The 129,189-nt window shown below is 34.3% G+C and overlaps 10 protein-coding genes, 1 long non-coding RNA gene and 1 pseudogene across 32 annotated transcripts; 4 read left to right on the top strand and 8 right to left on the bottom strand.

The window, feature by feature from the left end:
* Positions 1–2,734: 2,734 nt before the first annotated feature.
* On the top strand, positions 2,735–15,783 carry LOC120577733 (uncharacterized). 16 transcript variants are annotated; one of them, XR_005643695.1, is made up of 11 exons: positions 2,735–2,943; positions 3,605–3,722; positions 4,367–4,507; positions 4,626–4,835; positions 6,226–6,362; positions 6,443–6,628; positions 9,880–11,634; positions 11,722–11,799; positions 13,301–13,836; positions 15,084–15,211; positions 15,330–15,783. It is a non-coding gene; the product is annotated as an uncharacterized lncRNA (long non-coding RNA). The 16 variants fall into 16 exon arrangements; XR_005643694.1 differs by having other exon boundaries at positions 4,356–4,507; XR_005643690.1 differs by having other exon boundaries at positions 4,351–4,507.
* Positions 15,784–16,421: 638 nt separating this feature from the next.
* LOC11423691 (phosphatidylinositol 4-kinase gamma 5) lies at positions 16,422–19,916 on the top strand. 4 transcript variants are annotated; one of them, XM_024772147.2, is made up of 3 exons: positions 16,422–16,658; positions 17,050–17,315; positions 17,467–19,916. In XM_024772147.2, exon 3 carries the CDS (start codon positions 17,696–17,698, stop codon positions 19,616–19,618), a length of 1,923 nt encoding a protein of 640 aa, XP_024627915.1. In that variant the 5' UTR covers positions 16,422–16,658; positions 17,050–17,315; positions 17,467–17,695; the 3' UTR covers positions 19,619–19,916. The 4 variants fall into 4 exon arrangements, with proteins under 4 accessions (XP_024627915.1, XP_003628725.1, XP_024627913.1 ...); XM_003628677.4 differs by lacking the exon at positions 17,050–17,315; XM_024772145.2 differs by lacking the exon at positions 17,050–17,315 and having other exon boundaries at positions 17,393–19,916.
* Positions 19,917–27,437: 7,521 nt separating this feature from the next.
* LOC120577550 (secreted RxLR effector protein 161-like) lies at positions 27,438–27,998 on the top strand. The gene has a single exon (XM_039829127.1). It carries the CDS (start codon positions 27,438–27,440, stop codon positions 27,996–27,998), a length of 561 nt encoding a protein of 186 aa, XP_039685061.1.
* A 991-nt stretch (positions 27,999–28,989) lies between these two features.
* On the bottom strand, positions 28,990–33,281 carry LOC11425230 (DNA-3-methyladenine glycosylase). The gene is made up of 5 exons (XM_024771689.2): positions 32,845–33,281; positions 30,664–30,721; positions 30,310–30,393; positions 30,071–30,212; positions 28,990–29,554 (listed from the first exon to the last, which is right to left on the bottom strand). Exons 1-5 carry the CDS (start codon positions 33,218–33,220, stop codon positions 29,276–29,278), a joined length of 939 nt encoding a protein of 312 aa, XP_024627457.1. The 5' UTR covers positions 33,221–33,281; the 3' UTR covers positions 28,990–29,275.
* Positions 33,282–36,196: 2,915 nt separating this feature from the next.
* On the bottom strand, positions 36,197–37,762 carry LOC11419496 (root meristem growth factor 2). The gene is made up of 3 exons (XM_003628674.3): positions 37,630–37,762; positions 37,468–37,505; positions 36,197–36,580 (listed from the first exon to the last, which is right to left on the bottom strand). The coding sequence occupies exons 1-3, from the start codon at positions 37,718–37,720 to the stop codon at positions 36,407–36,409; spliced, it is 303 nt and encodes a 100-aa protein (XP_003628722.2). The 5' UTR covers positions 37,721–37,762; the 3' UTR covers positions 36,197–36,406.
* An 11,041-nt stretch (positions 37,763–48,803) lies between these two features.
* On the bottom strand, positions 48,804–52,913 carry LOC11437965 (CRM-domain containing factor CFM3, chloroplastic/mitochondrial-like; annotated as a pseudogene).
* A 6,540-nt stretch (positions 52,914–59,453) lies between these two features.
* Positions 59,454–69,624, top strand: LOC11419494 (DNA-directed RNA polymerase 1B, mitochondrial). Its single transcript, XM_003628665.3, has 19 exons — positions 59,454–60,401; positions 62,173–62,427; positions 62,509–62,642; positions 62,743–62,809; positions 63,195–63,253; positions 63,553–63,670; positions 63,768–63,881; positions 64,177–64,308; positions 64,405–64,824; positions 65,232–65,282; positions 65,781–65,851; positions 66,993–67,077; positions 67,317–67,469; positions 67,546–67,620; positions 67,736–67,825; positions 67,963–68,010; positions 68,233–68,347; positions 68,449–68,552; positions 68,895–69,624. The coding sequence occupies exons 1-19, from the start codon at positions 59,628–59,630 to the stop codon at positions 69,003–69,005; spliced, it is 2,976 nt and encodes a 991-aa protein (XP_003628713.2). The 5' UTR covers positions 59,454–59,627; the 3' UTR covers positions 69,006–69,624.
* A 14,816-nt stretch (positions 69,625–84,440) lies between these two features.
* LOC25481310 (amino acid transporter AVT6A) lies at positions 84,441–87,341 on the bottom strand. 3 transcript variants are annotated; one of them, XM_039829518.1, is made up of 5 exons: positions 86,899–87,341; positions 86,514–86,666; positions 86,198–86,401; positions 85,229–85,694; positions 84,441–84,843 (listed from the first exon to the last, which is right to left on the bottom strand). In XM_039829518.1, exons 1-5 carry the CDS (start codon positions 87,260–87,262, stop codon positions 84,705–84,707), a joined length of 1,326 nt encoding a protein of 441 aa, XP_039685452.1. In that variant the 5' UTR covers positions 87,263–87,341; the 3' UTR covers positions 84,441–84,704. The 3 variants fall into 3 exon arrangements, with proteins under 3 accessions (XP_039685452.1, XP_039685451.1, XP_039685453.1); XM_039829517.1 differs by having other exon boundaries at positions 86,827–87,339; XM_039829519.1 differs by having other exon boundaries at positions 87,025–87,339.
* Positions 87,342–90,551: 3,210 nt separating this feature from the next.
* Positions 90,552–92,646, bottom strand: LOC11419492 (uncharacterized). 2 transcript variants are annotated; one of them, XM_039828689.1, is made up of 2 exons: positions 92,453–92,646; positions 90,552–92,046 (listed from the first exon to the last, which is right to left on the bottom strand). In XM_039828689.1, the coding sequence occupies exons 1-2, from the start codon at positions 92,628–92,630 to the stop codon at positions 90,848–90,850; spliced, it is 1,377 nt and encodes a 458-aa protein (XP_039684623.1). In that variant the 5' UTR covers positions 92,631–92,646; the 3' UTR covers positions 90,552–90,847. The 2 variants fall into 2 exon arrangements, with proteins under 2 accessions (XP_039684623.1, XP_039684624.1); XM_039828690.1 differs by having other exon boundaries at positions 90,552–92,042; positions 92,453–92,629.
* Positions 92,647–94,409: 1,763 nt separating this feature from the next.
* On the bottom strand, positions 94,410–103,845 carry LOC11446487 (amino acid transporter AVT6A). The gene is made up of 5 exons (XM_039828693.1): positions 103,355–103,845; positions 102,981–103,133; positions 96,177–96,380; positions 95,201–95,666; positions 94,410–94,812 (listed from the first exon to the last, which is right to left on the bottom strand). Exons 1-5 carry the CDS (start codon positions 103,800–103,802, stop codon positions 94,674–94,676), a joined length of 1,410 nt encoding a protein of 469 aa, XP_039684627.1. The 5' UTR covers positions 103,803–103,845; the 3' UTR covers positions 94,410–94,673.
* LOC120577391 (amino acid transporter AVT6A) lies at positions 96,503–97,331 on the bottom strand. Its single transcript, XM_039828692.1, has 2 exons — positions 96,805–97,331; positions 96,503–96,644 (listed from the first exon to the last, which is right to left on the bottom strand). Exons 1-2 carry the CDS (start codon positions 97,238–97,240, stop codon positions 96,511–96,513), a joined length of 570 nt encoding a protein of 189 aa, XP_039684626.1. The 5' UTR covers positions 97,241–97,331; the 3' UTR covers positions 96,503–96,510.
* LOC120577390 (uncharacterized) lies at positions 100,389–102,080 on the bottom strand. Its single transcript, XM_039828691.1, has 2 exons — positions 101,950–102,080; positions 100,389–101,874 (listed from the first exon to the last, which is right to left on the bottom strand). The coding sequence occupies exon 2, from the start codon at positions 101,865–101,867 to the stop codon at positions 100,680–100,682; it is 1,188 nt and encodes a 395-aa protein (XP_039684625.1). The 5' UTR covers positions 101,868–101,874; positions 101,950–102,080; the 3' UTR covers positions 100,389–100,679.
* Positions 103,846–129,189: the final 25,344 nt, after the last annotated feature.

Below are 129,189 nucleotides of genomic sequence, written 5' to 3'. Positions count from 1 at the left end.
CTATACAAGATTCCATAATCGGAAAAGATGGAATAATTTTTGATAAAAGTCACAATTTTTTGAAAGAAAGAGATTACAATTGGGGGACTAAGTCAAAACCCAATTACAAAAAAGAAATGTGGAATGCTTGATATAGCGAAGGAATCGTCCCGAACTTATCACGAATGACGTGTAGTAACTATTGCCCCTTATGTTCACTTCCACCTCACCCATGAGATCCAATGGTAGCAAATGATTCGCTATACCTTCGTGATAATATCTCTCGCTGGAAATAGCAACACTCAAAAAAAATTCCAAAACTATTTAATCCCAAGCTATATCTATACAAAAAATGCCTAATGCAGGCTTCTAAGAATCAGAAATAAATTTCAAGACAGTTTTGGAATCAGAATTTCCAAGACCCCTTATAATTTAGAAAATCACCTTCATTTGGAATACTCTTTTGAGCAGCCCTTCCTCAAATGGGTTAGGATTCCTTCAATGTTCATCTCCTTACTTTGTTGTTGTTTGCTATATTTCTTCTGCCTTTTGTAAACAACAGAGGTGAATAAAGCTCCCTCGTCTACAATCCCCGCTAAGTCCTCATCATGTACCTCATTTTAATCCTTCGAAATCACCCCAAAGAGTTTGAAGATGTTCACACTCTTCATGATATCATTGACATAAGGCATTGTGCTTTTATCTTTGGATAATCTTGAAGGTTGAGAATCAGGAATCAAGCTATGTTTTCACATGAGCTTATGGAAAAAACTTAAGCCTCAAGGCAAAGTTCAAATTCAGTGTTACAATCTTTCTGAACCAAAACCTGAGCGTCTTGGTCACCTAAATGATCCATCATGTTGTATTCTAATTGCGAGTCAGGCAGCACCACGCAATTAGGGATGAGAATGTGATGCTTAGGAGAAACCAGACTATCCTCTAAGTGGTGATGTTTCTTCAAATTGGTCAAGATTACGAAAATTACCGGTCCTAATATAGTTGTATTTTTTAACCCACAGAGGAACAAATAAAACAGACTCTGAAAGAGAACCATTCTTATTATGGGCAAGACTCTCTAAAGTAATAATAATATTAGTCTGATAGACACATCAATAACCCTAGTACCTTCATGAGGCTTAAAAAAGAACATTTGGTCAACATATCCTAGTTGGTTATTATCTTATTGCATTGATGTAAATTGTGGCCTATCTTACAGCAATTAGCACTATATAAGGGTTGTTTTTCATAAACAACTTCCACATTGAAGGCATGACACTATCCTTTCCACCAAGATATTTTGGAAAGTTTTCTTTGAGAGATCAATATCAACGAGGATACGAGCACAATGCCTGAAACGCCTATTTTTAGTATTTTCATCAATGACTATAAGAGTTTCTAAGATAGAGACAATTTCAAATAATGTCTTAAATCTCTAGTATCCTTGAGGAAGTTCAATTAGACGAATCCAACTTTAGGAGTGCGTTTTCTTTTGATTGATCAGATTAAAGTCTTTCGACCATTGATAAAATCTCAAAATACCAAGCTTTAGGGTTAACACCTCTAAAGTCCAAACTTTCCTCATGTCATCGATCAATTCAAATTGAAAATTAATATTTTTTCCCTAATAAGGTAAGTTTCTAGCGATTAACCTCTTTCTATAGAGAATATAAACGCCGATGCAAACCCCTCGCAGTTCGTGGAGGATCCCCTTTCTACAACAATAATCTACCATGTAGGTTTCTCTTGCAGTCTTCGATGCCGCTTTCATATTTTGATTGTGAGATATCAACGCTCACTGAATCACCCTTAATGGAGGTATATAAAATTGGTTGGAGTGAATGTTCAAGATGCTAGAAAGAATTTGTGCAAAAGATTTGTTTTGTGTCGAGACTTTTGTCGGATGATCCTTCTCCGTCATATCAAGGAAAGACCAAGGCAAACCATCATTGAACTAAGCTAGCCAGACACACATTCCTTACACCAAAATGAACCTGAATCCACGAATAACAAACTAAAGTCGAAGAATTTTTTTAAAGAGTAAAATTCGTCAACTCAAAAACATAATAACGATTTATACATTCAACGGTTTGAGAACTTGAACAATGTGGGACAGATAACAAACTACATACAACTTCAAAACCAACTTCAACAATAACAACAAGTGTTCAGCAAATCGAAAAGATCAGAAAGACAAAATAACGGAGTTAGTATATAACTAACTTATTGTATTGTAGGCAAATCCAAATGCATTGATATTGTAAAGTGATTTATAATAAAACAAAAGTTTTTCTTCTTCAAAGTGACTTATAATAAAATCCAAAAGAAGTAAGTTTATTTGAAAAAGATTCATATGCAATAACTTTTTTATTGAGAGAATCATATCTAGTAATTTGAAAAAGAGTTTATATAAAAACAAATTTTTAGTCGATGACAAATTTAAGAAGCTGGAGTAAGTAATTAACTTATTTTTTTGAAAGGAAGTAATTAACTTATTGTTGTAACCTTAAATTTAGGAAGACATAGGAAGTAATTAACTTAGAGTATCTAAAATATGGACATCCATTTTTAGGTATTTAAGTGTACACAACACTCAATTTTTTTTTAATATTATTATTTAATAAATATTCAATCCCTTCAACTCATCGCCTTATACAAATATCTTAAACGAAATTCATTAATTATCTATCAATAGCACCGTGATGGTCACCAGAGACTTTCTTTGAGCCATTGTGTTATATAAGTATCCAAAATTAATTATTTCTCTTACCAAATCTTAATATTCCGAAGAAACCCTCTAACCCCTACAACACCCAGTGAAGTAACGCGAAACCCAAGAATGGTTGATTGCACTCCAGATCTACCATTTCTATTTCCCCACTGTTATCTTGCGAGAAGGAAACGTTGAAGTAGAAGCTGGTGTGGATGATTCAACTCCAACATGCATGCATTACTGTCGCTTTTTTGGTACTCTCTAATCTCAAATCACAAATGTTGTTTTATTCTTTAGTGATATGCACATTTCTTTTCTGATATGATTTATTTCAAACAAATTGGTTTCCATCAGGCAATGATGTTGTTATCAGCTTTTATAGATCAAACAATATATTAATGTAAGAACCTTAGTGGCATTGGCTTGGTGTTTTTAGTATCTGTTTCAAAAAATATCATTTTTTGTGGTTTATTTATTCTACAGATATTGATAATGCAGCCATGTTTGAGAAAAAAAGTTGAATCTGAGCCTTCCTTTCAAATCCTAAAGTTAGGGTTTTTAAACTCATTAATCGTTAGTTTAAGTATGAGGCTCTACATTCACAGATATAAGGTTGTTTTGAGAAATGTTACCTTTGTGTTAATGTGGTTGCCAATGATTCGTCTCCGGAGAATTTTGTTAACATCTCTCAACACACATATACTTCCTCTTTCCTTCAATATATGATAATTGTTCTTCTCCCAACACATTTTGCTCGCTTCCAGCTGAATTTCCCAAAATACCCATGTTTGAGTTAACTCACGCTGGTTTTCTTTCTTTGATAACAAGGGAAATTCTTGTTTACTTCATCTTTTTCTTCTTCTTATTCTTCTTTTGATAACAAGGCAGTGATGATGTTTTATGCTATTGTATCAGACATTGGGTGAAAAGTTGATTCATTGGCGAGGCGATGTTGTGTCTGTGTCAAGTTACACTTTGCACATATGCTTGACGCAGCCTTTAAGAAATTCTTCTCTCTTCTGTCTGACAAAAGGTGAATCTGAGCCTTCTTTTTGTGATGAGAAATGATATTTGTACTACCATTTTTGAAAATTTGCTCTTTACCCATATGAAATTGCTCGCTCCCAGGCCTCTGTTTTAAACGATCTGAAGTTACGAACTAATCCCATCGGAAGATAACTTCTGTTGCGATAACAAGGTTCTTCTTCTTCATTTTTCATAACAAGGCTTTGTTCACTTCTTTTTCTTCTTGTTCTTCTCAAGGCTGTGGTGATATTTTCAGCAATTGAATCAGACAATGGGTGAAGAGATGTTTCATGGCGAGGCGATTCTGTGTCTGAGTGAAGTTACAGTTATTGTACTTTGCACAGATGCTGTTTTTGACGCAGCCATTGGGAACCTCTTCACTCTTCTGTCTGACAAAAGGCGAATCTGAGCCTTCTTTTATTCATCCTAATCTGAAGTTGTGTTTGGGATCCCTCTTTTTGTTCCCCCTTTTTCCAGTTTGGTTTAATTTTTGTTTGTTTTCCGCTGAGTCAAATTTAATGATGAAAGTATTTGAATAGTGAGACGCATTTCTCGCCAAACTAATTTTTTAATGCAAACCATAAAATTGTTTATCCTTCTGAGTGATTGTTTGACGCTCGCTTGTTAATATTAAGCCAAGAAAATTCTTAGGATTTACAAGGCATGACAACGCTGTTGGGCGCTCCATCTTATATATGAATGGGCATGATGACATTGTCTGGCTGCTATTACGGTTGCAGCAAGGAAGAGATCATTGAAATAACGAAGACTTTCAACTTAGCGAAACAAATTGTAAGTATATTAAAGAAATGATATGACAATATAAATAGAACATTTTAATATTAAGACTACTTTGACTAGTGAAGTGCATTACTCATTAAAATGACTATTACCCATTTTTTTTTTACAGACATTGAAATTGAATTGAGTTATAGATTCCGAAGAAAGGCTCTAACCCGACAATACCCAGTCAAGTAACCCAAAACCCAAGAATGGTTGATTACACTCCTGATCTACCATTTCCATTTCCCCACTGTTCATTATGTGAAGAAGAAGCAGCTGTGGTGGATGATTCAACCTCAACATGCATGCATAACTCTCGCTTTCATACAAAAAAAAGGTGAATGAGAAGCCAATGTTTTATTCTTTATATTACAACCTCTTTAGTGATATGCACATTTCTTTTCTGATATGATTTATTTAAAAAACGAAAAATATTGGTGGTATTCACGAGGCAGTGATGTTGTTATCAGCTTTTATAGATCAGACAATAGGTTGAAGTAAGAACCTTAGTGGCATTGGCTTTGGCGTGGTGTTTTTAGTATCTGTTTGAAAAATACCATTTTTGTGGTTTATTCTACAGATACTGCTAATGCAGCCATGTTGATTTACGCTCTTTTCTTCACCCTATTGTTTGGGAAAAAAAGTTGAATCTGAGCCTTCCTTTCAAACCCTAAAGTTAAGGTTTTTAAACTCATTAATCATTAGTTTAAGTATGAGGCTCCACCACATTCACAGATAAAAGGTTTTTTTGAGAGTTGTTGCCTCTCTGTGTTATTATGGTAGCCAATGATTCGTCTCGGAGAAATTTTTTAACACCTCAACACACATATATTCCCTCCTTCCTTCAATATTATCTTCTTATTCTTCTTCTTCTTCTTTGATAGCATGGGAAATGTTTGTTAACTTCTTCTTTTTCTCTTCTTCTTCTTCTTTTGATAACAAGGCAGTGATGATGTTTTGCAATTGTATCAGACATTGGGTGAAAAGTTGATTCATGCCGAGGCGATTGTGTCTATGTGAAGTTACACTTTGCACAGATGCTTGATGCAGCCTGTAGGAAATTCTTCTTTCTTCTGTCTGACAAAAGGCGAATCTGAGCCTTTTTGTGATGAGAAATGATATTTGTACTACCATTTTAATTCTGCTCTTTTCCCAAATGAAATCACTCATTCCCAGGCCTCTGTTTTAAACGATCTGAAGTTACGAACTAATCCCACTGGAAGATAACTTCCGTTGCGGTAACAAGGTTCCTCTTCTTCGTTTTTGATAACAAGGCTTTGTTCACTTCTTTTTCTTCTTCTTATTCTTCTCAAGGCTGTGATGATATATTCAGCAATTGAATCAGACATTGGGCGAAGAGATGTTTCATGGCGAGGTGATTCTGTGTCTGAGTGAAGTTACAGTTATTGTACTTTGCACAGATGCTGTTTTTGATGCAGCCTTGGGAACCTCTTCACTCTTCTTTCTGAGAAAAGGCGAATCTGAGCCTTCTTTTATTCATCCTAATCTCAAGTTGTGTTTGGGATCCCTCTTTTTGTTCCCCCTTTTTCCAGTTTGGTTTAATTTTTGTTTGTTTTCCACCGAGTCAAGTTTAATGATGAAATTATTTGAATAGTGAGACACATTTGTTACTAAACTAATTTTTTAATGCAAACCATAAAATTGTTTATCCTTCTGAGTGATTGTTTGACCCTCGTTTGTTAATATGTGGCCAAGAAAATTCTTAGGATTTACAAGGCATGACAACGCTGCTGGACGCTCCATCTTATATATGAATGGGCATGATGACATTGTCTGGCTGCTATTAGGGTTGCAGCAGGGAAGAGATCATTGAAATAGCAATGACTTTCTAATTAGTTCGGAGGTATTTTTAACATGCTTTGTGTGTTTTATATATTATGTGATTTGCAAATTTCTTCGGTGATACATTATTGTTGTACTTAGTTGCTTGAGCAGGCACAGATGCACGTTCATGTAATTGGGGGCACAATAATGGTTGATTACACTCCAGATCTACCATTTCCCTATTGTTGTTTTGCGAGAGGGAAACGTTGAAGAAGGAGAACAATAAGCTGTGGTGGATGATTCAACTCCAACATTCATGCATTACTTTCGCTTTCATACAAAAAGGTGAATCTGACCCCAAATCACAAATATTTTATATAAGAACCTCTTTAGTGATATGCACATTTCTTTTCTGATATGATTTATTTAAAAAAATTGGTTTTCATGATAGATAACAGTACACAATGAGGCAGTGATTTTGTTTTCAGCTTTTACAGATCACATAATAGGTTGAAGAAAGAACCTTCGTAGTAATATTGGCAAGGTGTTTTGGTATCTGTTTGAAAATTTCATTTTTTGTGGTTTATTCTACAAATATTGTTAATGCAGCCATGCTGATTGATGCTTTTTTCTTCAGCCTATTGTTTGAGAAAAAAAGGCGAATCTGAGCCTTACACACTCATTTGTCATTAGTTTAAGTACGAGGCATCACACCCAGAGAGTTAAGGTTGTTTTGAGAGTTGTTTCCCCTCTTTGTTGTCGTGGTAGCCGATGATTCGTGTCGGTGAAATTTATAAACAACTCTCAACACAATTGCTCATTCCCAGATCGTATAATTGCTCATTCTCCCATATGAAATTGCTCATTCCCGACATGAATTAGTTCGTAACTTCAGATCGTATAATTGTGTTGAGAATTGTTTATAAATTTCACCGACACGAATCATCGGCTACCACGACAACAAAGAGGGGAAACAACTCTCAACAATTGTGTTGAGAGTTGTTTATACGATCTGTCGTTGAAAATTGCTCTTCTCCCATATGAAATTGCTCATTCCCAGGCCTCTGTTTTAAACGATCTGAAGTTACGAACTAATCCCATCGGAAGATAACTTCCGTTGCGATAACAAGGCTCCTCTTCTTCTTCTTCTTCTTCTTCTTCGTTTTTGATAACAAGGCTTTGTTCACTTCTTATTCTTCTCAAGGCTGCGATGATATTTTCAGCAATTGAATCAGACAATGGGTGAAGACATGTTTCATGGTTGTGTCTGTGTGAAGTTACAGTTACTGTACTTTGCACAGGTGCTGTTTTTGACGCAGCCTTGGGATTCTCTTCACTTTTCTGTCTGAGAAAAGGCGAATCTGAGCCTTCTTTTATTCATCCCAATCCCAATCTCTTCACTTTTCTGTCTGAAAAAATGCGGACGTTATTTATAAGAAAGGGTTCTGGGTTTTCTTCCCGGACTGTGATAACTGGAGATGGGTATAAGAAAATAAACGAAGTTGGAATTCCGCTTGAGGTTGCCCAAAGGATCACATTTGAGGAAAGAGTCAGCATTCTTAACATCCATTATTTACAGAAGTTGGTTGATGAAAACTTGTGCTTGACATACAAGGAAGGTATGTCAACTTACTCGCTGAGGGAGGGCTCAAAGGGGCACACTTATCTTAAACCTGGTCAGATAGTGCACGGAGGATTATGGACGGGGATACTGTTTTCATCAACAGACTGCCAACTACCCACAAGCACTCCTTGCAAGCGCTTGTGGTATATATCCATGACGACCAGAGTCAAAATTAATCCACTAATATGTGGACCCCTAGGGGCGGATTTTGATGGTGACTGTGTCCATTTATTTTATCCCCAGTCACTCGCTGCTAAAGCTGAGGTTTTAGAGCTTTTCTCTGTAGAGAAACAACTTCTCAGCTCTTATAGTGGTAATCTTAACCTTCAGTTATCTTCTGATTCATTATTGTCTCTCAAGATGCTAGTCAAGAGTTTTGGATAGAGCAGCAGCAAATCAAATGGCTATGTTTCTTTCACTGCCTTTGCCTATGCCTGCTTTACTCAAGGCCAGCACCGGTGATTCTTATTGGACATCTATTCAAATCTTGCAGTGTGCTTTGCCTTTCTCGTTTCTCGTTTGCAGTTAAGGCTGTTTTGAGTGAGAGTTGTTGTGGTTGCCCATGGTTCATCCCACTGGAATTTGTAAACAGTTCTCAACACATATAGTCATTTACTATTACTTCATCTATTCCCCAAGGCAATGATGTTCTTTTCTGCTATTGTTTCAGACGTTGGATGGAAAGTTTATTCATGGCGAGGCGATTTTGTGTCTGTATCAAGTGGGTAGCACTTGGGTGACATTGGGTACCAGAAGTCACACTGTTCGTGCTTTGTACAGATGCTTGACGCAGCCTTTGAGAAATTCTTCTTTCTGCTGTCTGACAAAAGCCGAATCTGAGCCTTCTTTTGTTCAGCCCCTGCATCTCAAATTGTGTTTGGGGTCCATATTTTTTATAAGAGAAATGATATTTGAACAACCATTTGAGAAATTGCTCTTCTGCCACCTTCAATTGCTCATAGGTCCCTGTTTTAAACGATCAGAAGTTACGTAGCAATTGCATCGTAAGATAACTTCCGATGCGATAAAAAGGCTCCTCTTCTTCGTTTTTGATAACAAGGCAATGTTTGGTTACTTCTTCTTCTTCTTCTTCTTCTTCTTCTTGGATAACAAGGCTGTGATGATATTTTCAGCAATTGAATCAGACATTGGGTGAAGACATGTTTCATGGCGAGGCGATTCTGTGTCTGTGAAATTACACTTGTTGTACTATGCACAGATGCTGTTTTTGACGCAGCCCTTGGGAACCTCTTCGCTCTTCTGTCTGAGAAAAGGCGAATCTGAGCCTTCTTTTTTCCAACCCCATCTCAAATCGTGTTTGGGGTTCGTGGTTTTGTTCCCCCTTTTTTCATTTTTGTTTAATTTTTGTTTGTTTTCGACCGAGTCAAATTTAATGATGAAACACATTTCTCACCAAACTAATTTTTTAATGCAAACCATAAAATTATTTATCCTTATGAGTGATTGTTTGATCCTCGCTTGTGAATGTGGCCAAGAAAATACTTAGGATTTACAAGGCAAGACAATGTTGGTGGGTGCTCCATCTTACTCATGAAATAATGAAAACTTTTAACTTAGGGAAACAAATTGTACTATACATCCCTTCTATTTGCAATGTTTTGTACGTACACAATTCCTTATTCCTAATGCTGCACTCATGATAATATCCGTATTTCACTAGACCAACATCATCATTTTCTGGCACAACTCTTTTCTACACAGTACTTGTTTGTTAGTTGTTTTCATTTGAAGTGATGTATTTTATTGATTCATTCTTTAAATTTATTTAGATATGCTTGTCCATGGTGGAAAGAAAAGTACTACAAAAGGAAACTTTAATAGTGGCCTTGGTCATCAATCAATTTTTATTTATTTTAATAGAGAGCTTGAGGGTTTAGAACTCTTCTATCTCAAATAGTTAGTAGTTTATTTCTTTTCTTACTTTTCATTTTGCGGTGTTTTGTTTGTCTAGGTACATTTTCTTTGATGTAAATGCATATGGTTTGAAGGTTTTTGATGTTTAAACTTAAAATGGTTTCTGGAGAGGCATGCCACACCTTTTCTAATTACTTCTGAGGTATTTTTAACGTGCTTTGTGTGTTTTATATATAACGTGCTTTTTGTGTTTTATATAGGCTTAAATGCACTTTTCACCCCCTATGTTTCAAAAAGTTGTGATTTTGGCCCCCTTATAAAAAAAATGGATATTTTGACCCTCTTTTGATTAGCTGATTTATGTCAATTTCTCAGTCTCTGATGGTGTAAACTGGCATGGGGATAGAAGGATGCTTATAAGTGGAGTCCAAACTGGCATGGTGTAACTTTTGGCCCCCCTAAAAAATGATCCACTTATCAGTTTGGACTCCACTTATCATGCCAGTTTGGACACCATATGCCAGTTTGGACTCCACTTATCAGCATCCTTCTATCCCCATGCTAGTTTACACCATCAGAGACTGAAAAATTGGCATAGTCTCTATCAAAATCAGCTAATCAAAAGAGGGCCAAAAGTTAGGGGGTCAAAATATCCTTTTTTTTTATAAGGGGGCCAAATTCGCAACTTTTTGAAACATAGGGGGTGAAAAATGCATTTAAGCCTTTTATATAATATGTTATCTGCATCAAGTTCTCTGTTTTAGCACTTGTTAAATCTCTTATTGACTTGCACATTACTTCATTGATACATTAGTACTGTAGTTAGTTGCTTGATAGAGGCTACAAGGTGGCTATGATGTTGTTTTTAGCTTTTAGATCAGACAACAGGTTGAAGAGCTAGTACTGGCAAGGTGTTCCAGAATCTGTTTGAAAATACCTTTGTGGTTAATTCTACAGGTACTGATAACGCAGCCATGGTGAGACTTTTCTCTTCTGCCTTTTGTTTTAGAAAAAGGTGAATCTGAGCCTTCCTTAGAAACTCTGCATTTAGGAATTTCTTCTCCTAAATCATGGAGTGGAAGCTAACGACTTGCAATCTGTGGTCGATCAGTATCTTCAAATCAGAGGAATTTCTAAGTCCGCACGTGATATTGAAACACACTACGGGTTTAATAAAGATTTGAATGATGATTCCTCAACAAATGCATGGTTAGAAAAAATGAGGACTTTATTTATAAGAAAGGGTTCCGGGTTTTCTTCCCGGAATGTGATAACTGGAGATGGGTATAAGAAAATAGGTGGCCATGAGAAGTGTCACCCCTCCGAGTTGATGTGCATGCCAATGATCCTTCTCAGTGAAATTTTCAAACAGCTACCCACACACACACATACTTCCTCTTCTGTTCCGGATATAAACTTCTTCATCCTCGTAGGTAGCAGGGCAGTGATGATAATTTAAGCAATGGATTCAGACAATGTGTGTAGAGTTGTTTCCTGGCTAGGTAACTCCGTGTCTGTGTGAAGTTACCCTTGCGGTCCTTTGCACAGATTCTGTTGATGCAGCCTTTGTGAACCTCTTCTCTTTTGTGTCTGACAAAAGGCGAATCTGAGCCTCCTCTGTTCAACCATTAATTTTTTTTGGGATCTTTTTCCCTCTCTTTCATCTGTTTTGTTGAATTTCGCTTGTTTCCAACAGTCAAATTAATGTTGGATGCATTGTACTCGACTATAATTTCATTCAGGAAATTTATTTAGATATGCCTGTCCATGGTGGAGAGAGATTGACTCTTAGAAAGAACAGTCGTCTAAGTCCTGAGGAAACTATAGTACTTCGAGTCTTGGACATCAAATGGTTAGTGTTTACATTTTATACCTTCTATTTCGTTTCGTTGTGTTGTTTTATTTGGCTAAGTGCATTTTTCTTTTATGTTGAATGCAGATGAATAGATGTCTTCGATGTTAAAATGGTTTGAGGCGAAGCATGCTACTCATGTTCTAATAAGTAATAACTTCTTAGGTACTTTAACACAATTCATATTTGGTTATCTCTGTCAAATTCTCTATTTTGCACTTGTTAAGCCTCTCCACTACTTGCACATTTCTTCGGTGACATGATTTGTGTCAACTATTTTTCTTGATAGAGGACATGAGGCAGTGATGTTGTTTTCAGCTTTTAAATCAGACAACAGGGTGAAGAGCCTTATTACTGGCAAGGTGTTTCATTATCTGTTTGAAAATACCATTGTGGTCCATTGTACAGATACTGGTTATGCAGCCATGACGAGGCTCTTCTCTTCTGCCTCTTGTTTGAGAAAAAGGTGAATCTGAGCCTTCCTATGAAACCTGCAATCAGGGTTTACACACTCATTAGTCGTTAGATTAAGTATGAGGCTCCACACTCAGAGGTAAGGTTGTCTCGAGACTGTTGCTACTCTGAGTTGCTGGGCAAGCCGATGATCCTTCTCAGCAAAATTTGTCAACAGCTCTTCACATATACACACATACATACATACATACATACATACATACATATATATATATATACTCCCTTCGTCTCAATTATGAGCTTCTTTCTTCTTCTTCTCCTCTTTGATAACAAGGCAGTGATGTTTTCAGCAACTGAAATCAGACATTGAGTGAAGATCTGTTTCCAGGCATGGTGACTTTGTGTCTGTGTGAAATTACCCTTTGGGTCCTTTGCACAAATATTGACGCAGCCTTTGCAAACTTTCTCTTTTGTCTGAGAAAAGGCAAATCTGAGCCTCCTTTTGTTCAACCCTAACTCAAATGGATTTGGGTCCTTTTTTTTTTTATTTGGTAGAATTTTTGTTTGTTTCCCACTGAGCGAAATTTAACAATGGAAACATATCAGTATTACAAAAATCATTTTTTGATGCAAATCATATAACAATTTTCATCAATTGCTTTTAAATCTTGACAAAAGTAAAATTAGCACATATTTATTACTCCTCCTTTCATTCAACAATCATTCCTTTGCTTCCAGATATGCTTGTATTTTATTGATAGTGATACGAGGTTGCACACATAGTAGTGTTTTTGTTTTTCCATTTCCGTGCTCATTTATTGTTTTGATATTTTTTTTTTTTGCATAATATGCAAATTTGGATTTAAATGCTAATATATTAACGTGAGACTTTTTTATTTTCTATGTCCTTTTGAACATTGATGCCTTCACAATTTTCCTTACAGAAATTTTAACAAAGAAATAAAGAAAATGAGTAAATGACTTGTGGATCACTCTACCTAGCTATTTTGTTATATCGCAAAAGAGAAATTTGATCATCGAAGAATTTGTAAAATCAAGATAGCGAAACTGTTCAAAATAAAGTTATCTTGATTTTACGAGATCTATCAGATATAATTATGTTCCACATTATCATCAAATTAAATATGGTTCAAATATTGGAGAATAAAATAACGTTATCTTGATTTTACGAGCCCCATCAAATATAAAATTATGCACTCAAACAATTGTTTTATTCTTGAAATTTATTTAGCTATGCAGATATGCTTGCCATGGTGGAAAGAGAAAGACTCTTGAGTAGAAAAGGGCACTTAATTCCTGACGAAGCTTCAACACTGTTGGATATCAATTTACTGCCGGGGGTTTATACTAAGCAGAGAGAAGAACGGACGCCTCAGAAAGCCTTCCCAAATCTACTTTGTGAATTTTCGCCATTGTTTTCCAAAACTGAAACTGGCTTATCTGCATTAAGTCAATAGGTTTAGAAGAAGCCATTGTCCGATCCTCCCTCAGAACATGATCCTTTGAGCTATTCGTATGTAGTGGCTGTATGGGTTTAAAAAATTTCACACAACTCACCCAAGCCCAATACTCAAAGAAGCCCAAAATGCTTCATTTCAAGCCTAACATTCCCCACTCAAAGCAAATGCCACAAATCTATTTCGCTTTAATTACAAAGGAAAATGTTGAAGAGGAAGTGGTAGATGGTTGAGCTCGACCATTACTGTAAATTTTTAAGATATACATAAACAGAAAACTGGAGGATCCAGTACTCTCCTATCTTTAACGGTCAGTTCTTTATCTGTAATTTTTCATTTTGTGGTGTTTTGTAACTGAGTGCCATTTTCATTTAACGCGGTTCATTTGTTTTATAATCAACTTATCACCATCGACATTTGATCTGTGATATGATTTGTTTCTGGTAGAATGCAAAATATTTTGCCATAATATAGAAGACACAAGGAAGCTGTGATGTTGTTTTCTACTTTTAGATCAGACAAGAGGTTGAAGAGCCTTGGTACTGGCAAGGTGATTCAGTGTCTGTTTGAAAATACCACTGTTGTGGTTTATTCTATAGATACTGATACCGCAGCCATGATGAGGTTTTTCTCTTCTTCCTCTTGTTTGTGAAAAAGGTGAATCTGAGCATTCCTCTGAAAACCTGCAGTTAGGTTTGTACTGATCACCTGTTAGTTTAAGTATGAGGCTCACACTCAGAGAGTCAAGGTTGTCTTGAGAGCTTTTGCTCCTCCCTGTTTTCATGCAAGTCAATGATCCTTCTTAGTGAAATTTTGCTACAGCTCTCTACACAAACAGACATGGTTTTTGATAGCACACTGGCGTTGTTTGATTCATGTATAGCCGACCCCACTTAGTGGGATAAAGCTTGGCTGTTGTTGTAACTCTCTACACAAACACAACATTACTCTCTCTCTCTCTCTCTCTCTCTCTCTCAATTATTGCTTGATCAGAACCTTCTCTGTCTGTTTCAACTTCTGTTTCTTCCTCTTCTTCTTGGATAACTTGGCAGTGATGATAATTTTAGCAATTTAATCAGACATTGAGTGAAGAGTTGTTTTTCTGGCGAGGTGACTCTATCTGTGTGAAATTACCCTTGTGGTTCTTTGTACAGTTGCTGTTGATGCAGCCTTTGCAAACCTCCTCTCTCTTCTATCTGAATAAAGGCGAATCTGAGCCTACTTTGTTCAACCCTAACTTAAATTGTTTGTGACTTGTTTTTCCTCTTTCCTTTTATACCTTTTAATTGTGGCCGACAGGAAAAGTTGGCGCAAGTTACTCCGTTCATTGAACAATCATGCCTAAGCTGTATGCTATGCATGTATTTAATTGACAATGATTGTGAGATTGCACTTATAGGCGTAGTCATTTTCTTCAGTTCATATGCTCATCGTTGTTTTTTAATGATGTCATTCTTGCTCAAACATAAACTTTTCCTTGTATTGGAAAATACATGAACTATTAGTAGACTTCACAAAAGCTGAACCAAGGTTAATCGGGTTGCTATTAATTTGCAGTTGGGAAGAGATCTTGAATTAACAAAAATGTCGAAGCATCTGCCTTTCATCTTATTAAAACAAATCGTACTAGACTTGCAGAACCTTGGTATTTGCAACAAATCATTCTGCTCCACACATGATAGCATGTAAGTTGCACTAGCCCATATTACCATTTTCTTTGCGACAGATTTCTACACACTACTTAGTTCCATACGAAGTTGTCCAAAACAAATTTTCATGTTTTTTAGTTTATTCTACTCACAGGTATATCAATCTTAAAGTCTAAGTAGATATGATTCTCTATGGTGGTGGGAAGAGAGAGAGAACTCTGAGAAGGAAAGGGCACTTGACTCCTGAGGAAACTACAACTACGAGCCTTGGCCATCAATTGAAATATTCAACTTTTCATTTTGATGTGGAAATTTAATAAATCTAAGAATTGAAGTTTTGGGTAAAATCCTTCCCAAATCTAGTTTGAGATCAAACTTGCTTCATGATGGGGTTTAGATGGCTACTTCATGGCGGGAATGTGCAGTATTGAAGGAAATTAACTCACTGATGACCAGAGACTTTGTATTTCATTTTTCATTATTGAACCGTAGTTTTTAGTTTTTACGTTATTCAGTTGCTCTTTAAACATATTAAGGTGAATTCTGTAATATGAGAAGAGTAAAATAAGATTTTCTATGCCATAAAGTTTTCCATATTCATACAATTATATTTTATCGTTGTTCCAATTTATTTTTTAAATATCTACATGGTCACATAATTGAGAGCAACTAAAGTTTGTATTCACAGACACACACACACTATATGCATCAAACTATTGTCGGAAGCTGTGTCGTGACAGAAATTAAATCATAGTTCCTTGCGTAATTAATGAATACTATCATAACTGTTACCATAAAAGAAATAGTAGTTATGTAATAATAATACTGTCTATGAACATTGTATCTAGCCGTATTCTTTGTTTAATCCAAAAAACAGAAGAAAAGGATAGTATGGTGACAAGGGTAATATCGGTATTTTCACATAGACAAGTTAGCACTGCTAGCATAATAGTAGTAATAATAGATTATCCCTAAACTGTGACAAAAAAGTGGCTCCATTCATTCTCTGCCACTTTCCTCTTTGACGGTCATCTCCCACGTGACCTTCCAATCCATTCTCTCCACGTGCCACCAAACCAACGGCCAATATCTCATAAATCCAACGCTCGTAATTCCATATTCTAGACTCTTCCATTTCCTCAAGAAAGAGAAGTCGGTCAAGTTTGTTTGTTAACCACGGTTACGATTTGTTAACCACGGTTACGATTCAAGCGTTGGGTTAAAAAACGTTCCTTCTTGTTCTGAAATATCCATATCATATCTCAGACCAAACAAGAAGAAGAAGAAGAAACACAAGAGCGCGCTTTGTAACTGAAATATCTTCTGAGTTAACTCGAACGAGTCTCTTATACGATTCTCTTCTTTCGTTTCTTCCATTATCCGAACAATTCGACGGTTATTCTGAAGATTGTTCGGATCTCACATTCTCTTCTTCACTTTCTACCTCATGGCGTATTCACTAATTTCTTGATTCAATCACGTGGTATTGCGATCGTTCTTTCTCTTTTTTATTTTATTTATATAATATTGTTATTATTTACTGATTTTCTTCTTCTTCCTGATTTAAAATGCTACTTATGAGTTTATTAATTTTGGATTAGTTTGTGTTATTTTTCTTAATCAAATATAACTTATGTGTTTTATATTGATGAATGAGTTAGTGAAAAAGGAGTGAAGAGATAAATTTTAGATAATATATCTTTGATAAGATAAAGATTCGAAAAGAAACAGGTTAATTTGTGAAATTAGTTAAAATCAAATTATAAAGTGTAATGTTTTATATTTTTTTAATTAATTGTAATTATATCTAGTGTTTTTTTTTTACTGTATTTGAAAATATTGACAAACAAGGTTCCTTAAGCATGTTATCCCAGGTTTGATCCACCATGTCTTGTAAGTGGCGAATGTCTTTATTCAATGGAACAAAGTTCAATTTGGCGATCTCTATGTATCAGATAGGATTGTTATCATGCGATTTGCGCTGGGGATTCTTAATGGGTGACTTTATGATCAAATCAGGACCATTTCAAATAGATTTGATTTGAATTTAATGGCATTTGAATCTGTGCGCTTTGTAAGTGTGTTAAATCTGTGGTGTCTTTTCATGCTAGCATGATCATGGTGTTCGCAGTATGTAGTCGTGAGTACTTTGAGTTGTAATTTGTTTGATCTGTTACTTGCTGTTAATGAATTTTGGAATTTGTGTTATTCTTGCAGAACTAAGTTTATTCAGCTTCAGATTTGTAATGTTATGCTCTGAGAATTTTGATAGAATCTTCATGAATTTGCAGCTTTTGTGGTGTCACATAAACCTCGCCTTGTGATGGCCTTGATGTAGGTGTCAGCTAGTGTCTGTCTCTGATCTTGCTTTACTCCTTCAATTCCTTTACTCCGGGAACTTTTCATTTTCATTAATGATCTTTGGGGTACTAAAGATTGTTTTCAAACAAGTGCTCTTGGCTCTGGAGTTTGGCGACTTCTTGGGACGGAAGAAGCTTTATTCCACGGCCACCTCTGTTGATGTCTCGTAAATCGGACAGCCCTGTCCAAACCCAAATGGCTGTTGCTTTATTTCGTAGTCCACTTGGTAGAGAGTACATTGAGAAAAAGAGCATGGGGGGGAGACAATCTAGTGGGAGGAGAAGAGTTTTTGTGCAAACTGAATCTGGGTGTGTATTGGGCATGGAATTGGATCGTAGTGACAATGCTCATACTGTGAAGAGGAGGTTGCAGATTGCGCTTAATGTCCCAACTGAAGAGAGCTCTCTAACTTTTGGGGATGTTGTCTTGAACAATGACCTTAGTTCTGTTCGGAATGATACTGCCCTTCTTCTTACGCGTAACCTTATGCACAGAAGTTCATCAACTCCATGCTTGTCACCCACTGGACGAGATATGCAGCAAAAAGATAAGAGTGGTCCTATTGAGATAGTAGGGCAATCAAGTAGCCTGGATGTTATGAAGCATATGGTCAAGGACATTGTGAAGGCAATGCAGATGGGGATAGATCCAATTCCAGTAAATAGTGGGCTTGGAGGTGCATATTACTTCCTGAACAAAAGAGGCGAGAGTGTTGCAATAGTGAAACCAACAGATGAGGAGCCTTTTGCCCCTAACAATCCGAAAGGTTTTGTTGGCAAGGCTCTTGGACAACCAGGGTTGAAACGTTCAGTTCGGGTTGGGGAAACTGGCTTCAGGGAAGTTGCTGCTTATCTACTTGACTATGGTCATTTTGCAAGAGTGCCTCCAACTGCCTTGGTGAAGATTACTCACTCAATATTCAATGTCAACGATGGTGTCAATGGGAAAAACATCCAGAGTAAGAAGGTGGTTAGCAAGATTGCATCACTGCAGCAGTTCATACCTCATGATTTTGATGCAAGTGACTATGGGACATCTGGCTTCCCTGTTACTGCTGTGCATCGTATAGGGATATTAGACATTAGGATTCTTAACACGGATAGGCATGGTGGCAACTTGTTAGTTAGAAAAGTGGGGGCTTTTGGTGAGGTGGATTTAATTCCTATTGATCATGGGCTTTGCCTTCCAGAAGCTTTGGAGGACCCATACTTTGAGTGGATTCATTGGCCTCAGGCTTCAATTCCATTCTCCGAGGATGAGCTTTCTTACATCGAAAATCTGGATCCTGCTCAAGATTGTGAGATGTTGCGGAAGGAACTGCCTATGATTCGGGAGGCTTGCTTGAGAGTCTTAGTACTCTGCACCATTTTCCTGAAGGAGGCTGCTGCTTATGGTCTGTGCCTTGCCGAAATTGGTGAGATGATGACTAGGGAGTTCCGCAGTGGTGAGGAGGAACCCAGTGAGCTGGAGGTTGTTTGTTTAGAAGCAAGGAATATGTTGGCAGAGAGGGAAGAACTATCTCCACATACTGACTTGAGGGATGATGAATTCCTGTTTGATATAGACTGTGATCTAGCTGGGTCGGATCTCACTCTGAAGATGACAATGGACGATCCTCTAACCAGATCACTTTCTCTTCCTGGACTTGGAAGCGGGAATGGTCGCAACCCATTCTCCAAATTGTATGAGAGCATTGAGGAGGAAGAAGAAGAAGGTGATGGAGAATCTCCCGAGGGTTTTGGCCCTTTTCCCTGTTACGAAAAAACCCCAGTGGTTTCCAAACTTTCTGTGTCACTTAAAAACATCATGTTAAGTGAGACAAGCCAGAAATACCAGAAGCATTCAGGTGGAAAAGCAGATAATGGATGTTATGGGAATACATCATCATCTGGTCATAAGAGTGCCAATGAGCAGCTTTCTGCAAGCTCAAGCTTTGTGAAGCTGGCTGATATGACTGAAGATGCATGGACAATGTTTCTGGAGAAGTTTCAAGAACTGCTGTACCCGGCATTTGCCAAGAGGAAATCCATAACTATAGGTCAGAAACAGATACAGAGGCTTGGTACCTCGTGCCAGTTTTGAAGATGAGCAATACTTTGGTAAGATAGTGGACTAAAAGAAGCAAGAATAAAGGTTTATAACAGGTTGTTATTAGGGTTGTTAATAGGTTGTTGTTAAGATAGTTCTGGTTTACTAGCTTTGAACAAGTGCTGCCGTAAGAATTGCTGTAAATAGGCTTTTGGTATCAGCTAAGAGTAGAATTTGGTTGTATTTTGATTTCATTTTTTTAATCTTTTTCTTCCATATGGCTTGTCTGATAAATAACTTGTAGGACAAAATCTTTAAATGAAATGAAATGAAACTTATGTATATACTGAAAGCCTTTGTTACCTTTGTTTTGATTTTATGACTGCATATTATACTTCAAATAAACAAGGGTGATAAAATAACCAGTTGATTTTTGAACAAATTTTATGTCTATCGTATTCGCTTTTAAACCCATGACATGAGCCTCCATTTTCATATAAAAATATTAAGGATAATGAAACCATCTTTTTTCACAAGCAATATCGTTTTAATGTGCAGGTAATAGTAATACTAGACTGTTTAGACTTTTAGATTAAGGACTCATGATTTCCAAGGAATGATGCATTTAGTCACTTTCATCAATAAAAATGTGAAAAAAGCATTAGTATGGTGGGGTTGGAGGAATCAACATCCAGCTAGCACATCCAAATCATCATCATCAAAACAGTGATACTTTTTGTTGGGATCTTGTGTCATGCTGTTTCCATGTTCGGCTATCTAAACCGGCTTTTAGGTATTATGCCATATTTGTTATCGACATATGACATATCCTTCTGTTTTCATAATTTTCTGCCGTCTTAAAAATTACAAGTTCTTCTTTTTGCGGTGAAATCAAAATGTAAGTAAAAAGAAAGAGACAGTCAAATGTTGTATAGGTCTTTGGTATTTGGGGTGTTCAAATATCATTACGGAAAATGATAATAAATGCCAAGTTAAAGAAATCAATATAGAAATATGATTTTGATAAATGGTCTATTCAATTTTTTACGAGTTTAAAAGTTCCTGTTTCTTTCTTTAAAAAATAAAATGTCAGCTATTTTTAATATACATACTATTACTACTTATTTTCTACCACGTCTCTAAAAATAAAATGACAACTTTTCGATTTTTGTTATGTGATTTTTGTTGTCTTCTAAAATGGACATGAGTCTTATTCCTAAGATGAATTTATAAGTAGAATTCATTCCTAACATCGTAACTTGTAAGTCAATTCTATGAGGATAAGTTAATTCAGATATATAAAAATTTAAGAATATATTATAGTCTACACTGTAGAGAAGAGAAAAATTGCAACTGCAAACAGCATTGCTGTTGGTGCATAACTGAAAGAGTTTTTTATATTGTTTATTCAGTAAATATCTAATTTCCTTTTTTAGGTGATCGTTAAGTCAAAAGGACAATTAGTAATATTATTATGAATTTTGTTAACGATGATGAAGTACTTTTTAAACATTCTAAATTTAACAATTATTTTTCTTAAAAGTCGACTGTTACAATTTCCTATGCTTTTAAATACACAACTTTTTTATTAAAAATTTATTATTTAAAATGCTTAAAAAGGTAGAAAGTTCATTTTGTTGGAGATAGGTTCAATGAAATTGAAGATGACGTGGAAGCCTAATCCAATGAGAGTGATTTAATGTGTAGAGAAGATTTTAATTGTTTGTTTTGCAAGATATATTATGAATATCATCTAAGAGGGGAGAGAGAATAAAAGATAAAAGATAAGTGGGAATCAATCTTGTCCTTTTGTCCCCGTAATTAACATTTCAAAGCAAAATGACATAAAACGACTTTGGCTATATATATATGAGTCAGGATCCGTTGACACCAGGTGTCAACGAATCCGTTAACACCAAATCATAGCCATTTATTATGTTTAATCCAAGGGTTCTAATTACTGTGAAATTAACTCACGTGAACCATTCTCCACTTGATCCCCCCTAATCTCACTCTCACACCTTCTCCTTTGCGCTAACCACCAAAGCTTGAAAGAACAAGAATGAAAACTTCTTTTTCTTATCAATTATCACAAATCAACGCCAATTAATTTCTATGCACATCGATAATTGGCTACCACACAGTTTAATTCAAAGGGTTTTCTAATTTACTATAATCATAAAAATTGATTTTGTATATTGATATAGCATGAATCCAAATATGTATTTGCTTTAACGATTCACAAGCCGATCAATTGATTTATGAACCCAATTCCTAGACTTATAATCCTGTCTCAATTTGCTTACGATTTCATGAGTTCTACATAAAAAATTGTCATTAATTTGCGATTAATATATGGAATTAACGAAAGGGAAATGAAGATTCCAGATGATGAATGAATTCTAACAATTGGATGTTTGGGTCTAGTGGAGAAAAACAATTTGTTAGCTTTTAGGTAGAATTTAAATCTAGTGTGTCTTGTTAAATAGACACATACGTGAGTTAATTTTACAATAATCGGAACCCTTGGATTAAATGTATTAAATGGTTAAGATTTGATGTCAACGAATTCGTTGACACCTGGTGTCAACGGATCCTATCTCATATATATATATATATAAATGGAGTTTGGCTATAGTTTTTGTAAACTTAATTATGATACCATGAAAGTAACATAGGAAGCAGCATAGTTCACGCTACAATTGTGTTTTCTATTTTGATTGAACAATAAAATTGTAAGGCACAAGACAATGTATACTTTTGTCTTATTCACTTCTAGTAACTAGTGGTAATGAATTGATTGCACCTCATAACCTACATGAATGGAAATGAGATATTGAGTTTTCAATAGATTTATGATTGTTTGTCTAAATATAAACCAGCATCTTCAAGTATAAACATGTGCTAACGTGATTTAGATGTTCCCAACATGGTTTTGAACATGGAAAATAATTATTTGATTTCTTGTGTTTTCAAATTTATATAATTTGTTAAGGACAAATATCATGTGCTAAACAAAAAAAAAAATTAAAATTCAGCACTAAACAATACGTTTGATTCGTATAGAATTTTTTTGGATCTTCTAAAATAATTATCCACCATTTGCATGGATTAATGCATTAAAATAATTGTAAACTCGAAACTAGATAATTCAAACCATAAAATTTTAACATTTAAATTATTCATTTAACGCATAGATTAAACAATTGCACGCTTGGAATCTTTAACATGTAATTTGGATTCAAGCATGTATGATCTCATTGGTCAAACATATAAAATAAGAAAATATAATGATTCTTACCTCTTGAAGTCAATATCTCTCACGGAGTAAAACTAATCTCCTTCAAAGTTGCAAACCATTGTTCACAAATAATAAAAATTCAAACCTAAAGATTTTGAGATCTTGTGTTAGAGAATGCTGCCAAATTTGACCTAGAAGAACATGGTGATGATGGTTGCACAAATAATTTTAAAGTGTTCGTCAATAAATTATTAACTTTATGTTCGATCAACCTCCACTAGTTTATACGAAATGGATGCAAATGTGAATAACTCATAATCCCCTTCGAATATTTTAGAATCCTCAAAACAAATTGCAAATTAACTTTATCAATCAATGTTGTTTTATGGAATAAAATTTCTTCGACTATTCTTGTGCATTAAGAAAAGTAGAAGTAATGACAGAATTTAGTATCATTGAACTTTTGATAGAGTTTTTGCAATATTGTTCATTCCAACGGTTTAACTAACATTAACGTTCATATCTTTTCATATATGTTGTCTTTGTTCAGTGGCCAAACGCAGCATCATTTCGCTGCTATGTCGAAAATAACTTGTTGTCTGATAAATAACTTGTAAGATAAATTCATGAAATGAAACTTATGTGTATAATGAAAGCCTTTGTTTCCTTTTTCTTTTTGATTTGGTTACTACATATATAATTATTTGATTTTGGAACGAATTTTTTGTGTTATGTATTTGTTTTTAAACCATAGACATCCATCATCCTTGTGAACAATATTTTCCTTTAACCGTTTGTTATGCAGCTTATACTCTTGTGATATAATTAATTTAGAAGCTTTCACATGTAATATTATAGTAAGAAAAACTAATTATAAGTGCAGGTAACATCTACAAACTGTTTAGACTTCAGATGGAGTAATCATGATTTGTAGATAACATTTTTTTTCTAGGCAGATTAGTAGATAAGTTATTATATCATAAATATATTTCAAAGGATTGATGCATTTAGTCACTTTTAATAATAAAATTTGCAAAAAGCACTAGCATGGTAGGGTTGGGGAAATCAACATCCAGCATTCGTTTATCAGTTTGGACTTGGAGCCTATCTAAATCATCAAAACCGTGATATTATTTATTTGCTTCATGTGTCATGCTGCCTGTTAAAGGGTCTTGCATTAGATGGGAGATGGCCTGACAATGTGTTTATAAGTAGGGTCAATCCTCGCCTCACAAGCTGGTTTTGTGGCGTTGTGTCAGGCTCAACTACGAGTTTTAAGATGGTATCAGAGTCTCTCTAAGATCCGTTGGGTCAGGTTTCCGTTATCGAGCCTCCCACCATTTATGTCCATGCTCCAAATGTCCAGACCTGCGCGTGAAGGGGTGTGTTAAAGAGCTTACATGTTTGGCTAGCTTTATAACCGGCCTTAGGTATTATGACATACTAGTATCTGTAAGACATACATCTGTCAGCAATGTTTTCATAATTGGCTGTCATGCACATTCTGTATTATTTTTCTGCCGTCTCAACAATATTTATAGGTTTTTCTTCAATCAAAATATGTAAAATTACACTTTCTTTTCGATATTATCTATGATGTTTAACAGCGTAATGGACATAAGTCGTATAGCATGTTATGGTATGCACTATACAGTCAAAAATCTCACATTGGATTGGTAAGATCTAAAAAAGTTTATAGGTGAGAGATATTTTTCAACTTACATTTAGATTACATAAGAAATTGTAAGATAACATTTGAGTCTATCTAAGATTTGTCGATGTCCAAACTATGAGCATGGTAGGGTGTGTTATTATTGGATGAAATATGATCTAAAAACGGGTTTACAGGTGGTGGAGAACTCTTACTTTACAAGTCATGGTTAGTAAAGACTGAGCTAAGTATAGCTCAAATTCTAAGATGATATTAGAGTTTATATTTTATATCATCTGCTACTAAATCATTGCTATTGAACGACTTTCGTTACGTTCAAAAACTTCGATCGAGAGCACTACTGTGTAATAAGAGTTCCATATCAGATGAGATATAATCGAGAAAAAAAATTGCAAATGCAAACGATGATACCATTGGTGCTTAAATAAAAAGTTGTTTATTAATAAAATTCTAATTGTTTTTTAGAGTCATCATCAAGTCAATTAAATAGACAAATGAGTACATAAAAAAGTACACAGTTCATTTTGTATTGTAGTTAAATTATTGTTGTTGGAGATAGGCTTGAGTGAGATTGAAAATCGACTTTTGACGACGTGGAAGCCTAATCCATTGATATCTATTTCTTGTAATAAATATATTCCAACTTGTCTTGAAACTGACCAATGAGACAATAAAAGTGATTTAATTTAATGTGAAGATTTTAATTGTTTGTTTTGCAAGATATAATGATATGCATCTAAGAAGGAAGGAGGAAAAGGAATAAAAGACAAAAGATGAGTGGGAATCAAACTTGTCTTATTGTCCCTGTAATTGACATAACAAAGCAAAGTGACATAAATGGTTTTGGTGTTGAGTTGAGCAAACTTATGATTGACCATTATGAGAATGGTTTTACTGGTACCATGAAAGTAACATAGGAAGCCTCGTTCATGCTACACGTTGTGTTTTCTATTTTGATTGTAGGGCACAGGACAGTGCATACTTTTGTCCTATTCAATTTTGGTAAATTTGGACTTGAATTTGGTTGCACAACATCTTTGTCAAAATTTGGTCTTGAGAATCAAGCTACTAGAACTTAAGTCATGCAAAGATTTGTTTCCACAAGGCTAGCTAGACATGAAATTACTCATGATGATCAAGTTAATAAAGAAGGGGAATTTATTCACTTTGCACTATTAGCAGATGCAGAACTAATCAACTATGAAATAACATTGAATGAAGAAGTGTGGAAGAGTGCTATGATTGAAGAGTTGAATTCAATCAACAGAAATAACACATGGGAACTGATTGAACTACCTATTAATTAGCAAGAAACCAATATATGTGAAATAGATTTTCAAGTTGAAACTAAAGTCAAATGGTGAAGTAGCCAAATACAAAGCTAGATTAGTGGCTAGGGGATTCATGCAGAAGGCTGGCATGGATTACTTTGAAGTATATGCTCCAGTAGCAAGATTAGAGACTGTGAGACTGATAATTGCTATAACTTTTGGAAGAAACTGACCAATGTATCATCTGGATGTAAAATCTGCTTGGCTTAAATATGCATTTCATCCCTGCAAATATAGGCCGTTTGAATTTTCGTCCCTGAAGTTACTAATCTTTTCATTTTGCCACTGCAATTACTAATCATTTGAAATTTAGTCCTAATGACCTTAATGACTTTTTTTGCCCTTAATGATGCCCAACATACCCATGGCTTTCTTCTTCCTTATTCCTTCTCTTCTTTCCCTCGACAGAACCTCTTATTATTTCTTTAAAACAACAATAAACATGTCATCTTATTTATTACTCCATTTTTTAATTCAAAAAAACCATACACAAATATTCCACACATTCCTTTTTCAATTTCTTCATTTCAAAATTTGAGAAAAGAACAAAAAAGAAAAAAGAACCAATTTCTTCAAATTCATCAAGATCCTCAAATTCTTCAATAAAATTCATAAACCGGCGTTGAACAAGGCTCGTTTAGATCTGATGCAAAATTGGTTAGATGATGACTTAGACGGCTGTTCTTTCTCTCGCCGGTGCCGTAAAAGGAGGTTTGGTTTCTTGCTCCGGCAGAGGAGGATGAAAAACGTCGGAGGAGGAGGAGCGGATTTATGAACGAGAAGCTCTGTGGTTGTTGTGAACGAACAAGAAGAATCCATATTTTAGATGGAAATTGAACGAGAAGATTTGTTGATGTTGTTGTGACTTTCCAGAAATCAATCTCAGAGAGAATTTGATTTTCCAGAAATCTGATGAAGGTTTTGATGTGGAGGTGGAAAGAGGAGTAGAAAGAAGAAGATGGATTAGATGGTGGTGAATCAATTTTCTTTTGTTTCAATTTCCCCAAAGGTTGTGTAGTTAGTGATAGTTGGGGTTTGTAGAAGGATAAGGAGAAGAAGACGAGGAGGACGTGAAAGAGAGAAGAGAGGGGTAGAATAGTCTTTTCACATTGCTAATCATCCTCCACCTCACCAAAAAACTTAATTAGGACTAAATTTCAAATGATTAGTAATTGCAGTGGCAAAATGAAAAGATTAGTAACTTCAGGGACGAAAATTCAAACGACCTATATTTGCAGGGATGAAATGCATATTTAAGCCAATCTGCTTTTCTAAATGGTCCTCTAGATGAAGTAGTGTATGTAACGCAGCCACCAGGTATCAAGGTAAAAGGGAAGGAGGATATGGTGTATAGATTACACAAAACACTATATGGATTAAAGCAGACACCAAGAGCTTGGAACAAAAGAATTGACAATTTTCTTGTGCAACAAGAATTTGTTAAATGCAAGTCTGAATATGGTGTATAGATGAAGAAAGGAATTGAAGGTAGTCAATTACTCATCTGTCTCTATGTTGATGACTTGATAGTGACTGGTAGTAATGTGAATGAGATAGAAAGAATTCAAATCTCAGATGATGAGTGAGTTTGAAATGACAGATTTAGGATACTTGACATATTTTCTAGGCATGGAATTCACTGAAGTTGCAGAAGGATTGGTAATGCATCAAATGAAGTATGCATCTGATATATTGAAGAGGTTCAACATGATGAACTGCAATCCATCATCATCAACTGCTGAGACTAATGTAAAACTGGCGATGAATGAAGAAGAAGAATTAGTGGATCCTACACTATTCAAACAAATTGTGGGATCACTAAGGTATCTATACAATAGTAGGCCAGATATTGCATATGCAGTAGGAATCATAAGCAGGTTCATGAGTGAACCAAGAGTATCTCACCTGCTAGCAGCCAAAAGAGTGATGAGATACATCAAAGGAACACTAGAGTTTGGCATTCTATTTCCTAGGTGTCTGGATGAAAACTCTATGGAATTAATAGCTTACTCTAATGCAGATTGGTGTGGAGATAAGCAGGATAGAAAAAGTACCTCAGGTTACCTATTCAAGTTTCTGAATGCCCCAATTTCATGGTGTGCTAAGAAGCAACTAGTTGTGGCATTGTCAACCTTTGAATCTGAGTATATTGCAGGGTGTATGACAGCATGTCAGGCAGTATGGCTTTAAAACATACTCAAGGAGATGGAGATAGAAGTGAGCAGACCAATAACATTGTTCAAAGATAACAGATCTGCTATAAGCTTAGCAAGAAATCCAGTTTTGCTTGGAAGAAGCAAACACATAGAGGCTAAGTTCCATTTTCTGAGGGAGCAAGTGAACAAGGGAGCATTGCAGATTGTTCATTGTTTCACTAAGCTGCAGCTTGCAGAAATATTCACTAAGCCATTGAAGGATGACAGGTTCATCAAGCTAAAGAGTTTGATTGGCATGAAAGAAGTGAAAACTTGAATTAAGAGAGGAATTTAGTAGTTAATTCTAGTTTACTTAGTGATAATCTCACTTAGTGGTTAATCACATTATTGTTTTAGTTTGTTATGAGTTATTGTTACAAGTTTGATTAGCACATAGAGTTAGGGTTTGTTACATAGCTTGTGCTTCAAGCAACCTAAGTAGATATTGTATATAAGCTAAACTCTTGTATATTTGTTCATATCTCAATAATACTTCTATTCTCAATCTCTTTCATTCTTCAATTCTCTCTAAAACCAACATAAACTCAAAACCCTAATTTTTAACTTGTTGAACAAGTAAGTGTTGCTGCGCTAACATTTTTTTTTTTTTAACGACTGCGCTAACATTGTTGACTATCGTTATTTTGTATGCAAAATTAAAATAGTAATTAAATATAAAACAATGACATACTTTAAATGTTTGAAGGGTGGATATATATCCAACAAAATTTGACAGGAGTGTTCACTATTAATTAATTGATCAAAGGAATTAAACATAGTCTCCTTAAAACATTAAGTAACCAAAAGCAAAGAAAAAGGTATGGTTATTATTATTAGTTATATCTTGAGAGGTCCAAAGTATCTTGAAGTCAATAAATAATGGGTAAGTTACACCTAACAGTTAGCACATAACAGCAAATACCTTTGAAATTTGTCAACAAAAAAAAAAAAAGAACCGTTGGAAAACATGTTTTGCTCTACTCTTCTTTACACACAAAAAAAACAAATAAAATTTTGATTATAACATTGCATGTCATACAAACAAGTAGTTACAAACGGCATTGCTTCTAACATACTTCTTCCTTTCTTTTTTGTTTCATTTATTGATGGTCAAGATATGGATTGACAAGTACAAGGAATGGAACCTCTCAAAAAAATTACAAGGCATGGAAATTGGAATTATACAAATTACAACATTATTACTTGCTTGAATTATACAAATTGAACTAACAAAACCAAATTGAAAATTGTGGTAGTGAATGAATGTGTTTATTAGATATGCCTCCAAGGTCTTTCTGCTAGGCTTACACATTCACTATGTCGATAACAATCTACAAGATGATCAATGGTCAATCCTGCAGCTTGCATAAAAGAGTGCACTATCACTGGTCCCACAAACCGAAATCCACGTTTAACCATGTCCTTGCTTAGAGCTTCTGCTTTTGGACTCCTTAATGGGACATTTCTTGGGTATTTGTATTTGTTAATTATTGGTTTATGATTTACAAAACTCCATATATAGCTACTAAATGATCCACATTCCCTAACAACCTGTTGATGAAGATCAAGAAGTATAGTTAGCAACGAAGGTAAATTCATGAAAAGTAAAAAAAACACGACCTAGGGCAAGAGACTCTCAATAGACGAAGTATGAGAAGGGAAGTTGTATGTGGTCTTATTCTCACAAACCGATAATTTTTTTTTTATAAGACAGTAATTAGTCATAACAGCGAAAGTCACATTCTTCGTCATTTATCTTGAATTTGATGTGAAAAATCTAGTTTTACAAGATAAGAGTTCGAGTTTAGATTATTTGGATATACATTATATATGTACTCGAACAAATGTTTAGGGCGAATTCAGGATGAATGACTAAAAAAAATTTGGGGACAAGGTTTAGTTTTTTAGGATAAGCTGGAGTGTTGACGAGAAAACCCGCCCCATAACCATAACTACGTAACCTTAGCGTTGCACCAAAACTAACCTTCTAAACTAAAAAAAAAAAATAACTACAAAAATGTGAATAGATTTAAAAAAAAAAAAAATTGATATGGACTATGTACTTTCCTTCATTATGCATTTGGCATTGTCAACAATGCACATAACTCTGCTATCAGCTAAAGAAAGTGCTTTGTTTGATGTTATCTCTATGATTTCCTGTTCCTCCATTTTGGCAACAGTGTAAGGATCAAATCCAGCAAAAACTTCTCTACATAAAAAAAAGTTATACACTATATCTTTATTAATTAGTTTATACAAAGAAAAAGTCATGCAAGAAAATTATAACTTGTCATACAAATTATTACCTAAGTGGTTCCCTTCTTTTTATAATTTCTGTCCAATTGTAGTCCATGAGCAATCCAGACATTGCAAGCATCTCAAACAATTTGCTGTTACATGATTTAACCAATTAAGATGAGATAGTTGGCATCAATATCAATGCCTATGTATTCACCATCCTATTTAGTGGTTTTCCTTTTTCTGGAATATTTAAAATATAATATTTATCTTTATTTTAATATACTTTAACTTATAGAAAACAGAATTAAAAAAATTAAAATATAATATGGAGACTAAAATCAATCATAAAATTGTAGGGACCAAAAATTACATATTAATTATTATAACATTACAACTGTTGAACGGTAATTAGTACTTACTTGTCGTCATAAGCTGGAACTCCCCAGCATTCATCATGAAATTCTACGTATAGCTTATCTGCATGGTACATCAAAATTGGTAAGATATAATTAGGGATCAGAGTATGTTAGGTGGAGCTAGCTTGGCAAGACTTAAGCATAACATACTAAGCACGTTTTGTAGGATGCTTGATTTTTATGCTCAAGACCGACGTTTTAAAAGCCTGATATAACATAATATATAGTTTATTTAAAAGTGTATTTCATGCGAACGTAGTTAAATAAGTAATTTGATCTATGTATAAATAGAGTCTACTGAACTAATTGACTAATAAAATTAAACTCCTTTTTGATATTTAACACGATATTTTAGAGAGTTTGACTATATATGATATCATATATCAACTTTTTATAAATTTTGTTAAAACATAATTAAAGATATCAAATGTAAGAAATGTGCATCAACATGCATAAAATAATCATATTTTGGTTCAATATGGTGTGAGATTTGGGCCTATTTCCCTGTAGAAATAGAAAAATTATTTTCCAACCCCATGTCATTCGTCCGCCCTTGAAAATCCAGTAATGTCATTCGATTTTCAGATTTTAAAATACGAAGCATAGCATGTTTTTCTTTCATTTAAAAAAGGAAAATTTTAGTTACGGATAAACTGAGGCTAACTACTGTGTCTGATTTTTACATATGTGGATTATAGAATCTAAACATAACAGAAGTCTTCTGAACACGTTTTGGATTTTAGAATCCAAACACCTCTTTCACATGCTTCGAACTTCTCTTGTGCCAAAAAAGTTATGGGAACAAAAATATGAAATTGCATTTTGACATAAAAGGGTTCGAAACATGTAAAAAGGGCGTTTAGCTTCGTGATGTGTAAAATTACTTTTGTTATGTTCGGATTATAGAATTCAACCGTAGCTAAAATGACAATGGATAATTTTTCATTTTTTAAATGGCAGGAAAACAAGCTTCAGATTCTACTAAGTCAAGAATGTGAGTCAAAAGGTCGTCTAATATGATAGATCGTTTTTTTTTTTTTTTCAATAGTGTCTAAAGACAAAACGAATAGTAGTGAGAGTAAAGAGTCATTGACATTGAAATATTAAAAACACATCATTTATGTTACATGTAATTTCAAGTTACCATCTTAACATCCAAAATGATGTAAGAAAAACTTATCTAAAAAAAGTTCCCATCAACATGTTAATTTTGATTTTCTTTGAACAACTTACGTTAAACAAAGGCTTCAATTTGACAAGCATTGGTTTGGTTTATTAATGTGAATTGTTTTCAAAACACTGCTACTGTTTTGAAGTCAACTGATAATAGCTAGTTGTAAGTAGTACAAAGAAAAATAATTTTAAACTGAAAGTGGTAGGAATATGACATCCGATGCATTTTTATTTTTATTAAAATATCATGATAATTAAATTGATTAATTAAGTGTAACAACTATGTTGGTATTGCAAAATTTTAATACAAATTAATGCTAAGTTGGTCTTTAGAAGTTATAACTACTTCTAACAGAAATTATGTGAAGCAAAATTAAACCTTAAGATGTTTTTGTGCACAGTGTTGTGATTATAAGTTATAACTACTTCTAATAGAAATGATGTGAAGCAGCTCAAAACAACCAATTAATGGACATGATATGTACATTCTAACTTCTATCTATATGATTTTAATATTGAAATGAATAAAACAATGTTTGTTTTTTTTTTAACAAATCAAAATGAGATATATTATAAACAGCAGTGAATCACCTCACACATGAATAAAACAGTGTTAATGCTAAAAATATCTGTTTTCATGGTAAAATAAAATGATAATATTTTTTCTTACCTCCTTAATATAAGCATATATAAACTTTCTCCAATCAAAATTATTTTAGCAATGGTTTTAGTCACTTTTTAAATTTCTTAATGTTGTATGATAAAGTTTGACAATGGCTTTTCCTACTTAGTATTAAAATTCTAACATTGTGAAAAATTGCGGTCAAATATGTCTCATATTGCGGTCACAACTGCGGTTGTAATACAATGTTAGATATATAAAAACCCTAGAACTGTGGCATATTCAATCTTAATCCCAATAATGTAGTAGAAAAAACAAATCAAAACTTCAAGATAATAAAATAAGATTATAATGAAATGATATTGCATGGAAATGAAATTTGATCATACCACTATTTTTTGTGATCCAGTTGCACCTTCTCAATTCCCCAGGCTCAGTAGTCACTAGTGGACTTTGTTGATGTATAGTTTTAGCTACTGCAGTTTCTCTTCTTTCATGTGAAGAAGCTGAAATCAAACGAAGTGCTGATGAAATCCTTTCATCCAATGGAGTCAAAGAATCAGCTTGAGAAGAGTCATTTGAATTTTGTGACAAAGATAATGAAACTGAAGATAAAGATAGTGAAGAAGTGCTTTTTTGAAGTCCAATAGGGTACACTTTCTTGAAGATTTTATTATGGAAGAAATTTTGGTTCAATATTTTTTGTGTATCTTTGAAACTTGTGCTCCTTTCCAAAGCTTGTTTTCTTACATTTGTTTTAGACATATTTGGAGAAAAATAAATGAGATAGATTTTGAAGTTGGTTGGAATTCATTAAAACTTGGAGGGTTTTAAATTGAGATGAAAAAGTTAGTATAAGTTGGTTGTTGAAATGTGTTTTTCATGTACATGAAATATTTTTGGTTCTTGATTTTCAAGCAATATTTGATTAATGAGTCAATAGTATGGGGAGCACAGTTTCTTCATATGTATGATTGTTTCACTTTTGTTTTCAACTAACATTGAATACTATGAAACATATCAATTAATTCTTGTTTGAAAGAGAAATTTGTAAAAACAATATCAACTGTTAAAAAATTTAATACTCCTGTAAATCTTTTTTTTAGTTCTACTTACTAAGTCAATTTTGATCTATTCTTGTTGAATACACACTTTGATATTTTGATAGAACTCTCAATTATAAGCAGAATATGATTGAAGTGAGGCTACCGTTATTTTTGTCCCCTCAAAAATCATTAGGGAAAAATATATTCTTATTGCCAATGGATGTTGCATTTTCTTTCTTCATAAAGTAATAAATTAAAATCATGTCTTATTTTTCAAAAATAAATTAAGGTGAAGGGGTGATGCTCCCTTCCAAGACTGTGAGAACTATTTGATGTCTTTTGATCATTAAACCAAACTCTTGAGTTTTAAAATCATGTCTTTGTAGTTATATACTTTTCATAAATTGAATATTTTGTGTATAATTGCTTAAACTAAGTGTAAGACTTTGAAACCAACGAAGGTTGAGTCTAATGGAAGAGGTTAAACTCCTACAATGTGACGAACAAATGTTTGAATCTGATTAAAAGAGATGTTCATATTTAATATCTGATAGTGTCTCGAATATGATTATCCCGAAGAAACCTACGGTAAACAAACGAAATAGATAAGAGTTTAAATATATAATATGAAAGACTTTAAAGGTTGGTCGTAAAATGATTGTTAGCGTCATTTTAACCGTTAAAATCTCCTATTTTCCGCTTTTTAAATAAATGAATTGAAAATCATAATATAATTACTAACTAGTTTGAGTTGTCATCCCAAGGGGATAAAAAGAATTCCATAAACTAAAATGAAAGTGTCATATTTAATTTGACCCATTTGAATATTTTTTATGATACTCATGTTATATTTTGAAGCAATCTCAAAGATTATCTATCGGATTTTGAAAAAAATAATACCAATAATTAAATGGTAAAGGTAGTGGAGGTAAAGCTTTATTACACTAATCATCATTGTTTTAGTTGCAGTGTTTGTCTCAATGCAAGGTGTAATGGGTCCATAATCCTTGGCTCCTACTCTAAAGCCTTTCATTTTTGAGACATACCTATGGCCTGCAAAGGACAAAGATATCCTATCCTATCCTATCCTTCATTCTTCTCATGTTGTTTGGTCATATCCACTTTCAAAAATTTAGCATTACAACATTCATACAAATAGTAGCAATACAATAAGGAATGACATTAAAATAACTGCGATAAGTATGTGCGAGAACATGAGCGCTATTATTTGTTTGACGCTTAGAGAAAACAACGGCATAATGAAGTAAGGTTTGATATTCATGTAACAATAAACAATACTCCGAGCGATCTAATTTGTCTTTGTAAACATCTTCAACTACCATCTTGCAATCCAACTCAAACATCACATTGTGGCAACCCAGTTAATACCATGCAAGAATCCCAACGATTTGCCTTCTAATGGTGTCATTACAAAGTTATTGGCTGCACCTGTGAGACATGCTCTCATACCCACCTTTTGTTTAGTTGTAAATGTCACCGCATCTATGTTACATTTCAAATGAACTTCGGGAGGGGGCTGCCACCAACAATATTTGGTTGATGTTGTCTTGGACCTTCAGCATGAATAAATCTATGAGCACGCGGCCAAGAACACAACAAGTTGCAAAACAAGTCCTTTAAGTTTCAAAAGTCCCAAATAAGTCTTTTAAATTTCAAAAGTTCCAAACAAGTCCTTTAATTTTAGTTTTTGAATCGTTTCAAATAAATGACTTTTTTTAGCATGAAGGATGTTTTAAAAATAAAAAACAAACACTACAAAAATAAAAATAAAAAAGTGATTTTTTAGTTTACAAAAATTCAAACCAAACGGCCGTCATATTGTAACATATAAACTTCTCCATTGTTTATGACCCGGACAATAGCACGGGTAAAAGTTCTAATACTTGCAAAACTAGGTGCCAATCATTCAGGGCCTCTTGTGATGGCTCATCAACTATTACCATGTCTATCCTTAGCCTTACTAATTGATGCTATAGGAGTGTCCTTTATTAGGACGTAGTTTTTCTTTGCTTTTTTTCTTTTGTTTTTTTTCCTTCTCTCATGTAAACAAAAATGAAAAAGAATAATGAAAGATGCATCACTTCTTAACCAAAAATAAATCTAGTCGAGTCGAGTCAAACTTGTGTCAATTTGATTCGACTTAATATAATGGATTGGATATGAAGCATGTGAGTTGAGATTCGATGAGGAAAATGATATTAGATTAATATACTCGAATAAAGTCTTTGACTCGAAATTGTATTAGGGTATCAGATGACCCCGGCAGTTTCAAATGAGATGAGAATATTCATTTTGTCTAGCAAACTTGACTTGAGTTTGACATTGACATTTTTCTGTTCAAATTCAATCTCAACCCTATAATTCAAATTTGTGAATGGTGGTCTTGTTGGCTTTTACATGAAAGAAGGAAGAAAAAAAAAATATGTTTTTTTATTATCAGGCAAGTTTATGTTTATGAACCAAATAAAGTCAATCTATACATAGCTTGAGAGTTCATGTTATTTATTCATAAAATTCAAATTACGTTCAAATTCAGCTCATTTAAATTACAAATCAAGATCAACACATTAATGGTACTCGAATCGAATTTTGAACTAATTTTGAGTCATTCAACAAACTTAATTTCCAGGAAAAAAAAATAATATATGAAAAATAAGGCAACAAAACCTTATAATTAATCTCCATGGATCACTTCTTCTAAGTGACATTCATTTGACATATGTTAATTTTACATTACAATGGCAAAAAGAATATTTATAATTATGACGATTCAAGATACAAGACACTCTTCAACAAGAAAAACATAAAATTAAAGGATAAGCAAAATAAATAAAAACAACACATAAATATATATCTTGCATTGATCTAAGTTTGGGATTTTAAATCATTTGTTGTTCTTAGGTGGGTGATGCCTTGGTGGATGATAGTCAGTAGTAAAAGCAACAAAACCACTATCATCAGACAAATGTGTTCTCAAACTTCTTTTTCCATGAAAGCTTGATCGACTAGGTGAATTTACACTCTCATTCTTCCCGTCTATTGCAGTTGTAACATTTGCCTGCTCAAAAAGTCCCATATACATAGTAGTTAGCATAATAAAAAAGTACTGCGTAATTACACTTTTGATCCCCTATTTTATAAAACTTATGAAAATAGTCCACCATTTCTAAAGTCGAATTTCTTTAATTTTAAAAAATAAAACAAATGGGAGTTGAAAAGTTATAGGAGTACTTGATTATGTTTTATTTCAATCTATAGAAAAGTATGTCTCAAATAGACAATACGATTAACGAGCTAAGAAACATTAGGTGGAAGATTTTGGAGAGGAGAGAAGGGTGACTTACTTTTCTTTTCAAAGATATGTGCACAATAAAGTTGATATTGACAATGCATAAAATATACAAGGTCGGGAGTTCAAACCCCGGCCACCACCAAAAAACAAAAAGAAATATTATATTTTTATTTCAATTTTTTCAAAAATATCTAATATATTTTAAAATATAGACTTAGGCCTCTAAATTCCTCGTCTCTCAAAAAGACCCTATAAAGAGTTTGATCTTGTCATAAAGTTTAAGGTCTAAACCATGAAAGTCTAACACAATAACTATTTTACCAATATTTGCTTATTAAAAATAAACAAATGCAAAACATATATCATAACAATAAAAAGCACCTAAATGTTTTGTAAAAAGAAAACACCTAAATGTAACTTTCATTACATTTCTAAAATAAATATTGAATTCTTGAAACAAACACTCATGTATAAAAGTTTTTAATGTCCTCATGAGCTTAACTCAGTTGGCTTGAATAACACATAATATATGCAAGGTCTGGGGTTCAAACCCAGACTAAAAAAAAAAAACTTTTAATAACACCTTTTAAATATAAGTTTAGTCTTTAAGAGACATACATAAACTATGTCATACAAAAAGTATACATAATTACCTTTGTACTCGAGATACCATTAACTTCAACAACACCTCCTGCATGTCAATATAACGTTTTGAGCTCATCATTTGACAATATATAACAACTTTTTACAAGCATAATAATAAATTAATGCATACTGTATAGTATATGGAAATAAGGTTGAAATAAAACATATACCTTGAGGATGCAACCTAGCATTAGACAACCAGGAAGCACAAAGGAGTACAAGCAAAATACAAGCCATAGAAGTATTCTTTATAAGTATCATGATGGTTATTTATCTATCTCACTTTTGTTTCAAAATTCAGAAATGGAGAAAAGAGAGGAATGCCATCAAAAGAGGATGTTGTTATTTATAGCGTGTTATTATGCTAATTAAGGAGAAAACCAAGGTCAAATTTAGGTATTCACACTCATATACCTAAGTCAAAGATTGGAGTTATCTTTCCAACATTCGCCTTCTTCGACGTACACTTCAAAATATAGCTGTTCATTATTTTATTTTTGTACTTTTTATACAACTTTTTCACCAAAAATAATCTTATTTAAAATGCATCAGACACTAAATATAGGTACTTCCAATTTTGATTTGTTATGTTGCAAGAGTCTAGCCCTTGAGTGCGTATAAATGTCGGTTATTACCTTGCATTTATTTCTCGTTATATATGATTTTTAAGTGCATGTAAAACCTATTTAGTCTTTATATATCTTAATTAGTATTTTATTGTTTCAAGAACCTTTATTTCAGTTCTTTATAATTATTTAAGTTTTAGGGACCTTTTATGTTTTCTAGTGTTAGTTTAAATGACAGGTCGTGTGATGATGTTCAAAGATATAGTTCCTGGAAGCATGATATCAATATAAGAAGATGTAGCACTGGAAAGAAGTTTGGAGCTATATTGTTGAAGAACTCTCAGTACGGGTCGTACAAGTGTGCAACCTTGGGTCCCTTATTTGCATGTCTTGGGGACTAAGTGTAGATGAGCTGACTCCAACTATTGTAGTACAAGGAAAGGAATATGTTGATTCACAAGAGATAAGGTCGACATCTCATAAGAGAAAGTACCAAATGACACATCCTAGCGATGTAGAAAGCTACAACGTTGCGATGTATCATACTTGGTATAATGGATATGCAGTAAAGTGGAACCATAATATCTTATGCTCTGAGAGGAAGATAAGGGGGTTTCAAATAATACATCAAATAGATAAAGTATATTCATATATTTAATAGTTAAGGTAAAGATCATCACATAAGAAAAGTGTAAAATAACACTAAAGGATAAGAAAGGACTTGTAGTATAAAAGGACAACACGTTTGCATTTACAAGGTGTGCTAGTAGTGTGGTGTGCATAATAGAATAGAGATTGGAGGCAGAGCCTCCAATAAACCCTAGCCAGCATCTTTAGGGATTCAAATTACTTTTCTTCATCTCATATCTCATCTATTTCACATAGAAAATATCTTAGCCAAGTCGTACGATCTGTGATTCAACAGAGGCAGGGGAGGGAAGGAATTTTAATGGAGGAGAAGGGAAGGGAGGGAATGAAAGATATTTTATTTAAATATATGGTTGGTTCAAATGAAGGAAACAGAGGGGATGAGATGAATTTTAATCGAATACATATATGTTTGGTTCACAAAGGATTGGGAGAGGTTTTAAATACAATTTACTTTTTTATCCCTCAAATCTTACAACAATCTCATGATTTTAAAATAAAATAATGCTGCTCTTTAAAATTATACACTTTATAAAAAAATTAAACATAAACTCAACAACTAAAAATTCAGTAAATAATCGAACACAAAAATTCTAAATAAATATTAGGTATTTATAAATATTAGAGCACTTTCAAAATAATTTAATACAATATAAAAATGAAAAAAATAAGAAACAAAAAGCAAGTTGCAATGAAGAAAAGAAACAAGAAAAGAGCAAGATGGTACGAAAAGAAAGAAGAAAGAACTCGTGCAGAGCAAAATGGAAGAAGAAAAAAAATGCAAGTTGGAAGGATAAAAGTGTAGGCTAAAAGTTTAAAACATGAACACAAACAAAAGCCTTAAATTTTCAATAAGGATGATTTTAGTATTTTAAAATAAATATAAAGATAAATATGTCAATATAATTAAAGTTGTAATAACTCAAGTCTCCACATTTTTCATCCCCTCCTAAAAACTTTAATTTGGTGTGGAGAAATGAATGAGTCTAAGAGGGATTTTACTCCCCTACCCTCCTAAATTGAACTAAAGATTATGTTTTTATTCATTATCTTCTCCATTTTTATTTTTATGTTTAAGTTCATTATAAGTTAAACCACTTTTGTGGTGGAGGAACAATTAGGTAATAATTATGTTTGTAAGTTTAGTTTGTTACAATTTTTAAAACTTCTTTTAAACAAATTATTTTCATGTTAATCATTAAAATAAAACTTAGCTATTTTTATCTTTATTGTCAAATTCTCTAAGACCAAATGGGAATGGGAATGGAATTGTTTGTTTAATATGAGTTATGTCTCTAAGTATAAAAATGAGATAGGAACAAAAAAGACTATTTGAACTTAAAATGATCTTTAAAAAGTCTAGAGATGCACAAAAGATCTATCTAGAATTTTTTTCATAGGCCACGACTCAATCTCTCCCTGGATGGAGAGCTACTGGTGTCCTAATCTAGTAATGTTGTATGTTAAGTATTATGATTGAACCCCGAAAGGTGTGTCTTTCCATACTTAACATGATGACTGAGTTGAAAGACTCGTAAGGCCATCAGGTTGTCAGAAAGTTGTGTGAAGATATAATTCTCTACATCTCCTTAAAAATGTACAAAGCTATTGCTTCCATGACTCAGGATTGTAGCTTTCTAAATCTTACAAACATTTATTTTTACTAAGTTAATTTCTTAACCACACTTTTTCACTTGAATCTCTAAATCTTTTTTATATGCTTTATTTACTTCTGAATTTTACTTTAGTGTCTTAGAATCTTAAAACACTATCTTTACTAATTATCACTTTGGATCTTGAATAACTAAATTTAGATTTGAAAATATTTAGAATTTATCCACTCATATTCTCGTGGGATCGATACTCTACTTACTCTGTTGCAACAATGTATACTTCCACTTAATATATACCGAAAATAAATCAACAACTATTTTTTAAGTATCAAGTGTCACGCTCAATCAGTATGGTATTGCCATGTGGAAGAGTCATCTTACATGTAAGTGATGATGTGTACTCCATTTGCTATATCACATTTTTTACTATAAAACTAACATGGAGACTAAATACAAGTAAAAAACAAAACAAAAAAAGGAAGAAAAAAAATAAATAAATTATAGAGTAAAACCTAAATTTACCACGAAGACTAAACATATATTTAAACTTATAATCATGATTTATGTGAGATTTTTGTACATATAAAAAAATACACAAGAATAAAAGACAAGCAGATAATAAATTGCTCCACTATCCTTTTATAGATGTTGAAATCAATCATTTAAAAAAAAAAGGAAAGGTTAACCGGTGCCCTCGAGACATTGGTTAAGGAAACAAACATAGTAGTTTTTGCATTGAAAATTGTGTAATCAATGCTTCAAAAGTCAAAAAAAATATCATTTTTAATTTAATTTATTCTTTTTTAGATACTTTAATCAGTGTCTCCCAGAATACTGGTTAACACAACCCTTAAAAAAATACATTCATAGATTTAAGATACATAGTTATGATTGGCCATTTGTACTTTTTGTAAAAGATCCACAATCTCTTAGTTATGAAGGTGTTAACGTCCTCTTACACCCATCATTTGTTTCTCTAACCACAAATTTCTTAGTGTTATCATGAATGTCAAACATAAATAATACTCCCTTCGGTCCTATTTATAAGAGAAATTTGGGTCAACAAAAATGAATGTATCTGGTTAAAAATTCAGTCCAAATACATGAATTGTTGACTCAACTTTATCTTATAAATAGGACCGGAGGAAGTATAAGAGCATGTTGATTGTCAAAATATGTTTTCTCATGTTTGACTAATTTACTTTTGTTTGTCCCACCGTTAAATATAATATTCGTAATAAGACGGTGAGAGTGTTTAATTTGCTCGTATAGGTAATCTAAATTGGTTTTCAATCCCCATATAAAGTTAGTAAATAGTACTTAAAAAATACTTAAGCACTATGAATGATAAGTTATGTGTGAATAAGAGAATGTATCGAACCATGGCATACTAAGAGGGTTCAAAGAGCATAGTGTTGTGTCATCACTCGAGGTAGAGAAGAGTGCAACAAATTAGGTTACCAAAAAAGAGAATGGCGTTGCTCACAATAACGTAGAAAACAAGTTAGGTGTGTTTTGCGTTTGTCTACCACCGTTTGAGAAAAGGTGTGCTTAATTTAATTTGCCGAGGTAGGTAATGGTACAAGAAAAAAGGTGATCTATGCTTATTAAATTTTTTGAGATTACAATTTCCCGTACGAGAGAACATGAACTTTTAGCAGTTTAAGGCGTTAACGTCCTCGTTACACCCATTATTTGTTTCTCTAACCACGTTCCCTCCATCTCTTGTTATAAGCTTTTTTCATAAATTTTACACATATTAAAAAAAAAATTGATAATGTGATTAATGTGTGTAGTTTGTGTGTGTGACTGTGAATTTTATTAAATTGTCTCTTTTTTTTCAAGGAAAAAAAACAATTTAATTTGACTTTTTTTTATATTCCAACGTGTAGGAATAAGTTTAGAAAATTAATAATAAGCGCGCATATTATCAATTTTTTTTAAGGGGCTTAATAAATGGTATGAAAAAGATAAATTAAATAATTGAAATAAGATAGAGTAATAAATAGTTAAAGATATAATAAGAAAAGTAACATTAATGTTTCATTGATATTGTAAAGCGGCATATAATTTGGGACAGCTTTTTTTTCCAAAGCGACATACAATTTGGGATGGAGGGAGTAGTTTTTATGATTGTACACTAATAATTGCATATTCTTAGGAAGAGGAGAGTGTCACATAATGTTCTATACTACTGCATGATGTTGTTTTGCAGGCTCATGTTCCTGACAGGTGAAGGTGGCTCATCGATCCCGCTCACGGCTAGTGAAGGGAACCTATCAATATCTCACGACGGCGGACGAGCCTCCGGAAAGGGGATTGGTGGAAGAGGTGTGGCTTAAGCAAGCTCCATTGAAGGTGTCACTGTTTGCTTGGAGACTATTTCGAAATAGATTACCTACGAAAGATAACTTGTCACGTCGATAGGTATTGCATTCGGACAACATAGCTTGTGTGGGAGGGTGCAGCTTACTTGAGAATGTCGAACACCTCCTCTTTGGTTGTGAGTTCTTTGGCCGAATGTGGACACATGTGTTACTTTGGCTTGATTAACATACGTCGCTCCGGAGGGAGGTAGAGACCATTATCTTTAGTTTGGACATATGGCGGGTTTACCGCATTTTTTACATTCTTTTTTATAGTGTTTTTTTTTTACAGTTAATTTGGCTGGCTTATGTGTGAACAATTTGGAAGGAGAGGAACAACCACATTTTTAATCAGAAGGCTACATCAATTAGCGTTATGTCTGACAGAGTGAAATTACTTTCATTCCAGTGGCTTAAAGCTAGGTTGCATATGTTTGTTTTCAGTTACCATGATTGTGGCAACAACTTATATCTTGTATGGGTATTTTTATGTAATCTTTTTTGTTTTGGTTTTGAGATCACAGAGTCTGTGCTTGTGGCACCGGTGAACTGACATTTGTATCTGTTTGAAGTGATTCTCTTTTGCACACCTTGTGCGAGATGAATCACTTCTGGTTATTAATTCTATTTTGGCTTGTTCAAAAAAAAATTCATTATTCTTAAAATCAATAACTTCTAGTTTGTATTTACGAAAAAATGTAATTACATTAATATTTTATAAGAGTAGTTTTGTAAAAGTATATTTACTTCTCTTTCGTTTATATATTTCTTTCGGTCATTTTTATAGGAAACAAAATACATAAAATATCAAGACCAATGAAAAACATTGAAAATAGTTATTTTTCATTTAATACTCGTATAAATTTAAATTGATACCCGTTTTTTTTGTTGATAGACGAAATGACAAAGAGTTATTATACAAACAAGTAAATGACTCGGGGTTCGAACCCCAATCACGACGTCAAGGGTATCAATTTCGGTATTTATTTTTTGTCAATTCACATGGGACTTGTGGACTTATACTCCTATAATAATTACTCTTAGTTCCAATAAGCAACTTACTTTTAGTATTCTCTTGTAATAAATAAGGACACAAGTGAAATTAACTTATAACATATTTGAAAGTTTGTCGATGTTTTTGATGAAAAGAACAAAAAATATTGACACTTTTGTTTTTATAAAAAGAGCAATGCTAGCTACAGCCGCTCTCTCAAACGCTTTTGGGCACATGCTTCTCCATTGGTCCACGTCATTCTCTTGAAAACATATTGTAACTGGCAACCGGTTTAATGTAATTTAAATTAAAATTCATTTAATTGACTTTTTTCTCCACTCAGATGCCCAAATCACTATTTACAGATAAAGCGGCAGCAACCGCCTTCGTCGTCGAGCTTGACAAAATCGCTGTAAGTGAAGAAGAGCTGCTGAGATTCTTTGCACTGTGGACAAATTATAGCAAATATATATTATGGGACGAAGAAGTAAAATTGAGGTGTTTTTGTCGGATCGGGTGTGAAGTTCTTTGTTGCAAAGATGAAAAGAGAGACACATTTTTTAAACATTAAAAGATGAAATAACCCATGTTATGCAAAAACGAAGCAGCATGCTGTGTGGTGTTTGAGGAAGACAAAGAAGAGTCCCCTTGGTGTCTCCTTGAAGTTGAATCCATTCGGTTGCAGACAGTAGCTTTTTCTTTTTAATTGTTTTTTTCTTCAAAAAACTGGTGTTTCTATTTTCTAAACCGGTGGAGCCAGTAAGTCGGTTAACAACTTTAGAATCTTTTAAATGTTAAGTCACGTGGCCCAATGATAGGGAGAGTAGTCAAAAGCGACTGTTTGAGCGATGGTTATTAGCATTCCTCTTATAAAAAATATCGGAGGAAGTATAATTACATATGTTTATTTTACTTTTATCTTAAAGAAACCCAAATAATAAGTTTTTATTTTTTAATAAAATAGTAATTTTAGTGTTATAGTGTATGAGTATTGCCTCTACAATCTAAATTTTTTGACTCAGTCACTGGTTATAATTAGGGATGTATGGAGTAATATTTACCTGTCACTGGACATGTTGATATTTATAGAGTTTGGTTGGGTATTCATGTCTCATCTTATGGGTGGGAATATGTTAGATCGTCAGTCATGAGCCTATTGTCCGGTCTACTTAAAGTCTGACTTGACCTAACTTGTTTATTGAATATGTTAGGCTCAAACTTCTTAAAAAACTCATCAATTTAAATAGGTCAGACTAAGACTTATAGAAAAACCTAGTCGGCTAAGCCGGACATTTAAAAAGATCATATCAGACTTAAAATAAAGCATTTGACATACTAATATATTAGACTTAAACTTTAATTTTTTCAATAGACCTAACCTATTTAAGCAAAACCCATCTCGACACAACCTATTCTCATGTCCTCATTCAACCCTTCAATAAATTTTATGATACGAATTTACTTTACTAATTTTGTTGATAACTAAGTTCCAGAAATCTTCTCTTTATTCACTTGTAAGAGTATATCTTGCTTAAAAAATCGAGTCCATTTCCACTCGTAGGAGTATGAAGTTTTAATCTATTTAGTAGTAATTCGTTTGTTTGCTTTATACACAAGTCTTTTAACGTCGTATTCCAAAAATTAAAAAATAATTTGGATTAATTAGCTAATTTGGATTTTAGCACTGTTGAAATATTGGGGTGAAGTTAGAAGAAAATTGAAAGGTTAGAAGATTAAACATCAAATCATTAGACTTTGAACTAGTGTTGTGTGAACTAAAAAATTAGGGTTAATAGTGTTTTTCACCCCTGTAATATAGGTCATTTTCGGTTTTCGCCCCTGTAAAATTTTCGGTTTGATTTCCATCCTTGTAAAACTTTTTTTTTCAAGAAAACACCCCTCCCCATCCAACTAAGCAAATTCGCTTACGTGGCGCTGATTTGGCATTTTTTTAGTTGGCCATGTGTAAAAAAATATATCCACATCAGATTTTATTTTTAAAATATTTCAAAATAAATCCACAAAATCATAAAAATATTCAGTTTTTTTTTCCAAAAATTTAAAAAACCGAAAAATAATTTTTTAAAAATTCAAAAAAAATATTAAGATTTTTTCCGAAATATAAAAAAACAGAAAAATAGTCATATTTATTTCCAAAAAATTTAAAATCGAAAAAAAATTTAGAAAAAATCAGAAAATATAATCAGATTTTTTTTAAAATTAAAAATATTTTAAAAAATTCTGGAATTTAATTTTGAAAATAAAAAAAAAAAAAATTTCAAAAGAGGTCAGATTTTTTTTTTTTTTTTTAAAAACATCTGTATACAAATATAGAAAAAATTCAGATTTTTTATTCCACAATTTTAATAAAATATTGGGAAAAAAAATTATTTCATTCCACAAATTTTATTCCAGAATTTTTTTAAAAAATTTGACCTTTTTTTTAATTTTGAAAATAAAATTCCAGAATTTTTAATTGAAAAAAAAAATCTAATTAATATTTTTTATGAATTTTTAAAAAATTATTTTTCGATTTTTGGGAAAAAACTGAATATTTTTTTTATTTTTTAAAATTTATTTTCAAATATTTTAAAAATAAAATCTGATGTGGAAATATTTTTTTACACGTGGCAAATTAAAAATAAAAAAAAATTCAAATCAGCGCCATGTAAGCGAATTTGCTGAGTTAGATTGGGAATGGGTTTTTTCTCGAAAAAAGTTTTACAATGATGCAAATCAAACCGAAAATTTTACATGGACGAAAATTGAAAATGACCGATATTACAGGGGTGAAAAACACTATTAACCCAAAAAATTAAAGTGTGGAAATACCACATAAAATAGAATACATACATTAGTAGGTTTATATTATGCTATTTAATTTTGAAGTTCTCGATGATGATAAAAAATAGTTTGTAATTATAATTTTTTATTCGTACATATCACTTTCTATAATTTTAACTTATGTTGATTGTGATAACATTGAAAATTCAACTAAGTTTTCTATCTTTCATTCTTTCATATCCAATTAGTTTGTTTCCTCCATTTTTGTTGAGGGTTAGTTTTTTTTTTCTCTCTCATCCACAAGAGTTGTTGAACGCAGGGGCGGAGCCAGGATTTAAACATCGGGGGAACCAAGTTTAAAAGGTATACTTTAGTAAAGGCAAAAATAAATTCTCTAATACACCACATATTTAAAGAAGAAGAAAAACTACATTCAAAGTTAATATTGTCAAATACTTCATCCGTTTTTAAATGAGTGTCGCTTCAGTCAATTGCACGCAGATTAAGGAATATAATAAAGTAGTCAAATGTCATAGCAATTTTACTAAAATAACCTTACTTTATAAGAAAAAGACAAACTTAGAATTGCATTGAAAATTGTGTGTGAGAGAAAAAAGTTGGAGTATTTATTGAGGGTAAAGTTGGACGAAAAACTAAAGTTGTATTGGAAATGTAAAGTGACATTCATTTTGAAATAATTTTTTTTGTTAAAGTAACACTCATTTTGAAACGGATGGAGTATGTATTACTAGTATAATTTTTTGGGGGGACCACTGTTCTACATGAAATGTTATTTACCCTATCCTACATGATATATTAGTAATATTAAAAAAAATTGCAAAACGTGGGGGGACCACGGCGGCCACCCTTGACCCCATGGTCCCTCCGCCACTGGTTGAACGGATCAGTGAGTTAGTTTCCTTTTGATCTTATCAAGAAGAGTCTTTGAACTGATCAATTGGCCCTCACAACTGTAGTTAAGTTCAGTTACAAAATCTCAATATAAACAGAGAACTCACACAATTCAAAAAACACACAGAAAGTTCTATTGAGTTGTCGATAACTTTTTATCTCTTCTCCATTCACCTTGTGTTATTGAGCTATTCTCCTCTTCATCTTTTTTTCTGTCCCTTTCAAATTCAGAGTGTTGTTAAGATCATAGTTCCTTTTAGGCAAAATGTTCCTTGAGTATTAAAAATGGTCTTAAGAGCACAATCTCTTTGATCATTTATGTTCCTTCAGAACAAATAGTACTTTTAAGATCATAGTCCATTTTGAGAAATAATAATGACGTCCCCTCGAAATTATTAATGATAGTACACATCCTTTGGATATTTTGTTTTTGGAAAATTTAGAGGTTAGAAATAGTGGTAGCACCATATTTGAGTGGTTGTAGTATCATATTGATATTTGAAGATGTTAAAGGTTAGAATAGTGGTAACACAATCAAAATTCCATAAAGTGTAGTTATAGTACCATAATTGATTGGTTTCGTTATTAATTAAGTGTGGTCTTAGTACCATAGTGGATGTGTAATTTTTGAACGATTAGCTACGATGCAATATTTAATCGCACAATTGTAGTTATGCTTGTTTTATTCTGAAGGCGACGTGGTTGATAATTCGTCTGCCACAATCTTAGGTAGTGCCACGAAACGTAGATCGATTTGATCTTGACTCGGTCGTGACTCAACCAATAATAACTTCGGTGGACAAAAATTCTTTTTCAAAATAGACTTTGAAAATATAAACACAATAGTTTAGAAATAAAAAAATCAACAAACACCTATTGTGTTTTGATTATTTTTATTTAATTTAAGGAAAATGTTAACTAGTACCCCAGTATACTGATTAAGGAATCAAATATAGGAAGCATTACATTGAAACTTATGTTGTCAACTTCTCAAAAATATCAAAAGTGTTATTTTTACTTTAAAATTTCCTTTTTTAGTTTCCTTAATCAGTGTCTCGGGGCACTCGTTAACAAGATCCAATCTTTTATGCAACACACCAACACCATCATTCTTGGCATCTTACTTCACGTCACCTTTTTTCTTTTGTAAGTGAAACAACACATAAACAAGGTGTAATTTTGTTTACATAAAAAAAAAAAGTATTTAATATTACTTGTTTTCAGTTTTTGAGGGCATCGCATCAATCTTCTTTTGTAGGAAGTGTTGATTATCATATAACTGAGGAAAGCTTGAAGGATTGATTAAGCATATATGTGCACAAAGCATGCCTGCAAATTGACAAAGAATGCAGGTGAGGGAAAAATTGTCTGATAGTTTGCCTCTCCTTTACAGTTTCACCCTTTCATCTTCATTGCAAGAATCCATATAGTGGAACAAAGGAATGGTGAAGGTGTTTTGATATGTTTATCATATCAAATCATGTTGGGAGAATGTACATTTATATGGGTAGGAGTCTCTTAGTTAATCCCTAATTAATAAGGAAGATTAATCAATACAATAAATAGTGAAGTTAAAACTAAATAGTGACAACTTTTCAATATCTCAACAGTAACAACAGATAGTCTTTGGGAAGTTATTTCAGTTTGGTCTCTTGTAACTTACTAGAGCTAGTTTACTCTCATGATTTCTGATTAAAGAAGAAAGTCTATCCAAGGTAGATTCTCTTATCATTTTACCAACTTCTTGTTTACTTGGTTGGTGTCCCCAATTGGCGGTTGCTGCCCTAGTCTCAGCAAGGGTTCCAGCAAGTAACTGCATTTGAGATGATTTGCTATTTGATAAAGTAATCGATGAAGCATTTTGACGTGCTTTCTCTTCCTCGTCTTGTTGGAGAACGGTTAGTTTTTGTCTCTCAGTCAGGGTTTTGGTGACTGACAGGAGGCAATAAGTCATTGCCCCTGTAAATTACAATATATTCCTTATTTCTAGAAAGTGAATTCCCCCAGTCAATTTCTGCAAATGCATGAAATGCAAACACCATAAGTTTAAAGAAAGGAACAATTTATTCACTTCAATATTGCCACATGATAAATTATGAACAAGGACTGTCAAAAGCATTTAAGTGTCAAGTGCTAACAATTTGTACAATCTTACAAGACTTAAAAATATGGTGGTTAGCTTCCAAAATGCATGAATGCTACAAAAGTATAGCTGCAGTCAATCCTTTGGGTATTATTAATCAAACAAATTTTTTTATGGGACCCAAAACTCAATAAAAAAAAGTCAGAACAATAAGGGGTTGCATGCAAGAACCTCATTCAGGCTTATCCTTCAATAGCACAAAATCACTTGTGGTTTGAACCATAGAAACTCACTCCCATGAATATTATCAAACTGTGAATATGCTCATGTTTCAATTGATGCATTAGACAAAAGTTTATGAGAAATACCTTGAGTTCTTCAGCCATCCTATCATTAGATGTATAGGGAACACCATGTCTGATGGCTATTTTTGCAACAGCGCTTGTTTCCCACAGCTTTACTATAGCTCTAGCTAGACCTTGAAGTTATCTATTTCTTCCTGCAAGAATAGTAAATCTTTTGGAAAGATAAATTTGAAGACATGAATATAACTAGAGAGCTTCTTGCATACCAAGGGCAAAGTGCAGCGCCGTTCTTCTAGCAATCCTACGCATGACAGTCATTTCCTTGTTGGATAAACAAGGTTTCACCCCATACGGAAGAAGTCTGAATGGTGTTTTATACCCTGGAACCACAACGGGTAATTGATCAGCATCAACAGTTAAAGGCTCACGGCCTGTCCAATCTTTGAAGCGCGGACCCAACTCATCTAACAAAAGGTTGAGTTTGATCGATTCCATTGATTCTTCTTCTTCACTCATATCCTTCAAATACTCTGCAGAGTCTCGATTAAAAGATTCAGCAGGTCCAACCATTACTTTCACACTTACTTCAACACTACTCCCACTCCGAACATCCACTGAATTATCCACAGCATTCTCGTTAGCATTATACACTTTTGTGTAAGATTCTACACAAGGCAGCTTGTAGGACATTCCTCGATATAACACTATGGAACTTCCCAATCGCCACACCACAATACCTCCAGTTTTACTCTGATTAAGCAAGAAAATAATACTATGAATATAAATAAATGCTCTAGCAGTTCAAATATTCTCTGATAAAAGACGAAGTTATTATAAGCTAAAAAGCAACCACACTGCATTGAAAACGATTGCATCTTTGGATTGTGAAGTATCACCCATTTTGGACAATCAACTTAATTAAGCATCTATATCATAAGTGATTATCATATAAGTTCTTACTATAAGTTGTTTCTATAACAAAGATAAAATAGACTCACTGTATTCAATTATTCATAAGTTGTTTTCATAAGCTCTCTCAAATAGTTTCAGACATGTGTATTTCAGTATATAAGCTCAAATAAGTCAAATAGAGATAAGTAAAATGATAATGTGAGAGGGAAGGAGCATTGAACCTCAAGAATTTGATTAGCTCTTTTCATATTAGCAGAAAGAGGAGAATCAAACTTAAACTTAACAACTTCATCAACCATCCATTTTTCATGAATAGCATCCACCAATTCGTGAGTAATACCAGCAACTCCAACACCGAACCTCTCCACCATCATCAACGCCATATTTCTTAGTCTCCGCAACTCATGTTCTGGAAAAATAATCTACTCTAATTATTATATTTAATAATTGAAAAATTTACTATATTTAACAGTAAAGTATTACCGCAGTTAATCACAGTAAAAAATACTCAATGTCTTTGTATATTAGAGTATTGTTGTCGACACATCTTATTTAGCTGAAAAACACATGTAAAATATTAAAATGTCCTTCGACAGCTTACTGCCGAGGAAGTCTAAAACCGGCTGTAGTTAACTGTCGAGGAAAACCTCGACATCACCTTCTCCCACCGAACATAAAAGTTAATCGGTGTGTGTTTTGTATATACTCCTTCCGATCTTGAATGTAAGAAACAAAAAAAAAATCACACATATTAAAAAAGTGGATTGAGTCATTGTAAAAAATACCATTTTTACTGTTATGCCCTTGTCATGAAACTTTTGAACTCCACCAATAAAAAATCTTTGGAATGCGTTAAACATGGGAATGTGAAACAAATTGGATAAAGTAAATGAGGTTAAAATTGGAATAGTAACATTTAATAGGATGACTTTTGTATACTTTTGCTTACATTTGAGACCAACAATTTTTTTATTTTATTTCTTACATTCGAGACCGGAGGGAGTACAAGATATGAACAACTTACCTTAATTTCATTTGCTTGTTAGTTCACTTTTAAGAAATTGGTTATGAAAGCACCAAGCAACACGTTGTGGAAAAATTGTTTTGTACTTTTGTATTTACATATCTTTATATGCCAAAAGGGCTATTAATATAACATGGCTATTTGTCGGTTTAATGCCACAAATGCATCTCCATCCATATATCGTAAGCAAGGAACCATAATATTTTCAAAAAAAAAATTATATGAGTTCTTCGGCACTTAAGTGCCGAGTTTTTTTTTTCCTTTCCTTTTTTTCTCGGTAGTTAACTGTCGAGGGGTATTTTCGTCTTTTACATGTGTTTCTCAGCCAAACCAAATGTGTCAACAACAATTCTCTGTATATTAATCATCGAATAGAAATAAAGTTCAAAGTAATTAAATAGTTGTGGATAATTGAAAGAAAATAATGTGTTAAAGATGTTTGTTTTTGTCGTATTAGTCAACTTATATGGGTATGTCATCGTGAGTTTAATTTAGTTGGTTTCGACTATGCATAATATATGTAAGGTCTGGGGTCCAAACTCTGGCCACCACAAAAAGAAAAGTCAACTTATATGGGTATAAAAAAAAGTCAACTTCTATCCTTCAAAAGTACTAAACTTTTTGGTTAAATGTGTTTCGAATATTATATAAAAATATCATGGCTTAAATATGTAAAAGGTCCCTGTAATTTAGCGCATTTATGGTTTTTATCCCTGTAAGTTTTTTTGTTCTAAAACAACCCTTGTATTTACATAATCTTTTTATAATCGTCCCTGCCGTCAGGTTCCATCAACAAAAACGCTTTTTGGGTAACGGAGGCACGCGTGGCAGGTTCTGAGTTGGCAAAAGTTGATGAAGTGGCATGAGAGATGATAAGTAGTGTTAATACAAGGACTAAAACTAAAAACACAAATTTACATAGGGATGAAATTAAAAAACCTAAACATCAAATTTTCCATCTTCTTCCTCTAATTGTTCTTTGTTTCTTCTTCCTCTAAAACTTTCCTCAATCTCCCATAGTTTGCGCCCTTGAACCAAAAACCCATTTTCTTCAATAATGTCTTATGATTTCATTTCTCAGTCATCATCAAATGAGTTGCTTATATGTGGATGAAAAAAATTATCAGGATTGTCATGTGAATTGAAGGATAGGATTACTTAATAGCATTACATTGGTCCATAACTATTGATTACTTATATGATAGGATTCTTCCAGCTGGTTAATCTGAAAATATAAAACCTTCCATGTTTATGTATTTCAACATAAAGTTGTTGTTGTCTCTGATTGTTAATGTAACAAGTACAATAGTTAATGCATAAATAGAAAGTAAATAATTTGTGTCAAGTTTATTGCAGTGCATGAAATTTTTGATTCTTGAGTGCAACGGGCAAATTGTAGCATTCCTTCCACTTGTATATCAATTACTGGACTAGCAGCTTGTACACGAAAGGAATTATTTGCATCAATGGGCAACGACTACGCGCCTGTGGTGAACATATGGAAATGAATAATCTGTGTCTAGTTGATGTCTCTATTCTTTGGTGTACATTCTCCCCTGCTTCATTGCAACGTAAGGATCCTGTAGAGACAAAAAGAAAGAGTGAATAACTCTTACCTTGTGTTTTCATGATCTGCTGATATATAACCAAATTAAAGTAAATGGTCCACATAGAAACGTAAGGATGACAACCCAATCCACATGCCAATCCTCCTAATTTTTTTCACCCACCTATATGCAACTCATTTGATGATGATTGAGAAATGGAATGATAAGACATTGTTGAAGGAAATGATTTTTTGGTTCAAGGGCGCAAGCTATGGGAGATTAGGGAAAGTTTCAAAGGAAGAAGAAACAAAGAAATGTTAGAGGAAGAAGATGAAAAATTTGGTTTTTAAAATTCAAAATTTAATGTCTATGTTATTTATTTTCATCCCTATGTAAATTTTCGTTTTTGGTTTAAGTCCCTGTATTAACACTACTTATGATCTCTCATGCCACCTCAGCAACTTTTGCCAACTCAGAACATGCCACACGTGCCTCTATTACCCACAAAAGCGTTTTTGTTGACGGAACCTAACGGCAGAGACGATTTCCAAAAGGTTACGAAAATACAAGGGTTGTTTTAGAACAAAAAAATTTGCAGGGACGAAAACCAAAAATGCGCTAAATTATTACATGGACCTTTTACGTATTTAAGCCAAATATCATTTATTCTTCCAGACCATCCTTCTGGTAACCTAGTTAATAATAAATGACACTTCTTACTTCAATTGAAGTCTCACTCGAATTTCGGTGAAGGAGGACATCATTATGATCGTTGGATATGTCCTAACTTGAGCGAGAATGAAGCAAGAACTCGGTTTTTGAAGATCGGATCTCCGGTGTACTTAATTCAACCGGACTAACCCTCTCATAACCTAGTTAACAAGATATGACGCTGCTTCTTCAATTGAAACAGACCCAACCGACTTTCGGTGAAGGAGGACATTGTTCCGACCATTCAATATATCCTAAATGGAATGAGAATGAAGCATACACTTGATTTTCGAAGATCAAGATCTTTGGTGTACTTCATTCACTCAGACTGTCGCTCTCGTAACCTAGTTAACGTAAAGATTTTTTTATAGATATCAAAACTAAAAATTGTAAAGTTTTTTTCTTATTGATATTAACATTGTAAAGAGATGGGAAAATAGTGTGTATTTGGAATGCTAAAAATTAAGGAGTTTGATATGAAAACTACGGTTGTACTATGTTTGATTATAAAATTGTTTTATGGACGTGCCAAATTGATGGGGAAGAGACGTGCCAAATTGGTGGGAAAGCGACATGCCAAAAATTGAAAATTTTACCCATCTCTAAACCATAACACAAACTTTTGTCTAAGGTACAACTTATCCAAAATACTAAAATAGTCTTTGGTCCATGATCAAACATTGTATAAGATAAAAAATTATTCAACATCATAAAAGTTTTTTTTTCCTATATTGTTTTGCCTTAAGCTATGTTTACCTTTTAGTAGAACAAACACATAATATATGTTTTTGTCAAGTAATCTAATGATTAGAAATTCATCTCTTAAGATAAATAAATGGAGATTTGGAGTTCAAACTCCAACCTTATATTGTACAATATTTCTATCGATTGATCTATTCTCATGGCGACATATTAAAAGTTAATATTTTGAAGACGGTGACCGATTATGTTTGAAATCAATAAAATAACATAAAATTAAACTAAGGGTTAATAAGCCTTTACCCTCTTACGGCCTCTGTAATATATGTCATTTTTTGTTTTACCCCCTGTAAAAAAAAAATTTGAATTCTTCTTATAATTTTTTTTTTGTTTTGGAAAAGCCCCCTAGGCCAGCTGACTGTGCATTTTTGCTGATTTGACATGCTGCATCACTTTTTTTCGGATGATGTGGCACGCTGACCGTATAATTATTTTTATTTTTTAATGGGGTATACGTGGAATTTATGATTTTAAAAAAAATGAAATTAGTTTTGGAAAAATGAAAAATAACGGAAAAATTAATAAAAAATATTTAAAAACGAAAATAATTATGAAAAAATTAATAAAAATCTGGTAAAATGAAAAAATAATGAAAAAAATTTGGAAAAATTTTAAAAATGAAAAAATTAATATATATCAAAATTTTCAAAAAAATTATAAAAAAATCGAAAATATATTATTATATAATTATTTTAATTTTGAAAATTAATTTCTAGAATTTTATTTTATTCAAAAATAGAATCTAGATGAATAACAGGATACATTGAATATTGATTGACACCGGTATATAAGTCATGTTATACTGTTGAATAAAAAGCCTTTAATTCTATTCTTCATGATCTAATGTTATGTTTTTTTAATTATGAAAATACTTTCCAATATTTTGATTTTCCGTATAAAAAAAAAAATTTAAATTTTGAAAGAAAAATCTGAAATTTCATTTTTAATTCTATTCTTATTATATTCATAAATTTTGAAATATTTTAAGTTCCTGAATTTTTTATTTTTGTATAAAATAAAACTTCTTACTTTTGAAAAAGAAAATATGAATTTTTTTTCATTTTTCTAGAATTTTATAATTTTTGCGCTATTGAAAATAATATGGAAATATGATTTTTGTTGAAATATGTTAATTTTTTAAATTTTTCCAGATTTTATTTTATTAAATTTTCTATATTTTTTTTCATTTTACCAGATTTTTTTACTAAATTTTCTAGACTTTTTCATTTTACCAGATTTTTATTAATTTTTCCGTAATTATTTCCCTTTTTTAATCATTTTTATTTTTCCAGAATTTATCTCATTTTTTTATAATAATTTTTTTAAAAAATCATAAATTCCACATGTACCACATTAAAAAATAAAAAATAAAAATAATTATACAGTCTGCGCGCCATGTCATCTGAAAAAAGTGACACGGCATGCCACATCAGCAAAAATGCACAGTCAGTTAGCCTAGGGAGTTTTCCAAAACAAAAAAAAATTACAAGGGCCGAATCCAATTTTTTTTATTTTTATAAAGGGTAAAACCAAAAATGACTTATATTATAGAATGTAAGGACCTATTAACCCTTAAACTAACAAAATAAAAACCACAAATAAACTACACAACATATCATATCATACTAATAAAAAATAAATAAGTATCCATCGAAAAAAAAAGTATTAAAACATCTACATAAAACCTAGTTTAGTTAATTGTTGAAAATCAATCCAAAATTTAATCCGATTCGAACAATTTTCACAAAAGAAAATTCAACCAATACAATAATATTTAACTTTATGCAGTTTTTCTTTTCATTAAATTGGTTCACATTTTTAATTTGAATCGATTTAGATTAGAATAATCATACGGTCTTGTTTGGTTTATTACTATAATTTATAAAACATTTTAAATAAGGACTAATACCTCAAAATAGTCCTTGAATTTTGAAAAATTGGCCAATTTCGTCCATGAATTATTCGAAATATTAAAATAGTCCCTGAATTTTACAGACGTCCATCAAATCAGTCTCTCCGTCCAAAATGTCCGTTAACAGTGATGATGTGTCAGCCACGTGTACAAGGACTAAACTGATGGAAATGGTCAAAATTTAAAAATTAACATTTCAGTCTCATTTTTCCTGTGTTTCCAATTATACCCCTCTATTACCATTCACTTTCATCCTCACATTTTCACTCAGAAGCATCAAACAAGTCCCCAACCTTTCACCTTCCCGCCTAAACCGTCACCCTTTTCACTTCACCAAAATCATCATCATCACCGGCGATCATCCTTGGAAAAGATTCGGTTTTGAAGTCAGATTTCGTGGTTTGTCAAGGTATAGACATTCAACTTTGTTTTCCATTCACTCTTGTTCGTTTATCCCTGTTTTATGTCCGTTTTTTTGTGAAATTTTGGTTTTAGTTTTAGGCATTATTTTTCAACTTTTAACTTCATATCATGTTTGGTTGCTGTTTGTTTGTGATTGTTGTGTGTTTGATTGCGTTTTTTAGATTCGTAATTTTAGGGTTTTTTGTTAGAAACTTAATAATTGCATGTCTTTATGTTTAGTTACTAAAAATGAAAAACATTATAAAAAGGGTTTGTTGAGGTTCGTATTGAAGTCTGATTTGCATTTTTTATGTTATTTTGCTTTTGATTTTGACGATGTTGGCAAAATCGCAGGATGGAAGACCCTATTACGGTAATTTTGCATCACGGTGGTTTTTTAGAGCGAGATGAGTATCGAAGGCTGCAATACGTCGATGGTGAGTTTTGTGTGTGGAAGAAAATGGATGCTGATGAGTTATGCTTGTGGGACATTGAGAAGATGGCGAAACGTTGCAGAGGTTATTTTAAGGTATCTAAACTGTGGTATTGGAAGCCGTATAAAGGTGCTGAAGATGATATAAACATATGCTTGACTCCATTAACAACTGATAAAGACTTATGTGATATGGTACAAGTTGCAAGGGTAAATGGAAATGAAGTGGAAGTATATGCGCAACATGTGGTGGATACGGAAGAGGTTGAAATTGTGCCATTAACAAGTGAAGAGAGGGAGGAGCTTGAGAGAGTAATGGAAGAGTCTTTGAAAAGTATGGGCAAAGGAGGATCAACAACTGAAGATGAACCAGTCAATATTATGGAGGTTGATATTTTAAGTGCTGAGGAAAGAAATGTGGTGGACTGTTTGGTTGCTAGTGTGCAAAACAGAGTATATAATCAAGAGGAAAATGTTAATGGTACTCAAGGAATGGAGAAAATGGCTTGTGATACTCAAGGAAATGATGAAGACAGTGTTGGTGCTACTGACAATGTTGGTGCTATTGAAGAGGTAAATGTTGGTGTTGCGCAAGAAAGTGAAGAAGTTAATGTGGTTGACAATGAAGATGTAAACATCACACAAGAAACTCAACCTGAAGAAACACTGACTCGAATATTGACTTATGATATAATGCAAATGTTTGTCTTTTTATAATCAAAGTGTTTGTCTTTTATTTTTTCTTTGTTCAGCAAATGTATGTCCAAAGGATCAAATTGATTTCTGTTATGATAATTCAAGGACCAATTTGATGTTTTTTTTACTAATTTAAGGATCGAAATGATGGATATGAATATAATTCAAGGACCAATGTGATTGAATATTTTTGACAGAAAGGTTTGATTCATTCATTGACAACCTTTTTTCATTACAACATTACATGGACTTGGCACAATACAATAGCATTTTAAACAACTCAATCAAACAAAATACTCCTATCAATAACTTAATCAACCTAAGTTCACTTCCTAGACAATCAACTTTATCCATCAACCTTGCCCTCCAAACCTCTTCTCTGCCCCTATCATTTGGCTTCTTGATCAACCTTGCATTTCTTCCATGACCAGCATCATTGTTTTTAAAATAGCCTATTCTTCAGCTTCATCAACCCACACAAAAAAATTACAGTTTTCACAATCATCCTATACAATCAAAAGACAAAATCAGTATAATTTAAACAAAACATTCATACATCAAATAACCATTGTTAAACAAACCTTATGCAGAGGGCAAGCATAGAAAAGCCTTCCTGGGTTATTGACAGTGTTTGCTCTTCTTACAACACAAATTCTAGGACACCAACATTGAAGCTCTCTCACATCATCATTGTACATAGAGCTTGAAGATGAATACCGGTTGTTGTAGTTGTTTTTGCCCATTCGCGCACCACCCATCAATTCTAAACACTGAATCTACAAGGCAGAGCACTTGATTTATGAATTTCGAATTTAATCAAAAAAATTAGGGTTCTAAGTTTTTTGAATTGGGGAAGAAATTTTGGGGATTTTGAACTCTATGTAAGGAATTATAACATTGGGGTTCCAAATTTATATATTTGGGGAAGAAATAGCCCTAAATGAGGAAGTGGAGAAAGAGCCGTTACTCACAAAGAAGGGAAAGAGCCGTTGCGAATTTTCTGAAAATCCATCAATTTGGTCCTTGGAAATTTTGTGTAAATTCATCAATTTAGTCATTCGAAATTTTGTGTAAATCAATCAGTTTGGTCCCTGCTTGCGTGACATCTGACGTGGTACGCTTTGTCAGAGGTTAACGTGACACGTCACCTCCGTTAACAGACCAACTTAACGAAGGGACTAATTTGATTGACATTTTATAAATTTAGGGACTATTTTGATATTTCGAATAATTCAGGGACGAAATTGGCCGATTTTTCAAAATTCAAGGACTATTTTGAGGTATTAATCTTTAAATAAGTGATTATTTTTGTAAAATCCGAAAAGCAATTCCGGGTCAGAAGAAAAACACGACAGGCAGACAGACAACATAGGTTTATGAAGGGTTTTACTTTCATGGCGGCTGCTTCTTCTCCTTACCACTAACCTTCAAATCTTTCAAACGCTCAAATTTTCTCGGGAAAATTCTCAATTTTCCATTCCTCGTTTTCATCACCACAAAAATGTGGTCCAAACTAGCCAAACGTGCTTCCTCAAGGAGGTTCATCTTACCCTCTCAATCCTCTACATCACTGAGATTTTCTCACCAACATAATTTTCCCGAGAAAATCTTAAGGCACCCATTTTCTCGTTTCAGTCAAGTTGGAATCTTTACATCAGAATACAAACTGGGTCGATCCAATTTTTCGTTTTCTGAACACCCTTTTAGTTTTTCTTCAATTTCATTGAATCATTTTAGAACCTACGGTAGTGTTGCTGCTGAAGCTATTGAATCAACTGATACAGAAGATGATTGTTCTGGTTCAGAAGAAGTTGTTCAGAAATTGTTAGATCAAATGGTGATTGAAGAAGAGAAGAAAAACCCTCAATTAGAGGAGAAGAAGAAGAACAAGAATAATAGTTACAAGTATAAAATGCTTAGGAGGAGACAGATAAAGATTGAGACTGAGGCATGGGAAGAAGCAGCAAGAGAGTATCAGGAATTGTTGGAAGATATGCGCGAACAGAAACTTGCGCCAAATTTGCCTTATATGAAATCATTGTTTCTTGGTTGGTTTGAGCCTTTGAAGAATGCAATTGCTGCTGATCAAGAGATTTGTAAGGATACTAAAACGAGGTTGAGTCATGCGCCTTATTTCAATGAATTGCCTCCTGATATGATGGCTGTTATTACTATGCATAAGTTGATGGGATTGTTGATGACTAATAGTAATGGGGTTGGTAGTGCTAGGGTAATTCAAGCTGCTTGTCAAATAGGTGAAGCCATTGAACATGAGGTATAGTTTATGTTTTTATGTATAATAAGATGTGAGTTGAAGTACAAATGTATAGTTTATGTTTTCATGAATAATAAAATGTGAGTTGAAGTACAATGAGAAATGAATCAGTGTCCTGAACTCAATTATGCACATTATGTTCTATGCTTTTGTGTTGGTATGTGTGCTTGTGTATTCTATGTTTCCTTTGTCATTTGCTTTAGTGTGTGTTTGGTTCTACGGTGACAAGATTTTGATTGATTTGATTTTAGTTAAAGCGCGTTTAAGGTAAAATGGTTTATGTTTGGATATATTCACGTGAAAGTGAGTTGAGCAAATTTGAGGGTGAAAATCCGCATTTGGAGGCAAGGGTTACAAATTAATGTTTTAAGTTAGAATCAAATCTAGAAGCAAAATCAATTCTAAATGACAATCCTCAAACATGCCAAAATGAATTTAAGTTTTCAGAGTTACTTGTGCCTCTCGCAAAACTGATTCCAAATATGCATGTTTGGTAGAGAAAATAAAGCACGGACACCTCTAGGATTAGGCGTGTTGTGGTGTCTGACACGTGTCGGTGTCCGACACTCCTTTGACACTCACGACAGGTGTCCTAAATAAGTTGTTTTCTTCTTTACTTCGTGTTGGAAATTCCGCCTTTAGTGCGATCCGCCCCTAGTCACCTACTTGCGACATTTGAGTTGCCTCGTGTTGGCTTGCCTTATGTTGGCTTTAAGGGGGTGAATTTAATCCAACATCGGTTTGATAAGAGTTTCAAAAGAGAAGGCACTCCTCACCTTACAAGCTAGTTTTATAAGGATGAGTTAGGCCCCAAATTTCTACATGGTACTAGAGCCTATCCAAGATCTACCGTTGGGATTCCGCATTGCCACGCTTCTGGCCCATTGGGGCCAAGCATAAGGGGGTTGTGTTGAAAATTCCGCCTTTAGTGCGATCCGCCCTCAGTCGCCTAATTGCAACATTTGAGTTGCCTCGTGTTGGCTTGCCTTGTGTTGGCTTTGAGGGGGTGGATTTAATCCCACACCGGTTAGATATGACTCTTGATAGGAGTTTATAAAGAGGAGGCACTTCTCACCTTATAAGCAGGTCTTGTAAGGATGAATTAGGCCCCAAATTTCTACACTTCGACACTCCTTGGACCGGTGTCCGACACTTATATGAGGCGTGTCAGACAACTCAGACAATTGTCTGAATTTTTTTTCTCTGCTTACACACACAATAGATTCAAGATGTGTGAAAAATGTTGATCAACGAGGGGTTATAGACATTAAAGTTGATTACAACGTTTTTTTTTCTTTCAATAGTAGATGGATAAATAAAGGCCAAATTCTATTGTATCTTGTTATATAACTTTTTTTAATGAAATAAATTGCTCAAGTTAGATGCAGATGTATATATTTTGATTCTCAATTGAGACATTTTATAAATAAATTAATATATAGATAGCGGTATTGGCGTCCTATGTTTTTTACATTAGCGGTGTTGGCGTGTCCGTGTCAGTGTCCTATCAGGTGTCCGTGTCAGAGTCTGTGCTTCATAAAAGGGTATTTACTACTCACATGACTGACTGAACTCTAAATTCCTTTCTTCTGATTGAAACAAATGATATACCATCTAATTAAGATGGTTTATGTGGATCTTATCAGTAGTCTAGTATGGTCAATTTGAATTTATGTTTAGTAATAATGTGGTCAAGTTTGATGTTATTAGCGTGAATTCACAATATTCAAGTGTTTGTTAATTGAGACACTGGCCCTTATATGTGGATTAGGGTAGGATATACCGATTCATGGAGAAGACAAAAGTGAAGAAAGCAACCAGTCACAAGTCTGATAGTGATTCTGTTCCTGCACCTGTAAAAGGTGAAAACCTGACAGCTGAAGAGAATGAGAAACTTGCTAAAGAGGAGAAAAGACTTAGGAATAAAGTTGCTAGTTTAATAAAAAAGCAGAAGAAGCAACAAGCTTTGGGGATAGTTAAAGGAAGAGATCAGGCGAAACCTTGGGGACAAGAAGCTCAAGTAAAGGTTTGTAATATTTGAATCTGTTCCTATGAACTAGGAAGGTTTATTCTTTTTGTGTTACAATGCCGTTACTACATATTTCAGGTCGGCTCTCGTTTGATACAACTGTTAATAGAGACAGCCTACTTAGAACCACCAGCCAATAAATTCGGAGATGGTGGTCCAGATATTTTTCCTGCATTTAAGCATACCCTCAAGACAATTTCAAATGATTCAAAGTGAGCTTGATACTACTCTTTCACAATCATTATCGGTAAATTTAAACTTTTTTTTTCTTTTCCTTTTTTGAATAATAATGAATACTCTTGACTTGATTAGCAATGGAAGTAGGAGATATGGCGTTATTGAATGCGACCCTATGATACAGAAGGGCCTGGAAAAGACTGTAAGTGGCCTACCTATTATTCTCCAAGGATTGTTTATACTTTAGTTCATGCTCATATTTCTTTCAGTATGTTATTAGACAAATTTTATGACTTTATACTTCAAGGTTTGGTTGTTACTGTTGTTTCCTATACATCCGTGTTATGAATCGCAGATTGCGAAAAATAATGGTTACTTTAAATTCCACTACGTAACAATGCTATATCGCTACCATAGCTGTTATTTGACGATATTTTGTACTTTATAGCATACTGCGGAACAATAGCGATTTGTTCAAATTCCACCATGCTATAGTGCCGCTATTTAAATTCAACCAGAACTTTTGATTTCTTATGCATTATATTCATGAGATTGATGTTAACATCAAAACGTGTTTACATTAACAGGCTAGGAACATGGTTATCCCCTACATGCCAATGTTGGTTCCACCGAATAACTGGATAGGGTATGGCACATATTATTCAATCATTTTCACTTTCAATTTATTTTAAAACTTTGAATTTTTTCTATGTTAGCTTAGTTCTATTGACTTGTATGAAGCCTGAAACTTTTATAGCAATCTTTGGATCATAAAAACCTGTTCAAGCATCTTCTAAACTTTGCTGTTCCGATGTTTTACAAAGTTTAATTTTTAATTGGATCGTATCATACTGGCATACAATGCCACTTATGACTTGTGACTAAGTTCTACTGTTTTACTTTTAAATTGTTAATTTTCCCATAAACATTACAATTTTATGGTAGGTATGACAAAGGAGCATACTTGTTTTTGCCATCATATGTTATGAGAATACATGGAGCAAAGCAGCAACGTGATGCTTTAAAATGGGCTCCCAAGAATCAACTTGACTCTATTTTTGAGGTTAGAATTCTTTGATGTTTGTACATCTGCATCTAAGTTCATGGTCCCAAGTTAATACTTTATACTTGAAATTAATTATGGAATTATTTGTTTTTAGGCCCTTAATACCCTTGGTAATACCAAATGGAGGGTGAACAAAAGTGTACTCGGCGTGATAGATCAAATATGGGCTAATGGAGGTCGCGTGGCTGACCTGGTGGATCGTGATGATGTGAGTGCTAAACAAACTTGCTACTAAGTTGTTTGCATGAGATAGGTGGTGTATGACAATATATATACGGACTAGTTTTCTAAATGTTAAAACATAACATGATAAACACTATCCTTATCATTTTACCTCAGTTATTATCTTTCATTTCATATGCTGAATTCATTTTGGAAAATGTTGCATGCATTTTATCTAGGTCACGTCCAAAAGTAGCTGTCTTTTCTTTTTCCTCTTTCCATTCCATTAATGTCTCTTCATTTCCAGTTGTGTTTTGATTAACTCTCCTTTTCATCTAAAGCTTCCCCTCCCAGAGGAACTAGACACAGAAGATGAATCAGAAATTCGAAAATGGAAGTGGAAAGTTAAAAACGTGAAAAAGGAGAACAATGAGAGACATTCACAGAGATGTGATATAGAACTTAAACTTGCTGTAAGTGCCCTTCTAATCCTAAATAGACCTAGTTGTATCAAATGGTTTCTGTAAGAGGCTGTGTATATTATTTATGCATTGGCATTTTGGCTGTAGGTTGCACGAAAGTTGAAGGAAGAAGACGGCTTCTACTATCCTCACAATCTTGATTTTCGAGGGCGTGCTTATCCTATGCACCCGTATCTGAATCATCTTGGTTCTGATCTATGTCGAGGCATACTTGAGTTTGCAGAGGGACGTCCTCTGGGGAAGAAAGGCTTGCAATGGTTGAAAATACATCTGGCAAATTTGTATGCCACTGGTGGTGTGGACAAGTTAAGTTATGATGGTCGAGTAGCATTTACTGAGGACCACCTGGATGATATTTTCGATTCTGCAGACAGGCCGCTTGAAGGAAAGCGGTGGTGGTTGCAAGCAGAGGATCCTTTTCAGTGCTTGGCAGCATGTATCAATCTCTCTGAAGCATTGAGAAGCCCCAATCCCGAGGCTACCCTTTCTCATATGCCTGTACACCAGGTGCTTTTCACAGTGATGTTAAAAAAATTATTTGGAGGATACACCACACACCATTTTTAATTGATTTTGTTCATCTAGATGGGAGAACATTTAAACCATTTCTTGCAAAACTAGAAGTATCAGCAAGAGGGTGAAGGCCTTATAATTTTAATTATATTTGGATGACGTGTTAATATGGATTAATCATGTATTTAATTTTTATTTTTTTTGAAACACGTCTGTGATATCTCAAGTGTCTGTTGTGAGAATTTTTTTTGTATATTTATATTTCATACCTGTATTTGTTACTAGTACTAGTATAGTTGTCTTTTTATATCAACATCATGACATGTGATTGATTAAGTTGAAACTTGAAGGCATTAAACATTTCTTTCTCATTTCAATTTGTTCTTTTTCATACTTGCTAGGATGGTTCATGCAATGGCTTACAACACTATGCAGCACTTGGTAGGGACAAGGTAATATTTTCTTTCTTTTTTATTTGTTTCTGAGTTTTGGTTTGCTTTGTGTATTTCGGCGGGGGGAGTTCTGAGTTTGATAAATATTCAGTTGGAATTTATTTTTTCTAACAAACAAACCTTTTATGGACCTGGTTTTGTTTTTGGAAGCTCCTTTTGTGGCGTTGTAGGTGAAAATACGGCTCTATTTATAGCATTGAGTCAGGAATTAGGATTTATTTTTTTGTTGTGAGTTTTGAAATATTAAAACAATATTAATGTTACTGTTTATTATTTTGTCTGAAGTGCTTAAAGATTTCAAATTGCTTATAGAAACTGAAACCTAGCAAATACTTGAGCTAATTCTTTTCAAAATTGGCATAGTTAATTGTCTATTTCATGTAGCTTCTTTTTTTTTTTAGTGATTTACAAAGCAAAACTAACCTATCTCACTTTCTATACCATGTTTCTATCTATTCTGCGTTATCATAATTTGCTGCAATTTTTTTCTGTTTAAAGTTGGGAGCTTCTGCAGTCAATCTTGTTGGTGGAGATAAGCCTGCTGATGTTTACTCGGGAATTGCAGCCAGGTAACTATCACGGTGCATTCATGTGCATGAGAGCATTATACATACATACTGTGAACAAGTTGGCACCTGTTTTATTTTTTGGAAGGAGATTATAAATTGTTAATCAAATAAATAAAGTTTAATCAATGAGAAAGGGTTATGTCCAGTCCATAGTGAAAGCTGAAAGCTACTAGCTGATTCTTATGAACATTGTTTAAATTAAACGCCGGTGACCCCTGCTGCCTTCTCATTTTGACCCCAGTAAAACTAGGTGTTAGAATATCTCCAAAGATCTCAAGAGTCTTTTAGAATATATTAAGGTGGTGTTTGGATAAACAATTTAAGTGCTTAATTGATAACTGCTTATCATCTATAAGCTTATAAATAAGTTGTTTCTATAATCGAAAACGAAATGAGGGTAAATTTCGTATAAGCTTTATATAGGCTGTTTTTATAATCTGTTTTTATAAGCTATTGTGCGAAGCTTATTAAAATGTTTGAAAATAGCTTGTGGGGATATATAAGCTCTTCAAGGCAGTTACACAAGCGGTTATTTTAATATCTTAGGGGTTTGAATACTGATTCCATTTTGTTAGTAAAAATAAAATAATCTTGGAAGGTCTTCAAATTATATGATTAATTAGTCATCTAATTGAGGTAGCAATTTGAGGGGTTGATTCTTGGTTTCAATATAATTACTTTTGGGGCAGCAACTTTTATTATATTTGTGGGCTTCAGCTTATATTAGATGTTCAGAAATACTACTTGATCTAATGGTTGCTGATCAGAGGAAGTGAAACAAGAGACATGTGATGGAATATGTCTCAAACTCAAAGCAAAGCCATATATATATAGTTCTACCTACAATGATGGAAGACATTGTACTATTCACATTTCCCTTTTCATTTTCTTTTTGACCATCTCGCTGTATACTAGATATAAAGGGGTTGTTGCGTCTGGCACTCATTGTATATTTCCCGAAAAAGTGATTCACATGACCCTTTATCCCAATCATAATATTAACTTTCATTCCTTTATCTATGAATAGTATATTTTTGTATAATTCTATTTTTCTGTTGACATCAACTTTATTTGTTCTGATGTCCAAAATTTGTTCTAGCGTGACTGTTTTGATGTCGTTAAATTTGTTATTGTGATGCAGAGTACTTCAAATCATGAAAAGAGATGCATTGAAAGATCCCGCAACTGATCCACATGCGTTGCATGCTAGGCGTTTGATCAACCAGGTTTCTTTTTACTTTCAAGTTTCAAAACATTAATTCTTCTATTTTAAATTTTTGCTGTGGAATACTTGAAAAAAAAGTAGAACCAGAGGAATTTTTAGAGCTATGGTAAATAATGTTCATGTGTTGTATATGAAGTGTTTTTTTTTTTTTTTTTACCTTTGGGATATGAAAGCACATTCATGTATCAACCTCAGGCTTATTCTTATATCAACTAAATTATTCATAACTGGCAACATTAGGTGGACCGAAAGTTGGTGAAGCAGACAGTGATGACATCGGTCTATGGAGTGACTTACATTGGGGCCCGAGACCAGATCAAGAGGAGGCTTAAGGAGCGTTGCGCGGTTGAGGATGATTCAGAACTATTTGCTGCATCATGCTATGCTGCAAAAGTAAGAGAAATTAATATGTAGAGTTAAATGTAGACATTTCTAATTATTATTTTACTTATTATTCACCGTTGTTTAGACCACTCTCACCGCCTTAGAAGAGATGTTTGAGGCTGCAAGAAGTATTATGGGTTGGCTAGGTGATTGTGCAAAGGTATCTATAATTTTCTGTTAAATAACATTGCAAAAAATATGTTTAGTTGTTGATTATGCTTTGACTTGTATGGCATCTTCGTCATTGTAATGGTTGAGTTTTGAACATGGAGTAGGTGATAGCCTGCACAAACCAAGCAGTGCGATGGGTCACTCCCCTTGGGCTTCCAGTTGTACAACCTTACCGAGAAGTAGGAAGACACCTGGTACTTTTCTTAACAGAAGCCTAGATTTTACTTTTGTTGCTTTCTTTCATTTTTGTATATTTCTACAATCCAAATAATTCAGGTGCAGTTTACAAAATTATTTACGTCACTAATATGGAAAATTGGATTTGGTGCAGATCAAGACATCCCTTCAAGTATTGACACTACAGCGGGAGACTGACAAGGTAATTATTGATTGATCAAAATTGGCCTACCATGTAATTAGATTTGAATATTTGCTGCGAGTTTATGTATGTTTCTGTTTGATTTAGATCATTTTTTTTTGTAAGATGTGTGACGATTATGCATCACAGCATAGGATTGGACTCATCCCATTTTAATGGACTGTGTTTCATCACCCAATTTTATTTTAAAACTAACGAGTATATTTCATACACATGTTACAGGTCATGGTAAAAAGGCAGAGAACAGCTTTCCCCCCAAATTTTGTTCACTCTCTTGATGGTTCTCACATGATGATGACTGCAGTTGCTTGTAAACAAGCAGGGATGAACTTTGCAGGTGCGCACTAATTTATATCACACACACATTCATCATGTATTGTTTTTGTGTTCTTATTTGTATTATGTATTCAAATTTTGTAAATCAATGCTTAATTGCAGGGGTGCATGATTCTTATTGGACACATGCATGTGACGTTGAGGAAATGAACAGGATACTCAGGGAAAAGTTTGTTGAACTCTACGAAACTCCGATATTGGAAAATGTAAAGTATCTTCATTTCGGCAACCTTTTTTTTTTGATTTAGTTAAATGCCACAATATAATCCTGGTTTTGGTTCTTTTCCTTCTTTTCCTTATTGACAGTTTAATTGTGTATTTTTTTTATGCCTTTCGTGATTGCATAAACAATATCCTTTGACCTAACTTTCTACTTGAGGAAATCAATCATTGCACTGGCCTCATAATATCCTCCTTTGTATTTTTTGGATGCATGTTGCTCTACACTTGACTTGTTTTATTTATTAGTGTTGATTACTAACCTTGTCATTGGATACCAAATGAGATTTGGCTATTTATGAGAGTTCCTTGTTTAATCCTGAATGCAGTTGTTGGAGAATTTTGAGAAGACTTTTCCCAATTTGAAGTTTCCTCCTTTACCGGAACGAGGAGACTTGGATCTTCAAGAAGTTTTGAAGTCTCCCTATTTTTTCAACTAGACTGCACAAATTCTCATGTTGCTTATCTAGTACCACCTTCACATGTGGTCCAGTGGAGTTAACTCCAATGTGATGAAATTTGTAAGATATATACTTGCATGGGGTTGCAAAAGCTCGAAGAACAGACAATGCAACAAATTAGTGTTCAAGCAAATATTCAGGTTGCCGTAACTCAGTACTCCTTGTCTGGAACTAGAAATCTGGTGCTAATTTGCCATTGAAAAGAAAGATTGCCCCACATATGGGGCATTACAAGTTGATTTTGAATTGGATCAGTTACAAAGCAAGAAGATTCAACATATACAGCAGCCAATCTGTTTTTGTCCATGGTTGGTGTAACATAGACTAATAAAAAGGATTGAAGTGATCATATAAGGTGATTTACTCAGATATGGACACTAGCTCTAGTGAAGCAACCAAAATTGGGGTTTTGCTTTTTGTATAAGTTGTATTTTATTTCATTCTTTTTGGTTTGTGGAGAGGGAAATGGAAGCATATGTAGCATTTTTTTTGTCATGGTTACTGTAATATTTATTCTCACACTTTTTCCATTATCTGAAATAACTTATACTTAATGTAAATAATACCAATAAAAGCAATATTATCAGAAGTTGTCAAATTGAGCCGTGTCAAAGTCATGTCATCCATCTGTAACCAAAAAAAAAAGTCATGTCATCCATCATTTGAGGATAATGTTTTCCATTTCCATTGCTACCAACCAATATTGCATTTTTGTTTACCCTAGATTTGCTCTTGGCATTTTTGTCATATTAAGTTTTTACTCTTAAGATTCATTTTTCATGACATCTCATTGTTGTTGTTATAGTTTCTTTAAGCAATTTAGCAAAATTTTACCTTTTACATTTTTATTCAAGTAACTGACCAATCCAATGATCATATAAATTCCATTAGAAATGTGAATTCAAAATTGTTTCCTTTAAAACATCTAAAACTATATTATGGTTTTTGTTTTTTTTTTTTTACAGTGGAAAAGTGATTTTCATTCAATAGGCAAAGATCCCTTACATATGATAGAGGAAATTTGGTCTGGGACATTTCCCACCCAAGTTCTAGTGCCTATGTTCCCCTAGCCACTCCTACTAGTCAATGTGCTGCAGCATTGCTGCCTCTTTTAACACTGCACACGGTTGTGTTTTGCATTTGGGACAGAATTACATGACGGTCTGCAACAATATGAGCTATGGATATTAAAATACATCTGTCATTAAGCATTTAACAACTAGATCAGCATTTGTTTCAATGTTGTGAACAAAAAGTTACTTTGGTGTTTTAGGCAACTTGTACTTTAGACAAAGTTGTGATGTGGTTTAGCAACATACAATAATTTTAGTTTTTGTCCAATAATTTAAAAGTCTGTCATGTACTGTTTTGTTATGCACTTACTCATTTGCAAATTAAAGGGACCCTAAGACAATAGAATGGTAAAATAAGACCATGTTCAATAGTGTTGAATTGCTATGTTGAAAGCAACCTTCAACATGTGGAAGTGCTCCAATGTTGTGTTGAATGATGATGTGGAAGAAAGAGAGGTTGAATCAATTCAACATGTTTAATCTGACCGCACAGGGACACGCGTCGCGCAATCGTTGGCCAGAAACAGTGCGTGCACTACACGCGGGACAACAGCGCGTGAAGCTGCAGGAGGCGGAGAGAGAATCGAAATTGTGGATAATTAGGGACATGTGTTCGATGCTGATTGGCTGTCCGGAATCTTATCATTTTAATAATTGGACCTCAATTATTTCGTTGTAAATTAAAAAAATACCAAAATTTATGATTTTTTGGTTCATTTCACTATCTTAATCTTTATTATTATCTTTAAGTCAGTGAAATGGATCCCAATAATAACCATTTCAACACCCAAAATTATTCTAATTACCCATTTAACTACCAAAATCCCAACAATTATCAAAATCCAAATCAATTTTCCAACCAACGTCCTCAAAACATACCTAATTTTGGTTTTACACCAAATTTCAACCAGTCATCCTCTGTTCCAAACTTTCATCCATATTATGGATCTATGATGAGATATCCATCTCAAACACCCCTGTTTAATGGTTATATGCCAATGGAGAATGAAAATTTTCCTAGTGTTGGTGCGTCTGAATTTCCTAAATTTTCAACACAAATAACTCTTTGTGGTATGTCAGTTCCTAATGAAGTCACTCCAAATTCAGAAGATTCAACTCCTAAGAGCAAGAAAAACCAGCAACCAGCATGGACCACTGAACAAAATTTGGTGTTAATTAGTGCGTGGATTAAATATGGAACAAACAATGTTGTTGGGAGGTGAAACATATTGGGGTAAAATTGCTGAGTATTGTATGAAGGTGAGAAAAACACAAGAAGGGGGGGGGGGTTGAATTGTGTTTTCTTTCTCTCTTAAAAAAAAATTCTTCTTCTGATAAAACTTCAGAAGCAGTTTGAGAGTGCTTCTGATGAAATGATCAGAATCAGATATGCAGCGGAAAGAACAGAGCAGAGAAAAGAAAGACAGAGACACAAGCAGTTATCCTGGTTCCTTCCACAACACGGAAGTAGTCCAGTCCCCCTTGCACTTCCAAGGAGATTTCACTATAATCACAAGATTACAACTGCTCAATACTTTCAAAGTATGAGACTTCACAAAACAATGCTCAAGCACACACGCAAGAGTCTTCCAATGCTCAAGCACTAAGCAAGAGACTTCTAATGCTCAAGCACGCAGGCAAGAGACTTCTAATCAAACAAAAATACAGAGAATTGAGTTTGAATTGAACACTTGATATACAATCAGTGGTGTTCACAATACAATACAGAAAAGACTCTAGACTTTGAATTTCTAAGATGTATCAAATCAGTGCAGAAATTCAGTGTGCTTTTTAGTATCAAATTGACAGAGTTTTGGCGCTTTTGAACTTATGTATTTCTCTATCAAATCTTCAAGTCTTCACTCCTTTATATAGAGGTGTGAAAGAGACGTTGAGATAATCAGCACGTCTAAAGAGTCGTTTGAAATCCTTTGATTATCCACCAGTGATCCTTTGCCTGATTTGGGTGTAGTCCTTTGAAGAATAAACTTCAAATTCATTCCCATCTTGAGTGTACAAATTCTGCAGGCATGGCTGTTGTTTTGTCTTGTAGCGTAGACAGAAAACAGAGTAGTGGAGGTAGTGGTTGTACACTTGTACTTTGTCAACTCTATTAATGAGAGACAAGTGCAGAGTGCTTTCCATATATCCGTTGATACCTCCCTTTCAATTCATCGTTCTTCTTTGATAAGACTGAATTGAGAATCAGCAACTTTGAATCTTCAGTTTGATTAAAGGATCAAATGTAGCTTCTGGTGAAAATATTGCTTCTGATGAAAATGTTGCTTCTGATGACTTTCTGCTTCTGATGACGTCATCTCTTCAGGAGCAGTTGAGCTTCAGGAGCAGTTGAGCTTCAGGAGCAGTTGAGCTTCAGGAGCAGTTTTCTTCAGATGCTCAGAATTTCTTTTTCTTTCCATTGTTCTTCCAGGACCTATCAAAATAACTGAGTAGCCTTTGGTCCTGTACACTTGAACAATTATTAGTGATAACCAATTGACAATTTTTAATACCTTGTTATCATCAAAACTTAATAAGGTTCATTGTGAAACACATTTTGTTCCAACAATCTCCCCCTTTTTGATGATGACAAACAATAGTATTTAAAATGTTCAATTGTTGTTGATCTAATTAATAAGTTGACTTCTTGGGACAGAGGTTTGTAAGCTCCCCCTGAGTCCAATAGATCTTTAAGGTGAGGTTTGTAAGCTCCCCCTAAGTTCTATTCTTATTAATTAAATTTCAATAAAATACTCATAAAAAATCAAATCAGAGGTATTTAAAAGAAATTTAGAAGTGGTTATAGTAGGGCTCAGTGCCTTAATAAATACTATACATTTACTCCCCCTTTTGTCATCAACAAAAAGAATAGAAACACAAGAAAGAGTAGCAGAGCATATAACCAAATAAAAACATAAGAAGTATCAGAGCAAGAAGTATCAGAGCATATGACATTAAAATCAAGAAATATCATTAGAGTTTAAAAGAAAAGAGCATAATATTTCAGAAACAATGATAATATTTATAAAGAAAGGTTAAGGTACAGGGATAAAACTACACAGAACAAAAGTAAGAACAAGCTAGAGTTGGGTGTGCAACTAAGGTTGGGCTTGCTTCTTCAACTGTTCTAAGAGAAGTCTAATCTGTTCATCCTTCTTCTGAAGTAGCTCATCCTTCTTCTGAAGTAGTTCTTCCTTCTCTCTTAACTTCCTCTTATGCCCAGCATAAATTCTTGCAGCTCTTGTGATGTATTCTGCCTCTGGATAGAAAGGAGTGATGTCCAGTAGAGGCACAAAGTTCAGCTCTTTCTCCTTAGCTGCTTCATGCATATCATCCAAAAGCTTTTGAAGCATTACATAGTGGGATGATACACACTTGGTTCTTAGCTGACTCAGAAGATCATTGAAGCTCTTTTGTAGATCCATCCACTGATCATAATAGTGAATAGGAGGTACAGGAACTGTTCTGCGAAGAATCAGTGCCTGAATCTCATCACTAAGACTGATCAGTTGTTCATCTATATACTCAGACTCTAGGATATGGTCAGGAATGGGTGATGGTTGCATTGGAGTTGTATTTGATGAGGAAGGTTGGTCAGAGGTTAAGTCTATGATGGTGGGTGAGTCTGGTTGTTGTTGTTGTTGTTCTGTTGTTTGGTCAGGAGCAACTTGTTCAGAAGCAGTTTGCTCCTGAACAGTTTGCTCAGGGATGGTTTGGGTTTCTGTTTGGGTTTCCAAGACAGTCTTTTCAGGAACTGTCTTAGAGGCCTTAGTGGGTGTTGGTTGCATTTCACCACCTAGATGTTTTTCTAAGTTGTGAAGGGTTGAGTATTCTTGGTGTTGGGGGGTTTCTGAAGTAGTTGCATCTGAAGCTACTTCAGAGGCTTTTTGTGTGGTTGAGCTATGTGGTGTGTTTGTTGTAGGTTCAGGGTTGGGTTGAGGTTGTTGTACACTAACAGGTTCAGGATTATCTGGATAGAGTGGATGAGTAGGAGGCAAATTGAATTTCTCACAAAGTTTAATTCTATTCTTAGAAAATTCTATTTGAGTTTGCTCCCAGTCAAGTGTTCCTAAATCTGTTAGTTTGGTAGGTTTGGTTTTTAGAAGCTTGTCTATGTGTTTGCTAAGGGGTTGGTCATCTGATTCTGTTGATGATGAAGAGGGTGAGGAGGGTAGAGATGGAATCTGAGTATTAGTTGGAGCGTTAGATGGATTACCTGAAGACTGAGCTTCTGGATGAACTGCTTCTGGAGCTTCTGAAGCTGGTTCTGATGAAGTTGCTCCTGAAGCTTGCTTATTCTTCAAGGCTTGAGAAAGCAGAGTTGCTCCATATTTAACAGTTTCTAACTCCGACGCTAAAGCAGCAATGTCAGGAGTAGGCACATACCCTGCAGCCTTGAGACGTTCATCCCTTTCTTGTTCATACAAAATCTTCATCCTTTTCTTCTCTGCTATCTTGGATGCAGCAACCTCCCTAGTATACTGCTTCATTTCTTCAGTCATTTCGAAGCTGGGCATGACTATGGGCTCAGAAGTTGCAGTCCTTTTTGCTTTCTTAGGGCTTGAGTCTTCATCCCAGTTCTCTTCCAGTTCTTCCAGCATTTGTGCCCTTCTTCCTTCAGCTGTCTTCAGATTTCTTGTTAAATTAGACCTTTTCCTTTTGATGGTCTGAAGAGCAGCTACTCTTTTATTTTTGGGACTTGGAGGCTTTTCAGAAGCAGCTTGATCAGAAGCAGCTTGTTCTGAACCAGCTTGTTCAGAAGCAGGCTGTTCTGCTGTTTCTTGAGTACTCCTTGTCCTTTTCTTGATAAGAGGGACATCATCCAAATCCTCCACTTCCTCAAGAATGGTGGACATAGCAGATTTTACCTTCTTAGCTTTCTTATGCTTCTGAGCACCCACCTCAGTAGCATTTTCAGCAAGGTATTCTTCCTTGGTGATCTGCTTCTTCTTAGATTTTCTGCTTTTGGCCACAGGCAGCTCACCACCATACATTTGGTCAGGAACATCCTTCAAGCTGATTTTCTGGTTATAGGTTTTGTAGTGATCCATGATATATGCCCTTTGAACCTCCAAGGGATCTTGTTTGCAGATGGGAGGAAAGTCTGGGATAAGATCTGATTTGGCATCAGAAGGTTTCAAGTCAGTAGAACTCTTCTTCACATCTTTTGCTTTAATCAGATGCATAGCCTTTAGAGTATCACCATTGATTATCTTCCCTCTAACAGTTCCCAACTGTTCATCTGTGAAGATCTGAGCTTCCTTCAGCATCTCAATAATTCCTCCCTGATGGAAAATCTCAGAAAGTAGTCTTCCATAGGGTACCCAGGTCCTATTATTCAGTTGACTCTCTCTGAGTTGATGAACCATATGCCTGAAAATGTATCTGGGAATATTTGCCTCTACACCCTTTATGACAAAGTGTAAGAGGATTTTATGTTCCAGAGAGGGCTGATCATTACCACCACCTTTTGGTAGTAGGTTTTCGTTCTGAATCTTCAACATGACTTTTGTCTTGCTATTCATATCAGCATAGGCAAAGTCCTTTACCTTGTTGTAGAGAGTTCTATTGACAATAGCATTCCAGGGGCTGTCCTTTGGCTTTGAAATCCCAGCCTCATGTTCTCCTTCTGCTGGTCTTCTGATGACAAAAGCAATAGTGTCCTCAGTGATCCAGACACGGATTCCCATGATGCTTGATCTTATCTGGGTTTTGGAGAAGGTTTCCAAGCCCATTTCCGCTCTAGACTTCCCTTTGAGTTCTGGATTGAGAAGAACTTTTTCATCTTCTTCAATCTTGGCAGCTTTCCTGTCGTAGATACTTGCTCTAACCCAGAAATGTCGAACAAGTGTTTGATAGGTTGGTCCATTCAGAAGGTTGAAGTATCTTCCCAGACCTTGTTTCTCGTAGAACATGCCAATGTCGCAGCCGTTAGCGGCTAAAGAATCAAAATCCACCGGACTTTCTGATTGGATGTTTAAATCCCATTCTTCCAAGGACATGGTTCTTCCCTTTATCTCGTAAGCAGGAGCTTCTCCTTGTTGTTCGTTTGATGATGAACCAGATGCAGAACTTGAAGAAGCCATTGATATGAAGTGGTTTTAGGGTTCTAAAGAGTTTTTGAGAGGGTGAGAGAATGCGCTTACGTTCGCAGAGGGTTGAAAAGAAAAATAGCAAGTGTTTGATGTGAAGTGAGAAGTGTGTGAAATGACTTAGTGTTTTTATTAAAACGTTTGTAATTCAGAGGGGACAAACAAACACAGCATTAATGACAAATTGGGGGCGCGTGTAAGTACGTCAAAAAGCGAATAAAAACATCATTGCCCTTTTTGTTATACTCCAATACAAATAAACCACGTCAGAGACTCTTCAGAAAACTACCTTTTGGGTAATGAGACAGCTGTTACATAAAGTAACTTCCAACGTTCCCACTAACCAAGCTATTCAGAAGCAAAGAATAACACTTCTGAAGTTTTAGTGCTGACGTCATCTTCAGAAGCACATTTTCCTCAGAACCTCAGTTAAGAGCTTCTGATGAACCAAAATGCTCCTGAATAAACTTCAGAACCAAACTTCTTATTCAGAGGCAAGCAATTTTTCAATCAGACACAAAATGCATGTTCAAATTTTTCTTAATAAAATCAAATCTTTCAACAGACAAGGGTTTTGTAAATATATCAGCCCATTGATGTTCAGTATCAATGAATTGTATATCTAAAATTCCTTTTTGAACATAGTCTCTGATAAAATGGTGTTTGATCTCAATATGCTTGGCTCTTGAATGTAGAATTGGATTCTTTGACAAACAAATAGCAGCAGTATTATCACAAAAAATGGGAATACTGTTAGCATTAATCTGATAGTCTTCCAACTGATGTTTCATCCAAAGTAGTTGTGTACAACAACTTGCAGCTGAAATGTATTCTGCTTCTGCTGTAGACATAGCAATTGTTGCTTGTCTTTTGCTTGCCCAGGATATCAGATTTTCTCCCAGGAATTGACAATTTCCACTGGTTGATTTTCTTTCAATCCTGTCACCAGCATAATCAGCATCACAGAATCCAATCAACTTATAATCTAGGGATTTCCTATACAGGAGTCCAAGATTAGTTGTTCCTTTCAGATACCTGAAGATTCTCTTAACTGCAGTTAAATGAGATTCTCTAGGATCTGATTGAAATCTTGCACACAAGCATACACTGAATAAAATATCAGGTCTAGATGCAGTGAGGTATAACAGAGAACCAATCATACCTCTGTATAGCTTCTGGTCTACTACTGTTCCAGTATCTTCTTTGCTTAAGGTGCAGGTTGGATGCATTGGAGTGTTCATCACTTTACAATCTTCTAGCTTGAACTTCTTCAGAAGCTCCTTTGTATATTTTGTTTGATGAACATATACTCCTTCTTTACTTTGGTTGATTTGAATTCCCAGAAAGAATTTCAATTCTCCCATCATACTCATTTCAAATTCATCCTGCATTAACTTAGAAAATTCTTTGCAAAGAGATGCATTAGTAGAACCAAATATTATATCATCAACATATATTTGCACAATCAAAATATCTTTCTTAAGAGTCCTTCTGAAGAGTGTTGTGTCAACTTGTCCTCTTTCAAAATCATTTTTAATTAAGAAATTACTTAGTCTATCATACCAAGCTCTGGGAGCTTGTTTCAAGCCATATAGTGATTTCTTAAGTTTATAAACATGGTCAGGATGCTTAAGATCCTCAAACCCAGGAGGTTGTTTAACATACACTTCTTCTTCAATGACACCATTAAGAAAAGCACTTTTGACATCCATTTGATATAATATTATGCCATGATTAATTGCGTAGGATAGAAGTAACCTGATTGCTTCCAATCTTGCAACTGGAGCAAATGTTTCAGTGTAATCAATGCCTTCTTGTTGACTGTAGCCTTGAGCAACAAGTCTGGCTTTGTTTCTGGTTACTTCTCCTTGTTCATTCAGCTTGTTTCTGAATACCCATTTTGTTCCAATAATGTTCTTCTGAGAAGGTTTGGGTACCAGATCCCACACATCATTCCTTTGGAATTGATTTAGCTCTTCTTGCATAGCTAATATCCATCCATCATCTGAGAGAGCTTCTTCAACAGTTTTAGGCTCAATTATTGAAAGCAGTCCTATTAAAGACTCTTCTTGTCTAAAATGTGATCTTGTTCTTCTAGGACTATCTTTGCTTCCAATGATTAACTCCTCAGGATGTGAAGATTTGTGCTTGAATTTAGGTTGAATAACCTGCTGAGTGTTATCTTGAAAGTCCTCAGAAGCACTTTCATTCTGTACTTTTGGGCTAGGTTCTGCTTCTGAATTAGACTCAGCTTCTGGAGTGATTTCAGCTTCTGGACAAGATTCAACTTCTGTATACTTTTCAGAATCAGAAGGTTGATCAGATTCTGATGCATCTTCAGAATCAGTTGTTCCTGCATTACTTTCACTTTGCTCTGAAGTTTTACTTCCAGGCTCTCTATCATCAAATTTTACATGCATAGATTCTTCAACACATTGTGTTTCTGAATTATACACTCTGTATGCCTTTGATCTTTCAGAGTAACCTAAAAAGATTCCTCTTTGAGCCTTGGCATCAAATTTCTTCAGATAGTCTTTAGTGTTTAAGATGTAACAAGTACATCCAAACTGATGAAAGTAAGAGATATTGGGTCTTCTTCCTTTAAAGAGTTCATATGCTGTTTTCTCCAACATAGGTCTGATATAGATCCTATTTTGAATATAACATGAAGTATTGACTGCTTCTGCCCAAAAATGTTTAGCTAAGTTGTTTTCATGGATCATGGTTCTGGCCATTTCTTGTAAGGTTCTGTTCTTCCTTTCTACAACCCCATTTTGTTGTGGAGTTCTAGGAGAAGAAAACTCATGGAGAATCCCATGTTTTTCACAAAAAAGTTCAAATGGCTCATTTTCAAATTCTCCACCATGATCACTTCTGACTTTCAAAATTTTCAATTCTTTTTCAGATTGTATTTGAGTGCAGAAGCTGCTAAACACTTCACATGCATAGTCTTTACTTTTAATGAATTTTACCCAAGTCCATCTGCTGTAATCATCAACAATGACTAATCCGTATTTACTTCCATATAAAGATGCAGTGTTAACTGGACCAAAAAGATCAATATGGAGTAATTCTAAGGGTCTGGAGGTTGATACAATGTCTTTAGATTTGAAAGAACTTTTCACAATTTTCCCTTTCTGACATGCACCACAAAGTGCATCTGAATGATAATCAATGTTAGGCAATCCTTTGACCAGTTGTAACTTGCTAATTTTAGAAATTAATCTCCAATTAGCATGTCCCAACCTTTTATGCCATACCCATTTTTTATCATTCATTGACAGAAGGCAAACTACCTTCTGATCAGCCAGATCAGAGAAATTTATTTTATAGACATTCTCAACTCTCTTTCCCTTGAATGTAATGGATTTGTCATCCTTGTTGACTAGTGTGCAGTTGGTCTTACTGAACGTTACATCATACCCATTGTCACAAAATTGACTAATGCTCAATAGGTTATGCTTCAGACCATCTACTAGCCACACATTATTAATTGAGATGGAGGAATTACCAATAGTACCTGTACCAATGATCTTTCCAGTTTGGTTGCCACCAAACTTCACTTCTCCTCCATCTTTCATTGTAAGGGTAAGGAACAAAGCTTTCTCTCCAGTCATGTGCCTTGAACATCCGCTGTCTAGGTACCATGACCTTTGTTTCTCTCTTGCCCTTAAGCACACCTGCATTTTTGACCAATTCAGATTTAGGTACCCATATCTTCATGGGTCCTTTTGGGTTAGTTTTGGAGGTTTTACTTTTCCTCCCTTGTACCTTAGGGTGAATGCTGAGTGGCTTCTGATCATTCAATACTTTAGGTTTGACACCTTTTGGTATTGTTTTCTCAGAAGCAGTAGCTGCTTTGTTCTTCTGATCCTTTTGTTTTGGAATTTTAGATTCTGGTTTAATCAGATTCTGATGAACAGGTTCTGATCTTTTCAGAATTTTAATCTTTTGACTCTTAGGATCAGATTTTGTCATTACCTTGATCTTAAGATTCTCTGGCTTTGATGTGATCTTAGCCTGTGAACCTGAAGCTTCAGGTTTTGACTGAACAGCAGTTATAGCATTTGTACCTTCAGGCACAAAGGTGGATTTCAATCCATCCTTGATACAATCACAGTAGCTCTTGAGACTGTATTCTTTGGATTTCTCCTCAGAATATCCAATCCCTTTGCCTTTGTTCTTGTATGTGCTGTAGATCATAGAAGCAACTTTGCTTCTGTCTATTCCAGCCATAATAAAATCATCCAAGGCAATCTCATGTTTATTGCCTGAACCTTTATCACATTTTTCTTGTAGCTTCTGACAAAGACTCTTGAGTCTATCTTCATATGTTGTTGATATGAGGTTAAACCCTTTGAGTTCTTCTTCAGAAGCTTTCAGTTCCAATAGAGTTGATTTTTGTTGTTTCATCAAATCAACATATTTTTCTTTTAAATCTGTCAACTCATTGGTTCTGTGTTCAAACAGTGATAAAAGTTCTTTTAGAGAATCAACAAGTTCTTGTCTAGGGATTTTGGAATATACCTCATTTTCATCTTCTGAATCTGATTCAGCTTCTGAATTTACTGCTTCTGATGATACTGTTGCCACTAACCCAACGGCTGCCTTAGCATCATCATCAGCTTCTTCTTTATCAGAACCAGATTCACTATCCAAATCTTCCCAGGTTGCCATCAAGCTCTTTTTGATTTGCTTTCTGAATTTACTGGAGTTGAAGCTTGATTTCTTGGATTTGCCTTTAAACTTCTCCTTCTGAAGATCAGGGCAATCAGCAATGAAATGACCAGGCTTCTTACAATTGAAGCATCCCTTCTGATCTTCTTTCTTGAAGTTCTTGTAGCTACCTCTCTTGCTCAAAAATTTCTTCTGCTTCCTTGCCAGATACTCAAGCTTGTTGGACAGCATAGCCATCTTTACAGATTGATCTTCATCAGAATCTCCATCAGGTGATTCTTCTTCAGATTCACTGGCTTTGTAGGCTTTGGAAGACTTTGAGGTCTTTCCTTTAGATGGTAAAGCAATGGATTTACTCTTCTTAGAGGTTTCATGCTCATTTAAACTCATTTCATGCACTTTGAGTGAGCTAACAAGATCTTCAACACTTAAAGTATTTAGATCCTTAGCTTCCTCAATAGCAGTTACTTTGGGTCTCCATCTTGAAGGTAAGCTTCTCAAAATCTTACTAACATGATCAGAAGCAACATAGCTTTTCTTCAGTATCTGCAATCCAGAAACTAAAGTTTGAAATCTTGAGTACATTTCTTCTATACTCTCATCATCCTTCATTCTGAAAAGTTCATACTGATGAACTAGCATCAAAGCTTTAGCCTCTTTCACCTTCTTGCTGCCTTCAAAGTTGGCACATAGTGACGCAAACATAGCCTTCGCAGTAGATTTGTCACTCATCTTCATGTATTCAGTGCGAGGTATAGAAGCCACAATAATCCCTCTGATTTTGTGGTGCTTCTTGTAAAGCTTCTTCTGAGCAGGAGTATGTATTTTTCTATCTATAGCAGCTCCTTCTTCATCTAAATCCAGATCATCAACTCCATCTTCCAGTATGTCCCATAACTCTTCATCTAATCCCATGATAAAGCTGTACATATTAGTTTTCCACCAAGAAAACTCTTCTGGATCTCCATTAAACCTTGGAGCTTTTCCAGAGTCTGTTTTCTTGTCAGCAGTATCATAGTCATGCTTGACACTTGTGTATTTTGGAGTAACTGATTCCTCATCTCCAGACATGTTTTTCTACTAGATCTTGAACTGTAACACGGTTAAGTGCTGTGATAACAGAGCAAGCTCTGATACCAAATGAAGGTGAGAAAAACACAAGAAGGGGGGGGTTGAATTGTGTTTTCTTTCTCTCTTAAAAAAAAATTCTTCTTCTGATAAAACTTCAGAAGCAGTTTGAGAGTGCTTCTGATGAAATGATCAGAATCAGATATGCAGCGGAAAGAACAGAGCAGAGAAAAGAAAGACAGAGACACAAGCAGTTATCCTGGTTCCTTCCACAACACGGAAGTAGTCCAGTCCCCCTTGCACTTCCAAGGAGATTTCACTATAATCACAAGATTACAACTGCTCAATACTTTCAAAGTATGAGACTTCACAAAACAATGCTCAAGCACACACGCAAGAGTCTTCCAATGCTCAAGCACTAAGCAAGAGACTTCTAATGCTCAAGCACGCAGGCAAGAGACTTCTAATCAAACAAAAATACAGAGAATTGAGTTTGAATTGAACACTTGATATACAATCAGTGGTGTTCACAATACAATACAGAAAAGACTCTAGACTTTGAATTTCTAAGATGTATCAAATCAGTGCAGAAATTCAGTGTGCTTTTTAGTATCAAATTGACAGAGTTTTGGCGCTTTTGAACTTATGTATTTCTCTATCAAATCTTCAAGTCTTCACTCCTTTATATAGAGGTGTGAAAGAGACGTTGAGATAATCAGCACGTCTAAAGAGTCGTTTGAAATCCTTTGATTATCCACCAGTGATCCTTTGCCTGATTTGGGTGTAGTCCTTTGAAGAATAAACTTCAAATTCATTCCCATCTTGAGTGTACAAATTCTGCAGGCATGGCTGTTGTTTTGTCTTGTAGCGTAGACAGAAAACAGAGTAGTGGAGGTAGTGGTTGTACACTTGTACTTTGTCAACTCTATTAATGAGAGACAAGTGCAGAGTGCTTTCCATATATCCGTTGATACCTCCCTTTCAATTCATCGTTCTTCTTTGATAAGACTGAATTGAGAATCAGCAACTTTGAATCTTCAGTTTGATTAAAGGATCAAATGTAGCTTCTGGTGAAAATATTGCTTCTGATGAAAATGTTGCTTCTGATGACTTTCTGCTTCTGATGACGTCATCTCTTCAGGAGCAGTTGAGCTTCAGGAGCAGTTGAGCTTCAGGAGCAGTTGAGCTTCAGGAGCAGTTTTCTTCAGATGCTCAGAATTTCTTTTTCTTTCCATTGTTCTTCCAGGACCTATCAAAATAACTGAGTAGCCTTTGGTCCTGTACACTTGAACAATTATTAGTGATAACCAATTGACAATTTTTAATACCTTGTTATCATCAAAACTTAATAAGGTTCATTGTGAAACACATTTTGTTCCAACATTGTAATGAGTATTGCTCATTCGATTCTCCGTGCGATCTAGTTGCATGCTGAAACCGTCTTAATTATATGAGCAAAGTAATAAATAAATGGATTGATGCTTATGAAGGTGCTAAGCGTTTGCAAAGAAGCGGTTGGTCGGAAACTGATGTTTTGGCAAAAGCGCAAAAATTATATGCATGTGGGAAGAATGTTCAATTTACTTTAATGGAAGAATGACACGCTCTTCGTGATCAACCACGTTATGGTAGTCAAGTAGGAGGAAATATTAGCCCAGGAAGTAGTGGATCTAAGAGATCTCACGAGGACAATGTAGGATCTAGTGCTCGTCCAATAGGTAGGGAGGCAGCTAAAAAAAAGGTAAAAAGAAAAGCAAGGACGCTGCCTTGGAGGAGGTGGAAAAGGAGTGGGTTGAATTCAAAGAATTAAAGGAGCAAGAGATTGAACAATTGAAAGAGTTAACCTTGGTGAAACAAGAGAAAAACAAATTGATGAAAGAAAAGACTGAAGCTAAGAAAATGAAAATGTATCTAAAGTTAAGTTCTGAAGAGCATCTCGATGGCCGTAAGAAAGAGCTGTTGGAAAAGTTGGAGCGTGAGCTGTTTGGAAATTAATTTCAATCAAATATTTGTTTGTATTCAGTCAAAATTGTCAGTGTTGTGTAGTCCCAGTGTTTGCTTTAATAATTGTCAGGGTTGTCTAGTCCTCAGTGATCGCTTTATTATCCCCATTGATAGTTTCCAATGTTGTCTAGTCCCCGTGACTTATTTCACACACTATTTGCTTTAATAATTATCACCACTGTTTGCTTTAATACAATACAATAACTTATTTCGAATCCGTCAGTGTCCACCACACAATGTATTTATACATAGGGACTCATATCTACTTCCAATTTCAAAAATCTGCTCGTAGATGGTCTAAGAAGAGGCCAACTTTCATCACCTCACATTTCTAAAAGAAACCACATTTTTCAGAAGTGTACTTTTGAAGTAAATTTTGTCGGAAAGTGTACTTCTTGGTCTCATAAAATTCATTTTTTTAACGTCTACATCCAAAGTAATATAAGCAGTATAAAATTTTCTCCCAAATAAGAACCAATGAAACTGAATGACTGAAAACATTTCTCAACAAAATTAATCCAATCCCATTCATTAATACTCTTACCACCTGATAAGTGTTTTGAAAAAAATTAGTATTTCATGTACAATATAAATGTCTACATATCATATATATAGTCCTTCAATTGTACTAACATTTTTCCTTCCACAACCCTTTTGGTATATGAGCCTTTTAAAGATATCTCTCAAAAGTTCTTCAAACAATCTCAAAAAACATGTTCACATTCATTAGTAAACTTTGATCTTCAGAGGCCAAGAAAAGAGTTTCAGTTTGATTTACTTTGGTGTTTTCTGAACAAAGCATCAGCATTACTGTATATAGCCACAATGTTTGAGAAGACAGCAAGAATAATCATGACAATGGATAAAATCTTGTCCTTCTTAGTTGCAATGCTATGTGGATCCCTGAAACAAATGAATTAAAGTTTAAAAGGATAAAATCGAGCATGAAACCTTGATTAAGAGATCAAAACTAAGGTCTACTCGGACAACTAAAAATTGGTGAATGCCTCTATAGTTCACATGGCTATCAAATATGGACCAATTTAAATATTACTTCCTCAATTTTATATCCAGTGTTAATCAATTCAGCTCGGACAAACCGGTTCGACTAGGAACTTTTCCGGTATGAGCGTCTCATCAGATGAAATATGCATTGGACTAAGAATAGACCGCCATAACTCGGCAGAATTTTGGAAAACCAGTGACTCGGACATTGATGTAGCAAAAAATAAAATAATGAAACATAATGTGATCAGTAATGACATTTAAATAAAGTAAGAAAACTTACCTTAGAGCAATTGCAGCAGGGAAGATAAAACCAAGACAAACAGTGGCAGTTGCACCAGTGAATTGAAAAACATCCCAAATGCTAGGTACAAAATTTGCAGCCACATAGAGCAAAAATATGAGTCCAGTGGTGATCGAGGAAAACCTCCAATTATCTAATTCCAAAGAGCTGGCCGAGGGAAACACAAGATCATCCAAATTGAAGCGAAGCGAAAAGAAGATAACCGGGAAAACAAGCATGAGATGGAGGGCGTAGCTGATACGAACGACGTCGTTGAGAATATTGCTATAAGGGATGCCAAGATCAGTATCAAAGTTGGCTAGCACATCATCAAGAGTTGACTCGCCAAATAGTAGGAACCCAAATAGAGCTGTAAGAATGTATATACTAGAACATAGAACCAATGATGCACTTATAACTGGTTGTATTGGTGAAGAGTCTCCAAGTTCATTGTCTATTGTATGCACTGCAAAGGATAATACTTAAGTTAAAATATATATTATTCAAGCACATCAAATTTCTCAGTACTATTATTTGCAATATCAAATTTCAGAGTTCAGTCGGGGAAGTGTCATCTAAGTAGTAAGAGTTCGACCTTGTAACTTCAAAGTACAGCAAAGAGATGTTGTTTTGCTAATAGATTCTTTAGAAGATTTCAAGTTGACATAAAGTATGTATTCAGAGGCAAATCCAATACTCAAAATAACAACATTTGAGGTTGAACCGTTAGTGTAAAGATTTTTTATGTTGTCAATCAATCATAATCGTCATATCATTAAACAGTTTGACTTTTATCATAACTATTTCTAATGTCGCATATGACTAGTTGTGATTTGTTGGTAGTCTAAAATTTTTTATACCGACAGTGTATCAAAATTAAACTCTTTAAACTTCACCAATAAGGGTCTTCACAATAAGAGTAAACATCATATTTTGAAATGAAAGTACACATTGAGGTAGCTTACTTACCATTATAATGACAAACAAATGCTGTCACAAGAACTGGAACTGCTGTAAAGAGATTCCAAATAGATGTCATATCAGTAATATTAGGAAGCAACCTAGGACTGTCTATACTTCCATTGAACAATTTCACAAATGTGATTCCTGCAGTTATGACAAGAAAAACAATTGCCAGAGCCACTGCTAAACCAGAAGTATATTTTAATGAATCTGCAGGCATAAAACAAATAAAAAAACTATATGGTTATTCTCAATAATAATATATTTACTAAATGAGGTAAATCATGTAACATACTTGAATTCATTGTATTGTAAAATGTACCTATCCTCTTAAAGAATCCTAATGGAGCAAATACCACAAGGGTTGTAATAAGAAGAACAAAAGTACGCCCAGTCGACCAGTGTTCGCCAAACCATCCTTCAAGTACACCGAAGTGATGACTTCCAGATGATGTTGTTCCAGACAGTACATCACCTGAAAATCAAGTTATCTAAAACATTCAATTTAACCAATTTTTAAGGCATGACAAATTTAATTGTAGAAAAACTATATTGAAGTTTCTAAGCATAAATAAAGACTCATAAGCAAAACCAATTTTGGATCCAATATGAATATGTGTAGAGAATTGAATTACCAATGATGATGATGTAAACAACAAGAATACCAAAGTTGTTAAAAAGAACAGAAATCTGAAAAAGCAATCTACCAAGACTTCCAAAAGCATATCCCATGACATCACCATAAGATTGAGCCTTAGCAACTCTACTAAACCTCATGAGAATATCCAAAGAGGTATGAGTAAGCAAAGCAAGGAATATGATTGAAGCAATACCAATTGTTAGTCCCAAAACTTTCATGGCTGCAGGTAAAGCCATGATTCCAGCACCAATAATAGTTGTTGATAGATTGAACACAGAACCAGCAAATGATGCTGCTGATTCATTATTCTTGTTACTATTAGATCCATCATCACCATGTTCAATTTCAACTTCAATTTTCTCATCTTTTAGCAATGGACATTCATCTATAACAATTTCTTTTGTTCCTTTAGGATTGTTGTGTATTCCCATATTGATAGCTATCTCAATTCTCAATGATGAATGATGATGGTAATTTGTCAACGTATGATATACAAATATATTGTATTAATTTTTTTTTTTGGTTACATTATACACTATTTTTTTAAAGTTGTCCTACTTGATTGGATGATTATCTAAATTTTGTATGCTTCTTTTGTCTTTGTGTATTATTTAAGTTTTTTTTCCACACATTTTAAGTAAAAATGTAAATAAACAAATAATATAATAGTTTTACTAATTGCTCAAAAAAAAAAAAATAGTTTTACTAAATTATCTATATTTCTATTATTAGAGTTAATTACTTTTATAAATATAAAGTGAAGTAAATCAACTAAAGTAAAGTGCATATTACTATTAACATATAAAATTATGATAAAATAATTAATATTATACTCTCTCCGTTTCAAAATGAATGTCGCTTTAGGCAAAAAAAATTGTTTCAAAATGAATGTCACTTTACACTTCCAATAAAACTTTAATTTTTTTCTTCAAACATTACCCTTAATAAATACTCCAACTTTTCTCTCACACAATTTTCAATGCAACTTTAACTTTGTCTTTTTCTTATAAAGTAAGGGTAGTTTAGTAAAAATGTTATGTCTAATGATTATTTCATATTATTCCTTAATATATGTGCAATTGGCTAAAACAACATTAATTTTAAAACGGATGGAGTGCTTAAGAAAATGACACTTTTTATAGAATAGAGTCATAAATAGGCATAAATAATCGCTTGACATAGTTTGTATGCAATAAAAATTCTATCTTAAACACATTCCTAAATCAATTTTATTTAGACACACTCCTAAATAAATAAATAAAATTAAAAGAGAAAGAATTTAATATTGATGACTAAATAATTTCTCCTTTAATTTTTTACATTATTGTTTGTGACTAAATAATTTGATTTAGACTAAAATAAATTAAAGATATACTCTATAATATCACGTGGTTGATTTGCAAAACTAAAACAAAAAGATATCACTCGCTGTAGATTTGGAAATATACCACCTTTCATGTTAATTTAGTCGGTGGACCACCTTTCCTTTGTTTGTTAGAGATAAATAGTCATTTTCTTATGTGAATATATAATAAATAGGCATAATAGTCTTTAAATATAGAGAAATTATAAAATAATTTTTGATTCTGAACTCTGATAATTAACATTATAGCCTTGAAGCTCTTGAAAGGTTGAAGCGTGGTGGTTAAGGCGCAAAGGATTAAGTAGGCCTGAAAGATATATTTAGTAAGAGAGTGAGAGTTTCCTTTACAGTTGGCACATTAACATTGTGAGCAATCCTATTAAGCATTGAAGAATGTGTTTGGTTGAGGTAAGTAAGATCAATGATCTCATGAATTGACATTTTTGAAGTATCTTATGGATAGGATACTTGATCTTTATTTTGAAGAGTATTGTTGTGAGTTGAAACTGGGAACTGATCTAGTTTATAGAACTCTCTTGCCATTTTTGGTTCAACATTATCTCCCATTACTTACACTCTCTTAGCCTCATTTAAGGAAGAGTATGTGATTATTCAACACAAGTAAAGCTGAAAATTAATGGTACATGTATTTAAAATTGGAATGGTTAGGGAACACATATTTTGAGGCTTTCATGTAAGTCTTAGCTCTTGTGACATTCGTATAATCTTTGTCTTTGAATTTCATTGCTCTTTATTCTATGTCACAAATAATTGTAGTAAACCACACAATTGAAAGCTGCAACAAATAGCTAAAGAGGCTGTGTTACTTAACAAACAAGTGTGTCTCAAAATCATAACTTCTCCAACAAAGATTTTATGGTAATCCACTAATCAACTTTTAAGTAGAATGACTTTTATTTTTTTAGATGGCATTCTGACAAAGAGTAATGGTTTCTTTGGTTAATTCTGCATAATTGTTATAGTAGCATTTTATATGTGGTTGTCATTGTTGCAGGCTTGGGTGTATCAGCGCTTCCAAGGTATGGGAAGTAAGGATGTATGGGCAAACTATCGGGAGCGAAATCCACGCGCGATGCTTTTTGTGCCATTGTTTGGTTTGGCCACACCAGACAACTACATAAACCATCTGGATAGGTTGGATCTGAGTGGCGTTGTCATGGCCCCATATGACTTTCATATGATTTTTCCCCCAGATGGATTTTTTAACTTCATTTACTGGTATCCAGATTGATCGGAAACATGCTCGAGACTCTATTGATCAAACATCGGTTAGTAACGAAGAGACTCTACTCAGAGATGGAAGAAATCTCATGACAAAATGAACCAAAACAATTTGCAAAAAGGGTGATTAAAAGGATCCAATATTCAATATGATGTTGAGACTTCAAAATTGATTGCAAGTATTGGTATCTTTAAATTGGAAGCATAAAAAATGATTGCTACTTTATTTTCCCTTTTTATATCTTTAAATTGAAAGTATAAAAATAGTTGCTACTTTATTTTTCCTTTTTATACTAGATAAGTAGTGATTTCTTTGCCATTGTACACTTGCATACTTTTTTAGATGATACTTTACCTTTCATATCTTCTGCTGTCTTCTATTGCGACAGCAAATCAGCTCACCACATTGTGGCTTACTCTACCTTTCATGAACACCCTAAACATATAGAAATAGATTGTCACGTTGTCTTTGAGAAATTACTCGACCTTCCAATTTTCAGCATTGACCTTGCGAACATACTATGAAGCCTCTTGATCCTCAGGAATTCAGAAACCTTTGTATTTGGTTATGAGGAGGCAAATTGTTGCCGACTTGGCCTTTAATCAACTGTAACATTTGTTACAATGAGGAGGCATCAACACCCCAAAATTATGCATACCCTTCTTTATTTCTGATAGCAACAGGACCCTTTTAAAGTTGCAAGACCGGTACAAGGAAAGCTATTGTAAATTGAAAAATCATTCAATATCTTTCTCCTCGGCAAAATTAATGTATTGTTGGTCTGAACATGATAGTCTTTAATCAATGCATTTACTAGAAATACTTTCATTCAATTTGGACATTTGTCAAGTTGTGCATTCGATTTATAAGAATCTGATTCAATCAACCGCTTTATTTTCATCATCTATAGCCTTATTGGCTATGTAAATTTATAGTACCTTGCATTGTGAATATGAATCATTTGATATGCTAAAAATTACCCTTTCCTATACGTAATCTAGAATTGTTTATCAATTTCTAACACTAAACTTTAGTTATTTCCTTACTCACATGCATCAATCATCCGAATTTTGCTAAAACTATCCCATGTTTGACACGGGTATACACACTAGTATAATATAATAGAAAAGAAAACCTGTACAACACATTAAAAAATGAAACCTGTATGACTTATAATAGCTGGTTTTTCCAATGAGACCCATCATGATCGCATCTGGTGAAAGCAGCATACTAGGCATCACCAATAATTAAGTTAAAACAACCCCTTAAAACTTCACCTTTTGTTTGGCCATGGTCAATCTAGATGATAATTAAATAGAAACATAAATACTTACTTTTCTGGTTTGGCCAACCAAGACAAATAAATATAAATACTACTACATAGCGCATATTTTATACCAGAAAACCTAGCTATGTTGGAGCACTTGGCAACGAAACTAGAGTGTTGGTATGAAGCCATACATCATAATTACCCACTGCAATGCCATCAATTTTTGTCAGTTCTCTAGTCTTGACATTGTAACAAAAATTTACTCTTTTGAAGCCTGAAAATCCATTTCGGTTTTTTATTGAATAGATAAGTGTTGTAAAGAAAATTTGGTCGTTGAACCAGAAACGAAATATCGCGCACAGCGTTGCAATATTGTCAAAATCCAGTTTGTGGCCGCAAGCAGCCTCGTAATCAAAAGGTCCCATCTCATGATAAAGATTCCATTTTCCTAAATCAAAATCCAAAGTATAGATTTGATATGTTAATGTTATAGTGCTACTAATACCTTCAACGGTAAGAATCCAAGAAAGACGATCTCCCATCCATAAAACAACCCCCCACAGAGAAGAATTTACTGGTGGAGAGGGGAGTGGATACTCTCCTATAAGAATTTCCCGGTCAACATCCATGACAATAACTCCATCATTTGTTATCCAATAGATATGATTTTCTCCATTATAAACAGGTTTCCATAAAAAATTATATTTAAGGATAACTTGTTTTCTAGTTGCTATCTCTTTCCATGTGTGATCAACTCCAATTCTTAGGACGTAAAAAACATACCAATCAACCCCCTCAACATTTAGAACATCTATTAAGAACAACTTGAATTGGGCAGTGTTGGGAACACGTGCTATAGTAGATCGAAAATGAATCGTTCTTTTCGAATGAGTGGGATAAATTGGAATTTTAAAGCAGGACTTAAGGATAGGGTTTACTGCAAAAGTTAGTCTATTCCCTTCACGAAGCAGTAATATGCCATGGCATGTATTCAATAAAGTACCCATTTTTGAAGGCATTCCGAAACGAAACTTTTGTCCATTGACATGATCTAGGAAATAAGAGTCTCTACCTGACTTGATATTTTCAACGTAGAGACCGGGTGGTTTAAGTTGAAGGCAGGATGGAATAGCAGTAGACCAATGTTTGGAGACGTACCTTGCAGAGTTAAGTAAACAGTTAAGAGGAACTAAACAAAGGATAGCAAGCATCACGTCTTGAGAGAGCTCTGAAAACCGATTACGATTACTTGAACTACTTGAGCATTGCACAATTGCAGCATCATGTGATTCAGACCTCTTGTGCCTTTTAACTTCATTCAAATTCATTTCAGATCTATCTACCAAATTCAATCAGAAAAACGATTAACTTCATTCAAATTCATTTCAGATCTATCTACCAAATTCAATCAGAAAAACGATTAACTTCATTCAAATTCATTTCAGATCTATCTACCAAATTCAATCAGAAAAACGATTAACTTCATTCAAATTCATTTCAGATCTATCGACCAAATTCAATCAGAAAAACGATTAACTTCATTCAAATTCATTTCAGATCTATCTACCAAATTCAATCAGAAAAACGATTAACTTCATTCAAATTCATTTCAGATCTATCTACCAAATTCAATCAGAAAAACGATTAACTTCATTCAAATTCATTTCAGATCTATCTACCAAATTCAATCAAAAAAACGAAGAGTAAAGATAAAACTTTGATTCAGAAATCTCCCAATAACTAACCTGCTTTACGGTTCCGAATCGGATGTGATACAAGAATTTGGGAATCTACGTTTGGTGAAACCCTACGATGAAACAGCAGATAGATAAAAAGCACAAGTTGAGGAAGGTTATCTAAGGTTCGTTTTTTTTTTTTACTAAAGTTTAAGGTTACATTTGTTCTAATATGAAATGAAACCATCCAATTGAACTATGTCTCAAATTATTTATGTATTTATTAATAGGTTAAATATGTTTTTCGTGCATATAAATATCTAAACTTTTTGTTTTAATTTCTTTAAAATTTTCATTTAACTCTTAATTAGGGCTGGAAATAAACCGAATCAACTCGATTATAGTTTGACATTCGACTCGATATCTAATCCATTGAACTTGGTTCATGAACCTAACGAGCTGGACTTGAGCTACATATAGTTCGACTCGTTAGGTTCATGAGATGGCTCGATTATCGATTATATATATAAATCAATTTGAGTTAATTTTTAAAAAAAATTAATTTAAATGTGGCTGAATACAATTTTGTCTTGAAGGGAAGAGCAGTTGGAGTTTAAAAGTAAAAGAATATTATGAATTTTGTTCACAGCTAATTGAATTTTGTTGGATTTTTTTTGTCTTTACTTGTATCAGATATTTTTCTTCTTATTTATGCAACCTTTAACTTTATATAATTTATGTTTACTATATGCATGCTTATATATATATATATATATATATATATATATATATATATATATATATATATATATATATATATAAAATCAAAGATCTATAAATTAACTTTTTTTATAATATTTTTTTGGACAAGTTGAGCAACCGAACTGAACCTAACGAGCCGAACCGAACTGTTCGTGAACTTTAGACGAGCTGAAAAAATAGTTCGTGTCGAACTCGAGCCGAGTTTCAACCCGAACCAATTCTTATCGAGTCGAGTCGAGCTCAGGCAGGTTCAATTCGACTCGACTCATTTTCAGCCCTACTCTTAGTCCATAAAAAATGGATTGGTGCTTATGAAGGCGCTAAGCTTTTGCAATGAAACGGTTGATCGGAAACTAATGTTTTGGCAAAAGCGCAAGAATTATATGCATGTGGAAAGAATGTTCAATTTACTTTAATGAAAGAGTGGCACGCCCTCCGTGATCAACCACGTTATGGTAGTCAAGTAGGAGGAGATATTGGCTCAAAAAGTAGTGGATCTAAGAGATCTCACGAGGACTCTGTAGGATCTAGTGCTCGTCAAATGGGAGGGGAGGCAGCTAAAAAAAAGGTAAAAAGAAAAGCAGGGACGCTGCCTTGGAGGAGGTGGAAAAGGAGTGGGTTGAATTCAAAGAATTAAAGGAGCGAGAGATGGAACAATTGAAAGAGTTAACCTTGGTGAAACAAGAGAAAAACAAATTGATGAAAGAAAAGACTGAAGCTAAGAAGATGAAAATGTATCTAAAGTTAAGTTCCGGCCGTAAGAAAGAGCTGTTTGGAAATTAATTTCAATCAAATAGTTGTTTGTATCGGTCAAAATTGTCAGTGTTGTCTAGTCCCCAGTGTTTGCTTTAATAATTGTCAGTGTTGTTTAGTCCTCAGTGATTGTTTTATTATCCCCATTGATAGTCCCCAGTGTTGTCTAGTCCCCCGTGACTTATTTCACATACTATTTGCTTTAATAATTATCTCCATTGTGTGTCCATTATTTCACATACTATTTGCTTTAATAATTATCCCAATGTTTGCTTTAATACAATACAACAACTTATTTCGAATTCATCAGTGTCCACTACACAATACTCATATCTACTTTCAATTTCACAAATCTCATTGTAGATGGTCTAAGAAGAGGGCAACTTTTTGTTGGAAAGTGTAGTTCTTGATCTCATAAAATTCATTTTTTTAATGTCTACATCCAAAGTAATATAAGCAGTATAATATTTTCTCCCAAATAAGAACCAATGAAACTGAATGACTGAAAACATTTCTCAACAAAATTCATCCAATCCCATTCATGAATACTCTTACCACCTGATAAGTGTTTTGAAAAAAATTAGTATTTCATGTACAATATAAATGTCTATATATCATATATATAGTCCTTCAATTGTACTAACATTTTTCCTTCCACAACCCTTTTGGTATATGAGCCTTTTAAAGATATCTCTCAAAAGTTCTTCAAACAATCTCAAAAAACATGTTCACATTCATTAGTAAACTTTGATCTTCAGAGGCCAAGAAAAGTGTTTCAGTTTGATTTACTTTGGTGTTTTCTGAACAAAGCATCAGCATCACTGTATATAGCCACAATGTTTGAGAAGACAGCAAGAATAATCATGACAATGGATAAAATCTTGTCCTTCTTAGTTGCAATGCTTTGTGGATCCCTGAAACAAATGAATTAAAGTTCAAAAGGATAAAATCGAACATGAAACCTCCTTGATTAAGAGATCAAAACTAAGGTCTACTCGGACAACTAAAAATTGGTGAATGCCTCTATAGTTCACATGGCTATCAAATATGGACCAATTTAAATATTACTTCCTCAATTTTATATCCAGTGTTAATCAATTCGGCTCGGATCAACCGGTTTGACTAGGAACTTTTCCGGTACGAGCGTCTCATCAGATGAAATATGCATTGGACTAAGAATAGACCGCTATAACTCGGCAGAATTTTGGAAAACCAGTGACTCAGACATTGATGTAGCAAAAAATAAAATAATGAAACATAATGTGATCAGTAATGACATTTAAATAAAGTAAGAAAACTCACCTTAGAGCAATTGCAGCAGGGAAGATAAAACCAAGACAAACAGTGGCAGTTGCACCAGTGAATTGAAAAACATCCCAAATGCTAGGTACAAAATTTGCAGCCACATAGAGCAAAAATATGAGTCTAGTGGTGATCGAGGAAAACCTCCAATTATCTAATTCCAAAGAGCTGGCCGAGGGAAACACAAGATCATCCAAATTGAAGCGAAGCGAAAAGAAGATAACCGGGAAAACAAGCATGAGATGGAGGGCGTAGCTGATACGAACGACGTCATTGAGAATATTGCTATAAGGGATGCCAAGATCAGTATCAAAGTTGGCTAGCACATCATCAAGAGTTGACTCGCCAAATAGTAGGAACCCAAATAGAGCTGTAAGAATGTATATACTAGAACATAGAACCAGTGATGCACTTATAACTGGTTGCATTGGTGAAGAGTCTCCAAGTTCATTGTCTATTGTATGCACTGCAAAGGATAATACTTAAGTTAAAATATATATTATTCAAGCACATCAAATTTCTCAGTACTATTATTTGCAATATCAAATTTCAGAGTTCAGTCGGGGAAGTGTCATCTAAGTAGTAAGAGTTCGACCTTGTTACTTCAAAGTACAGCAAAGAGATGTTGTTTTGCTGATAGATTCTTAAGAAGATTTCAAGTTGACATAAAGTATGTATTCAGAGACTAATCCAATACTCAAAATAACAACATTTGAGGTTGAACCGTTAGTGTAAAGATTTTTTACGTTGTCAATCAATCATAATGGTCATATCATTAAACAGTTTGACATTTATCATAACTATTTCTAATGTCGCATATGATTAGTTGTGATTTGTTGGCACTTGGCAGTCTAAATTTTTTTATACCGACTGTGTATCAAAATTAAACTCTTTAAAGTTCACCAATAAGGGTCTTCACAACAAGAGTAAACTTCATATTTTGAAATGAAAGTACACATTGAGGTAGCTTACTTACCATTATAATGACAAACAAATGCTGTCACAAGAACTGGAACTGCTGTAAAGAGATTCCAAATAGATGTCATATCAGTAATATTAGGAAGCAACCTAGGACTGTCTATACTTCCATTAAACAATTTCACAAATGTGATTCCTGCAGTTATGACAAGAAAAACAATTGCCAGAGCCACTGCTAAACCAGAAGTATATTTTAATGAATCTGCAGGCATAAAACAAATAAAAAAACTATATGGTTATTCTCAATAATAATATATTTACTAAATGAGGTAAATCATGTAACATACTTGAATTCATTGTATTGTAAAATGTACCTATCCTCTTAAAGAATCCTAATGGAGCAAATACCACAAGGGTTGTAATAAGAAGAACAAAAGTACGCCCAGTCGACCAGTGTTCGCCAAACCATCCTTCAAGTACACCGAAGTGATGACTTCCGATGAAGTTGTTCCAGACAGTACATCACCTGAAAATCAAGTAGCCTAAAACATTCAATTTAACCAATTTTTAAGGCTTGACAAATTTAATTGTAGAAAAACTATATTGAAGTTTCTAAGCATAAATAAAGACTCATAAGCAAAACCAATTTTAGATCCAATATGAATATGTGTAGAGAATTGAATTACCAATGATGATGATGTAAACAACAAGAATACCAAAGTTGTTAAAAAGAACAGAAATCTGAAAAAGCAATCTACCAAGACTTCCAAAAGCATATCCCATGACATCACCATAAGATTGAGCCTTAGCAACTCTACTAAACCTCATGAGAATATCCAAAGAGGTATGAGTAAGCAAAGCAAGGAATATGATTGAAGCAATACCAATTGTTAGTCCCAAAACTTTCATGGCTGCAGGTAAAGCCATGATTCCAGCACCAATAATAGTTGTTGATAGATTGAACACAGAACCAGCAAATGATGCTGCTGATTCATTATTCTTGTTACTATTAGATCCATCATCACCATGTTCAATTTCAACTTCAATTTTCTCATCTTTTAGCAATGGACATTCATCTATAACAATTTCTTTTGTTCCTTTAGGATTGTTGTGTATTCCCATATTGATAGCTATCTCAATTCTCAATGATGAATGATGATGGTAATTTGTCAACGTATGATATACAAATATATTGTATTAATTTTTTTTTTGGTTACATTATACACTATTTTTTAAAGTTGTCCTACTTGATTGGATGATTATCTAAATTTTGTATGCTTCTTTTGTCTTTGTGTATTATTTAAGTTTTTTTTTCCACACATTTTAAGTAAAAATGTAAATAAACAAATAATATAATAGTTTTACTAATTGCTCCAAAAAAAAAAATAGTTTTACTAAATTATCTATATTTCTATTATTAGAGTTAATTACTTTTATAAATATAAAGTGAAGTAAATCAACTAAAGTAAAGTGCATATTACTATTAACATATAAAATTATGATAAAATAATTAATATTATACTCTCTCCGTTTCAAAATGAATGTCCCTTTAGGCAAAAAAAAATTGTTTCAAAATGAATGTCACTTTACACTTCCAATAAAACGTTAATTTTTTTCTTCAAACATTATCCTCAATAAATACTTCAACTTTTCTCTCACACAATTTTCAATGCAACTTTAACTTTGTCTTTTTCTTATAAAGTAAGGGCAGTTTAGTAAAAATATTATGTCTAATGGTTATTTCATATTATTCCTTAATATATGTGCAATTGGCTAAAACGACACTAATTTACTGTAGGTTTGGAAATATACCACCTTTCATGTTAATTTAGTCGGTGGACCACCTTTCCTTTGTTTGTTAGAGATAAATAGTCATTTTCTTATGTGAATATATAATGAATAGGCATAATAGTCTTTAAATATAGAGAAATTATAAAATAATTTTTGATTCTGAACTCTGGTAATTAACATTATAGCCTTGAAGCTCTTGAAAGGTTGAAGCGTGGTGGTTAAGGCGCAGAGGATTAAGTAGGCCTGAAAGATATATTTAGTAAGAGAGTGAGAGTTTCCTTTACAGTTGGCACATTAACATTGTGAGCAATCCTATTAAGCATTGAACGGTTGGAGAATTGGAATGTGTTTGGTTGAGGTAACGGTTAGTGCCAGTTATTGGAATGTGTCCTGCAGTTGTTGGTATCAACAAAGTAGTACGGTGATGATGATTAGGATTTGAGGGGTGTGTCCTTCTGTTGTTGGCACCAAAAGTAGTACATTGGATGAAGATATAGGTGGTGATGGAGGAGGGGAGTTTGTAAGATCAATGATCTCATGAATTGACATTTTTGAAGTATCTTATGGATAGGATACTTGATCTTTATTTTGAAGAGTATTGTTGTGAGCTGAAACTGGGAACTGATCTAGTTTATAGAACTCTCTTGCCATTTTTGGTTCAATATTATCTCCCATTACTTACACTCTCTTAGCCTCATTTAAGGAAGAGTATGTGATTATTCAACACAAGTAAAGCTGAAAATTAATGGTACATGTATTTAAAATTGGAATGGTTAGGGAACACATATTTTGAGGCTTTCATGTAAGTCTTAGCTCTTGTGACATTCGTATAATCTGTCTTTGAATTTCATTGCTCTTTATTCTATGTCACAAATAATTGTAGTAAACCACACAATTGAAAGCTGCAACAAATAGCTAAAGAGGTTGTGTTACTTAACAAACAAGTGTGTCTCAAAATCATACTTTCTCCAACAAAGATTTTATGGTAATCCACTAATCAACTTTTAAGTAGAATGACTTTTATTTTTTTAGATGGCATTCTGACAAAGAGTAATGGTTTCTTTGGTTAATTCTGCATAATTGTTATAGTAGCATTTTATATGTGGTTGTCATTGTTGCAAGCTTGGGTGTATCAGCGCTTCCAAGGTATGGGAAGTAAGGATGTCTGGGCAAACTATCGGGAGCAAGATCCACGCGCGATGCTTTTTGTACCATTGTTTGGTTTGGGCACACCAGACAACTACATAAACCATCTGGATAGGTTGGATCTGAGTGGCGTTGTCATGGCCCCATATGACTTTCATATGATTTTTCCCCAGATGGATTTTTTAACTTCATTTACTGGTATCCAGATTGATCGAAAACATGCTCGAGACTCTATTGATCAAACATCGGTTAGTAACGAAAAGACTCTACTCAGAGATGGAAGAAATCTCAGGACAAAATGAACCAAAACAATTTGCAAAAAGGGTGATTAAAAGGATCCAATATTCAATATGATGTTGAGACTTCAAAATTGATTGCAAGTATTGGTATCTTTAAATTGGAAGCATAAAAAATGATTGCTACTTTATTTTCCCTTTTTATATCTTTAAATTGAAAGTATAAAAATAGTTGCTACTTTATTTTTCCTTTTTATACTAGATAAGTAGTGATTTCTTTGCCATTGTACACTTGCATACTTTTTTAGACGATACTTTAACTGATACTTTACCTTTCATATCTTCTGCTGTCTTCTATTGCGACAGCAAATCAGCTCACCACATTGTGGCTTACTCTACCTTTCATGAACACCCTAAACATATAGAAATAGATTGTCACGTTGTCTTTGAGAAATTACTCGACCTTCCAATTTTCAGCATTGACCTTGCGAACATACTATGAAGCCTCTTGATCCTCCGGAATTCGGAAACCTTTGTATTTGGTTATGAGGAGGCAAATTGTTGCCGACTTGGCCTTTAATCAACTGTAACATTTGTTACAATGAGGAGGCATCAACACCCCAAAATTATGCATACCCTTCTTTATTTCTGATAGCAACAGGACCCTTTTAAAGTTGCAAGACCGGTACAAGGAAAGCTATTGTAAATTGAAAAATCATTCAATAGCTTTCTCCTCGGCAAAATTAATGTATTGTTGGTCTGAACATGATAGTCTTTAATCAATGCATTTACTAGAAACACTTTCATTCAATTTGGACATTTGTCAAGTTGTGCATTCGATTTATAAGAATCTGATTCAATCAACCGCTTTATTTTCATCATCTATAGCCTTATTGGCTATGTAAACTTATAGTACCTTGCATTGTGAATATGAATCATTTGATATGCTAAAAATTACCCTTTCCTATACTTAATCTAGAATTGTTTATCAATTTCTAACACTAAACTTTAGTTATTTCCTTACTCACATGCATCAATCATCCGAATTTTGCTAAAACTATCCCGTGTTTGACACGGGTATACACACTAGTATAATATAATAGAAAAGAAAACCTGTACGACACATTAAAAAATGAAACCTGTATGACTTATAATAGCTGGTTTTTCCAATGAGACCCATCATGATCGCATCTGGTGAAAGCAGCATACTAGGCATCACCAATAATTAAGTTAAAACAACCCCTTAAAACTTCACCTTTTGTTTGGCCATGGTCAATCTAGATGATAATTAAATAGAAACATAAATACTTACTTTTCTGGTTTGGCCAACCAAGACAAATAAATATAAATACTACTACATAGCGCATATTTTATACCAGAAAACCTAGCTATGTTGGAGCACTTGGCAACGAAACTAGAGTGTTGGTATGAAGCCATACATCATAATTACCCACTGCAATGCCATCAATTTTTGTCAGTTCTCTAGTCTTGACATTGTAACAAAAATTTACTCTTTTGAAGCCTGAAAATCCATTTCGGTTTTTTGTTGAATAGATAAGTGTTGTAAAGAAAATTTGGTCGTTGAACCAGAAATGAAATATCGCGCACAGCGTTTTAATATTGTCAAAATCCAGTTTGTGGCCGCAAGCAGCCTCGTAATCAAAAGGTCCCATCTCATGATAAAGATTCCATTTTCCTAAATCAAAATCCAAAGTATAGATTTGATATGTTAATGTTATAGTGCTACTAATACCTTCAACGGTAAGAATCCAAGAAAGACGATCTCCCATCCATAAAACAACCCCCCACAGAGAAGAATTTACTGGTGTAGAGGGGAGTGGATACTCTCCTATAAGAATTTCCCTGTCAACATCCATGACAGTAACTCCATCATTTGTTATCCAATAGATATGATTTTCTCCATTATAAACAGGTTTCCATAAAAAATTATATTCAAGGATAACTTGTTTTCTAGTTGCTATCTCTTTCCATGTGTGATCAACTCCAATTCTTAGGACGTAAAAAACATACCAATCAACCCCCTCAACATTTAGAACATCTATTAAGAACAACTTGAATTGGGCAGTGTTGGGAACACGTGCTATAGTAGATCGAAAATGAATCGTTCTTTTCGAATGAGTGGGATAAATTGGAATTTTAAAGCAGGACTTAAGGATAGGGTTTACTGCAAAAGTTAGTCTATTCCCTTTATGAAGCAGTAATATGCCATGGCATGTATCCAATAAAGTACCCAATTTTGAAGGCATTCCGAAATGAAACTTTTGTCCATTGACATGATCTAGGAAATGAGAGTCTCTACCTGACTTGATATTTTCAACGTAGAGACCGGGTGGTTTAAGTTGAAGGCAGGATGGAATAGCAGTAGACCAATGTTTGGAGACGTACCTTGCAGAGTTAAGTAAACAGTTAAGAGGAACTAAACAAAGGATAGCAAGCATCACGTCTTGAGAGAGCTCTGAAAACCGATTACGATTACTTGAACTACTTGAGCATTGCACAATTGCAGCATCATGTGATTCAGACTTCTTGTGCCTTTTAACTTCATTCAAATTCATTTCAGATCTATCTACCAAATTCAATCAGAAAAAACGAAGAGTAAAGATCAAATTTTGATTCAGAAATCTCCCAATAACTAACCTGCTTTACGGTTCCGAATCGGATGTGATACAAGAATTTGGGAATCTACGTTTGGTGAAACCCTACGATGAAACAGCAGATAGATAAAAAACACAAGTTGAGGAAGGTTATCTAAGGTTCGTTTTTTTTTTTACTAAAGTTAAGATGAAACCACCGAATTGATATGTCTCAAATTATTTCATGTATTTTATTAACAGATTAAATATGTTTTTTTGTCCCTATAAATATATAAATTTTTTGTTTTAATTCCTCTAAAATTTTGGTCCATAAAAAATGGATTGGTGCTTATAAAGGCGCTAAGCGTTTACAAGGAAGCGATTGGTCGGGAACTGATGTTTTGGCAAAAGCGCAATAATTATATGCATGTGGGAAGAATGTTCAATTTACTTTAATGAAAGAATGACACGCTCTCCGTGATCAACCACGTTATGGTGGTCAAGTAGGAGGAAATATTGGCTCAAGAAGTAGTGGATCTAAGAGATCTCACGAGAACTCTGTAGGATCTAGTGCTCGTCCAATGAATAGGGAGGCAGCTAAAAAAAAAGAAGCAAGGACGCTCTCTTGGAGGAGGTGGAAAAGGAGTGGGTTGAATTCAAAGAATTAAAGGAGCAAGAGGTTGAACAATTGAAAGAGTTAACCTTGGTGAAACAAGAGAAAAACAAATTGATGAAAGAAAAGACTGAAGCTAAGAAAATGAAAATGTATCTAAAGTTAAGTTCCGAAGAGCATCTCGATGGCCGTAAGAAAGAGTTGTTGGAAAAGTTGGAGCGTGAGCTGTTTGGAAATTAATTTCAATCAAATATTTGTTTGTATTCGGTCAAAATTGTAAATGTTGTCTAATCCCCAGTGTTTGCTTTAATAATTGTCAATGTTGTCTAGTCCTCAGTGATTGCTTTATTATCCCCGTTGATAGTCTCCAGTGTTGTCTAGTCCCCCGTGACTTATTTCACATACTATTTGTTTTAAAAATTATCCCACTATTTGAGGTAAATCATTTAACATACTTGAATTCATTGTATTGTAAAATGTACCTATCCTCTTAAAGAATCCTAATGGAGCAAATACCACAAGGGTTGTAATAAGAAGAACAAAAGTACGCCCAGTCGACCAGTGTTCGCCAAACCATCCTTTAAGTACACCGAAGTGATGACTTCCAGATGAAGTTGTTCCAGACAGTACATCACCTGAAAATCAAGTAGCCTAAAACATTCAATTTAACCAATTTTTAAGGCATGTAATTTATACACACCGACAGTGTAATACATTTGACACATACGCTCAATGAAATCACATTTTGTTATATCACTTCCTAAAAGTTTTACACAGAAAGTACATACAGATTAAATTCATTTATTAAATAAAATTTAATGGATAAACATGATATAAGTGTAGAGAATTGAATTACCAATGATGATGATGTAAACAACAAGAATACCAAAGTTGTTAAAAAGAACAGAAATCTGAAAAAGCAATCTACCAAGACTTCCAAAAGCATATCCCATGACATCACCATAAGATTGAGCCTTAGCAACTCTACTAAACCTCATGAGAATATCCAAAGAGGTATGACTAAGCAAAGCAAGGAATATGATTGAAGCAATACCAATGGTTAGTCCCAAAACTTTCATGGCTGCAGGTAAAGCCATGATTCCAGCACCAATAATAGTTGTTGATAGATTGAACACAGAACCAGAAAATGATGCTGCTGATTCATTATTCTTGTTACTATTGGATCCATCATCACCATGTTCAATTTCAACTTCAATTTTCTCATCTGTTTTAGTTTGTAGCAATGGACAATATTGTTCTCCAACAATTTCGTTTGTTCCTGTTGGATTGTTTTGTATCCCCATATTGATGATTATCTCAATTCTTAGTGATGATTTGCTTAATGCTTCTCTCTCTTACTTGTCACCATATGATATGTACTCATACATATTTATTCTATAAAGTTAGTTACTATGCATTATATTATAAGTACAACGCATCTAAATTATCACTCTCTTACTAATTTGTTCCTTAAACTATAACAATATAATAAGTAGTCCTTAAATTATTATTAATCTGGCATATTAGGTATGTATTTTTTTTTTATTTTAAAAAGAATGATAATCCAAGGACTATCTTATTTGACTAAAAATAATTTAAGGACAATATTTTTATAATTTAGAGATTAAATTGGGAAGAGATGGCTTAGGGATCAAATTGATGATTTTTTCGATGTTATATTATTTCTTAAAATATCTCAATTATTATCACCTAAAGTGTGTATGCTTGCTTCTTTTGCCTCATTTGACTTTGACATTTAACTTTCTTTTCAAAAGATTAAGAAAAATGGTAAATAAAGGAAAAGTGTGATGGTCTTACAAAATTATTGTTATTTTTGAAAAGAACAATTGGGCAATATTTATTGTCATAAATAAAAGTGAAGTACAACAAATAAAAGTAATTTCCATAGTACTAATTTAGACATAAAATTATAAGAAGATAATTGATATTATACTTAATATACAATGACACTCATTATAAAATAGAGTCCGAAATTTGTGATCCGCAAATGTACGTCGTCGTAAAATTTTGCAGAGATATTTGATGTGATGATCGGCTCGATTTGCAATTTCCATCCTTTTCATATTTGTTGTGTGAAATTTGTCATTAGATTCGTTAAAAAATCGAAAATTTGCATACATAATCACTTAACTTAGTTTGGATGCAAAAATATAAATAAAAAGATAAATTATCGCATACCACGTAGTTGATTGCATTACCGTTATGGAATTTGGAAGGCAATATACTATGTATTTTAAGCCACATCTTTCAAACATAATGAAATATAAACAAAAATAATAGTAAAAAACTTACATCAATATTGGTGTAACTTTTTAATTATCCTTTTGTTTATATTGACTTCACTTCAAACCCAATATTTATTAGATTTCGGTCGGTGGACCAACTCATCCTTGTTTTTATCCAAATCCCAAAGAACTGAAATGAGCTTGAAATTTTTAAAAAGAAAATATATTATGTATTAATAAAAAAGGAATGAGAAAAATTGTTATGTTTTCTTCTTTTAAAATTGTTAAGTTGAGCGAAATTTGGAAGCCAACGTGCTTCTAAGCTTCTTTTGACAGCCGGAAACAACGTGTTTGTAAATTCTCTTGGATCAATAATTGAATACAATTGTTGATTTTTTATTATTTATTTTTACCAAATTAAAGAGATTCAAAGGTCCAACATAAAAATTAAGAAATTAGCTTAACATTTTTTGACATGCGAACCTTGAAGATATCATCAAAAATAAATCTATGAAGTTTATTAGGCAGAGTCTACATTCTAGTATAATTTAAAGAGTCTAAAGATTGGCTAAAATTAGTTGGTAAATCAGCACATTGATTGTCTTCCTCCATCTATGAAGAAATTGGACGCATCATACAAAGTCAAAAGATTGTGAATACGCTGCACCAATGTGGAAACCGACCACTAAACTTGCAATTATATGTAGTCATATTACTAAAAAAAATTAGAATCACTTTCCACAATGAGTTGCAGAATACGCCCTCGTCAAGCCATATCCAAACCAAGATGCATGCCCCACATTTCAGCATTAAGTGCGTTACACACTTCAATCTTATGTATGTAGCCTTTAATCATATCTATTTAGAGTTGCAGAAAAGGCCACCACATCTTGAATACTCCCCACCTCCTTTGTAAGCACCATCACTCTTGAGTTTTATCCAACCTTCAAAAGGACTTTCCAACCTATATGTCTCTTTTATCTGAATATTGCGCTGAGGCGGTTGGGTCTAACACGAGTCTAATTCTCTAGTAAAATTTTGGATCGTCAAGACAGGGTTGTTCAACAGTTGAAAATCTTCATTAAAAATAGCTTTGATTCTCCACATGAACCAACATGTGGTCGTGAAAGTTTTCTTTTAGCTCGTGGTAGTTGCGCCAATACCCAACTTGTTAATGTTATTGAAAATCTAGTTCCTACAATCAAGAATAAAAAAATTAGTTATAAAATTATCTAGAACCAAACATAGCCATACTTGAGTAGTGTAAACATAGTCTTGAAGCATATGAACGGTTGTCTCATCCTCTCTCCACATCTAGTACAAAGCAGAGATATGACCACTCCCCACTTGCTTCTCCAGAAATTGGTGAGGATGTGCTATGGAGCCACCAATTGACGAAAGTTTGGATACAATGAAGTCCTCTTCAATCCTATAAAGACTTCCAATCTTCCTCCAGGGCGTGGATATCCCCATGTTGTAACGTATAATCACTCTGACTAGTAAATTGGTGAGTATTACTGCCTCCAAATCCCATTGCATCAGGCCCGTCAACATCATTAAGGGCCGCAAAAACAATCACTTGCTACAAAATATTAGCCGATAAATTATTCTGCATAATTCGAGTCTCGATTTCCCTCATGAGTCAATGCATACCACAAAGAAATAGTGGTATCAATGAGGTTTTGAGAAGCTAAGGTGAGGATCACATCCTCTTTAGGAACACATCTAGCTAGAAATAAGTCCTTCAACCATTTTCGATTTTTCAAACCACATTGCACTGGAAATCACTCCAAATCCCCTCCACAAAGGAGAATCATAAGGTCGGGAGTTGCAAGAACTCGTGAGATCGTTACTTCTTTCATAATTACTAATAAGGATTTTACTCCAGAGCTCATTTTGTTAATGTGGTTTCATATCATCTTCATTAGGAAAGCCTCATTCATAAAATGCAATCTCTTAAATGTAACGCCCTAGTTGTCATATTTAATTATTTGATTTATGTGGAGTCTATATATATATATATATATATATATATGATTTTTGGTGATTTATGTGGTGTGTTATTTTATTATATGGTTTATTTTAATAATAATTAGATTAAGTGTGAAATAATAATTATTTTGGTGTTTGGGGAGTTAATAGAATTTATTAAAATTAATGGGGAGTTAAGTGAAAATATAGGGAGTTAAGTAAGAGGGAAGTTAGGAATTAGATGTCAGAAGCTTTGTACGTGAAAACTGTCAGTTTTGGGAGAAAGAAGAGAAGCGCAAGTAGAACCCAAGAGAATCCATTTGCTGTGCATTTTTCATTCTGAATTAAGGTAAGGGTGAGGTTTACTATATAGTGTAGTTATTGATTTCTGATTTTGAGTTTAACAGGTTTTGGTGAAAATTGGGGATTTTGTGTTTTATGTTGGAATGATGATTTTGGGAGTTGGGAGTGTGAATTGGATGCTAGAAATAGGTTCTAAGTGCATACAGAAAGTTAATTTATATCTGTAAACTGATTTGGGGAGTGATTGGAAGAAAAATGAGATTTTTGGGAAAAACCAGTTTTCTACCCGTACAGAAGTTCATCGCTCGCCTCGCGAGCATTCATGTTTCGCCTCGCGAGTGAGCAACTTCATCGCTCGTCTCGCGAGCAGACCAACTCGCCATGGCGACCAAGCCTGGAAAAAACTTGATTTTTGAAAAGTTGTTATAAGATGTTTTGGGGATGGTTTAAGGTACCTAGATTATATTAATGATGACTGGAACAAGTTTTAGGTTAAAAAGATGAATGGGGAGCTTAGTATTGAGGTTTGAGTGAGGAAATGTCATTTTTCCCGAGAGCACCTATTTTTCACTCGCCTCGAGTTCGCCTTGAACTCGCCATGGCGAGCAAGTGGTTTGTGAACTCGCCATCGCGAGCAGATGTGCTCGCGAGGCGAGCTGTGCAGTTTTGAGTGTTGTTTTGCTTGCATGAATGGTTGTGATGGAATATTGTTGTTTAAGCATAGTTATATTTAATTGTGCATATTTCTGGATGGTTGGATCTCTACTGGATGTTGTTACTGATGACCGTGATTATGCTAAAATTTATTGAATCATACATGTTGTTTAAGTGGAGTCACATGGAGTTTGTATGCATGGTCAGTTGTATGTAGATATACACAAGTAGGTCCATTGCATATGCATAAACAGCGGAGAGGACTCATGTCCTGGAGCACTAGTTGCTCAACAGCGGTGATGGCTTCGGTCCTGATGAATGTTTTAACCATTCAAAAGCGGTGACGGCTTCGGTCCTGTCTGGTACCACATGCATATTTGCATCTATTGAGGAGTCTAAGGTGTTGTCTTAGCAGTGTTGTCATGTCATTTGCATGAGTCTTAGTTGTTGATTGTAGTTGTTGCATTGATGATGATGACGTTGTTGATGAATATGTACATTTGTATACATACTTGATGGGTGGATTCCGATGATGTTGTTGTTGCTTGTGAATTAATTATTTATATTGACAAGATGATGTATTTGATGTATAGGGTGTTAGATTCAATTGAAGATTTTTAATATCTATATTTATTGTTGTGAATCTCACCCCTTCTGCTTGAAAATGTTTCCCTTCCTATGGGTAACTTGCAGGTGATCCTGAGTAGCCGGTGGTGGCTCAAGAGTCGTGTCTAGGGCTCTGATACGTGGGATGAAAATTATTATATTATATGATTGTTGTTTTCCTTCCTATGTATCAATTTTTGGAACTTGTTGATGTGGCCCTTTGTTAGTTGACCTATTGTTGATTAGGCTTAATGCCAAGATGTTGTTGGACAATTTAACCGTTGTTGTTGTTATTGAAATGCAAACTTTCCGCTGCATGATTTTGAAGTTGTTAAACTTGTTGAATGAAATAGTTTTATTTTCTATTTAAGAAATTTTGGATTTGCAATGTAGCATGTCCGTTTGGTGCTTAACTCTGATTAATATTTGTTATTTAATTGCTTTTGGGTAACGGGGTGTTACAATATGGTATCAGAGCAGGTTGGTCCGTCCGGTCAAGTAGTAGAGTCGTGTTGAGCCACCTAGTATAGAGTGTCAACTTTAATGTTGCTTTTTGTTGTTGTTCTGAGTTGTTGTTTCTCGTGAAGAACTTCGAGATGACTGGAAGTAGTGACGCTGCTCTTGTTGCTGCGCTTGAGGTTGTAGCTCAAGCTGTCCAACAGCAACCTAAGACTGAGACTGGTAATGATAGAACCAGAATGTTGGAGACCTTCTTGAGGAATCATCCACCGACATTCAAGGGTAGGTATGATCCTGACGGTGCTCAGAAATGGCTGAAGGAGATTGAAAGAATTTTCAGGGTCATGCAGTGTTCTGAGACACAGAAGGTGCGGTTTGGGACGCACATGTTAGCGGAAGAGGCTGATGACTGGTGGGTGAGTCTGTTGCCTGTGTTGGAACATGATGATGCTGTGGTAACCTGGGCTATGTTCAGGAAGGAGTTTCTGGGCAGGTATTTTCCAGAGGATGTCAGAGGTGACATGTCCGTCACGGAGTATGCTGCTAGGTTTGTGGAGCTTGCTAAGTTCTACCCTCATTACAGTGTGGAGACAACTGAGTTCTCCAGGTGCATCAAATTTGAGAATGGGTTGAGGGCTGACATCAAAAGAGCTATTGGGTATCAGCAGATTAGAGTCTTCTCTGAGTTGGTTAACAGGTGTAGAATTTATGAAGAAGACACCAAAGCTCATTACAACATAATGAGTGAGAGGAGGGGTAAGGGACAGCAGAATCGTCATAAGCCTTACAGTGCTCCTGCTGACAAAGGAAAGCAGAAGATGAGTGATGATAGGAGGCCTAAGAGGAGAGATGCTCCTTCTGAGATTGTTTGTTACAAGTGTGGTGAGAAAGGTCACAAGAGTAATGTTTGTGGTAAAGATGAGAGGAAGTGCTTCAGGTGTGGTCAGAAGGGACACAGTTTAGCTGAATGCAAGCGTGGGGACATTATCTGCTACAACTGCAATGGAGAGGGTCATATCAGTTCACAGTGTCCCGAACCGAAGAAGGTTAGAACTGGGGGCAAAGTGTTTGCATTGACTGGTACGCAGACTACCAATGAGGACCGACTTATCAGAGGTACTTGTTTCTTTAATAGTACTCCTTTAATTGCTATTATTGATACTGATGCTACTCATTGTTTTATTGCTATTGAATGTGCCTATAAGTTGGGTTTGGATGTATCTGATATGAAAGGGAAAATGGTTGTTGAAACTCCAGCTAAGGGTTCAGTAACTACTTCTCTTGTTTGTTTGGGGTGTCCTATATCTATGTTTGGTAGAGATTTTGTGGTTGATTTAGTTTGTCTGCCGTTGTCGGGTATGGATGTTATTTTTGGAATGAATTGGTTAGAGTATAACCGAGTTCATATCAACTGCTATAGTAAGACGGTGCATTTTTCTTCTGCTGAGGAAGAAGGTGAGGTTGAGCTTTTGTCTACAAAACAGATGAAACAGTTTGAACGGGACGGGATTCTGATGTATTCTCTAATGGCACAATTGTCGTTAGAAAATCAAGCTGTGATTGGCAGGTTACCTGTAGTGCATGAATTTTCAGAAGTGTTTCCTGATGAGATTCCTGATGTGCCACCAAAGAGGGAGGTTGAATTTTCAATTGACCTTGTTCCAGGAACGAAGCCAGTGTCGATAGAACCATACCGTATGTCAGCTTCTGAGTTAGCTAAATTGAAGAAACAGTTTGAGGACCTGTTAGATAAGAAATTTGTAAGACCCAGTGTTTCACCTTGGGGAGCACCGGTGTTGTTGGTTAAGAAGAAGGATGGTAGTATGAGATTGTGCATAGATTACCGTCAGTTGAACAAAGTTTCGATAAAGAACAGGTATCCGCTTCCTAGAATTGACGACTTGATGGATCAGTTGGTTGGTGCTAAGATTTTTAGTAAGATTGACTTGAGATCTGGTTACTATCAGATAAAGGTGAAGGATGAGGATATGCAGAAGACGGCCTTTAGGACACGATATGGTCATTACGAATACAAGGTGATGCCTTTCGGTGTTACTAATGCGCCTGGTGTGTTTATGGAGTACATGAACCGAATCTTCCATGCTTTTCTGGATAAGTTTGTTGTGGTGTTTATTGATGATATCTTAATTTATTCCAAGAATGAAGAGGAGCATGCAGAGCATCTGAGAATTGTATTGCAAGTTTTAAAAGAGAAGAGGTTGTATGCGAAGTTGTCGAAATGTGAGTTCTGGTTAAGTGAAGTGAGCTTTCTGGGTCATATTATTTTTGGTAGTGGTATTGCAGTGGATCCTTTGAAGGTTGATGTAGTATTGCAGTGGGAGACTCCGAAGTCCGTAACTGAGATCAGAAGTTTTCTGGGTTTGGCTGGTTATTACCGCAGGTTCATAGAAGGGTTTTCGAAATTGGCACTTCCGTTGACTCAGTTGACCTGTGAGGGTAAGTCTTTTGTGTGGGATGCTCAGTGTGAGAGTAGTTTCAATGAGTTGAAGCGAAAATTGACAACTGCTCCTGTTTTGATTTTGCCTAAACCAGAAGAACCGTTTGTTGTGTACTGCGATGCATCTAAGCTGGGCTTAGGTGGTGTTCTGATGCAAGATGGTAAGGTGATAGCATATGCTTCTAGGCAATTGCGTGTTCATGAGAAGAATTATCCTACACATGACCTGGAGTTAGCTGCAGTGGTTTTTGTTTTGAAAATTTGGAGACATTATTTGTACGGTTCCAGATTTGAGGTGTTCAGTGATCATAAAAGTTTGAAATATTTATTTGACCAGAAGGAACTAAACATGAGGCAGAGAAGATGGTTAGAGCTGTTGAAGGATTATGATTTTGGCTTGAATTACCATCCTGGTAAGGCCAATGTGGTTGAGCAGGAAAACATTGCACATGTCTGCTTTAATGGTGAAAGAATTCGAGTTGTTAGAACAGTTTAGAGACCTGAGTCTTGTCTGTGAACTGTCACCTCAGAGTATACAGTTGGGGATGCTGAAGATTGATAGTAATTTCTTGAATAGTATCCGAGAAGCTCAGAAAGCAGATTTGAAATTTGTTGATTTAATGACTACTGGTAGTGACGCTGAGGACAGTGACTTTAAGGTTGATGATCAGGGTGTACTGAGATTCAGAGGGAGAGTTTGTATTCCTGACAGCGATGAGTTGAAGGGTTGATTCTTGAAGATAGTCACAAGAGTAGATTGAGTATACACCCGGGGGCTACAAAGATGTATCATGATTTGAAGAAACTGTTCTGGTGGTCCGGTTTGAAAAGAGATGTTGCTCAGTTTGTTTATGCCTGTTTGATTTGTCAGAAGTCCAAGGTTGAGCATCAGAAGCCTGCAGGGTTGTTGACACCGTTAGATGTACCGGAGTGGAAGTGGGACAGTATCTCTATGGATTTTGTGACGAATTTACCGAACACTCCGAGAGGGCATGACGCCATTTGGGTTGTTGTCGACCGGTTGACGAAGTCGACACACTTCATTCCCATCAATATCAGTTATCCGGTAGAACAGTTGGCAGAGATTTACATTCATAGTGTGGTGAAGCTTCATGGTGTTCCGTCGAGTATTGTGTCGGATAGAGATCCGAGGTTCACTTCTAGATTCTGGAAGAGTTTACAGGACGCTTTGGGTTCGAAGTTGAGGTTGAGTTCGGCTTATCATCCTCAAACGGATGGTCAGTCGGAGAGGACGATTCAATCATTGGAAGATTTGTTGAGGGTGTGTGTGCTTGAGCAAGGTGGAGCTTGGGATAGTCACCTGCCATTGATTGAGTTCACTTATAACAACAGCTATCACTCGAGTATTGGTATGGCACCGTTCAAAGCCTTGTATGGTCGGAGGTGTAGGACTCCTTTATGCTGGTTTGAGTCGGGTGAGAGTGTTGTGTTGGGACCGGATTTGGTTCATGAGACTACTGAGAAAGTCAGGTTGATAAGGGAAAAGATGAAAGCTTCGCAGAGTCGACAGAAGAGTTACCATGACAAGCGAAGAAAGGCTCTTGAGTTTCAGGAGGGTGATCATGTTTTTCTGAGGGTCACTGATGAAGGATTTTTACCTCTCATAAAACTATTTACACGTAAGTATAATAGGATCGTATCCACAGGGAGTTGCGTATTTCATAAGCATTTTCGCAATATTTGTCACGTTAAGTGTTGGGGTATAAATTGTTTGTTTGTGTAAAACTATTTTCCTAATAGACATAAAAGTAAAACGAGAAGAGATAGGGCTATTCCGCTTGCGGTCAGAGACATCAACCAAGCGTAACAGCTGCAATCTCTCGATCAATTAATGGATTCTAGCTTTTTAAACCATATTATCACAATCACTCGACAATATCATTCGTGTCCAAATGATATCGTTATTTCTAAGGGATCGTTTAAACATCGATTTCCCAAACATTTAAACGATCACAAAGTCGATAGGGTAGTTTAATCGACGATTTCCCAACCGATTAAATTACCCAAAAGCATTAAGTCCTAGATTAAAAGTGATTATCAAATATTAACATCCATGTCTAGAGTGATAACTTAAGATGGATTGTTATTCTATTTCTAGATTCAAAAGTATGTGTCCATATCATTTTGAATCTCAATAAAACAATAAAAGCAAGAATAACAACAATATTGAATAAATAAGCTAGAACCATATATTAAAAGATCAAAAGATTACATAATAGCTTGTTTGAATACCTCAAGACTACAAGAGTAGATGTAGCTACATATGTCTATGATAGCTTTGCAAAGGATGAAGAAAGGGTGAAGATTCCATGACAAGATCCATGATGTCTCAACAAATCTTGGCTTGAATCTACTCCTAACTACCTTGCTTTGTGTTTCTCTCTCTAGAAAAGCCCTAGTCTCTCTCTAAAACCAGAAAATTATGAATAAAAATGTAATAATCTCTTTGGAAAGAGAAGAGAAAACTATTTATATGGGCTGACTGCGTGCCAGTTCGCTTAAGCGAAGCATAGTTCGCTTAAGCGAACATCCAGGAAATCTCCAGTTGACCATTGAGGTGCTGCCACGTGGTCCCTATCTTCTGAAGTTGGATGAACTTCGCTTAAGCGAAGCACAAGCAAACATGTGAGCGAACTTTCCTGGAGCTCACTGGAACTTGGTCGCTTAAGCGAACCATAGTTCGCTTAAGCGAACTGACCTTCCTTCATGAGCGAACTGGAAGCATGCTTGTAAGCGAACAGAACGGTTGCTCTCTGTAATTCGGTTGCTTAAGCGAACGGACCTTGGTTCAAGAGCTTCCTTCTTTTGGTCCTTGCTTGTCATTTCCTGCATAAATTGGGTAGAATCAGGCATGTAAAGCATAAATGGTAAAATTGCACTCAAATGATAGCTTTTCCTTAGATAACTTGCAAAACAAGTCACTAATTTGCCTAAGTTAACACATGAAATATGTTACTTTTGAGCACTTATCAAACACTCCCCTACTTAGCTTTTTGTTTGTCCTCAAACAAAAGAATCAAAAAGGAAACTTCAAAGGCTTTGGACAAATTTTTAGCACGGTGTCATTCAGTTCAAACACAAAAATTTCAGGTGGTGATTCAATTGTAATTGCGCGGGCAAGCATGAAGCCTTCTACTGATCTAAGCACAAACTATGAATGTGAAACCAGTCCTAAGCACAAAATTTACATCATAAAATTCAAAACAAAAACATGATCGTCTATGAACCACACCTAACACACTTCTTTGCAAGTAGATGAGACAACGCAATAATCAACAAATGAGGGTAATAACACACATCCAACAATCAAGCAAACATCCTGATTAAGTTAGGTTTCCATCCAAATATTATCTCAAAAAGCACAAAAGCATGGATCAAAAGGTCTTTATAGGGTTATAGCTTGGCCAGGCTACAAGAAAAATGTCATATATGGGAAAATTGAGCTCAAAAAGCCTATCATAGAGGAACATTCCTTGTATCAATAATTACAATCCAAAGCTCTCCTTACCAATCATTACAAACCCTTGGTGATTAACGGTCTATCCAATAACCTTGACAACTTATTCTATTTTTTACTTTTCTTTCTTTTTCTTCTTTTTCTTTTTCTTTTCTTTTCAAATCTACAAACGTTGAAACTTGTAAGTCTATACAATTCAATGTTGTCAGGTTACTTTAATAATTCACCATGATACTTGACATAAAATACCTCCCTTTCTCCCCAACTTAAACCAACAAAACTCTAATTGAATGTTCCCCTATTCTAAGGCAAGGGACAAAGTACAAGAAGGTTTCGGGTTCAACAAAGTGAAAATATCAAAGTCCTAAAGTGGATCAAACATGAACTGGATTTTTAACAATTTTAGGCAATTTCAATGAGCATTGTGCTCATGAATATTGACAGTTCATGTTTGAGGACTTGATTCATTTGGCTCAGATTTGGGTATCAGATACTCACTCTTCTCACGGGTAGGCTTTATGTGGTCAAATATCTTGCTCAATTTCAAAAAAAGAAATGCCTTGATCCTTTCCATGCTTTCATACAATTCAAACAATTATTGGATTTAACATAACAAAAACGAGTTAAACATTGATTGTCAGTCTCCAGCATATAATATAACATTTTGAAGCTAACTCACTTTTTGGCTAAGTACTAAGTGGTTCAAGAGTAATCATGTTTATGAAGAGAATTAGATGAGATACTTTTTGTGTAAAGTACTAGTTTCAAATTCTAGTAAAGACCTAGAAAAACAGGAAACCAATACCTTGGCTTTGCGCTTTTTTCACAACTAAATCATTATCACACACCTGTTTGTTTGCTCAATCTTTTGGCTCTTCCGAGCACTTCAAACATTAATGTTCATGACCAATTTTCTTTTCAAGAAACAAAAACAAGATTAAACAAAATTTATCCAAAGCACAACATTTAAAAACAACAACAAGCTAAGTTATTTAACCAAAGTAAATGAAACTAAAAATACCGAAACACAGTACCAAACTGACAAAATAAATTGTTCCAACATGAAAATAAAAGACATAAGTAAAAAAAAACTGTCAAAGCAAAACAATAAGCATCAATAAAAAAAAACTCAAAACTGCGGTCCCTGGTTCGCCGCATCATCCTCCATGTCATCCACTCCGTGAACACTAGCAGTCCTCTCATCATCTTCCGCTGCACCATAGTGTTCACCCCCTCCATAGAAAGTAGGCATGTCCCCAGGCCACATGCAAGACTCCACGAATGACTCAGGTCTGAGCATCTGGTATGCGGGGTTTTGGCGAGCATCATAGAGAGACTGATAGATGCCTCGGTGGCTCCTGAAAAGCGCAGCATTCTGGTCCATTAAAAAATGATCTTGCTGCTCTTGTCTCTGATATCTCTGCTCTTGCCTCAGATCTCTCTGCTCTTGCTGAGCAAAATAAGTGGAAAATGAAGAGAAATCAAATGACCTAGGCTCTGTGTGCTGAAGTGGCTCCTGCTGAGGTAAATCTGGCTCGTGCTCAGGGTGCGGGACGCTGGAGGATGGCTCCTCAAGTTTTTCTGCCACTGCCTTCTCAAGACCTTTAAGAAATTTATCATCCATGGGTCCCACAAGAGTCTCGGTGAAGGGTCCGGCATGCTCCACACCTTGACTTCGGACTAATCCCATAATGAACCCCGGGAATGACATTTTTGAGGCCTTATGTGTCAAACCACTCAAAGCCACATACTTAAGCTCTCGGGAAATTATCCTAGCCACATCAACCTCCCCTCCTTTTAAAATATGCCAAATAAGAGGGGTGACAGCCTTCGGAGTGGTGCTGACATGACTCTTGGGCCACACATTGTGCACCAAGAATTTGTGAATAAACGCGGCTTCAAAAGTCATGTCAGCATAACTAGCCGTGGTTCCATCGTCCGTTTTCCCTTTGTTGTAACGCCTTCCTGGCAACAAAATATCCCTCACAATCTCCTCATGGTCCCACTCTTTGTCTTCATCTTTCCGACCATACTCACATAACGTCGGAACTGTGGGGTCCTCCGGTGGTGGTAAAGTGAGCGGGTTACCAAGGTAGGCATTGATAGCATCCCGGTCAAAGTGAATGGTCTTGCCCCCCACAAAGGTCGTGTAGGAGAATTGGGTATCCATGTCCTTCTTTTCACAATCGGGCATGGCATTGGCATAAAATTCCCTCACAATGTCCAGGTCGATTCTGGTGGTTGGGCTTAGGAGAGTGTCCCACTTCCTGTCAATCAACATCTGAAGGAGGTGAGCATAAGGTCCTACAGGATTAATTCTAATCACCTTGTCATGCCAAGTGCCCTTGATTAACTTCAGGTACCGATCATAGGTTTTGTTCGATGAGAAACGGTTCCGGTCGGGGTTTCTAGGCAAGGGTATGGACCGGTGAATGGTTCCGGAAGATGAAGCTGTGGTTTTTCGTTTGGCGGGTACTTGATTTTTAGGTGCCATCTGCAAAACAACCAGAAAATTCCAAATACGTATAAACAGTTAGCAGAGTATACGGAACTAAATGGGCAAGGCAGATTGGAACATAAAAAAATTTCAAGTCTGGGGTCAGTTCGCTTGGAGTTCGCTTAAGCGAACTCCTAAGCGAATATTCATGTGAAAATCTGGGTTCAGTTCGCTTAAGCGAACTTGTCAGCGAACAGTCACCCAAAAATGGTTTTCACATGAATATTCGCTTAAGCGAAGGCTTAAGCGAACCGTCCCTGAACCTGCGAAATTCATCCAACATCCAGCACATTCAGCACAATCCAGCATGTTACCAACAGAATTCATCTCCTTACGTTTCTACAACACAATTAGTGATCAAGAAAATGAGCCTAAATCACAACATTTGCACAAAAATCATTCAAACCCTTATTTTTCAAAAACTTTCAAAATGGGTCAAATTTCCAAAAGTGAATGTTCATGGCATTTGGTTGCGATTCTTGTTCCTTTCATCACTAGATTCCTGTTCACACAGTCTCTAATCACCACAAGTCATCTAATCCGAATCCCAACCATTTCTAAAAATGTATAAAACATGATATCTCTCAATTTAAGAACAAGAAAGGGAAGGAGAATCAAACCTGTTATATCAATGAAGAGATGCAAGTGCAAGATGAGAATGAATGCAAAGAATGAATGCTTGACTTGAATCGAAATGGGTTTGATTTTTGTGGGTTAGTGTGAGTGAAAAGAGAAGAGAAGTTGAGTTTTGTGAGAAGTGAGAAAGAGAAAAGGTACAAAGGTGTAAAAGTGGGTAAAGTGGGTGGTTGTGAGGAGTTAATGGGAGTTACTCCCCTTGGATGCAGATTTTTCAATTTGCTTCTTTGTGGCTTTCAATGCTTATGACTTAATTCCTACATGCAATTAAACTTAAAAACTGACTTACAAAACTGGGTTGCCTCCCAGCAAGCGCTTGTTTCACGTCATAAGCTCGACGCCTTTTTAATGCAAATTTACGGATCATGTAGTGAAATTGTCGACGTTTGCCAATCAACTTCACCACCAAAGTAGGGCTTCGATCTTTGCCCATTTACGGTCCAGCTGGACTTTTTCATTGGAACTTCCAACACTATTTTTCCATAAGGCTCTTCTTTGATTATAGACGGACCGGACCACTTCAACTTGAGTTTTCCCGGAAAATAACTCAATCTTGAGTTAAAACATAACACCATTTGTCCAGGCTCAAGGTTTTGTTTCACAATCCGCTTAGTCATGAAAACTTTTCGCCTCCTCCTTGTGCACTTTAGAGGATTCAACGCTTCAACGCGCATTTCTTTCAATTCTTGCATTTGAACCTTCCTCTTTTTCCCTCACTTGCTCTTGGTCAAAATTAAAGAATTTTAGCGCTCAAAACGTGTTGTGCTCTAGTTCAACCGGCAAGTGGCAAGACTTCCCATACACCAATTTAAACGATGTGAAACCCGTGGGAACTTCTCATCAAGCTTTAATGACCAATCTATCCGTGATTACAACACGGTCTTCTCTAAGACCCCTTTGAATTCTCGATTGGACACTTCGGCTTGACCAAGTGATTAGTAACATATCATAAAAAAAAAGTATATGTGTATATATATACAAGAAAGAATTTTGTGCAAAATTGCTTAAAATGACAAAATTGTTTTGATACTTATGACATTATTTCGCTACTCCCCGGCAGCGGCGCCATTTTGATGAAGGATTTTTACCTCTCATAAAACTATTTACACGTAAGTATAATAGAATCGTGTCCACAGGGAATTGCGTATTTCATAAGCATTTTCGCAATATTTGTCACGTTAAGTGTTGGGGTATAAATTGTTTGTTTGTGTAAAACTATTTTCCTAATAGACATAAAAGTAAAACGAGAAGAGATAGGGCTATTCCGCTTGCGGTCAGAGACATCAACCAAGCGTAACAGCTGCAATCTCTTGATCAATTAACGGATTCTAGCTTTTTAAACCATATTATCACAATCACTCGACAATATCATTCGTGTCCAAATGATATCGTTATTTCTAAGGGATCGTTTAAACATCGATTTCCCAAACATTTAAACGATCACAAAGTTGATTGGGTAGTTTAATCGACGATTTCCCAACCGATTAAATTACCCAAAAGCATTAAGTCCTAGATTAAAAGTGATTATCAAATATTAACATCCATGTCTAGAGTGATAACTTAAGATGGATTGTTATTCTATTTCTAGATTCAAAAGTATGTGTCCATATCATTTTGAATCTCAATAAAACAATAAAAGCAAGAATAACAACAATATTGAATAAATAAGCTAGAACCATATATTAAAATATCAAAAGATTACATAATAGCTTGTTTGAATACCTCAAGACTACAAGAGTAGATGTAGCTACATATGTCTATGATAACTTTGCAAAGGATGAAGAAAGGGTGAAGATTCCATGACAAGATCCATGATGTCTCAACAAATCTTGGCTTGAATCTACTCCTAACTACCTTGCTTTGTGTTTCTCTCTCTAGAAAAGCCCTAGTCTCTCTCTAAAACCAGAAAATTATGAATAAAAATGTAATAATCTCTTTGGAAAGAGAAGAGAAAACTATTTATATGGGCTGACTGCGTGCCAGTTCGCTTAAGCGAACATCCAGGAAATCTCCAGTTGACCATTGAGGTGCTGCCATGTGGTCCCTATCTTCTGAAGTTGGATGAACTTCGCTTAAGCGAAGCACAAGCGAACATGTGAGCGAACTTTCCTGGAGCTCACTGGAACTTGGTCGCTTAAGCGAACCATAGTTCGCTTAAGCGAACTGACCTTCCTTCATGAGCGAACTGGAAGCATGCTTGTAAGCGAACAGAACGGTTGCTCTCTGTAATTCGGTCGCTTAAGCGAACAGGAGTTCGCTTAAGCGAACGGACCTTGGTTCAAGAGCTTCCTTCTTTTGGTCCTTGCTTGTCATTTCCTGCATAAATTGGATAGAATCAGGCATGTAAAGCATAAATGGTAAAATTACACTCAAATGGTAGCTTTTCCTTAGATAACTTGCAAAACAAGTCACTAATTTGCCTAAGTTAACACATGAAATATGTTACTTTTGAGCACTTATCAGTCACTCCTTTGACGGGTGTTGGACGTGCTTTGAAGTCGAGGAAGTTGACTCCTAAGTTCATTGGTCCGTATCAGATTTCAGAGAGGGTTGGGACAGTGGCATATAAAGTTGGTTTGGCACCACATCTTTCGAACTTGCACGATGTGTTTCATGTGTCACAGCTTCGGAAGTATGTAGCGGATCCTTCGCATGTGATTCCGAGGGATGATGATGTACAGGTTAGGGACAACCTGACAGTTGAGACTATGCCGTTGAGAATTGATGATAGAAAGGTGAAGTCTTTGAGAGGTAAGGAGATACCTCTTGTGAGAGTCGTTTGGGGTGGAGCGACTGGTGAAAGTTTGACTTGGGAGCTGGAGAGTAAGATGCGGGAGTCGTATCCGGAGTTGTTTGCTTGAGGTAAGATTTCGAGGACGAAATTCTGTGATTTGGGGAGAGTTGTAACGCCCTAGTTGTCATATTTAATTATTTGATTTATGTGGAGTATATATATATATATGATTTTTGGTGATTTATGTGGTGTGTTATTTTATTATATGGTTTATTTTAATAATAATTAGATTAAGTGTGAAATAATAATTATTTTGGTGTTTGGGGAGTTAATAGAATTTATTAAAATTAATGGGAAGTTAAGTGAAAATATAGGGAGTTAAGTAAGAGGGAAGTTAGGAATTAGATGTCAGAAGCTTTGTACGTGAAAACTGTCAGTTTTGGGAGAAAGAAGAGAAGAGCAAGTAGAACCCAAAAGAATCCATTTGATGTGCATTTTTCATTCTGAATTAAGGTAAGTGTGAGGTTTACTTCAATAGTGTAGTTATTGATTTCTGATTTTGAGTTTAACAGATTTTGATGAAAATTGGGGATTTTGGGTTTTATGTTGGAATGATGATTTTGGGAGTTGGGAGTGTGAATTGGATGCTAGAAATAGGTTCTAAGTGCATCCAGAAAGTTAATTTATATCTGTAAACTGATTTGGGGAGTGATTGGAAGAAAAATGGGATTTTTGAGAAAAACCAGTTTTCTGCCCGTACAGAAGTTCATCGCTCGCCTCGCGAGCAGATCAACTCGCCATGGCGAGCAAGCCTGGACAAAACTTGATTTTTGAAAAGTTGTTATAAGATGTTTTGGGGATGGTTTAAGGTACCTAGATGATATTAATGATGACTGGAACAAGTTTTAGGTTAAAAAGATGAATGGGGAGCTTAGTATTGAGGTTTGAGTGAGGAAATGTCATTTTTCCCGAGAGCACCTATTTTTCACTCGCCTCGAGTTCGCCTTGAACTCGCCATGGCGAGCAAGTGGTTTGTGAACACGCCATAGCGAGCAGATGTGCTCGCGAGGCGAGCTGTGCAGTTTTGAGTGCTGTTTTGCTTGCATGAATGGTTGTGATGGAATATTGTTGTTTAAGCATAGTTATATTTAATTGTGCATATTTCTGGATGGTTGGATCTCTACTGGATGTTGTTACTGATGACCGTGATTATGCTAAAATTTATTGAATCATACATGTTGTTTAAGTGGAGTCACATGGAGTTTGTATGCATGGTCAGTTGTATGTAGATATACACAAGTAGGTCCATTGCATATGCATAAACAGCGGAGAGGACTCATGTCCTAGAGCACTAGTTGCTCAACAGCGGTGAGGGCTTCGGTCCTGATGAATGCTTTAACCATTCAAAAGCGGTGAGGGCTTCGGTCCTGTCTGGTACCACATGCATATTTGCATCTATTGAGGAGTCTAAGGTGTTGTCTTAGCAGTGTTGTCATGTCATTTGCATGAGTCTTAGTTGTTGATTGTAGTTGTTGCATTGATGATGATGACGTTGTTGATGAATATGTACATTTGTATACATACTTGATGGGTGGATTCCGATGATGTTGTTGTTGCATGTGAATTAATTATTTATATTGACAAGATGATGTATTTGATGTATAGGGTGTTAGATTCAATTGAAGATTTTTAATATCTATATTTATTGTTGTGAATCTCACCCCTTCTGCTTGAAAATGTTGCTCTTCCTATGGGTAACTTGCAGGTGATCCTGAGTAGTCGGTGGTGGCTCAAGAGTCGTGTCTAGGGCTCTGATACGTGGGATGGGAATTATTATATTATGTGATTGTTGTTTTCCTTCCTATGTATCAATTTTTGGAACTTGTTGATGTGGCCCTTTGTTGGTTGACCTATTGTTGATTAGGCTTAATGCCAAGATGTTGTTGGAGAATTTAACCGTTGTTGTTGTTATTGAAATGCAAATTTTCCGTTGCATGATTTTGAAGTTGTTAAACATGTTAAATTAAATAGTTTTATTTTCTATTTAAGAAATTTTGGATCTGCAATGTAGCATGCCCGTTTGATGCTTAACTCTGATTAATATTTGTTATTTAATTGTTTTTGGATAACGGAGTGTTACATTAAACCCTAAGCCACCATCAAACTTAGATTGGAAAAAAATCCCAATTCACCAAATGCACTTTTCACCCGTGATCAAAGACCCCCTAGGAAACCACATTGAATTTTCTTAATTTCATCACAAATAGTTTTGAAGACCTTTGCATACTACATATTAATATAATACGGAATGGATTTATTAACTGTCTTAGAGAGCGCAATTATCCCTATAAGACTCAAACATCGTTGTTTCCATCCACCAAGCCTATTCTGGATTTTCAAGACAATGTGCTTACAACTCCCTCTAGTGCATCTATCGGTAGCTAAATTAGCCTCCAAGTATCTACCCAAACAAATATATGTGTATTTTATTGTTTATCTTTTTTCATGATGCTTGGCGGAAAATATCAAGGAAGTGCATAATACAATGAGCTTGCATGAATTCGTCTATTCCTCATTCCACATGATTTTGTACAAAGGAGACAAAATATAGTGTTCAATATAGTTTCATTTAAGGTGATCTATCATAAGCTTTCTCCAATTCAACTTTTATGGACATAAATATTTTCTTGCATTTCATTTTAGCCATGAAAAAGACCATTTCTTGGGTCACAATTATATGATGATGAATGCTACGCCCCATAATAAAACACGATTGATAAGGGGAGATAGTATCATTCAAAAAAAAAAATTAGTCATATTAACAATATAAAAATAATTTTGTAAATCACATTACAAAGAGAAATCATCCTAAATTGAGAAACAAATTATGGTATATTAATTTCAAGGATCATAAAAACCATGACATTATTAATAAAAAGATATAAGAGAATGAATAACTCAAACATGATTTACATTATGGAAAAGAGAACTAGCCACAATGTCTCACGCATCCCCACTCATACACCATCACCATCCCTTCCCTAACCCATCAACCACTCCCCACCCACCTCAAACCCACCGTCTTCCACTTTCATAAGACTAAAAAAAAGTTAAGAGAGTTACTTTTAAAGGTATTACGTCTTTGTTTCAAAGCATATCTAAAACCTTTAAAACAAATCCAAAAAAATAGAACAGATAAAAGCAAAGGTTCTAATTCGGTGGTGGTAAGAGTTTAATCTCGTAACCTCGTGATATAAAGTTTGAATCCTCTCAAAGAGACAATTGTAAAAAGATCATTATTGTCATTTTTTTATGGTCATTATTGTCACATTTATCAATAAAAATTTCTTCCCTGAGGTTTTTTTTTTTAAAGCAAAGAAAATACAAAGAATCTAGGGTTAAATATGTTTTTGATCCCTATAAATATGTCAACTTTTCGTTTTAGTCCCTCTAAAATTTTCCTTCAACTTTTAGTCCCTATAAAATTTTCAATCACTACTTTTGATCCCTATTTTTAATTTAATTTTTGTATTTTTTAATGAAATTGTTCAGAAATGTGTCAAATATTCTAAAAACAATTCCTAAAAAAAAGTTAGATTTTTTTAACAAAACACAAATTAAATATGAATTTTTAACCATAAACAATATAAAAATTCATATTAAATTCATGTTTTGTTAAAAAATTCTTAATTTTTTTTGGAGTCATTCTTATAATATTTTGAATTTTTCTGGAAAATTTTATTAAATAATATGAATTCTACATATGAGTTTACGTTAAAAGAAGGACCAAAAGTGAAGATTGAAAACTTTATAGGGACTAAAAGTTGAAGGAAAATTTTAGAGGGATTAAAACGAAAAGTTGACATATTTATAGGGACCAAAAACATATTTAACCCAAGAATCTAACCATACATGATTTTCCTTTCTTCACTTAACTTTTGAAACCAATTTTTTATGTAGTATAAATATCTCAACAAACTACACATCTTAACTATCATTATAAGTTGTGTGTAGGGATTCCATTACTTTTGTGTTTGTATCCATTAATTTAGAGTACTTAAAATATCAATTTATTTTATCTGTGTATACCCGTTAAGCTATCCACTTCGTGTTTATGGTGGATTTTATGATTTTTTTCAACCCTAACTACTATTGTTACTATTATTGTTTTTCTTCATAAGTCGACTATTACTATATTATACTCATTTGATATTTTTTATTTATATATTTTTTGTTCTCTTAACAACTAATTGCTAATGGCGGTCCACTTTGTTAAACGCCATTTGGTTTGCTATTGTTTGGAAAATATGGAAAAAAAGAAATAACAGAATTTTCAAGGTCAAAGAATGCTCGCGCGATTATGCGAATAGTGGACAAAATAAGTCTCTTTCCTTTTCGTGGTTGAAAGAGAATTTTTTTCAATTCTCTTTCAATTACCATGGTTGGTGGCTTAGTCCCCTCGCTATGTTGGGCTACACTTAGTTGTTATTTTCTTTCATTGCTTTTTGTTGTTTTTTCTTTTCCCGATTGTAAATATTGTACAGATTTTAGTGTTTTTCCTTTGCACACCTTGTGCTAGGAAAGACATTTTGTGTTGATAATATATTTCATTTTAGCTTCAAAAAAAAAAAAAAAAAACTAATTGCTAACATTTGTCATTAAAGAAGAATCATTTATTTTAAGGATAAAATGTAGGTCTCTTTCCTTACACTTCATATAGTTCTTCACATAATTTTATTTTTTTTTAGGTTATAACAAACTTTGAGTGTTTTATGTGAAGAACCACACAATAAGCATTTAAGGACATGCAATGCACCTAAGTTTTATTTTTATTTTAATTTTAGTTCTACGAAAAAACCAGGGTGCATTTTATTAGGTGTTTTTTGTATGGTTCCCAACTAAACAACTCATGATTTTCTCAAAGTTTTTTTATTGGCACAAAAAATGTATTTTTAGCTAAGAACCATACAAAAAACACAATGAAATTCACATGATTTTTGTCCTCAATTCTAACTATTTATTTGTTTCATCCTAAAAAAAAACTATTTGGTTGTCTCTCGGTTTTCTTCCTCATTAAATTTCATTTTAAACTATATTTAATTTAGTATATATTTTGTTAAATTTATTAGATGATTTATTCATTTTTTAAATAATAAATTGATAGAGGAAATTTTAGAGAGTTATTTGATTGGATTATTTATTTTGACCAATTTTATATATTTATAAGGAAATAATTTTATTTGCCTACATGTTTCATTATTTTCATTCTAAACACACACTCTTGATAATTTTTCAATTTAGATAGCAAATACTTATTTATTTTATATTTTAGGTAGATATTAATAATAAATTACGGGTTATACCACCAAATAATTATCGCTTTTAATATGAACATTTTTTTTATTTTATTACTTCTCAGTTATGATTTTCAATAAATATTATATGTATCACACAAACACTAATTTGATTGATAATTTTTCAACTTAGATAACAATGATTCATTTATTTTAATATTTTAGGCGAATATTAATAGCTTTTTTGAGTTATATAGACTTTTACTTAATATTAGAAAGGCTAAAATATGGTTTTAGTCCCTGCAAATATGCCTCGTTTTGGTTTTAGTCCCTGTAAAAAGAAAATTTTATTTTTGGTCCCTGCAAAATATTTTGTTTTTGAAAATAGTCTCTGACCCCACTTTTGCGGTGGTTTGCTTACGTGGCACATTATAACTGAACCAATTTTGTAGTTTTTGGTCCCTGCAAAATATTTTGTTTTTAAAAAAAGGTCCCTGCAAAATTTTTTGTTTCAAAAACAAAAAAAATTGCAGGGACCAAAAACAATTCTTTTTTACAAGGACTAAAATCAAAACAAGGCATATTTGCAGGAGTTAAAACCATATTTTAGCCTATTATAAATATAACATAAATATCAATTATGTATATAACAAGGCAACTTAGGTATAAAATTATAGCAAGATAATTGATCTTTGAAGTATATAATATGATAATTGATTTTTTTGAATATAATAAGATAATTGATACTATACTTAATATACGATAACACTTAGTTGACAATTTCTCAAATCAGAAAAATGATTGACAAAAAATGTATAGTTACGTAATTCTCTTAGACTTCTAGGCGCATAAAGTGTCAAATATATGGATGCTAGGCGCATAAAATGTCAAATATATGGCATCGGTAACTCTTCATCATTCTAAGCGCATAAAGTGTCAAATATATGGCATCCGGTAACTCTTCATCATTGTCAGTATAAGAACAAGGTTGTATTCCTAACTAACAAAAAAAAATTATTAGCATTAAATCAAAAAATAACATGCACCAATCAACAAATTATTAGTATTATATTAAGAAAATCTTGTATGATTAACTTCAGATGCTCTAAGAAGAATATCAAATTCATCGTGATCTCCTATTTTGACAAAAGAAACTGACCATCCATTGCACAATATACACTGTCATTATCGATGTATCTCAAACCACCATTATAATTCATTATAATTTGGGAAACACAAGTTTATAATTGATTAAATCTCTAATTTGTTAAAAAAAAACATTGTATTATCCATCACACACATTGTACTCTACGCCGACGGAAGGAATAATTGCATGAATATAATGGAAAAAATTTATGTTCTTACAAACTTATATATTCTGTATTCTAATTCTGTACAAAAATCTGTAGATCACAATTTTCTATTTAAATAATCTACTTATACATTTAATGTTGTTATATCTCTATAACTCGATTTAGTTTCAAGTCGACTTTTGGTTATAATTGGCAGATGGGGTGTGTTACCTAATACGACCATATTACAGGTTTTGAGCCATTGCCAACAGTCACACGACCATGATCAATGAAGTTATGAAAACAGAAAATCATGGAGACCATAGTATTTGTGTTGTTGTCCATACAACCAATCTTCTTATCAAACAAACATTTTATTCAACTTCAGTTAAGATTTTGATTTTGATTTTATTTCGATATAACAAAATAAGCATGAGGGTCATGTAGTTGCAATGTGGAGAGAAATCAATTCAAGTTTATGGGTATCTCTTTGCACTTGCAATTTGTGCACTAATTTAAGAAAATTTCATAAAGGCTTGGTTTTTAATTGCTTGAATACATATGTTTTACAACCGGTTAAGAATCCTACGTCAGATAGGTAATAGTTTGATAATAACAATGTATTTATAAATCGGTGCAATCCTTAAAAAAATACATATTTTTACAAATCTCACTTATGGGTTGGAAGCTTATAACATATAGGTTATCTTTGTATATTTTTGGCTTAATTGCATTTTTGGACCCCTATCTTTTTAAAAGTTGCGGTTATGGACCCTTAACTAATTTAAATACAAAACAGACCCCTATGTTTTGATTCTTTTGCAGTTTTGGACCCCCAAGGCAAAAAAAAATAAAAAAATTGACATGTGGCACCTCACTTAGAGTGCCACGTCAGCATTGACCGAGTCAACAATGGACTGGGGGTCCAAAACTGCCAAAGAATCAAAACATAGGGGGCTATTTTGTATTTAAATTAGTTAGGGGTCCATAACCGCAACTTTTAAAAAGATAGGGGTCCAAAAGTGCAATTAAGCCTATATTTTTAAGTAAATCTAGAGGCAGCTGAAGCTCAAGCAATCAATGCTACGAATATCGATTAATTCATTGATTATTTGAATATTGGGAAACCTAAGTTGGTGATACGATGGTCGGTCGATGAAGCATATACATAGAAAACACAAGTTGAGGGAGAGAGGTTATTTAAGGTTGGTTACATCGTTTTTTTATTTCAATTTTTTATTAATCCCAAAAAGAAATTAAAGCTTCAAAATACATGTGCAAATGGATTAAAAGACAAAAATTAAATAAAAATTAAATCGTTACTTAAAATTAAGCTTAAATATATAAAAGATCCCTGTAAGTTCGCATGTTTTTTGTTTTCGTTCCTGTAACTTTTTTTGTTCTAAATCAAATCAAACTCGGTAAGTTGTTAACTTTTTGGTTTTAGTCTCTAACGTTAACTTCTGTTAAAAAAACGTGGTGAAGACTGAGTTCACGTTAGTGGCTTTCGTGGCCTGACAGATGATAAGTGATTAGTTTTTAGGGACCAAAACCAAAAACACAAATTTAAAAATTTAAAAATTAGATCTTCTTCATCCATCCATTTGTTTTCTCTTGTTCTTCTCCCCATCAATTTCTTCATCTCTCTAGATTGTCTTCTCCTTCCATGGCTATTAACTCATGTTACGTAAACTATGCAATTTTATTCCAAATCTTGAAAAATGGTAAGAATTTGTTGATAAAATCTAACTATGAGGGTTTTGGGTTGAAGCCTTGAAGGAGATGATGATTTTTAATTGATCTCATTTTTTTTTTTTAAGATCTCACTCAAATTGGTTTTATTTTTATTTTTATTAATTAAAATATGTGAAATGACTCATCATAGCTACATCATTAAAAATGTCAACTCATGCCAACACTAAAATTATTTTCTATAGTTCGTCAATTAATATATAATAGCAAGACTTAGACAGAACTTGAAAAATTCTGAGATCCTTCCACTTCAAAAAATTGTCCTCATTAGCAATGAAAGCAATGTTTCTACAAACCAGCAAGAGCAATTA

Source organism: Medicago truncatula, chromosome 8 (genome assembly GCF_003473485.1).
Source record: "Medicago truncatula cultivar Jemalong A17 chromosome 8, MtrunA17r5.0-ANR, whole genome shotgun sequence".
Lineage (NCBI taxonomy): Eukaryota > Viridiplantae > Streptophyta > Magnoliopsida > Fabales > Fabaceae > Medicago > Medicago truncatula.
This window is presented reverse-complemented; position numbering and strand designations above follow the sequence as displayed.

Excerpts from the sequence above, each read along its gene's own strand:
- LOC11419496 (XM_003628674.3), bottom strand. The coding sequence starts at position 37,720 with ATGATACTTATAAAGAATACTTCTATGGCTTGTATTTTGCTTGTACTC. Across the intron at positions 37,506-37,629 it reads TGCTAGGTTGCATCCTCAAG|GAGGTGTTGTTGAAGTTAAT; the intron begins GTATATGTTTTA and ends ATTGACATGCAG. Across the intron at positions 36,581-37,467 it reads ATGGTATCTCGAGTACAAAG|GCAAATGTTACAACTGCAAT; the intron begins GTAATTATGTAT and ends CTTTTTGAGCAG.
- LOC11423691 (XM_003628677.4), top strand. The coding sequence starts at position 17,696 with ATGTCTCGTAAATCGGACAGCCCTGTCCAAACCCAAATGGCTGTTGCT.
- LOC120577550 (XM_039829127.1), top strand. The coding sequence starts at position 27,438 with ATGGAATTCACTGAAGTTGCAGAAGGATTGGTAATGCATCAAATGAAG.
- LOC11425230 (XM_024771689.2), bottom strand. The coding sequence starts at position 33,220 with ATGTCTAAAACAAATGTAAGAAAACAAGCTTTGGAAAGGAGCACAAGT. Across the intron at positions 30,722-32,844 it reads CTGGATCACAAAAAATAGTG|ATAAGCTATACGTAGAATTT; the intron begins GTATGATCAAAT and ends TGTACCATGCAG. Across the intron at positions 29,555-30,070 it reads ATGCCAAATGCATAATGAAG|GTTGTTAGGGAATGTGGATC; the intron begins GAAAGTACATAG and ends CTTCATCAACAG.
- LOC11446487 (XM_039828693.1), bottom strand. The coding sequence starts at position 103,802 with ATGGGGATACAAAACAATCCAACAGGAACAAACGAAATTGTTGGAGAA. Across the intron at positions 103,134-103,354 it reads TGTTTACATCATCATCATTG|GTGATGTACTGTCTGGAACA; the intron begins GTAATTCAATTC and ends CTTGATTTTCAG. Across the intron at positions 95,667-96,176 it reads ATTTGTTTGTCATTATAATG|TGCATACAATAGACAATGAA; the intron begins GTAAGTAAGCTA and ends TATCCTTTGCAG.
- LOC25481310 (XM_039829517.1), bottom strand. The coding sequence starts at position 87,262 with ATGGGAATACACAACAATCCTAAAGGAACAAAAGAAATTGTTATAGAT. Across the intron at positions 86,402-86,513 it reads AGGATTCTTTAAGAGGATAG|ATTCATTAAAATATACTTCT; the intron begins GTACATTTTACA and ends TTATGCCTGCAG. Across the intron at positions 84,844-85,228 it reads CCTGCTGCAATTGCTCTAAG|GGATCCACATAGCATTGCAA; the intron begins GTAAGTTTTCTT and ends CATTTGTTTCAG.
- LOC11419492 (XM_039828689.1), bottom strand. The coding sequence starts at position 92,630 with ATGGTTTCATTTCATATTAGAACAAATGTAACCTTAAACTTTAGTAAA. Across the intron at positions 92,047-92,452 it reads GATTCGGAACCGTAAAGCAG|ATAGATCTGAAATGAATTTG; the intron begins GTTAGTTATTGG and ends TGAATTTGGTAG.
- LOC11419494 (XM_003628665.3), top strand. The coding sequence starts at position 59,628 with ATGTGGTCCAAACTAGCCAAACGTGCTTCCTCAAGGAGGTTCATCTTA. Across the intron at positions 60,402-62,172 it reads GTGAAGCCATTGAACATGAG|GGTAGGATATACCGATTCAT; the intron begins GTATAGTTTATG and ends TATGTGGATTAG. Across the intron at positions 63,671-63,767 it reads AACTTGACTCTATTTTTGAG|GCCCTTAATACCCTTGGTAA; the intron begins GTTAGAATTCTT and ends ATTTGTTTTTAG.
- LOC120577391 (XM_039828692.1), bottom strand. The coding sequence starts at position 97,240 with ATGGGAATACACAACAATCCTAAAGGAACAAAAGAAATTGTTATAGAT. Across the intron at positions 96,645-96,804 it reads TGTTTACATCATCATCATTG|GTGATGTACTGTCTGGAACA; the intron begins GTAATTCAATTC and ends CTTGATTTTCAG.
- LOC120577390 (XM_039828691.1), bottom strand. The coding sequence starts at position 101,867 with ATGAATTTGAATGAAGTTAAAAGGCACAAGAAGTCTGAATCACATGAT.